Below are 144,179 nucleotides of genomic sequence, written 5' to 3'. Positions count from 1 at the left end.
ATAACAGTAGTATATTGTGATCCTTGTGAACTCTAGTGTGGCTGCTGTTTGAAGAAGCCTCCAGGCATTTCCTGAGGAGGCATGGTCTCGCTCAGAGCTTTCCAAATTACATGATCATATGTAACTGACCTACTCTCTGCTGTTGATTAACATCCTCAAAAAAAAAAGAAAAAAGAAAGGTTTTTTTGGGCTTAAATCTAGATTTACAATAGACCAATTTGTCTGGCAGATTTTGAACAATTTCTCTCTGTGTTGAAAAGATACATGATTCATCAGGGTTAGTTTAGTATTTAATTGATATACTTTTACGGTATTTATTACTATTTAGATTGTTTTATATTTTCAATTTTCATTTTAATATTATTTTACTAATTTAATTAATTAATTTAATTTAATTATTAATTTAATTTTGTAATGTGGTTTTGTCATTTTTATTTGTTTTATATAAATACTTCTATTTAACTTTATTTTATGTTTAGGTTTATTATTATTTTTAAGTTAATTTTAAAACTTAAACTTATTTTCAGTTAGTTGCCAAAGTTCCCTTTTTTTACATTTGCATTCATCTAATATATGCTTTTATTTCAGCTTTATTTCAGTTAACAAAACAATCTTCAATCCGTTTAGTTTTAATTAACAATAACAACACCGTGATTCATGCACTCATGCATTTCACTTTGCCTTAAAATTTTAAGTTGGCTCAACTTTTTTTTTTTTTTTTTTACAGTGTTGTTATTGGCTGAGATTAGATTTAAAAAAATATAAAAAAATTCATTTTCTTAAAATAAGCATCTGCCAATATTGGATATTTAATTGTGCATGCTTATTTCGTCTTTACAGCTATTCGATTTCCTTTGCTGTCATATTATGCTCACTTAAGTTAATCTCAAAAAACACTAAGAATTTGTTAAAACAGTTAAATGTAATACTTTCATACTGTACATTATAATGCTGTGATGGCTAAATTCACTAGCAGCATTTAAAATGTTTGATCAATATATCCAATTATTGTTATATTTTTAATTAATTAATTTATTATTTAATTTTAATACTGGCAGTTTTTCAATTATCAGTCATAATAACATGATGATTGTCCAAATTATTTTCAGACTTTTTTTTTTTTTTTTAAATATCAGTGTATCCATAAATGTTTTTTTTTTTTTTTCATTCTTTGTGACTTTATTTCAGAAGCACTGGTATGCTTTCATAAGATGCCCTTCAAGCACATATGGCTCTGTGTTTTCCAGCAAATCAATAAGCATGGCTTCAGGAGGGAAAGAGAGACAGAGATAGAAGGGGGTGATGGAAGCTTGTCTGTATTGAAAACAGATGAGACAGAATTTCTCTAATAGCTTAAAAGAGGCTTTGAGTGCTGGTTCAGGCAGCATCGCTCCAGCCCACAACCCCCTCATTCCCCAGTACATGGTCTGACTCATTTTTAGTTTTGCCCAACAGGTGCTTATTTTCTTCTGCCATCATATTACAGCTATATATCATAAACTGAAACCTTTTCTATTCGTTTATGATATAGACAAACTCTGCTAAAATAATTGGTATTTTTGTCTATTTGTTTTGATAAATCTGCCATAAATCAAATGCTCCTGGAGAGCAGTAATAAACCATGATTTCCTCAATTTCTGGTTATTTTATTTATAGAGCCCAGTGGTTTTCTGTTATTTTGTGTCTGATAGACAAGCTGAAATCCATCAGCTGCCGAGAAGCACTTGCTCAAATATCACAGATTGATTTCAGGTGAAAGAGGTCTCATCTTTTCCTAATCCTGGATTTAAAATAAAACACATTTCTACTGTTGCTTTCACAGGCTACTGTTTGGAATGATCTCTGTAGAGTAGTTTAAGCTGTGGTTTACTCACATGAAGTAGGTTGTGCTGCTGTTTGCGAAAAAGGTCAATAATAAGGCAGAGTCAAAGTGAAAACACTACAGCAGCACAACTCCTACGTTTGGAAGCCACTTTGACATGGGGAGGAGAGATTTGTGCGTAGAAAGAGATAAAAGCTTGTAGTTCAAAAAGGCCACTTATGTGAAGACTCTCTGAGACTTTATATTGGCTAGGTCGAGTAGTTCTCCATGATATGTTTGTCTTTCATAATTTTATGATTTTCATGTTTGCAGTATGATGGAGTGTGTGTAGAAAGTGCTGACGGTGTTCAACATCTCCTGTGAATAGCTTGGAGTAATTCTCCATCTGAACAGATAAAAAAAGAGAGAAAAGAAACCCGCGAGAGCGATTAAACATGGAATATTTCAACGTTTCTTAAGTAAAACCTCTAATCTCTTTGAAGAGGGTCCAAGTTTAAACTATATCAGTAATTCTTACATTTGGCAGTGCTGTGAAATGCAGGCGAGGAATAGGCTGCTGCTTGCTAAGGGCATCTTACGTAAGACTTCTTAAGTGTGGTATGTAAGACTATTTTTCTATTTAAACTAGTTAGGACTGCCTTGTGGACTCTGTTTGGACTCAGACTGAATGGAGGCAAAATCAACCGCACATGTTAAGCTCTGTGCTTGTTTGAAGAGCCGAGTCGTGCAGAGTTAAGAAAATAACAGCTCCGGAATACAGTACACCCTGAAGGCCGCCGCTCTCGTGGGAGTGGTTGATATTTTTGCTTGGCCTTGACAGAATGTCATCACTTTATCTGCGTAATGAAGCGTCATGTCAACGGATCATCAGATACGTCGTTTATGTTTACAGAAACAGAATGTTCCGTAGTTTTCATATAACAGTTAAGCTTCACAGTGTGGCACTTAGAGACTTTCCCCTTGTTTAAAATCATAAGATCATAGATGGCGCTGTTGAAGAGTGAATGAAAAGTCTGTGATCATTTACTCACCCTCCACTTGTTCCAAATCTGTACCAGTTCTTTCTTCTGTTGAACACAAAAGAAGATATTTTGAAGAATGTTGGAAACCAGACAGTTGTTGGTAGCCTTTGACTTCCATAGTTCAGTTTCTGTCTTTTTTTGTTTATCGTAATTCTTACTCAAAATGTCGTAGCTTGAATTTATAAAGATGCATGCTGGACATCTCCAATCATGTCTCCCGCTTAAACTTTTTTTTCAGTTGACTGCAAGCTTACATTTAGACCTGATTATATCCTATCCCATCCTATAGTTATTCTGTCATAATTTATTCAGCTTTATATCATCCCAAACCTGCATGACTTTCTTCTGTGAAGACATTTCTCTGAAATAACTGAAAAATCATATGTACATGGATTTTTTGCCTTTATGTCTTTTTGAAAGTTTGTAAGATTTTATCCCAATACATTGTTATTGCATGGAAAGAAGCGGCCAACACATTCATCAAAATTTTTTTGTTCCACAGAAGAAACAAAGATATTTGAGATTCGGAACAACATGAGGTTTGGAACTAACTGTACATGGCAGAAGAGTTTTATGGAGCCAGGATAAGACCATTTAACCAAATGGGCATGTGTCTACATCAAAAGAATCTTCTTGGCATATCAGAGCAATTCAAAGGGATAAAACTACTTTTTCCACTTGAGCACATGCTGCTTCTCCTTCTAAAAAAGGGGCTTTGGAAAAGAGGGAAAAATAATGTTGTGGAGGTGTTTTCAGGTGATATACCTGTATTTGTGATGATGCTTCAATTTCTGTACATTGTAGTCTCATATTTCTAAGTATATTTTAAATCGCCTCGAAATTCAAAAAGGGAACTCTTGTTTCTACAATGTAATTGCAGCTCTGGTGATTGGAAGTTTCCAGACACATCAAAAAATGTTTTGAAATGATAAAGGATATCCTTCTCACTGCAGCAGCCTGTGCACACAAAAAAGTGCTAAAGGTTGAGAATCGAGAGGGTGTTGAGCAACTACATTTCTTTTAGGCTTGAGCCAGGACATTGTTCCTGAAGCATGAAAACAAAATAAAAAGGTCTAGGACAAGCAGAGCGGTTCCCAGTAAGTGTTGTGGCTTACGGTGCAGTGTGCTTCATATTAATGGTGTAGATAACGTTTAGTCATGGAAAAAGAGGCCAGCTGGAATATTCCGGACAGCTGCGGAATGAACTGACTAAACATCTTTCACTGTTCCTGTCGTTGTTGGGAACCTCATCACTGTCGACACTGAATAATAAACATCACTCAAGTGTGAAAACAAGCGAACTGTTCACATCAGTATTCGCAAAACATCTTCAAGCACAGGAGTGTGGGAATATTAAACCTAGACTGCTAAGGCCATTATTATAATTGGTCTATTGTGTCATTTTATGTTTTTGTCCCATTTTTTCATCATGTCTGACTAGTGCAGTGGACAGAGCACAAAAACATGAGTGAGTGAGTGAGATTAAGGGCTGAAATCCTATAATTGAATTAGAAACGTCAGGAATTCTTTGATTGGGGTGAAATCCCTCCTGACCCTGGGGTACTACTTTGAACAGATGCGTATGAATGAGGCTTTTGAACAGGACGTCCCAGTGGATTCTGCTTTTATTCTCTCCATTACCTCCATCTCTTACTTTATATTAAGTTCAACTGCCTCTAGTCATGTACTGTAGGGGTGCTTGAAAAGAATTTGATTTACTGTAGTTCAAGATCAATATTGTTAATATTCTGAGTAATTGAGTAATACATTCTGAGTAATAAATATAATAATAATCTGTAATAATATTTTAATAATGTTAGTTATATGATAAACCTATATTATTAGTCCTATAGTAACCTATTTTATAAGACTTCAATTATGTGTATCAGATAAGAGAGAGATGAAAAACTTGCAGTGTTCTCCAGGACCAGGAATAGGAACCACTGGTTTAACACATACAGTTCTTATTTGGGGAAAGAAAACCACACTAGTATATTAAGAATTTGAGGGTGGTGTGGAAACTTGATTGGAATCTAAAAAAGCTGTAAGACACAACCCCACAAGGTATAAAATACGTACACTCTCAGAAAACAATAGCAAAACATGCACCTTTAGGGGTACAACAGCTTCTCGCTGCAGTACCCCTAAGGAACATCATTTTATCTTATTTACCTGTAAAAGCTAAATAACACATTACTTTTCTAAATACTAATATGCACCTTTTAGGGGCAAAGGTACTGCCCCAGTGAAAAGTTGTTGTACTGCTAAAGGTACATTGTTTTGCACATTCCTTTCGCACTTGTTACCACCTTAAATCGTTATAGAATATGGACCTACAGTACAAGGTGATTTGTTGAGGCAGCGGCTGCTTACCAAAATTAATCCTAGGTTGCACTCTGTCTGTCCAAACTGTTGCATCCTCTGTGCATCATAAATATATCATTAGATGGGTTGAGTCTTTCTTGACTGATAGAATACAGTGTGTTAAAATAAACTCTGCTTTGTCTTCCCCTATTGTTACCAACACAGGGAAATCTCCCCAGTGTTATTTATCCTCTATACAGACGAATGTAGAGGTTTCTCATCTGATGTTTTCAATGTCAAAGATGCAGACGATACACCAGTTGTTGGTTTGATCACTGAAGATGAAGTGGAGTAGAGGTGTGGATGAGTTTGTTGATTGTTGTCAATCTAGTTTCCTTCAGTTAAACATCAGGAAAACTAAAGAAAACAATTTGACTTCAGAACAAGAAGAGACATATATCAACAAATAACTGTCAGTGGTGAGTGCACTGAAGTAGTAAATGCATATAAATTTCTAGGGACAATCATTGATGTAAAATTGGCATGGGATGTAAATACAGCAGCTGTTTACATGAAAGGGCTACAATGATTGTATTTTATGCATAAGCTTCGACATTGTGGTGTGGATACATATGCTGTATATTGGCTCTATTCTATCATTCTTTTGTGGAGAGTATTTTGACTTTTGGCTTTTGTTGTTTGGTATTTCTCACTGTCTGTAATAGTAAATAAGAACAAACTAAATAAGATTGCAGATAAATAGCAGTATAGTATGACAAAACTATGTGAATCTCGAGCTGTGAGGAAAAGCCATGCAATTCTTCGGGAGTTATTTTCATCTGGTCAAAATGTACAGGGTACCATTATTATGGACTGCTCATGAACAAATATCTTTTATATCCTCCATTATAGCTCTGTTAAATGTTTGTGATATCACAGTGGTCATTTTACATCTATGGCAAGTGATTCTGTTGTTGTGAAAGGGATGTTGTTTGATTCTGGTTGTATTTGTAATGTGTGGTAATCTGTTGATGTTTGTTTGTATTTCTTAGTTGTTGTTGATGATTACTGAAGATGAGTTGCCACAGATACAAAAAGAATTTCCGAAAGGACAGTAAACTAAACTAAAAAACTAAAATGCTTCACTGGACCATCAGTGGAAAGACTCCTTGTCTAAATCAGGGGTGGGCAACTCCGGCCCTCAGGATTCACTTTCCTTCAGAGATTACCTCCAGCCTTGATCAAACTCACATGCATGTAGCTTTCTTGTAACCCTTGATTAGACTGTTCAGGTGTGTTTGATTAAGGTTGAAGCTAAACTCTGCAGGAAAGAGGATCTTGAATGCCACAGTTGCCCACCCCTGGTCTAAGGTCAATGAATCACCATAGAGTGGATACATGCGATGCAAAAATCCTTCCTCTAGGTTGCTGTGTTCTTTTTGAAAACTGGGAGCTCTGAAACATAGCTTACTCTTCTAATATAGTTTGTGTGTCTTATAGGATGTTTATCACTTGTTGATATGTATGGTCACACAGCAGGAAGTGTCCTTACTACTCTAAAACATGCTCTCCTACTTGTGAGGCAAGCAAGGAGGCATCGGGACACACTATAATGCTGAAGTGCAATAAGATCTTGACCGAGCTCCCCAGCAGACCTGCTTATTCTGGCCCCATGCCCCGATTCCACTGTTTTCCCTCTCCGCTGGTCATCTCTACTGAAACATGCAGAGCAGGCAGATCAAAGCCACTCCTCCTGGAGGTGGAAAGATGCAGATAGATCAAGTTTGCTCTAGCGAAACGCAAACCCTTTCAACTGCTGTTGTGCTCCAGTGGCGTTATGATCTTTGTAACTGGATGATCAAAGTGGCAAACCTTTTCAGGACGCTGTTTCCAGCGGTAGCTCAGCTTTACGCCTGATTCCTCACACGTCACTGGTGTGTGGTGCTCCGTCGCTCCATCACTGCGGTGTGTATTTTTTAGAAGGAATGTTAGTTTGGGAACATTCTGTTGGCATAGGCGTTTATCCATCTGCACGATGGTCCAGTGCCCACCCTCTCATTTTTCCTCCCTTTGATTCACCACGTCCCACTATAATGCGCACCAGGTGTGAAACCTGGACTTGTTTTGTACTTGAAATGAACAGCGAACTTATGTTCCTACCAGAGAGTTCCCTTTCTGTCTACTCAGGGGTTTGCGTTCTGTGTGCCTGGGCTGGAGAAATGGCACCTTGTGTAATTGAGATTTTCCTTTCTAAGAAAACACACACATGGCATTACACATTATGTAACACTCTGTTGTTTGGGGAATCTGTCAGTCAAGTGTATGTTATTAGTGTAAATCAAGGCTTTTGCACTGAAAGAAAACCTTGACCTCCTGGGTTCGAGCAATTCTTTTTTTGAGAACTATATTTTAGTTGTAAATTTGGATGAATGTTAAAAATGACATCCTGGGGATTTTAGTTTTTACATTTCCAATGGAAATGTACATTCAGTGGAAAATGTACTATTCCATGAGGGCACGGAAGAGGAGATGTGAATGGCAGTGAAGTGATGCAATTTACACCATAAGTTACATGACAACATGGTGTATGTAGTACATCTGAATTTCATTCACACTACACAAATTCATACTAAATAGAGCTTAATTTTTAATGATCGCAAATGAAGTATCTATTCAGGGAGTATGTACAAAGCTAACGATGACTATCATTGGATTATCATTTATTATACTCTATTATAAGATGACAAGAAACAACACCAGGCTCAGGTCACGAGCCAGTATTGTGCTTTGAATAAAGAGGGGCCTGAGTAAAAAGGGAGATGTGATTGATATTTCCTTTCTAAGCCTTAATAAACCTGTTGCCCATTGGCCTAATCAGAGTTTAACGTCAGGGATGAAAGTATTTGCAATTTTCAGAGGGATGGTTCTCTTCTTCTGTGACTGATCTGCTGGATGACATGAATGTGACCCATACGGGGTCCTGTGGAAGTGCATGGCTATGTCACAACCTGTTTTCATTTTTTAGCAGAAAGAACTCACTCCTGATGGGGAAACATGGGGAAACTCCTGATCTACCTCCACAGGTAGAACAGCTCAAATTACAGACCGTTTTATATGCTTTGTTTAGTAACTCTTAAATGACAGAATTATATTTGATATTGTGAAAACCATCATTAATATGTCACTGCAGTTAACACATTTTAGCATATCTTTACTTACTGTGATAACCAGTTGAAGTTGAAGAAAAAAATAAACTCTATTACATTACTAATTTAATAAAATGCTTGTGATTTTATTTGTTGTTTAAAAAAAATGGTCAAAAGACATGGAGAAAGATTTTTGCCAACATAATTGTGAAGTTATAAAACCTACCAGCAGGTGTCAACCGGCTAAACCCTAACCCCCTGTGCAGATCAGACATTTTACTCTTATACGACTATTTACAAATGCCTTTAATCAGCGTTAATGCAGAGATCAAGCCGGTATTTGTCTTTACTCACCAGCATGATGGTGTTAATGTGGATTAAAATGATCAGATATTTTTAGAAATCTTTAAATCCATCCAGTTATATTCCTCATCCTTGCTGCCTACTGGGCAGGAAGTGCCCTGGAAGGTCGTGACCTGGCTATAGAGTGCTGATTGCACACGGACAGCCTTAAGCAATTTCTGCAGACCGCCAACTGTTCTCAATCTGTGCCAGCACTGGCAGGCTGGCATTAGTGCAGTACCTAAATAGACATAAATTGTAGGTTTCAATTGTGTTTGTGGACTTTAGCATTACCGGGGCTGTTAAAGACACTATTCAACATCCTGAATCAATTCATGCTAAAATGCATTTTATTGTACTCCCTCATTTTGTGTGGGTGATTGTTACAAAACATTAGATGAGTCTTAGGAGAGAAAAATGGCTAAATGTATGTGCAGGTGCATTAACAATTGCATGTCCTTTCATATTTCAGGATATTTTCACATGCGATATGCATTTGATCAAATATTTTATAATTAAAATATGTATTTTTGCTAGTATTGTTGTTTTTGTTCAATATTTTACATAGAAGCTTTTTATTTATTTATTTATTCAATATAACACAACCTTAAACAAGGATGAACAGAGTGAGAATGTTATGTACACAGACACTCGATTGTTTTGCATTCGTAGGCTGTTATTCTCATGTTGAGCAGTAGGGGAGTGTTTTTCCTGGTGTCCAGCCACATTTCTCCCACTAATTTTCCCAGCACTCCCAGCATAGTTGTATTTCCCACCACATGGCCTGCATGGACATCCAGCTCTGTCTTAGATCAAGTGCAGTACATGAGTTATTTTTTTCCATCAACATGAGGGTGTGGGGCTCTAACTAAAAGCAGTGACAGATAAATGAGCTTTTTTTTTTTTTAGTAGTGTCAATAATTCTTATTAAAGCAGATGAGCTCTTCCAGCCACTGCAGCTACTTTTTCCCAATAATAAGTGGTTTAGCACGACAAAACACTTATTCACTTCTTTGTTTTATTTGCAGAATTGCCCAGAGGACCAGGGCAATGTTTAGCCCTGCTCTCCTAAATAATCATCTTTCTGATATATAAACTGAGTTATAAACAACAATACCATTCAGAAGTTTGGGTTATTTTTAAAAACAGAAATGAATACCTTTATTCAGCAAGCATGCACTTAATTGATTAAAAGTGACAGCAAGTGACTAGTATAATATAGTATAATATCTCAAAAATATTTATTTCAAATAAATGCTGTTCTTTTGAACATTCTAACAGAAAGTTCTAAAAAATGTATTACTGTTTCTACAAAAATATTAAGCAGCATAACTTTTTAAAAATGAATTAGAAATGTTTCTTGAACAGAAAATAAGTATATTAGAATTATTTTTGTAGGATCGTGTGATACATCAATTATAATAACATTTCTGCTTTACTGTATTTTTGATTAAATAAATGCAGCCTTGGTGAGCTTAGGAGACATTAAAAATCTTATTGGCCCTAAACTTTTGAATGTTGTTGTATAGATATTTATGTAAATAAATAATGTATTTATGTAGTTGTTTTATTAGTATCTTTTAGACTCATTCTAGATTTAGGATTAAACAGAATAAATTTCCCTTATGAAATCTGTTTTTGCATGTTAAACTGACAGCCCTTTCATTTTGCTTCACTTTATTGGTGTTGAAACAGCAGTCTGGCTCTCTAGCTCTCACCGTCTGTAGCAAATGATGTGCAGGTGGAGACAAGAGATGAAGTGCCTCGTACATCAGAGAGCTTAAAGAACAAAAGAGCATTTGGGTAAATGGAGGTAGAGGCCTCATTTATCTTGCTTATGGCACAGTCATTCAGACTATGAGTCCAACACTGTCAGCACTAGTTCACGTGCTCAGAAATTGGTGCATGATGCTCCATGAGTGGATGAATTATATTCCTCTAAATGAGGTTAGAAATAATTACATGTTCAGTTATACCTGTGGCCTCATTTGGATTGGATTGTGCCTATACAGTACAGTGTTTTCATGTAATCCACCAGCACGCGAAATGTGATGTTTGAAATGTGATCTCTCATAATGCATGATAGAAGAATCAACATGTTTACCTTGTGAAATGTGACTCTAATGAGTCCTAAACAAGGCAAGCTTACATGCTGTTTTCTAGACTATTGTTGCATTTGAACGTTTTATTTGAGTCTTATGTGGATCTCTAAAGAATTCAATTGAATGTCTGTTTCAGTTGCTCAAGCCACAGGGGCTGTTGTCTTTGTTTGCTCTCAGTGTTTTGAATTTCTGGAAGAAAATAAAGAAAGAAAAATGATCTGTTTCCACACAAGTGGGTTTGATCACCTGGGAGAGTAAGAGGTGACTAACGCTTGCAATATGTTTAACGGAGAGGACTCTCTGTTCTCTGGAAGAATTTGCTATCAGCTGCTTGTCTGTGTGTGTGTGTGTGTGTGTCAGGGCTGTACTATAAGGATGACCTACTTGCCTGGGGCCAGACTGAGAGCATTTTGAGAATGTAGCACATATTTTTGTAAACTGTAAAAAAAATATCCCATTAAATTTTCTGGAAAAAATGACAGCTGTGAATGGACGGTGCACAGGGTTATAAACCCAAGAGAAAAAAATACACTCAGGGTAACACCCAATACTCAAATAATGCAATAAACATTCATTAAATTACATCCCATTGTATATTACTGATAACAAAAATAAGAAGAAACATAAATAAATAAGATATGTGATGTCACACAGGGACTTCTGGGAACGTCCTTTTTTTCAGTTTTCACTGTAAATTGTACGGCAAATCATTATAAAAAGCTTTAATTTGATGTATTCTGCAATAAAATTGCTTTTAATGTGATGTTTAACCAATTATGATTTTTCACTGTAAATGATATGGTAACTTACAGTTAATCAGTTAACGTATTTACTTACTGTAGAATATTTACAGTTTTTCCTGTAAAAAATAAAAAAATTAAAATTATAGTGTACTGTCACTTGTCCTATTGGACCAATACCATATATTATTCTTTTTTATCATGTACATGAATTTGTATGCCTTACAAATTTAAACGTGGTTTTCTGTGGCATTTGGTTGTGATTTCTGCTTGTCAGCTTTTCAAATTTGTTAGCTAGATAAAATAATTTAGCTAACACAGATGAAATTTTGTTGAAATTGCTGGAATAACTTGTGATAGTCTTGGTAGAATCTATATGAATGGGTTGAAATTTACAGCTAAATTCAGAATGTTTTGCCACGTATGGCAAAAGTGTTTAGTGAAAGAGATTTTCCCCCTCCCTCTCTCTGTTCATGTGTTTCCAGGATATAATTTCCTGATGCAGATTTCCTTAACCTAATATATTTTTGTTTATATTATTTATTTGCATATAAATTATTCATTTATATATGAAAGTGCATAATAAGAAAGTGCATTTTTTAAATATAAGATAAATAAAATGTAAAAAGTGTAAATTATCATTTAAATTCTAAAATGATAAATCTTAAGCATTGGAAAAATTAAACTAGTAACTTATTGTTTTGGGGCATGAGAAAATGTTGGCAGTGCCAGTAAATGTTTGAACAACTGGGGAAGCAGAAATAAAACTGTTGAGTGTTTTTGCATAGGTCAGGTTTTGCCTACGTTGTGGGAACCAAATGTCTCCTTATTAAAAATAAACCTGAAATTACCTTCATGTGCTTTGTGAAGTCTTAATTTTCACAATGGTTTCTGTGAGTGAGGTCTGTCTATATGTGTTTGAACATGAGTTTATTTGCATATTCATGAGGATATCTCACTCACAATCACTAAATCACATCACCTCTGATTTATTTCACGAAACGTTGTGTACCCGCTTTGCGCCGGTTCATCGTGATCAAGGTTTTGCGCCTTCAGCTCTTTCAAAGGAATAAAACAATGGCATAGACTCAGTTTCAAGGCCTCAATAACAAGCAGATGTTTTTTCAGCCAGGTCTCTTCATAACACCATAACACTCTCTGGCAGCCTGCAGTGTTTTTATCCCTCGCTTCAGCCTCCACAGTCTTGCTCCCATCCTCCCCTCCTCTCACGCTGACATTACAGCCCTTTGTGCTGGACTTGGTCTGTATCTACTTTCTTCATCAGGATTATGACAACGGATGCATCATTGAATCAAACAATGAGCCATTCATGATAGTGGCTAAAGAGGTCCACATGTCTCCAACAAGGCCTCTGGAAGTCAGGAAGTCAGGCATTATGTAACGTCACTCACGCATGTCTGAAGATACGCTCGTGAATTTTTTTGAGAATTCTTTGTACGGCTTCACAAATGGTCCATCATTGCTCAGTTAACTTCTAACCTTGTGTTTATTCCACAAAAAGCAGACACATTTTTCTTCTGATATCTGCTAGGGTTTTGGGGCTCTGTGCCTCCTCTCGCTCTGTTGTCAGCTCTTAAATTTCTCTTAGTTTAGTTCTTTTAAGATGCTGTAGCTTTGCTGGCTGCATTTGTCATGTTAAACCAGTGCCTTAAGGTCCAGATTTAACATTGGACATAAAGTGGCAACCCAATACAGAATCAAACTTATTTATCATATAAAAGTAAACAAAGGAAGTCTTTAAAATGAGACATTTATTAATTGAGGAGTGGTTTTAATAATCCAGATTTTAATGTAGACTTTAATTTTTTAAGTGTAGGCCTAGTCTAAATTTAATTGTTAATGTAATCTGTATGCTTAATGTAGTCTAGGCCTGCCCATTCATTCATTCATTCGTTACATTGGTTACTCATAGTGTCTTCACCTGTGTTTAATTGGTTTGGTCTGTCTCTACATGTTTTCCTCCGTTCGGCGTGTGATGAGGCGCACCTGATCCGAATAGAGCCTCATCACCGCCGCTGTTTATAAGCCGAGCGCGCCTCTCGGCGAGAGACCGGTCTCTCCCCGGTGCATGCACGCTGGTGTCCTCGTGGGTCCAGGAAGGGAGCGTAGAGGGACTCCCGTGCTGCCAGAGACGTGAGCTGCCGGACCCGCAGTCCGGATGAAGCCGCACCCGTGATACGGCCGTCTGGCCAGTATGCCGGGCCGACTAGTCCCGTCGAGCGCCGTGGACCAAGAGGTAGACGAAGCCGTTGGAGAAGCCACCGTCCCTCTCGCCCCGGACCTCAGAGCGTGTGTGGCCGCCGGACTCCGCCCCTTACCTGGACCCTTCCTCTCAGAACACTGCCCTCCTTCACAAACCCCGCAGCATGACGAGGACACCAGGTCCCCTGTTTATTTTGGACACTTTATTTTATTATTTCTGTTTGATAAAAGCCTCTCCAAGGCCTGACGCCACACCCATTGTATCTGTCGCTTGCTCTTCCCGCCACTATGTATATGTATCCCAATAAAAAAAAAGAAAAGTTTTCATATTTAGGCTAAGAAATTTACAAAATGTCTTCATGTAACATGATCTTTACTTGATGTCCTAATGATTTTTGGCATGAGAGAAATGTATAATTTTGACCCATACAACGTAATTTTGGCTGTTACTACAAATATACCCCAGCGACTTAGACTGGTTTTGTGGTCCAGGGTCACACACACACACACACACACGTATATGTAGTCAACATTTGAAGTGGAACAAAAAATAAATCAAAGTTGTCCTAAGACAAGAACACATTTTGGTTTTAGGACAACTTTGATGAAAGGTTTTGATCCGTTTTAAATCAGGATGAGTGTAATAGACACAGTTTTTGACATCAACAACAAAAGATAAGGACATCTAATTTTTCCTTTTCTGTAAATACCCTTTATTTTTCTATCAACTCTGCATGATTGAGTAGTTGCATTTTATTTACGTTTGGCATTGTTTCTCCCTGCTGTATGTGACCATTTCTGTGACTCAGTTGTGTTTAACACTGCAGATTCCTCTAGTTTAAAACAATTCCTAGGAAGGCATAAGTAAGGTGGCCGAGAGAGCTCAACGCGCTGCAAATTCAGAAAACACATGCAAATAGACAAAACACCAGCAAATCAAGAAAACATCTTCATCATTGACAACACATGCGCTGCAAATGCTCACAACACATGCAAATTGAGAAACGCTGCAAATGCTCACAACACGTGCAAATTGAGAAACGCTGCAAATGCGCACAACACGTGCAAACTGAGAACCGCTGCAAATTCTCACAACACGTGCAAATTGAGAAACACTGCAAATCCTCACAAAAACGCGCTGCATGGACCACAATGGAAATGTTTCAAGGGGACCCAAAAAAAGTGACGGACCAGCTGGGATTTGCTTATTGTGCAGTGGCTATTGGTTGAGTTGTTGGTGAACTGAAAGGTGAGTGTTTTTTTGTTGTTGTTGTTTATTTTAACACCCTGATTGCATGATTTCTTTGTCTTTTGGATATTATTAGATTAATAATGACAAATTACACGATTAACGTTATGTAAGATGGCTAACTTATCCTCAACTAAATATAATTTAAAGGTTAATAAAAATAAATTCGCAATGCTTCATTAATTGTTAAAACCAGGTAAAAATAAAAATGTCAGTAAGAATAATATTTTAAAATTTACTCAGGCCCTTTTAGTAGGCTAATGAAAGAAAGGACATTTGCATGTGTTGTGAGCATTTGCAGCGTTTCTGAATTTGCATGTGTTGTGAGGATTTGCAGCGTTTCTCAATTTGCATGTGTTGTGAGGATTTGCAGCGTTTCTCAATTTGCATGTGTTGTGAGCATTTGCAACGTTTCTGAATTTGCATGTGTTGTGAGGATTTGCAGCGTTTCTCAATTTGCATGTGTTGTGAGGATTTGCAGCGTTTCTCAATTTGCATGTGTTGTGAGCATTTGCAGCATTTCTTAATTTGCATGTGTTGTGAGCATTTGCAGCGTTTCTCAATTTGCATGTGTTGTGAGCATTTGCAGCTTTTCTCAATTTGCATGCGTTGTGAGCATTTGCAGCGTGTCTTAATTTGCATGTGTTGTGAGCATTTGCAGCGTTTCTTAATTTGCATGTTCTGAGGATTTGCAGCACATGTGCTGTCAAAATGATGATGTTTTCTTGATTTGCTGGTGTTTTTTTCTGTTTGCATGTGTTTTCTGAAGTTGCAGCGCGTTGAGCTCTCTCGGCCACCGTACATAAGAGAAAAAAATTAGATAATTTTTTCCTAATCTGACTGTTCTCTTCTGACAGACAATTCACTCCCACTATCTCTTGTTGTCTAGACCTCTTTCTTTCACTCTTTATTACTTTATTAATACTCTTTCTTAACTCTTTATTACTCGTTCTGTCATCACTTCACCAAGCACTTGTCTAATATGGTGGTGGTGGAAGTCGCTCACAGTGGAGACATGATCTTCCATTCTCGCGGTTGTGTTTGGTCTCTTCTTTTTCCTCACATGGCAATCAGAAAAAAATGATACTTTGCTCCTTTTCCTGTGATTATCAGTACTGCTCCACATTATCAACTTCCCAGTGGTGTGTTTATTTTGATTTCTTCTCCTGCACAAAGCAAGGAAATATCATGTCTCCTTCCAGCTTGTGTTGAGACATCAATCTTAGATTGTGAATTATGTCTCACTGTCTGGCAGCAGGCTGCACAACAGCTAAGCATAACAAGCTCTGCTTCATATCACACACATGCATTTAGACATAATTACTAAACCCCATGATTTAAAATAGAAAATCATAGCATGGGAATAGGTATGTAACACACATGACCTGTGCAAAGGTCCATTATACCTGGAGACAGCTATCTGCTAGCATGCCTCGTGACCACAGGGAAATTTACAGATGGGATTGCAGGAGCACAGTAAAAAACCAACTGTCAAAAATGCAACGAGGAAGTGCTTTTCACGTTTTATTTTAGTTGTCAAACTATACTATACATTGCAGGAAATAGATATATAATTTAGTAATATGGCTAATATTAATACTTTATTGAATATTCAGCTTATACTAAAAATTTGTTGTATCATGTACAATTAAAGTCGGTCAAACACGATGAGTTATATAAACAACGATTATTAGAGGTATTTTTTTTTTTTTTTTTTTTACAAGAAAATACTATTTCAGTTTCTCTATTTTAAAATTTCACATTTAATTAATGAACAACGCACGCACACACACACACACACACACACACACACATTGTATATACATACATTTTGCAGTATGTGTATCAGATTGCTGAGCTAAAAGGGTAGCTATATAAAATGACTTACATAATACACCAAAGAAAGTTGTATGCACTCTAAAGCGGAACTCTAATTATTCTAATCGTGACTTGAAACAACAACCTTTACAACAAGATTCTCTAAAACACTACATAGAGCTAAAACATCTTTTAATTCTCAATAACAAATATTTGTCATTATAAGAAACTATGCTTTAACAAGAAACACACATTATGTTCGTAGACCCTAAAAAGTTACTTTTAATTAGTTTATTTAATGTGCATTTTTTTTCTACATTCATAGTCTAACAAAATAAGTTGTATTTTTTTAGTGTAAAGTTAAAAAAATATATATTTATATATTTTTGGTTTGTTTCTGGTCGCTACTTGATGTCCAATGTAAAATATATTCCCTATGGGAAAACATTTAACTGCTGTACTATAATATAATGAAATATTTGACATTGCATTTCTCCTGCAATTGTTTTTATTTTAATAGAATGTGCAGCTTTCTAGGCCCAAATGGTTTACAGTTTTGGCAGGATAACTAACGGATCCCCTGAATCTGTGTTGCATCTGTGTGGGGAAAAAAAATTTAGTTTTGATATGAAAAGTCAGATATCAGGTTGTTTCAGGCCTGAGGATGAGGCAGCAGTAACATGAGGACAGTAGCTGATGGGCACTGTGGAGTTCAGCTACAGCTGGAGGTTCAGGAGATTTGACCCAACTTGAAGAAGAGGTGCACATCCCTGGCCATAGAAAGCCAGCTGTGCTAACACAAACATATGGTGCAGAGTAAAGCAGATTCAGGTTGCAGGTGGTCACACGAGGATGGGCTTGTTTTTCTAAGGCTTGGATAATCTGAAGGGACCCAGCCATTTAAAGAGCCTGTTGGTTTCTTTGTGAAAGCGATGAAGAGAACAAAAGGGTAGTCATGGACATGTTTGTGATGAGCAGATTACAAGCCCTGGGCAAAACTGATGATGCAGAGGTCAACCTAGATATTCAGTTAACCATTTTTGATGCAACACAGATCATGTTTGAAATGAAAGTGAAAGTGTTTCCTTATGTGTACAATTATTTGAAGCCATAATATAAGGTTTCACACAAGCAATGATCCACCTTAATGAAATGTTGAACTTTGAAAATCACTGTGTATACAGCTATGTTCAGTTGTCTGGGTTAACGGGAAGGATTTAGCTTCCTCTGTAGGTTTATGTTTATTTCTGCTCATAAGACTCATTAAATATCAATTGTCTCCTCTAGCCTAATTGTTTCCTCTGTCAGCCAAAGAAAACGATCCATGTAAACTTCCCAATAAGGGATGAATAATGAACACGCAGGTCTTGTTAGCAAGACCCTATTAAATGGAAATCTTTCCCTTCTCTATCCTCTCCCTCTTCTTTTAAATCTCTCTTTGTTTCTTGTAAACTGACTATTTATATCATCTAATAGCAGCAGCGGTTACTGCCAGAGGACTATCAGACAGCTGCCCATACACTCCTGCAGACCTCAGACTCATTATTCATGACACCGACATGACGAAAATGCTCTGGTAAAAGACTCATTTGCAGCTCAGGCGCTGTTATGTTTTTATGCCATATTCTCTGTCTGCTGCTCTCGCTCTCTCTGTTTTTTTAGCCCCTGCACCAGTGACCTTTGATACCAGATATAATTAGCAACATGTTTGGAGCTCATTCAAGGACAGCACCGAGATTATTCTCAAAGCACAGAACACTCTATCTGACCTATACCTTGAATTCTCCGTGCCAAAGGATATTCAAATAATAGACTCATAATTTTGCTTAGTGTGTAACAACCTTGGAGTGCTTGTTTTAGTCTTCCAATAGATAATTCACTGAAAAAAAGAGGAAAATTCACTGTTGAATTGGTGTGTGACAAGCACATGTGCTCAATATTTTCATATTGCTTGCATTTCTGGTTGGGAGAGTCTGGTGTTAACATTAACCGAGTTTACTTAGCTTTTTTAATTTCCTGTTTGACCAGTGCAGTGTTTATAGATGGCAGGTGCTGACGTTTTTGTTGTTACTCATCTCTTTGTCTCTGTTCCAGTATGATAACCCACGAACAACCAATGATCAGCTCATACTTTGAACATTTTACTTTGTTCTTTTCTTTTCTCTTTCTTTCTCGTATATGTTTGAGTAGGTTATTATCTTTCTGAAGGATATTAGAAACATATACTGTATGTATTGTTTTTATTTGAATAAGATGTTTTATTTGGTCTTCCTGAACTGTAGTTTTCATGTGAAGGTTATATTCTAGGCAAGGCAGATGTTACAAACTGAACAAACACTAGGGATGTTTGATTCCAGGTCTTTTGGAGTTGTCTCCAATTTCATATTATATTACAATAAGAGCAGAAATATAAGATTGCAGTTGTTATTACACACTAAATCTATTCTTTTTTTCTGACACAGAAAAATTAATTCCTTCATTTTACACTTTTAGCGTCAGTCTATCAGTGCCATTTTATATCTATTGTTTTTACCGATATTTGCATTTTCAGACATGAGAAACAGCCTTGGTCAAATATTATTTCAGATTTAAATGAACTAGAGAGAAGTTAATATTCTTTAGTGATTTATGATTAGATTGGTGAATATAAGAACAATTTCGGTTAACTATGGAAAACCAAATTAATAATAACTACATTAAAATGAAACTACAAAGCTAGCACAGATGTATGCAGTTAGGTCCATATATATATTTGGATAGAATTTTCATAATTTTGGCTCTGTATGCCACCAGAATAGAATTAAAATGAAACAATCAAGATGAAATTGAAGTGCAGACTTTAAACTTTAATTTAAGGGGTTGAACAAAAATATAACACAAGTTTTTTAGGAATTACAGCCATTTTTATACACAGTCCTCCCATTTTCAGGGGCTCAAATGTAATTGGACAAATAAATATAATCATAAATAAAATGTTCATTTTTAATATTTTGTTGAGAATCCTTTGCAGGCCTTAAGTCTGGAACTCACGGGTTTCCTCCTTTGTGATGTTTTGCCAGGCCTTAACTGCAGCTGACTTCAGTTGTTGTTTGTTTGTGGGTCTTTCTGCCTTTAGTTTTTTCTTCAGCAAGTGAAATGCATAGTGAATCGGGTTAAAATCAATATATTGACTTGGCCATTGCAGAATATTCTACTATCTTACATTCAAAAACTCCTGGGTTGCTTTTTCTGTATGTTTTGGGTCAGTGACCACGTGTACTATGAAGTACCATCCAATCAACTTTGCTGCATTTGGCAGAATGTGGGTAGACAGTATATCCCTATACACTTCAGAATTCCTCCGGCTGATTCTGTCTTTTTAGATGTTTTTTTGGCAAAGTCTAATCAGGCCTTGTTTGCACCTTGTGGTGAACCCTCTGTATTTGTTCTTGTGAAGTCTTCTCTTGATTGTAGACTTTAACAGTGACACACCTACCTCCTGGAGAGTGTTCTTCACTTGACTGGATGTCTTGAAAGGGTTTTTCTTGACCATGGAGAGGACCCTCCGATCATCCACCACTGTTGTCCTCCATGGATGTCCAGGCCTTTTTTATGTTGCTGAGCTCACCGTTGCGCTCTTTTGCACTCCTAATGTTCCTGCTATCTCTCTGATGGATTTGTTTTGATTTTGATGCCTAAAAATTGTGTTTCACTTGCATGGAGAACTCCTTTGACCTCATGATGTGGGTTCAGAGCAACAGTTTCCAAATGCAAATGACACGCATAGAATCAACTCCAGAACTTTTACCTGCTTAATTGATGTAGAAATGATGAAAGGATAGTCCATGACTGTCCATGAAACAGCTTTTGAGTCAACTGTCCAATTACTCATGGTCCCTTGAAAAAGGGGAGAGGTACATATTAATGAGCTGTAATTCTTTAACCTTTCCTCCAATTTTAATGAGAATACCCTCAAATTAAAGTTCAGATTGTGCACTTTAAGCCCATATTCGTTATATAACTCTAACTTAAATATGTTTTGGTCAGCAACTAAAATAATACAAATTGTACCGGTGTCCAAATATATATGGACCTAACTGTATATGTTTACAATGTAAAGTTACTATTCCTTTTTTTTCTAAAGTAATCTACATGTAGGATGAAAGAATGCAACAAAGTTGTTTCTAGAACAGCTCCAGCACTCTGACACAAAGTGTAATGCATCAGTGTCTAAATTCCGTATTTAATTTTGTTAACTTTTTGGCACTTTTAGTTGAGGCATTTTGCCTTAATGGGGAAATTTTACTGACAAATATGCTGAGGACATACAAAGTCATAGTTTATATATAAAAGAGTATATAGTACTATACTATGTAGTACTATAGTATAGTAAAGCACAAGGTTTGTACATAATTACAGATTATCCTTCCACAGATGATCGAGTTATACTGTGTATTGCGAAAGAGGTTTTCCATATTGCCAATACAAAAGACTGCCATCTTTAATTACACAATAAATCTTCACAACCACAATATTATGAATATTAAACACACAAATCTGAAAAATGAAATCTGGCTAAATTAATTCTTAATAGATATTGCATTATTTAAGAGGAGGAGAAACGTACATGGTGGGTTGGATCGATTATATGGGGATTTGGAGATTAACATCATAGAGCGTTCAGTCCAGATGACTTTGAAGAAACAGGATGGTTATGCCATGTGGATGGCTGATGAATGGGCCTGTAGGAGGGAATCAGGCCTGGCCAGAGCCCAAGTAAATGTACCTGCACAGCTGTGTAGGTGCAGACAAAAACTTACTCGACAAGATCGTTTTTTACACCTACTCACCAATACTAGTACAGTCTCAGTCACAACTACTTTTTTTAAAATGTACTGCATATAGGCTGTAGCATGTATAGTCCACATGGCCAGTACTTTCACAGCAGGGATCATTTTGCCCAATATGATATCCAGTATCTACAGAGTAAGATTCTTGCTCCTGCAGCCATTTCCCACTGTAGCCAAGTGTGAGTGTGAGTGAGTGTGTGTCCTCAGTAAGTTATAATAAAAGGACTGAAGTTCCATGCATATAATCACTATCTCTTTTTGAGGTGAGTCGACCTCTGTTCCCACAGCAACTACAATCCTGTTCATGCACTGCAGATAGCGTTACTATGGAAACCGTATTGAGATCATCAGGATTTACCAAAGAATTGAAAGCAATTAAAACAGGGGAGAAAGTGTGAGAAATTAAGATATAAAAGATCAAATTAGCTTCATATGCTTTCTCTGTCTGCTGGCTTTGAAGTCTGATCCTGTTTTGGCAGGCATCATACTCCCGATATCACTTTATTTCATGTAAGCCAGCCAAACAATAGGCCTGCAACATCTTTCAAAGTGACACCAAGGTATGCAAGACTAAAAAAAAGAAAAGTAAATATATAATTCAGAGCATTTGCCTTAAAATTGTACCAAATTAAAAAAATCTGAAAAATTGTAAAATATTATGCACACATGATATTATATTAGAATACAGAATTCATACATGGTACTATTTACATGGGGGAAGTCGTGGCCTAATGGTTAGAGAGTCGGACTCGTAATCCAAAGGTTGCGGGTTTGAGTCTAGGGCCAGCAGGGATTGTAGGTGGGGAGAGTGAATGTCCAGTGGTCTCTCCACCCTCAATACCACGACTGAGGTGCCCTTGAGCAAGGCACTGAACCCCCAACTTCTCCCCGGGCGCCGCAGCATAAATGGCTGCCCACTGCTCCGGGTGTGTGTTCACGGTGTGTGTGTGTTCACTGCTGTGTGTGTGCACGTTGGATGGGTTAAATGCAGAGCACAACTTCCGAGTATGGGTCACCATACTTGCAGTATGCCACTTCACTTAATTTGGGATTTTTTTCACTGCTATTATATGATAAATATTAGGGCTGTAACGGTACATGTATTCATACTGAAAATTTCACAAAACAAATTTCACCGAACAAATACAGCATTGGTTTATCCACTGTACGAATGAAACGTCACTGGAAACTTTTACATATTGTTACTTTTGATTGATAAGAATCAAAGTCACATCTTTCAAGCATTGCTCAAAATATTAGACTATATACAAATTCTATTTTATTTTACCTGTTACTGATATCTTAATTATTTAATGTATTGTTAAATAAATATGTTATGAAACAAGGTATGACAGCCATTGTCTAAATGAATGTATTTCAACAAATAGCCAAGAAATGTTAAAATTTGAAATTAATTTCAAAACTGCATTATGTGCATTTTTTTAAGTTGAGTGTTGATTATTATATTTAAAAATATAATATGTTTCCCCCTGCTGTACTGAAACCATACAGAACTTTTACGTCAAACCCAAGGTACGTACCAAACTGTCATGTTCCTGTATCGTTATTTATTACACCTTTAATAAATACTGTAAATTAGTATTTTTATTGATATATATAACGTTTCTGTTCTGTGGTTTGTTATGATATTTTTGGCCATGGAAATGGGCTATGTTAGTGTGGATGTGATTAGTTGAGATGATTTGATTGAGAGAACAATTTCCTCTGTGTAATTCCAATAGTTTACATTCATTTTCTAGCAGACATTCCTCTTTGCACAAGTTTATATTTCGGGAATGATTCTGCCACATAAGTACACCTAGAGGCCTTCAGTGTGTCAACAGTAATCAGCCACGCACAATTAAACGCCTTCATCAAAACATTTCCACTTTTGAAAGCCACTTCCCTCATAAAAGCTGCTGCTTTGAACCAATTTTCTGCTCATCCGGCTCAGAGCATTTTTTCGTACAAACTGCACTTTAGGTATTAAAGGAAAATGGATCTGAAACATTAGACTTGAGTAAATGCATTTGTTTGTAAAATACACCTTTCAGGACTTTCATAGCTATATAATGATACTGTGTCGAGTTATATCTACTGTCTAAATGGCATTTAGTTCTTCATTTTATAATGCGCTTGAAGTGAATGTATGACTAATTTGTATTGATCAAAGAATGGGAGGCATCACTGCGTTTCTGACATCCTGCCCATTACAGTGTTTCCATTAATTAGCTCTCCTTATGAGCCCCCTATCCCACTTCAGTCTGGATAATTCTAGCACCAGATGGTGCCCTGCTTTACTGATAGGAGCTTGGCCCTCCCACAGGAGGACTGACGAAAAAGAAAGATCCAATCACAGCAGACTTGTCGAACTCCCTCTTGGCACCAAGAGAGAAGCAGCACAAGGCTCTTCTCCATAGAGAGAGATCCCCAGTGACACAAGCTTAATAAAAGTAGAAGGAAAATGTTCTGTTCAAGCAACAGTGCTTTATAGTGGTTGCAACTGTTTACTCCAAAAGAAAATATTTTTGGAGTAAGACTTCTTATACATTCGCTTTTTTTGCATGGCTGACTGTATCATTAGCACAAAATGAGTTGGTTTTGACTTTAAACTTTCTGGTCCAGTCCAAGCCTCTCTGAGTCATCTACGGTCCTGAAACTCCATTCAGAGTTGGTGTCTAGAAGCAGAGGTGGATAGATTTGTGGTCTGGTAGTAACCAGTCAGAACTACTTAAGTCTGTTGCAATTCCCAGAGTGCATGAGAATGTACAAGTGGGAATGCAGCATGAAATCATCCGGATTGTATTGTTTTGTAATGGATTTCATAGAGGCAAGGCTTTTAGGTGGATTATGGAGTCAGTGGTATACCAAACATCTTACAAATGGAACAGTCCATCTGTAGAGAATATGGTGAACGTTTATTTTATTTACTGTAAGAAAAGCCGGTTCTAAGGGAATATCAATCTACCCAGACACTAAATAAGATCACAATGAGACTAAAAGGGTGCAATTACACTTTGTAGAATAAACCATAATTATCAAGAATCTCATAACATTATGGACAGCCATAAAGTGTTTTCAGAAGCAACGTGTTGTTGGCGATATGCAATCAAAAGTGCACACAAATTCTTTTATTTCTAATGCAGTGAAACCCTTCATAACTGTCAACTGATTCTGCCCTGTGTGATAAAAATATATAGAGAGATCAGCCAATATTATCCATTATTTGTTGGTCAGTGGTGTTATCAGTCATATACCTATACAAAATGCAAAATACTAAATACTACTATTTTTTTAGATGATGGCAAAGCTCATATATATATATATATATGAGCTTTGCCATCATCTAAAAAAATAAATGATTAATATGGCACTGTTAAATGTCATTTTTTAAATTAATATATATATATATATATATATATATATATATATATATATATATATATATATATATATATATATATATATATATATATATATATATATATATATATATATATATATATATATATATATACTTACTGTACATTATAATCTTGCAATGCCTAAATTAATTTGTAGCATTTAACACCGTTAATTTTGATATCATATTTTTTATTTATTTTGACAAAATAATATAGATTTTTATTTCTAATATAGAAAACAAAAATAGTTAGCCAAGAAAGCCCGATGGAAAGGTTGTGACTTTCACAATTCTGACTTTTTTTTTACTCACAATTCTGAGTTTACATCTCACAATTCTGACTTATTTCTCAGAATTGTGACTTTATTTCTCATAATTGCAAGTTGATAGGCTTTCTCACAATTCTGACATTATTTCTTGCAATTCTGAGTTTACATATTTTTTTCTCAAAATTGCGAAAATAAACTTGAAATTGTGAGATATTAACTTGCGGTTGCGAGAAAGAAAGTCAGAATTGCAAGGTAAAAAGTTCAAAATGCTTTTTTTCTGTGGCAGAAACGAGCTTCCATAGTTATGAGCTAATCTGTATCAGACAGAAATTTAATATGGCTGCATCCTTAAAAATAAATGTCAAACAAAACTAACAAAAGATGAAACAAACCAAGTACTGTATGAAACAACTCAATAACAACAAAACCTTTTAGACATCCAAAGTTCCCACTGTGGTTTCTCTCAGTAATGACCATTGGCTAGGAAATGATGTGTGCTATTCTTATGACTCCATCACCCTTTTGAAAGGTCGGTCATTTCTCCTGATTGGCCTATCCCCCGCTTGCACGCATAGCCAGGGATCTTCTTGTTCTTCATCACAGGAGGCTTGGCATTAAAATCCCTGGGTGCAGGCGTGCCTAGCACCATCTGAGCAATCAGGGCTAACCGCTAATGATAATGAGCAGGCGACAGGGTCTCGCTCCTGAGGCAAGTCTGGGCCTCAAAGAGAAGCGGGACCACGGGTAACATCTGAGCACTGCCAATTAGCGGCAAGCCCAAAACACTCAGCTCAGTTCAGCTCCCTCAAAATGAAAGTAGACAGGCTCGGAAACATTAATTCTCTGACAGAGTTGCCAGCCTTTTGGGCTTGGAAACTGTCATAACTTCATGACTGTATCAGGTTTGTTATTATTATTAACTAAAACTAAAACCATTAAAAAAAATGTTAACTGAAATAAAATAAAAACTTCTCATTTTCTAAAATTACACCAGACTGAATATTGATTGGCAGCACTGACAGTTAATTCGGATGTGATGGATTTTGTGAAACTGACACTGATGTGAGAAGAGGCTGTGACAGACAAAAACAGATGGAGAAATGGAAGATACTTCCTGTCAATGCATCTGCTGATCTGATTGACATTTGACATTTTCACAATCTTGTTGAATAACGATCTCTTTACACATTAGGAAACCTGATTCCATATTGATTGGCACCAGGATACAACACAAAGCAGCTGAATCAAACTTATGTGATTTATAATGAGGAATGCTTCACCCAAGCTATTCTGAGATGCCCTCAGCCCTTATTACATGTGACAACCAAGACAGAGAGACTGGGCCAGAGGCTGAGAGCTGGGAAGAGACACTGAGCCAAGGTCAGGGTCCTCAGGCCTGTTTGAGAGCACAGATTTGATGGAGACGGTGCTTCCCCCCACCAAATATTCTCTGCAGATAAAGACTCATCACACACATGGCTTGAGAACTGCAGGGTATTTGGCATTTTCACCATGAAAAAAAAGAGCAACAGCAAAAAATCTGAAACTGTAACCCATCACATTGAACTGAGGCCATGTGTTTAAAATCCTGCTCCAGGGGAACTCATGTCTGTTACTGAACAATGTTCCCCAGCCGCTGAATATTACTCAGGGTGTAATACTGCATGACTCATGCATGCAAATTGAACTCATTACTTTTAATAGAGATTGAACCCTATAAACAATAGATACAGGTAAAAAATGTGGACAGTAGAAACACTCAAATTTCACCATCATAAGGTTTTTTTTTTTTACAGTGATAGGTTGTAACAAACATCACTCTTTGCATTTAATTTACTCAATTTATGGATGAGTTGCAGATTTCAAAACAACTTTAATGTGTACCAGGCAAATATGGAAATATTCTATATCATATTCTGAAACGCATACCTAAAAAAAAAAAAAACCCTGTGACAGGAGTTCAAAAGTTACACATTTATGTTCTTGGGTAGATTTAAACCACGTATAAACAACAGCTACCTCACTTTTCATCTTCCGGATTTTGCATCTTTTCATTTGATGCAGCCAGAGAGCTTCCTGTTTCTTTCCCATCGTGCTTTTGATGGCGGAATGATGACGGATTATTAATTTTGCCTGTCGCAAAAGGGGCTCGATGTTCTCACGCAATGATATCATAACGTCATTGACGTAGACGACGATAATAAATAATGAATTTGCTTTTTTATCACGTGGAGGCAGCCTCTGAATAATTTAACCCCTACGTTACTACAGGAGCGTATGTCCCTTTTAGCAGCATCAGTGAAGTATCCCTCCCTACGACGACCTTAATCCCTACAATGATGATTTTTTCGCCTTCAGTGCTGCGGTAACTATAAATCATCGGTCGTGTTTATGATGAGAATTATATGATATGCAAACGGAAATGCCTCCTGCTTGTTATCCACCTGCCTCTGGACTACGCCACGGTGTCGCGCTGCTGTGATCCGCAGCACCTCACATCAGCATCGGCACAGCTGGACAGCGTTGACCGAACCAGGACAGCAGCCTAGGTCAGGATGTACCTTAAACCTCATTAGACTATTTAAGCCAGATGAACTCATTACAGTTTCCAGGCACAAATATATTTTTGCTTTAGTGACGACTAAATTAATCTGTGTTTTAAAGCAACTCTCTTGGGATAACAACGATATGTTATTGCAATTAACTTTATTTGAAACACGTTTACTCCTCAGTGATTATATTTAAACCACTGCATGATGTTTCAAAAAGAAACGAAGAACGAGAAGAAAAGAAACATTTTGTTGTATTATCAGCTGGCTGTGTTTCACAGGAGGCGCGGTGCGAGATCGATATCAAGTGAACGTCTACATTTCGATAACATGCTTTTTATTCAATAGACAGGCGTATACATTATTAATGACTTGGGCATTTAGATAAGCAATGGTTTCTTTTTATTACACCGCCTGTGAATGTGTCTGTAGCGGAGCTGTAGGCAGTGAAACGAGGTTAATCTCCAGTGACATGATGGTAGTTACTCATGGATGCTGCTTTGTTTATAATCGGGCGTGTAAAAATACAGCGGCGCTGACCAAGGTGCTGAAACATACACGTCTTGATTTACACTATATCAAGTTGTTATACCTACAAAAATAGTTGGTAAGGAGGCTTTTATCCTGTTTGATCGAAAGAGATGTAATCCCTATTCTTTGGTAGGAATTAGTTGTATAGGGATTGATGTTTGTCACCTCCTTAGAAGTGGTTTGATCATTGGTCGTTTTGCTGGAAATTATTGCCATTCCTGTTGTTCCATTATATTAGGTTATTAGGTCTTTGCTGTTTAATTGAATAATCAATCTCTATGTATTTGTTGGTCTTATTGATTGTGTTTTTTATTGAGCTTATTTATTCTGATTTATTGAGCTGCACCATATGCTCATGTTTTTATTACACTGCAACCCACCATATTTTTTTATGTACTGTATTAAACTGAATCATATTCATTTTATTCTTCTGCACAAGGCAGAAGATAATTTTAATGTTAGCTGCTACAGGTACTAATATAATACACTTTAACCAGCATAAAATGTAACATTAATACAGCAATGTGCATAACTGATAACAGAAATAATAAGACTGATTTCTTATTTCAGTAAAAGATAACCAAATGTTATACATCAAGCAGGGACTTCTAGGTAACTTTTTTAATTTTTTTATTGCACAACATGGAACTTACCTATTATAAAAGTACAAATAAGGTATTCTAAAAGGTACTTCCAAAAAAAACAATCATTTGTACATTGTTTTACAGCAAAATTACATTAAAGTAATTAGTTTTTGTACTTTTTTAATTATGAACATTTTCACATTTGTAGCTTTGACAAATTTCCAAATGAGTGGACAATACAGATTCTCCAAAACAAAACAAAAAACATGCTCTTAATTAACCAAGAGCTATTTATCATTGCATTTGTGAATTCATTTTTTTTTTGTGTGTGCTTTGGCTCCTGAAAAGGCTTTCATTTGCTTTTTCAGCTCTGACTCATGGCCATGACTTGCTTTTTTTTTTTCCTCAATGAGCCACACTACAGACTTTCATTAAGCTACCACCGCCATTGTGATGTCACTCGTACTGTTTGCGCACACGATGTAATACAATTAAAGGCTTTCTGTCAATTAGGTCCACCTGCAGTACTGCATGGCTAATGATAGTGAGCATGAGACATAATTCAGTGTGGACATCTGAGCTCTATACATAAATAAATACCCATAATTTCATTTTAAATGCAATCTTTAATGTGGATTATTTATGGTGTAAAGTGCCTGGCAACAATTTAGGACTGTTTTTTGTAGTGTATGAAAGTACATTGGTAATTTGCTTTTATTTAATCGGTTTTATTATTGTAGATATCAACCATTGCCTTAGCAGTGTTTGTTGTTTGTTAATGACCTCTGACCAATTAAAAGAATGCTTCACCTGTACATGAACTCAGGCCATCCAAGATGTAGATTGCTTTGTTTCTTTATTGGAACAGATTTGTAGAAATTTAGCATTATATCACTTGCTCATCAATGGATCCTCTGCAGTGAATGGGTGCCATCAGAATGAGTGTCTTATGAAGCGAAATGCTGCGTGTTTGTAAGAAATGAATCTATCATTAAGGCCTTTAATGATATGATTAATCTTTTAACTGTTCCTTCCTTCTAAAATACAAGCCCCCTATTGCTTTCTCTAACGAAAAAGTTGTCTGAATCAGAAGAGAAATATGCACAGATCAAGCACCCTTAGTAAAAGTAAGAAAAATAGTCTGAAACAGTTCTAAACAAATACGTTGCTGTATTTTGATGTGAGAGGACAACAGGGGATGGACTGTTTCACTGGAGGAAGCATATTATAGATTATGGACTCACATTTTGTCCAGAAGTGATGGTTTAAAGTTAAAACACCTGAATGATTTATTTACTTTTCGTTTTTCAAGACATTAATGAACTGGAGTTGTGTGGATTATTGTAATGTTTTTATCAGCTGTTTGGACTCTCATTCTGATGGTATCCATTCACTGCAGAGGATTCACTGGTGAGCAAGTGATGTAATGCTAAATTGCTTCTCCAAATCTGTTCCAAAAAAGAAACGGACCCATCTATATTTTAGATGGCCTGAGGGTGAGGACTTTTTCAGCAAATTTTCATTTTTGGGTGAACTATTCCTTCAATAACATATTGTTCTTATGTCAAACATTTAGCAACATCTTGCGGCAAAAACTTTAGTTTTAGAGTGCTGTAGTCAAATATTTGCTTGAGTCTGGCTCTGACTGTGCCCTGATACTTAGAGATGTGAATTGTAATAGGGGAGAGAGAGAGCAATAAATCTGATGGCCTGAAATGGTGTTAGTGTTTGTGCCAGGCAGATTCACTCCACTCAGCAGCCAGTTTATGTAACAGTGCAGCGGCCTGGAGGAGGAGGAGGAGGAGGAGGAGGAGAGAGTAGAGTAGGGAAGGCAAGAAGAAGGGAGGAGTTGCACTATACTGCCCTGAGGAAAGATCTGACTGCGTGGGTGAAGACAAGTTTGATCAAATATTCTACATTTAAACAGGTCTTCTGTTAGCACACATTTGATTTTTGGGTGAGGTGAGAAGTGAATTTAGATGATGCTTTATGGTTCGTCAACATATTTGAATTATATGTTTATTCAAGTCAAAATAAAAGGAATTCAAGAAAGTATTACTTTACATAAGTGGGTTAGTCTTATGTGTTGTGTAGAACAGGAGTATTCCTTTTTTCAGTTTGGGGTCGTGAAGATTTTTAAAAAAATGTAAATTACTTTTATTCAAGGATGCATTCAATTTATTAAAAGTGACTAAAGACATTAAGAATATAACAAATGTTAAATAAAAGATGTTTGTTTGAAGTTTCTATTAAACAATCCTAAAAAAAGTATTACTGTTTCCACAAAAAATATTAAGCAGCAAAACTGTTTTCAACATTAATAATACTAGGAATAAGAATAAGATAATAGGAAATGTTTCTTGAGCACCAAATCAGCAAATGTGACCCTGGAACACAAAACCAGTCATAAGGGTACATTTTTTGAAGTTGAGATTTATACAATAAATAAGTTTTTCATTGATTTGTGGTTTGTTAGGATAGGACAATATTTGGCTGAGATACAACTATTTGAAAATCTCTAATTTGAGGGTGCAAAAAATAAATAAATACTTTTTTCACCTTTAAAGCTGTCACTTTTAAAGTCCTTAGCAATGCATATTACTGATCAAAAATTAGGTTTTGATATATTTACGATAGGAAATTTACAAAATATTTTTGTGGAACATGATCTTTACTTAATATCCTAATGATTTTTGGCGTAAATGAAAAATAGAAGATTTTGACCCATACAATGTATTATTGGCTATTGGTACAAATATACCCGTGCTACTTATGACTGGTTTTGTAGTCCTGGGTCACATATTTGAATGATTTTTGAGGATCATGTGACACTGAAGACTTTTTAATTGTAATAATAGTTTACAATATTACAATATTGCTTTTGCTGCATTTTTGAACAAATGCAGCCTTGGTGAGCATGAGACTTCTTTAAAAAAATAAAAAAATCATACCAACACCAAACTTTTGAATTTATATTATTATTTATATTCTCAAATTTGATGCTGATTCTAAACTTTTAAGTTAGACTTTCAGAAGTGTTTGGTTTATAATATGAATATGAAAATATTCTAACATATATATATATATATATATATATATATATATATATATATATATACACATTATGCATTCTTCCACCTGAATATGTATAATTCAGTTACATTTAAGATACTTTATGTCTGTAATTCCAAACAAGGACTGATATCCTAATCCTGGTATATTAAAACAGTAGTCTTGAAGACAGCCTGTTGAGCAGTCTCTGTTTTCCCTCTGCCAAGGTGTGTATTGGCAGTGCTGTACAGTTAAAAACACATGCAGTCTGAATTTGAGCAGTGCAGTTCTGCCTACCATTTCTACTCACCATCTGCTGCAGCCATAGCTCTGCTGTGTTTTTGCTGTATCTTGTACTGTCAGGTTAAAGTATAAAGCTGTAGAATAGCAGGGTGGAAGATCTCAGATTCTCATTCTGAATGCAGATAGCAGCAGTGTTACACAAGGTGAAATGATACAAGTGAGAAGGCTGCAATTGACTTGTAAATTCACCCTGTTATTAGCAAGAGTGATTAAAGTGCAGAATTATGTAGTGTGAAGGGAAGGTGAGTAGTTGGGGTGTCAGATTCTCATCTGGAACTGTGGGTTCAAATCTCACTGTCGCTATGTCCTAGCAGCGATTTAAAATAAAACTAGATGAAGAAAAGCTTGTCAGGACTTCCTGAAATTGCATAACAAGTTTGAAAGTTATATTGGTGTTATGTTGACTGGATTGAAGTTTTCATAGATATCATGAAGTCAATATATAAATGATAAAAGAGACCAGAATTTGAGCATTAGGATTGAAAGCAGCTCTATATAAAATGTTTTTAACCATATGGCAGACCGAAAGTTGTATTTGACTGGACACATAGAGCTAAATAAAAATGTCCTGAATTTTTTATCAGTATGTGAATAGACCAGGTCCCAAAGTTTTATTTAGGGTGTAGTGATGGCGTATGTGTTTTTGAATAAAATGTAGCTGTAAATACTATCAGATGAATCAACATCAATTAGAAACTGAACAAAAAAAGGAAACATTTATCATGTTAGGTTGTACAGCTTGATCAGTGAAGCCAAACGATTCTATGGTGTTTTTTATTCCTCGTATGAACAATATCTGGTTTGTAACGAATACTGCCGTTCAGATGCACACTGGCAACAGTTCAATCAATCAGACCTCCTTGACAAAAGCTGTAAAAACGCCCACTCTCTTTTCCCACACAATGATCTCACAATGGAAATCAATTCTTCTCACATTGCCTGCAGATGGCCAAACACTTTCCATCACCTCCTCTCTTACCAATCACACTGCAATTACCCTGTTACCCCGATTTCTAAATGATAGCCGTGACTGATTTAGGTGAACTTGACATCCACCTGGGGCTCCACCTGTTTGGGTTGTGTTTTTCGGGCTCTGTAATAAAATAATATACTTGCTTCAAATGCATATTAGCTTATATTGTTGCATGAATATCACAGCCAACTCTGTATATGCTTTTTATGTCATATACACTATCATTCACAAGTTTGTGGTCAGTAGGATTTCTTTAAAGAAATAAATACTTTCATTCAACAAAGATGCATTAATCAGTTGATCAATTGCATTGATCAAAAGTGACAGTAAAACATTTATAATGTTATAAAGCAAATATATATATATTCAACAATGGTAATAATAAATGTTTCTCAAGCATCAAATCAGCATATTAGAATAATTTCTGAAGGATCATGTGACACTGAAGACTGGAGTAATGACTGATTTGACATTACAGGAATAAATTACATTTTAAGATCTATCTAAACTAAAGATAGATATTTTAAATTGTAAGAATATTTAACAATATTACAGTTTTTTTTTAAATAAACATCAAATAAATTTCATTGACTCCAAACCTTTTGAACGTTAGTGTATGTATGTATATAACCTATAACATACACTATATTGCCAAAAGTATTGGGACACCCCTTCTAATGAACAGGTTTGACTAGTAATGTCCATGAGTACAAATCTTAATCTTTAAGCATATGATATTGAATGGAATTGGGAACTGAGAACTACCTAAATTTGTGCTTCTAATTTTATATCAACAGTTTGGACAGGACCCTTTTCTATTCTAACATGACAATGCCTCTGTGTATAAGACAAGAGTTTTTGGCTCAAGGTCTGCATTTAAAGTCACACCAGAGGTGTTCAGCTGGGATTAGGACTTGGCTTTCAGTCATTTCTTTTTGAACCTTGCCTTATACACAGAGGCATTGTCATGTTAGAATAGAAAAGGGTCCTGTCAAAATTGTTGTTATAAAATTAAAAGCACACAATTTTCTAGAATATCATCACATGTTAAGATTTGTACTCATGGAAATTACTAAAGTAGTCAAACCTGTTCATTGGAACGGGGTGTCCCAATAATTTTGGCAGTAAAGTGTATGAATGTACTTGCATACACATACATTTTAAAGATGAAAAACATCCTGATGCTGAAAATATGTCTATTGTCACTAGTAGTTTGGACAAGAAAGCTAACACCAAATGGGTTAAAGTGGCATCCATGTTTCTTTATGTTTACACATGTTAACAGCTGTAATACGTCAAAATGTTGCTATGGTTATCACTATGTCAACCATCACAGGTTCAGGTGCCCAAACACATATGGAACATACATAGGGTTGCAGTGTTGGGACGGTTAAGTTGGATAGTAATGTAATAGGTTACAGATTACAAGTTGCCCTATTTAAAATGTAATTAGTGGTGTAACTATTTCAATTACGTTTGTAACTGATTACATTTGATTACTTTTGGATTACTTTTTTTTTTTTTCCTAAACTGTTAACCATTTTAAAACATTTAAAGCAGGCAGGGTTAACCTCACAGTAGTACTCATCACTGATTTCTGTCAAAGTTTCAAAATCCTTCATCACTTGAAATAAGGTTATAATAATTTTAATAATAATTTTAAAGCACAGCCACTACAAAATCTGACTTTAGCACATCTTCTTACTTTGAGATCATTCTGAGGATAAATACAGATTTACAATTATAGCAAAATATAGTTTAATAGCTTTGAAATCTAATCTTTGCGTAGCAAATCTTTTCATCATTGCAAACATTAAAGCAAATACACAATCCTAAATAGGAAATAAACCAGTTATCAAATAAACATGTGTCCTCTTCTGTGTCCTAAACTCCTGAAATATTGGTGTCTCATATTTTACAGCAGTCAATGCAATTTTTGGAAAGAAATTAATCAAATCTTTATGTGTGTGAAAATAATCAGATGTAACCTCAATTGTAATTGTAATTGTCATAAGTAATTTCATACTGTTTAATTACACTTTTTTTCTCAGTAACTGTAACAGATTACAGTTACATTTATTTTGGGTTACAGCTTATTATAAGGTGTCCCTGTTACAATGTAATTATTATTTAAGTACTTAGTATTAATTAAATCCATGTACTTATTATATGGTTAGGGTTAGGATTAGGATTTGGTTTAAGGTTACTTGTATGTAATTATGCATAATTAACTGTTATTATAATATGTGACCCTGGACCACAAAACGTACTCTGTTACTGTCGTAACCTTGGTTCCCTGAGATACGGAACGAGTACTGCGGCCGTTTTGCCATAGGATCCTCAGGTTACTTCGACTGAAGTGACGACTGAGTCGTGCAGCTACCTGGCACGGCAAAGTACGCAGTACTCGTTCTGTATCTCAGGAAACCGAGGCTACGATAGTAACCGAGTATGTTCCCTGTCGATACTCCACTCGTATTGCATCTTGTTAAAGACGCTATGGGAACACAATTCAATCACGCCGTGCTAAGGTAGAGGAACGACTGCATAATATACCTCCATAAAGCATTTAATGCCCATAGAGAAGTGCAATAGTATACTCCGGGCTAAAGCGAGCTAAACTCATAGAGGTTATGCTCGGCCTGGGTGATCGTTCCATGTAACTTTTACATACTCAGTACTTCCAGGACTGAAGTATGCAAGGAACCCAGCATAACAGCATCCACTATCCACTTAGAGAGTCTTCGCTTCGTGACCGGATGCCCTTTGGCGCGGTTACCGAAGCTTACAAAGAGCTGTTCCGTATGCCTAAAGGAGGCGGAACGCTCAAAGTAGATCCTCAAAGCTCTACAGGGCATAACAAAGATAACTCCCGGTCCTCCTCAGGAAAGTGCCTTGGGTACGTAACCATGCCTTGGTTTCAGGACGACCTTGGAGTGCTAATAGCAAAGCCGTCTTCAGCGACAGTGACTGAAGGTTCGTAGAGTGTAGCGGCTCTCAATACAGTGGGCAGGTCCCATGTAGGGACGGTAAGGGGCCTAGGCGGATTCAGCCTCTGGGCTCCCTTCAGAAACAGACAACTGAGTTGTATCTGCCCACCGATTGGCCTGCTATAGGGGCAGGAAAGGCCGCTATAGCTGCTATGAACACCTTGAATGTGGAAGGGGAATGTCCTTTATCCAGCAGCTCCTGCAGGAAGGACAGAACCACCGCTAACTCAGAGGTAGATGGGTTTTCACTGCGGTCTAGGCACCCAGTGGAGAAAACAGACCACTTAAGGGCTTAGAGGCATCTCGTAGACGGGGCTCTAGTCTCAGAAATGGTGTTTAACACTTGCTCTGGGAGGCTGGTAGGCTCCCGTCGAGCGGCCAAATGTGGAGAGCCCACAGCTCGAGCCGAGGGTGCCATATTGTTCCATTCGCCTGAGAGAGGAGATCCCGTCTCAGGGGCCAGGGGGCTGCTGCCAGCAGCTGAGTCAGCTCTGACAACCAAGGTTTGTTTTCCCACAAGGGGGCCACCAATAGAACCTTGTGTCCTTGTTCCCTGATTCGCCTGATGACCTGTGGAATCAGGGCAATCAGGGGGAATACATAAAGGAGGAGGTTGGGCCAATCATGGGCCAACTCGTCCTTGACCTTTGAATAATAAATTGGGCAGTGAGAGCTGTCTTTGGAGGTGAAAAGATCTATTTTGGCCATGCCAAAGATCTTCCAGATCATCCGAACTGTCTGCGGATGGAGCATCCATACCTCTGAGGGGACATTGCTCCGAGATAACATATTCGCTCCTTGGTTCAATCTGCCCAGCATGTGCGCTGCTCTCAGCGAGCGCAGGTTGAGCTGAGCCCACTCCAGAAAGCGCTCTACCAGAGTGAATAGGCGCTTCAAGGAGAGACCTCCCTGGTGATTTATATAGGACACTATGGACATGTTGTCTGAGCGAATCAGCACATGGCGTCCTATTAGGTCTGGCAGGAAAAACTGGCGGGCTCGACATACTCCTAGCGTCTCCAAGCAGTTGATGTGGAAGCCCTTCTCCGCTTTCGACCAATTGCCGAAGGTCGGTTTGCCTTCACACAGCGCCCCCCAACCTGTGTTGGAGGCGTCTGTCATGACAATTTTCCTGTTGCAGACCATTCCCATGACCACGCCCCTCTCCATCCATCGTGGGTTCTTTCAGGGGGCCAGGGCTGTCACACAGGGATGGAGTGGAACCCGCGGTTGGAGGGGCCGGATGCGAAGCGGGCCCAGCTATAGCACTGGCGATGCTGCGGCCATGAGGCCCAGCATTCTCTGAAACGCTTTGAGAGGGCGAGCGGTGCCGCTCTTGAGGGAGGCCGCTCTAAGTGGCTGAGGAAAATCCTGTGTGAAAGTAGCTCCACCTCTGACTGGGTCAGAATGAGCCAGTCGTCGAGGGGGTTGAGAATGCGGATTCCCATCTGTTTTAGACGGGAAAGAGCCACGTCCACACACTTCGTAAATGTGCAGGGGGGCAGAGACCATCCAAGGAAGGACCGTGCACTGATAAGCCACTCCCCCAAAGGCTAATCACAAGAATCGTATGTGATGGGGGGCTATCTGGATGTGAAAGTATGGCCTTTCAGGTCCAGAGATAGAACCAGCCCCCTGTACGAATTTGTGAGAGGATCTGCTTCAGCGTGATCATCCTGAACAACCTCTTTATGAGGGTGCGATTCAGGTATTCTGAGACCAAGAATGGGCCGTCATTCTTTTTGGGGACAAGGAATGGAAACCCGACTCACTCTGGGCTGGAGGGACCGTTTCTACGGCGCCCTTTGCCAGCCAAGTCATCACCTCAGAGCACAGGACGTGTCTGTGCTCTGAACGAGCATTCCGTCTCATTGAGCACGCAGTCTCTGTGTGGCCGTGACCCAGCTCACTGCTCTTCTGCATCGTGCAAGATTCCCTGCACGAGCCACACTCGCTGTCGTGGCATTTGCAACAATGCCGAGAAATATGCTCTTTTATAGCACTCACCGGATGGTTGCAGCGAACGGGACTGGAACTGCTGCAATGCTGAAGCGCGAGGAAAAGGCGGCGACTCAGCCGTGCAGATTTGAGGTCGCTGGTCCAGCTGCGAGGCGTGACAATGGCGAGTAGGCTTCTGGGATCAGTGGAGACGAAGTCGTCGTCGCTGAAGGAGAAGAAATCTGAGGATCCTATGGCGAAATGGCCGCTTATATAGCCAGATGGCCCTGCCCATTCTGGCGGGATCTAGTGGGCTTCGTCGCCATAGGCTCGTGCAGCTCCGCTGCCGACCCATTGGTTCGTTTTTTTACACACTGCACGAACCAATAGTCGTGCAGTTTCACTGCGTGACTGAATAAGGCTTCAGTTCAGGAGAAAAAAGGCTTTTTCCCATAGCGTCTTTAACAACACGCAGTACGAGTGGAGTATCGGCAGGGAACCAGTCTTAAGTCGCTGGGGTAGCAATAGTCAGAAATACATTGTATGGGTCAAAATGATAAATTTTTCTTTTATGACCAAAATTATTAGGATATTAAGTAAAGATCATGTTCCATGAAGATATTTTGTAAATTTCCTACCGTGAATATATTAAAACTTAATTTTTGATTAGTAATATGCATTGCTAAGAACTTAATTTGGACAACTTTAAAGGCAATTTTCTCAGTATTTAGATTTTTTTGTACCCTCAGATTCCAGATTTTCAAATAGTTGTATCTCGGCCAAATATTGTCCTATCCTAACAAACCACACTTCAATGAAAAGCTTATTTATTCAGCTTTCAGATTATGTATCAATCTCAGTTTAAAAAAATTGACACTTATGACTGGTTTTGTGGTCCAGGGTCATATATAGTGCTGTCAAATGATTAATCGTGATTAATCGCATCCAAAATAAAAGTTTTTGTTTACATAATATATGTATGTGTACTGTGTTTGTTTATTATGTTTATATAAATACACCCACATACAGTATATATTTTGAAAATATATATGTATATACATTTATATATTTATATTATTATATTTTATATTATATATAAATATATTTAATATATAAACATAATATATTTTTCTTAAATATATACATGCATGTGTTTGTATTTATATATACATAATAAATATACACAGTACACACTCTCATATATTATGTAAACAAAAACCTTTATTTTGGATTAACCACGATTAATCGTTTGACAGCACTATTAAGATAGTAAGTACATGTAACATGCGTAACAAATACACCTTAAAATAAGGTGTTACCTTATTTTGTAATTCAATTATGTGATTCTGATGTAACCATTGGGGGTTGTCACTCCCAAAACTTTGCAGTTTATCACAAATAACAATGATTTGTCAATTAATTTCTTTAACTGCTCATTTTAGGTGGACAAAATGTTAAAGTAAGTGCCATAAATTATGGTATTAAAGTAAGTACCCTTAAGAATATTAGACTATTAGAGAGAAGGTAAGAGACTCGTATAATGTTCTTAACCATTGACACTGAATTTGAAGTATATATGCGCCTTTCATATAACTGGCTATATGTATTTTTTTGCCTTGTGCTATGATTTTCTGCTGAAATATATTGTGTTGTGTGTCTGTTGCATAGAATACATGTGGAAAGTATTACATATAGGCAGAGCTGTGTATGTTGGTTCTTTATGGATTCATCTTGTCACTTTGAATTATACCAATGCTCTGTGTTGCACCTCAGGCCACTGTTTATACATGTGTGTGTCATAAGGTCAGTGGCAAGGTTTGAATATATACTCTTCTAGCAGACTAAAGAGACAAACTGCATCAGTGTAATGTGACTATGACAGGTTCACATATGATACTGGGCCACGTATGCTTTGTATGAGGTTGGAGTTTATCTTTATACCGCACACTGAAATGGCATATAATCTTTAAATAACCGTTTCTTTCACATTTGCTGACCAACAGGGACGACATCACCTTAGTTTATTGTTTTTCTAGAAACCACAATATAAATTATCATGCATTTAGGTAATTTATAAGCTATAGAGCAGACAGTCCCATTCCATGTGGGCTGCTGTGTGGTTGTAAACCTAGACAAATCATTATCTTGGTCGGCATCCATGTGCTTTAGTCTCTGTGATGGACAGACTTCACTGCAATCTGTTACTGTCATTCTGCAGACAGTTAGACATGGGATGAAGGAGAGAAAGTATCATTATAGCTGGGAGAAGCCATCAAAATCCTTCAAAGTGACAGGATTGATGAGTTAAAAGGGAAGGAACTGAGCTAGTGGTGAAAGAGAAGAGGAAAGGACTATAAAATGAGGTGTAAAAAAATGAGTTGTTGGAATGAAAGGGGTTTGAGAAAGAAAAGATCAGAGGAGAAAGAATGTCAGATAGGAAATTAAGCCGATGAGAGCTGGAATGAACAGGCTGGGTTTAGTTCCTCGTCTGTTCCTATTTGGCTGCACACCAGGACTCATCAGCACATTTTATTGGTGTTCAACATGGGTCTTGATGTTATCTTCTGCTCTTTCCTATCAAAAGCCCCTCAAGATATCAAATCTACAAACTCTTACAAAAAGTCATTGCTTTTAGTACCACCTACTGAAGCTTATTTTTCATATTTATTTAATAATCTTTCTGAACTGATTTGTCAGGTGGACTTGAAATGAATGCCTAATGAAAATTCACTATAGCCAGACAATAATGAAAGTGCAATTATAAAGAAGCTTTCTTGTTTAAATGATGGAAACAAATGGCATAAATAGTTTGGTTTCTGTTCTGTTTCTAAATCTAAGAGCTGTCTTGAATTAAATGTGACATATTATTAGCATGTAGATTATTTATTTGATTTCTCTGATGAAAGTCTCATTTTGCCAGACAGATCCATCCACGACTGAGTTCTTCTTATATATATTTTTTGTGGTCCGCAATGGCAGCAAAATATTGTGTTTACATTTTTGACATTGTACAAAGCATTCATTCAAGTATTAGACAAAGCTAACGGGCCTTTCTTTCACAGAGATCAGTGATGGATAAAAAGATGTTCTTGCCTCCTGCATTAGTATTTAATCAGGCGGGTAAATGTAAATGTGAATACAGCACATTTCCTCAAGGCTAGCACGAAGAGGCTTTTACTACAGCACAAATGTTTTAGTAGTCAAAGCCTTTGGTTTGCTTCAGAAAGCGATTTGAACAATAGCAAATGCATCTTTTTGGGAGAAATCACAGTATGATAAGGAATGGTATTGGAAACAACAAGTAACAGAATATTTTAGATGAATTAGGCAGGTGAAAAATACATTATTTTGTATATAGATTTAAAATATGAATTGCATATAAGAAATGAAAAATGTAGCATAATTTCACTGCTACTGAGAAAAGGATTATATTAATATTAATCTGCATTATTATAAAATTATTGTGTTGTTATTTCATAAAAGATATAGATATGATATTATAGCCATGTTTTATTATTAAAAAAATGAATATTTTTATTTATTATAAATGTACTTCACCATTCAAAAGTTTGGGGATGGTAACATTTTTTAATTTTTCTGAAAAAAGTCTCTAATGCCTCCAAGAAACTGGTAGTATTGTGAAATAGTATTACATTTAAAAATAACTAAATTTGTGTATATATACTGTGCATGTGTATATACCACATGGCTCTCAGCCATTACTCCAGTCTTTAGTGTCACAATTCTTCAGAAATCATTTTAATATGCTGATTTGCTGTTTAAAAAATATTTCTTATTCTTATTATCAGTGTTGTGCTGCTTAATTATTTTGTGGAAACTCTGATACTGTGACATTTTATTCAAGATTTTTATTAAATAAAAACAGTGTTAATTTAATGTTTGTACAATACAAAAAGTGCCTTTTCTGACACTTTTGATCAATTTCACCCATTCTTGTAGTATACATGTAGTTTAAGAAATGCATAGCATGAATAATAATTGATTACACTGTTGTCATCTTATTTTGTTCACAGCGTTGCTTCACCTTCACCCTCACTGGTCATGTGGAAATATGTGGTAATGATGCTCCTCTGAAGGACAGAGAACATCTCTTTCCACATCTGCTTTCTGTGTGACGCCCTATACTGTTAGACTAAACCCCAAAGCTTCTTCAGATCTCTTCAGAGTATCAGCCGAGTATCAGCCCCATTTCTTGCAGCCCCCTGATCCATAACCAGGCTCCAAGATGAGCGGGCTGTTCGCCAAACTGGACCCGCGGCGGATTCAATGGGGGGCCAACTGGTTTGCCTTCCAGTCCCGCGTCCTGCGCACGAAGCCGGTGGAGTCCATGCTGGAGAGCACGGGCAGCACTGGGGCTCACGGCACTAAACTCGCCCGCGTTCTCTCCACTGTGGACCTCGTGTCTCTGGGAGTGGGAAGCTGTGTAGGCACTGGCATGTATGTGGTGTCTGGACTGGTGGCTAAGGAAATGGCAGGGCCCGGGGTCATTGTGTCTTTCATCATCGCTGCTGTGGCCTCCATCCTGTCAGGTGAGTGCAGCCCCCACTTCCTGTTCTAGTCAGTCAGACACAAAAGAGAAAAACACAGAGAAGAGAGGTCTGTCATCTTCCTGTAAACCTGCCCCCAGTGAAGCACCGCCTAGGCAGTGTTATTGTACTGTGGATAGCATCATTTTTTATTCACTGATCCTGAGTCAGGCTTTAGCTGAGTGAACACATGTATAACTTTATGCCTCCTGATGTGTTGTGATGACGCAAGCTGAACTGGCTCATTAGGTTTACAGGTTGAAGCTGTGCACAGCATGCTGCACCCAAAATAGAGTTGGAGAGAAAATCTATTTAGTTTTCCCTGTGGATACCAACATAAAGAACCCAAAAATGAAAGGGAGGGGAAAATGAAAGGGATATTTTTTCCTGTATGCAGCTGACCTTTCCACTCATGGAAACAGAAACAGAGTTTAGATAGCATTTGTCCTTGTCATTCCATGTAGCTATTAGATATACAGTGTCCTCAACTAATACCGGCACCCTTGGTAAATATTAGCAAAACTGGCCTCTTTCAAGATGTTCACAAAAATCTAACCATCAATTAAAGTAAGATAATCCAAGAAAAAAAATCTTAACTTCCATACAGTATGTGTTCACAAATTTGGCATCTATAAGATTTTTTTATGGTTTTGAAAAAAGCCTCACCAAGACTGCATTCATTTGATCAAAAATATATTAAAACAGTAATATTGTGAAATAGTATTTCAAACTAAAATAACAGTTTTCTATTTTGTTATTTTAAAAAATGTAATTTATTCCTGTGATAGCAATTTTCAGCAGCCATTACTCCAGACTTTAGTGTCACATGGTCGTTCAGAAATAATTCTGATATGCTTATTTACTGCTCAAGAAACAATTATTCCAATTATTCCGTATTCCTATTATCTTCAATTTTGAAAACAGTTGTGCTGCTTAAAATTTCTGTTGAAAACTGTGATACTTTTTCAGGATTCTTTGATGAATAGCATTTATTTGAAATATACAGTGCCCTCCACTAATATTTGCACCCTTGGTAAATATGAGCAAAGGTGGCTGTGAAAATAAATCTGCATCGCAGATCTTTTTGAACTTTCATTAAAAAAATTCACAAAAATTCTAACATTTTGAAGTAAAATAATTGAAAGTGGGGAGAAAATCTCATGATGAAATAAATGTTTTTCTTCAATGCATGTTGGCTAAATTATTGGCACCCCAAGAAATTCTTATGAGTAAAATATCTCTGAAGTATATTCTCATTCATATTTACATCTTTTAGCACACTAGGGTGACTAGGAGCATGAAATTGTCCAGCCATGGCATCCTTTTCCACAGGATTATAAATATGAGGAACACAAAGGCCAAATTCCCTTAATCATCCATCACAACGAGTAAAACCATATAGTTCTGATGTGCAGAACAAGACTGTTGAGCTTCACAAAATAGAAAGTGGCTGTAAGAAAAGATCTAAAGCATTGAAAATCCACATTTCCACCATTAGGGAAATAATTAAGAGGTTCCAATTAACTAAAGATGTTACAAATCTGCCTGGAAGAGGACGTCTATATCATCGTAATGCACGGTGAGGAGGAGAGTTTGAGTGCCAAAGACTCTCCAAGGATCACAGCTGGAGAATTGCAGAGATTAGTTGAGTCTTGGGGTCAGAAAGCCTAAAAAAAATCAAATAGCCCCTATCACCACATGTTTTTCGGGAGGGTATCAAGAAAAATTCTCCTTGCTCATCCAAAAACAAACTCCAGGATATTCAGTTATCAGACACGACTTCAAATGGCACTGGTTTCTATGGCCAGATAAAACTAAAAAAAGAGCTTTTGCCAGCAAACCCACCAGATGGGTTTAGTACAAACAGGGATAAAAAGTACCCCATGCCCAGGGTTAAATATACTGCTGGATCTTTAATGTTGAGGGCCTGTTTTCTGCTGGAGGTCCTGAACATCTTGTTTAGATGCATGGCATCATGGATTCTATCAAATACCAACAGATAAAAAATCTAAACTTGACTGCCTCTGTTAGAAATCTTATAATGGGCAGGTGGTTGGAACCTCCATCACGGCAGTAATCCAAAACAAACACCAAAATCAACACAGAAATGGGTTACTGATCACAAAATGAAGCTTTTGCCATGGCCATCCCAGTCCTCTGACCTGAATCCTATAGAAAATGAGTGGGGTGAACTGAAGAGAAGAAGCACCGTCATGGAGCTGTGAATCTGGGAAGAGTCTGGATGAAGGAATGGTCTCTGATCTCTTATCAAGTGTTCTCCAAACTCTTCAGACATTATAGGAGAAAACTCAGAGCTGTTATCTTGGGAAAAGGACGTTGCAATAATTACGTGTTAATAATTGTGGCCAACATGAACTAGAGTAAAGCATTTATTTCACAATTAGATTTTCCCCCCATTTTCAATTGTTTAACTTCAATGATTGGATAATGTTAACCAATAGCCAAATGCCAAAAGCTATAGCAGCTTTTTTAAGTGAAATATAATTAAATCTGATTCCATTTAGGTATGCAACTGCCACTTTTCACCATTCAATCATGATTCATGTCTCAGTTAATAAAATCTAGTGCCGTCATATTTTTTCATATTTTACTCAAAAATACTGCTTTATGTACTGCTTTATAGCACTGATGTCAGAGAGTACATCTTGGAATGAATGTAGAAGCAGATAATCCTTATCTTTTCCACTGAAGTGGGGCTTACAGGGATTCAGCCTGTGAAGAGGGATTTCCCTCCTGTTATCTGGTCCACTGGGATTCTATGAGTTTGACATTTAAGAATTGATCTGACACTCCAGAAAAAAAAAAAAAAATCAATGATTCCATCTCAGCAACCAGTTAGAGACTTGCATGCTTATATTGATAACCTCCAGGAGTGCAGGTGTTACAGTTGTTATCTCTCCACAGGGGTGTGCTATGCTGAATTTGGTGTGCGTGTGCCTAAAACCACAGGATCGGCCTATACTTACAGCTATGTGACCGTGGGAGAATTTGTGGCTTTTTTTATTGGCTGGAATCTGATTTTGGAATATCTGATTGGTACAGCAGCAGGAGCCAGTGCACTCAGCAGTATGTTTGACTCACTGGCCAATCACAGCATCAGCGGCTTCATGATCAACCACATAGGAACGCTCAACGGCTTGGGTGAGTTGCATTAACATTATTATAAATTTTGTGTTTAAAAAATAATCATCATAGTCTGAGACCTGGATTAATTTTAAAGGAATAGTTCACCCAATACAATTAGTTGCAAATTTACCCTCAGGACATCTGAGATGTAGATAGGTTTGTTTCTTTATCTGAATGGATTTGGAGAAATTTTGCATTATATCACTTGCTTACTGATTGATCCCCTGCAGTGAATGGGTGCCGTCAGAATGAGAATCCAAACAACTGATAAAAACATCATAATAATCCACAAGTAATCCACACGACCATATGTTATTATGGATAGAGGACTCTTTTTTTTTTGCAGGAAGCAATGGTTTGAAGTTACAAATCTTGATGGATTTGTTTATTATAAATAAACAGCTTTTCACAAAAGATTAATTGATGGACTTGAGTAGTGTAGATTTCTTGTGGATTATTGTGATGTTTTTATAAACTGTTTGGACACTCATTCTGACGGCACCCATTCACTGCAGAGGATCCATTGTTGAGCAAGTGAAGTAATTAACAAACTCATCTACAGATAAATTTTTCCAAATCTGAAATCTGTCTAATAAATCTCTCTGTTCTAATGAAAAAACTAACTCATCTTCATTTTAGATGGCCTGAGGATTAGTAAATTTTCAGCAAATTTTCATTTTTGGGTGAAATATTCTTTTAATACGGCAAAAAGAAAACCTCTTTTATTTCACAGGAATATATTTGACAGCCTGTCATTATTAAATCCTGCCTGTTTTCCTATTGAGTTAAACGATTGGGTTCATGTCACTGAGTGTTGCCATTTTCAAAGAAAGAATTTGGGAATGACACTAATAACCTTGACACATACACACACACTCAACAATTACAACACAAGTTACAGTAAGCTTAATTTATCAATAGACTGGAGTTAATGGAGCTGCAGAAAAGAAAAGGCACCTCTAACTTTAGCAGTCAATAGTCTGGTGACAATGACAATGTGAGGAAAGCTTGTTATAAACAGAGCAACCTTCCTCACAGCTTCTGCTAAACTGTGAAACAGCTGCTCCACTTACATCAAAGGAAAAATAAGCACTTTCTTAGGCTGGGCATTTGCTATTAAAATTAGGACAGAAATATTTTTAAAGCAGATATGATCTGAAGCAAATTCTAGGTCTTGACATGTTCTTGTTTCGCTAAATATTCATGTGAAAAATGCTTGCATGTATCTTGAATGCTGATTATGCAATTACTTGGTAATGCAATCATCTTTTAAAATGTTTCACACATGAATAAATGAAAAATATTGTTAAAAAAGTGTTTTTTTTTTACAGATAATGTTTTAATATGGTTGAATTGTTTGGTTTCAGTAAAGTAATACAAAAATAATTATTTATTATTGTTTAGAATATCACACATTTCTCTCACATTAATATGTGTAGCTGCCTTTATATTTTTAGGAGAAGGCCCTTAACAAGGGGATTGTCATATTTTGGAGTCCTTGGCATTAAAAACCCTTGACCTTCAAAAATTTGAGTTCTCAAATAGACACACCTGTAGATCCTCAGACTACAGATGAAGGAATGAAATATTAATATTGGCTACTCTAGAAAGGACAATATTTGCTTCCTGCATGGCATGTATGGTTTGCAGACAGATGTTACATAATAGACTATTGTGTCTGACAAAACATGACATATCATGCCAAAATACACAATCTTACTCAATCAGCAGCTGTTGCAAAATCTCTTTTACTTTTACGAATCCCTTTCCTCTGAGAATCAAATATCCCTCCATCTGCGTGTCTCTCTGCACACATGTAGCAGCCACATTACAGTTCATAGTTATTTCTGCTTAAGGCCTGGTTAGTATGCTGAGTATTTTTTAGAAATGCATGGTTTATTCATGATGGCATTGAGGGGTCATATGAGGACTTTTTGTTGTCAAGTTGTGAAAACAGCTGTCCAAACTCACTACTGTTATCTGAGAGACATCTATCTATCTGTTTATCTGTCTTTCTGATTATCAGTGGCATGCAGTGCTGTTCTGAAAAAAAAGAGGCCTCAGTCTCATCAATTTAGTGTTTTTGAGCATTTTTGCATTTATTCCAAAAAATTATTAACAATCCAGTAATGAGGTGTATATATTTTATATGTGAAATAACCTATCAATGATCATGTCAGCTGTTATCTATCTATCTATCTATCTATCTATCTATCTATCTATCTATCTATCTATCTATCTGTCTATCTGTCTATCTGTCTGTCTGTCTGTCTGTCTGTCTGTCTGTCTAATCAACTGTATAGTTTAGAAAAGTATTTGAGACATCACGAGGCCACAATAACCTCAAAAATCCTTTTCAATGATTGCTTTTTAGGTTTGTTTAAACTTTCAGACAATATTTTCAAAACTGCATCAAATAGCATCAAAACTGGCTTAACCATGTAATGCATTGTAAATTCCTCCTTCATCACCTCTCAGGTAAAGGGGAGCAGTCGTATCCGGACTTCCTGGCCCTGGTCATAGTCATCCTGGTCACAGTGATAGTTTCTCTAGGTGTGAAGAATTCTGTCGGGTTCAACAACGTGCTGAATGTCATCAATCTGGTGGTGTGGGTGTTCATAATGATTGCAGGCCTCTTCTTTGTCAGTGGCAGCAACTGGGATGAGGGACGGTTCCTGCCTTATGGCTGGTCAGGGGTAAAGTACATTTCAAATCAATTATTGAAGTTCAGTCCGTTAGTGCAGTTAGTGCCTCTCAGCATAAACACTGAGGAGGAAATTGCATTGTCTTGTAACTATAATAAATCCCCCTGCCCAACAGGTCATGCAGGGTGCAGCCACTTGCTTCTATGCCTTTATTGGGTTTGACATCATAGCCACCACCGGAGAAGAAGCCAAGAGTCCCAACACATCTATCCCCTACGCCATCACTGCCTCTCTGGTCACCTGTCTCACTGCCTATGTCTCTGTGAGTATACATTATATTAACCCTCACTAATTTTAGGTTATTTACTCCATATATGAAGTATGCGACCACATTGAAAATCTTGGATTTTTGTTTAAACCTGACAATTCTATATGTTGCTATCTTTTGGCTATTTTGATTTTACAGTAAAAACTGTTGGTGATATACATTTGACTTGAGACAGGTGATACATTTTAGATTAAGTTATGTCATTCACAGCCTGTTGATACCTGTATAAGTATTAACTCTTCTCTCTATAAGAATATAAATAATTTTTTATTTGAAAAGATAATCTGCAGTGGCATAACTTTTCTTTGTTCATTTCTTTGTGTTTATGGACAGTTATTGATTATTCTCTTCATGCGTTATGTCTGAATTTATTAAAGCTCTCCGGCTTTATCACCGTGCAATGCTGTCTGTCTGTAGGAGGTTGTCATAGTAACACAATGGGTGTTAATTCACCAACAGACCTCTTTTCTGCATCAGAACCATATATTCTATATATTTATATTTTCTCTGTTTTCCTCTAATTGATCTTTTTATTCTTTCATCTCTCTCTAATTTTTCTCACATGGTTTTGGTTTTAGCTGGAATGAAATTTCCTTTACTAAAATGGCTGTTTAGTTTCACACCTACAGGACTGTCTGATGAGGAGCAAACTTGTTAATTAGCAGCATTCACCCCTCCAGATCTCATTTTGCTGTCATAGAGGCTAATTTTATCCAGACATTTCATTTTTCTTTCTGTGTTTGTGTGCATGTGTTTGTGTTACAGATAAAGATAGCATTTTCTGAGATTTATTAAATGGGTCACTTGCAAACTTAGTGCTTCCTACCCAACAAATAGAGACCAGCTATTGAAACTAAGCCGCAAAAACAGCTTGTTCTGTAGTTTCGCAACATTCTAGTAGTCCTAAACACCAGAAGAAAAAAAAGAAACCTTGTACTGTTTCAGTCTACTTTGCATATTCTTCCAAAGACTCTAAACATTAGATGATAATTGTAATTTTTTCAGTCTGGTCCTAACTTTCATAATGGGGGCATTTCTTAAAGTCACAGCAAAAAAAAATAAATCCTTCATTTGCCAAGTCAAGTCACCTTTATTTATATAGCGCTTTTAACAATACAGATTGTGTCAAAGCACTTAACAGTATCAAATTGGAGGATAGAGTGTCAGTAATGTATAATAATAAGATTAAACACTCAATTTTCAGTTTAAGGCATTTCATTATTGAATTCAGGGATGTCATTGTCTTGCTCAGTTTAGTTTAAATAGTATCTGTGAAATCAAATTGCCGATAATCGCTAGAAATTAAGTGTCCCCAACTGAGCAGGCCAGAGGCGACAGTGGCAAGGAACCAAAACTCCCTCTGTGACAGAATGGAGAAAAAAACCTTGGGAGAAACCAGGCTCAGTCGGGGGGCCAGTAGTCTCAGCCTCAGACGTCACGCCCACGGACCGTTGGCAGTCTGAAGGTCTGGCTACGCGAGACTAGGGGGCCAGTTGTCCTCTGGCCAGGATATTGTTGTTTATTTATTGTTTACTTATTGTTTTAATTAGAATTTTAAATGTATAAATGTATTATATTTCTATTTTTATATTGCAATTTCTAACAATAATAGTATTATGTAGTTAGGTATTTTATTATATTTTTTGTTATTTTCTTTTCTTTTTAGTTTTATTATATTTTTAGTCGAGGTCTTCACTGGGAATATGTCCCCGGGGCTCATTCAGGTGTCCGGCCTCCGCCAACGATCAGGGCCGCAGACATCATCTCCCGGCGCCGATCCACCATCTGATTTGGACACAGACTGAGAAACAGAATAAGAAAGAAACGGACAAATATTAGCGTAGATGCCATTCTTCCCGGTTCCAATTGATCTAATTAATGCAGCCTAACAATCCTTTAACGCATTTGAATAATAGAAGTGTAGTAGTGTGTTATGTGTAAGCCAGGTTAAAGAAATGTGTCTTTAATCTAGATTTAAACTGACAGAGTGTGTCTGCCTCCCGAACAGTGTTAGGTAGATTGTTCCAGAGTATGGGTGCTAAATAGGAAAAGGATCTGCCGTCCGCAGTCGATTTTGATATTCTAGGTATTATCCAATGGCCAGAGTTTTGAGAACGCAGCGGACGTGGAGGACGTCCTCTTATAATGTGATAAGAGCTTGCTCAAGTACTGAGGAGCTAAGCCATTCAGGGCTTTATAAGTAATTAACAAGATTTTAAAATCTATACAATGTTTGATAGGGAGCCAGTGCAGTGTTGACAGAACCGGGCTAATATGGTCATACTTCCTGGTTCTAGTAAGGACTCTAGCTGCTGCATTTTGGACCAACTGTAGTTTGTTGATCCAGCGTGCAGAACAACCAACCAGTAAAGCATTACAATAGTCTAACCTTGAGGTCATAAACACATGAATTAGCATTTCTGCATGTGACGTTGAGAGCATAGGTCGCAATGTAGATATGTTTTTGAGATGGAAAAACACAGTTTTACAGATGATAGAAACATGGCTTTCAAATGAAAGATTGCTATCAAACAGCACACCTAGGTTCCTAACTGATGAAGAATTTGTAAGGTCAATGAGTCTCACTCTCTGCCTCTCTGTCTTTCTCATAGGTCAGTGTGATCCTCACTCTGATGGTCCCCTACACTGACATTGACACAGATGCTCCACTGATGGAGATGTTTTCTCTACATGGCTTCCAAACTGCCAAATACATAGTGGCCATTGGCTCCATTGCAGGACTGACAGTCAGTTTGTTGGGCTCTCTCTTCCCAATGCCGAGAATCATCTATGCCATGGCTGGAGATGGTTTGCTCTTCAGGTAATAAAAAAAATGAAATCACAGGGTTAAGTAATGATCTTTGATGCTCTGTAATGCGTCTGTCTCCATTGTGTTGCAAATGATTAAAATGGCATTTAAATATCATTCTCTGCTGGAGAAGTAAGCTCCTGCCATCATGCAGTCTCAAAATAAATGCTACTTAGAGCCCTGACATTTTAAATCAAAGCCAGAATAATGGGTATGTTGTAAGACTTCTTTGATAAAATGAATGTTTGGATGATTCATCCTGTTTACACCTGGTATTAACATCAGTACACACGTCACAGGTGATCAAAAGTGGTCAGACAAGATGCATCGCCATTTACACTTGGTAGTAACACCTCTCGAAGCATCTCAAAATGCAGCACACTTATATGATCAAATTTAAAGCAGAGGATCTATAATTTTTTAGTAATTAAAAACAAAACTACTTACACTTCCAGACTTTACACTTCCGTTTTTTTGGGGGGGGGTTAGTTTAGTACCTATAATGAATTTCAGCTGTGCTTCACATAATCTGTGTCAATATACTACTGTTTAAAGAAGTCTCTTATGCTCACCAAGGGTGTATTTATTTGATAAAAAAATACAAGTAAATAGTAATTAATAGTAAAAGTAATAATTGTGAAATATTGTTTCAATTTAAAATAACTGGTTTCTGTTTTAATACATTTAAAGATGTAATTTATTCCTTTGATGGCAAAACTCATTTTCAGCAGTCATTACTCCATTACTTCAGTGTCACATGACCTTCAGAAAATATGGTGATTTGGTGCTCAAGAAACATTTCTTATTATTTTCATTGCTGAAAACATATGTGAAAACCCAGCTAAAGTCATTTTTTGTGTGTTTTACTGTTTTCTACATAAAATCATCCTTCATTAATGTAAAGAACATTCTGTGAAAATGTAACCTTGATATCTTTAATATTGGCCATGTCAAAGATTGAAATCATAGTGAAATTAATGGTTGAAATCAAACTTTCAGTCAAAAGTCTTTAATTAGATTTTAGGACATTAACCTTGGATTTCACAGACAGGGTCACATTTTTTTTGTAGAAACTGTGATCCATTTTCTTCAAGATTTGTTGATGAATATAATGTTCAAAATAACAGCGTCTATGTGAAACAGAAACATTTTGTAACATTATAAATGTCTTTACTGCCACTTTTGTCTATTTTTGTGCATCCTTCTTGAATAAATGTATTAATTTAAAAAAAAATTACTATCCCCAAACTATTGAACAGCAGTATATAATGCACTTTTCTGAGGTTAAAACACTTGTTTGAGTAATCGGTATTCTCTCAGAAAAAAACGTACTGAAGCCTTTATTAGGCTAGTACACCTTTGTACCTTATTTAGCCCTAAAGGCACATATTAGTACCTAAAATGTACATATTACTACCTAATTGGTACATATTTGTATCTTTTGAAAGGGTCCGGTGACAGTTCTGTACCTTTTTTTTTGAGAGTGTATTTTCTGGTGTCTGAAAAAGATCAGCACTCTCACTTCAAAGACATAGCACTGTCCTTTTGTGAATGGAGGATTGAAGGTTTCATGTGCACTGTCTGTATGTTGTAGGTTCCTGGCCCATGTGAGCACATACACAGAGACTCCTGCAGTGGCCTGTGTGGTGTCAGGCTTCCTCTCTGCTCTCTTGGCTTTGCTCGTCAGTCTGAGGGACCTGATCGAGATGATGTCCATCGGCACTCTGCTAGCCTACACACTAGTGTCAGTGTGTGTGCTACTGCTGCGTTACCAGCCCGAAGGAGACATTCATGGATTCGTCAACTTCCTCTCTGAGCAGAACGCAAAGCGTAAGGAGGGAGTTCTAGCCGAGTGTGAGAAGGAAGCCTGTTCGCCGGTTAGCGAGGGCGATGATTATGGAGGAGCTCCAACAAACACCTGTGGAGCCAAGAACTTGCCGTCCATAGGAGACAACGAGATGCTGATCGGTAAACCCGACAAGTCCACCTACACCGCCAGTCACCCCAACTATGGCACAGTAGACATGTCCTCAGGCATCGAGTCAGAAGAGACAGATAGCGTGTACCTGCTGAAGCTGAAGAAGCTGCTGGGGCCTCGCTATTATACCATGCGCATTCGGCTCGGCCTGCCGGGCAAGATGGACCGGCCCACTATGGCCACTGGCCGCATTGTCACCCGCTGCGTCATTCTGCTCTTCATCCTCATCTTCTGCTTCTGCTCCCTCATCATCTTCGGGTCGGGTCAGATCGCTGATGGCCAGTGGTGGGCCGTGCTGCTGCTGGTGCTGATGCTACTGGTCATCACACTTTTGATCTTCATAATCATTCAGCAGCCAGAGAACCCCAAGCGCCTGCCCTACATGGCTCCCTGCGTTCCCTTCGTCCCGGCCTCTGCCATGCTGGTAAATGTTTACCTCATGCTCAAGCTCTCCACCATCACATGGATCCGTTTTGGCGTATGGTGCTTTGTGGGTGAGTTTCAGTATTATTTTAAATAGACAGGTTTTATTTAGATGGGTCATTTCTGATATGCAGGACAGTTTCATGTATAGACTACTGTTCCAATGTTTGGGGTCAGTAAGACATATGTATTCTTTTTTTTTTTTAAAGAAATTATTAATTTAGAATATAGAAATTAATTTTATTCAGCTTCATCAAAAGTAAAAGTGAAAATATTTAAAATGTTACTAAAGATTTTTATTTCAAAGAAATTTTGAAATGTTGAACTTTTTAACTTTATATTCATCAAAGAATCCTGAAAAAAATATTAAGCAGCACAATTGTCTTCAACATATACTGGTAATGAGATATAATAAGACATGCAATAATAATAAGAAGAAATGTTTCTTGAGCATCAAATCAGCATATAAGAATGATTTCTGAAGGATCATGTAACACTGCGAAGACTGAAGTAACGATGCTGATAATTCAGCTTTGCCATCACAGGAATACATTACATTTGAAAACATATTAAAATGGAAATTGTTGTTGTAATTCACAATATTACACTCTTTACCGTATTTTCTGATCAGATAAATGCAGCCTTGATGAGCATAAGTGACTTTCAGAAACATGAAATTTCACTATCCTCAAAGTTTTGAAAGATAGCGTAGTTTCATATGTGTCAGGAAATATTGACCAAAATTTCTTTAAATAAAAACTTTAAATGAGCTTGAACTGAATTGCCAAATTAATATGTTTCTTAATATTTGATCTTATTTAAAAACAACATTTAAATATAGTTTTAATTTGCAATAAAAAGATTTTTCCTATGTTCTAATATAACATTCCTTCATGTTTCTTCCATGCTTTGTAATATCGCTAAAAACATTTCCCTTATGACATCATCCTCCATAAAGTGACATCATATTTAAATAAACATCCGTAATTATCACCAATGGAATTTAATAAATTCTTGGATTTATTTAGTTAGTTACTGTAGTTTGCTACTTGGTTGGTTGGTGGAATGTTTCTAAAATTGATATAATAATATTACTTTTGTAATATTAATTTTGAAAGATAGTTGTAAAAATCAGAATTAACTTCATGTTGACACCATGATCCAAACTGTCATTCCCTCACTGAGCAATTGCTAGTATTAGCTCATTATTTCCATCCTGTTCATTCTATTTTTTAATTATAATTTTTTTGTCATTTTGTAAATAATCAAGTTATAATTACTATATATTCTTGGTGAATTGTTTTTATAGCAATACTTCCTTAAATTACATTTTACAGTAGAATTTACAGAGGTCAAAACTCCTACAAAACAGGAATGACCCACATGTTCCTACTGTAATATCGGTCACCACTAGACATTATTGGTCACCACTGGTCTTCAACAGTGTCCTCTCTCTTATATGAGCAGACTAATACCTCCACTATTACTCATTTGCTATATTTGACAGAGGAAAACTTTTGATGAGTGAGAGAAAATACTCATCAGTAACATTTGTGCAGTAGCTTATGCATGTGTGCATTGTTTGTGTTGTCTCTGTGTGTTCGTCTCTGCAGGTGTTTTGATCTACTTCGGCTACGGCATGTGGAACAGCACCCTGGAGATCACAGCACGTGAGGAGGAGGCCCACGCCAGCACATACCAGCGCTATGACGTGGGTGTAGACGACAACTTTGCAGTGGATGACGATCTGTACCCTTCTGGAGATGGAGGGCCGTACCAAAGCTGGGGCTCCCATGAGGGCAAAGGTGGGCACCAGAAACAGCAACGCCAGCAGCAGAGCGAGCCTCAGGCTGACGGCCTGGACAGGGTGGACAACCACAGGACCTCCTCTTCCTCCTCACACAGCAGGGCCAAAAGCAAAGCTAGCAAACCCAGTCCGGGCTTTGAGGCACTGGTAGTCGACGACGATTTGGACAATCCCTTGGAATGAGAATGTAATCCGAATGTACTCGCCTGCAACAACTGCAGAACCCTTGGGCTAGGTTGTTATGTCTCTGCAATGAGTTTGTATTTTATTCCTATTCCTTCATTTGCAGCCCTTTTTCACTATTGATAGGATAATGAAAACGCATAAGATGGGATTTAACTTTTAGAAGGCTTTTTGACCACACAGAACCTAAACGGCCCAAATATTTCTTCTTTTTTAAATCAATTTTAACAGTTTGATCCCTAATTCTCACTTAAATCATGTTATCGAACTCTTCAGCACTTAAATATGTATAATCTATAGTTTCACTTGAAAGTCCCCCAACGCAAATTACAGTAACTAGCATGGAATTTATTATCTGGTGAGTAGTTTATTACTGCCCTGTTAGTTATCACACTCCCACAGCCGTTCCCAATATGAGCATTTTTCAGCTGTCAGGAGGATGTCCGTTCACAGGTCACTTCCTGTAGCCTATTAGTCCCAATATTATGTGGGGTTGATATGAAACCAGGAAATATGTGAAGCCCTAAAACACGATTAAAAGCGATTTGCACACTTTTGTTATTCAATAAGCAGCTGTTTTAATATCGCATGCAAAAAAGTTAGTTCTGAGAAGCAAAGATAGATGATAGCCATAAAATGCGACTGGAATTGACATGTTATGAATAACCCCACTGAATCAAAAGCCTTGTTCTCTTCCGCTCTAACATCTAGCCCAAGTGAGGTTTGGACTGTAGGTTGTCACAAATAGTAATTCGACTTTGCTTGCAATAGTGCCTTCATCTGTCAGTGTATGCTTTAAATATGGCCATCAAAATGTCCATGCTTGTTTGTTTGTCATTTCTGTTGATGCCGACATATCCATGGGTTTGTTTTCCTGGTGAAGGTGCCTGTCAGCCGTCCTGTGTCACCACCGACCATCCATCCATCTTATGTGCTAGTGATTCCGCTTCATCCTTGCAAGCAGGCAGCTCAGTGTAAATACTAACGGTGTGACCACAGTACGATTTGTGTCTCTCGGCTGGTCAGTGTGTCCGCTGAAAAAAAAAAAAAAGGAGAAGAGGTGTAGGAAAACAGAGGCAGTGAAATTAGCATGTGGTGGGAAGTGTGTTGTGAATTTTTTGTCTGGCTGTGCTCTTCTGCTCTTCCCCCATAATTCACGTGGCGTTCAATTGATCTGTCCAGTCTAACTCTATCTGTGCTACAGCTCTGCCAGCCGAAAGAGGCAAAAAAACAAAACAACAAAAAACAACCAAGCCAGGCCTCAAATCCATACATTTGAAAGGCCACATGTGTTCAAAATGCACTGAGCACATCATGCCATATTGCTTTAAATGTGTCTCCCTAAAATATGTTGAAATGATAAAAAACTAAAAATTGAGTTGCCATAAATGATTTGCAGGCTGTGTCCATTGAGTCCCATTAGCTCTAGAGCTTCATTTTGGGGCCTGGGTTGGTTTTGTTCCTTGCATCTGGTCTATGATGTGATTATTTGTCTTTGCCGTGGCATTTTGCTGAATGTGTAGCATGTTCAGAACAAACGGGCCCAGAGTAAAGCTATGTTTGTGAGTATTTGCATGTGTGGTGACCGTTGAAAGACTTGATGTAACGCTCAAATGTAGCATTCTGAGAGACGAGGGTAGCAGCCTGCCCACCGTACACCCCCTCGAACCCTCCTATTCCCGAGTGGCCTCTGTTTACAAAGCAAGCCAAAGTCTGCAACCTTTGTTTGCTGTATCCGACAAAAGACACCATTTTACTTCCGTAGAGTAGAACACCATATAACAGTGTGGAGACACGAGGTATCGAAGAGAAGTATTTTTTTACAGGCATTTCATACCTTCAGGTTCTCCGTTGGGGTAGCGTAGCCACCACTGGTGGTGTTTTGTGGGTTCAGAAGAACTTCTAAAGAAAAGTGGTGAAAGCATATATTTTTAATGACCTCTTTCTAAAAACGTAACTGGAAACGTTTGGATTTTGATTTCGTAGTTGTGATTTAAATAAATGTTAGCACATAAGTATAGACTTAAACAGGGCAAGGTTTTAAAGGGGTAGTTCACCACAAAATTAATATTCTGTCAGCATTTACTCACTCTCATGTTGTTCCAAATCTGTAAGATATTTAGGAAAATGTTTTTTGTCTATACAACGGAAATCAGTGATGTTGTTTTGGATCCCATTGACTTTCATTGTGGACAAAAACAGTTCTTTAAGAGTTCACCGGAAGTCAGGTTTGTGAGTATATAATGACAGAATTTTCATTTGTCGATTAAAATCTACATACAGAAATATTTGATTAAAAATCTGGCTGTAAAAAAAACTAAAATGTTTCCACTATTGCTTTTAAAGTCAGCTACTATTTGTTATTTGTCTCTGAGAAAAGGTACAGTGTTTGTACTTTGTGAACTATCTTTCCTGCTATCGTAGTTTGTTCGGTATTTGTTCAGGAAATGTAGAGATTGGCTTCCCTTCTCTTCCCTGATCTTTGTTTCTGCTGTATATTTTGGTATGAAGTGGATGTATTCTAGTTTCAATGATTTTTTTAAAGAATCTATTTATTGTTTCTTCTACTTGTGGTTTTGCTCTCCCGTTGCACTGTGTAATGAGATGTTAATATTGCTTCCATGCAACAATGAAAGTCATTTATTGCAGATCAGATAAGCATGACTCTTGGTTTTCCTTTTGCTTTAAGGCGGTCTCACACAACCCGAAATCAGAGGTAATAAATATCTTCACATGGGTGGCTTGTGTAAGCGGTACAGGCTGCTCTGTTTCCTGTGGGGTGGAGCGCCGAGCCTAGAATAACAGCGATCCGAGGGTTGTACCTGAGCACAAAACAAACATGGTCATACTGGGAGGGGCGCCGCTGGCTATGCAGAGGAATGAGATGAACAAATCAAGACGTACTGTTCCATTATCATTGCCGCAATGGTGGTCGATGTAGTACAATATGGTTTGGAGATCTCAAAGCATGTTGTTATGTTCAACTCATACAGTTCAGACTTGTCTGTCTGTATGGCACAGACATCGACACAACCTGAAGCACACTCCTTTAGTGGGAGGGTCTTCATAAATGTTATTCCTATGAGGCACTCATAGGACATCATTTGTGTCATCTGTCATCAGCCTGAATCAGATTTAAATGTGATGTCCTTATATTGTACATCATTGTCACTGTTTTGGGGGGAAGCCTCCCCTTTTTCTGATGCAAAATATCCTGGTGCTAATCCTGGATGCGAGGATGACGGTAAATGCTTTGATGGTGTGTGGTAGATAGTTAGATTTTCCTTATATGCTTAAAAACATGTAAATATTATGCACTTTTATGCTTATGCAAACATATTTGTTGCTTTAATACTAGCACATCCTAATCCTTATGCAAAATGTGATATTAACTCACTGCTCAAAGTATCAGTCATTTCCTGTAAGAAGCCTTTTGCTGTTTTCAGAACATTCTGGAAACGGCATATTTTTCCTGGTCAGTTCAAGGTTAGTCTCATGCTGTGAGATTTTAATCAGTTTTTTTTTTTTTTACTGGAGTATTAGGTACCAATACACAATTTTGTAATTTTAAGCTACTATCAGTTTTCCAAGGAAAACACAGTCACGATAAAATTAGTGAGTCACGGTTGCTGTATTTTCACATTAGAATGTGATTATTCTCTTGCAAGAAATTGACCCCTACAGTACTTTGATTAGTGAATGAAGTTGTCATATGTTTGTACAAATGCTGATATATCCTTTCTAAAATTATGCAAAGAACATTAAAGGGTCATGAAACCCACCATTAATCAGAAGTGGAAAGAGACATCTGACAAAGACTTCAGTTAACAAAAATGTCCCATCCTGTTGATTCTGACTCAATATTGATTTAAAATCTGATGCCATGAATAGTTGGGTTCCCCCTAACAAATGGGTTCGCACGTGGGAATAGTCTTTATTATCGTATCTTGTATGCTATCAGTTCACTACTGTAGCCTGCTATAATGTACAACAGGTGTTTATTAAATTAAATATATTTTAAATTAAATATTTGATTGTTACATTTTATTATTTGTATGTTCTTAAATTATTAAAGATGATAGATGTATTAACCTAATCTAGCAGGCTAGTGGTATGCTAAGCTAGTATGCTGAGCAGTTAAAGAATGAGGAATATTTGACACTCTACAGCTTTGTGAAATTATTAGAAAAATATGTAAAGGTAATTAGTCACATTTACATAATTAAGACAACATATAGCATGAGCCAAGTGTGTAGGTTTTCTAATCTGGCACTGAATAGAGTTCACTTTAAAAGGCCTTTCAGCCAATGCAATCATTAGGCGGACACATTTATGCTAGGGGACTCATTTGTTCATGACACCAAATACTAAAATAGACCAAAAATTCCTAAATGATCTACTTTACTCTTCAAATAAAGTACTGTGTATATTATCTGCAACACACAGTATTTATTAACCTCTTAAAAATGTGTTTGTGTTTCATGACCCTTTAAAAAAAAAAGTGCTAAACAACTTCTCTCCAATGAAGGCTGTATTAACAATAACTTTTCATCTTCCTGATTCCTTCTAGTTCAGATCAATCTCTGCTTCGTCTGTCTCTCCTTCTGCTGTTAGGTTGTTATTTGCAGCCAAATCTGGAAAAGAAAAATACTGTAGATTCCAATACAATTTTTCATTGAATTTTCTTCACCCCAAACTACCTCTAACCAAAGACTTAACATATAAGATCTACGAAAAAGCAATATTTGACATCTAAAAATCACCCTACACAGATAAATTCATAGTGGTTAAATTTGCTGTTTTCTTTTTGGCACAATGTATAAAACCATTCTCCTGTTGCTTATATCCTCAGCCATTTCGTGACTGTATGCCTACTGAAACTCCAGGTATCACAGGAAGCATTCAGTGCAAGGACCCTAACCAGAGAACAAAGACGGAGACTCATCGCAACCGGAGCATAAATCTTCCTTTATGGCCAAATGTGACCGTTAACCTTTAATCAGCGCTGTGCGCCAGTCATTGACTTGCCCATTGGTCGTAATGGGTGAGTTTCTCATTGGAGTAAGAGAAATCGATATGCGTACATGTCTTGGATGCCTGAATTGTATGTGCATCTCGAGTGCTTTTAGTGAGAATAAATGAGAGGTTTAATGATGATGCACTACACTGGCTTGGGCATCTGACAGCAGACGCTGCATTCTCAACAGTATACAGTCCTGCGGAGAGCAACTCAGTTCAGTTTCCCAGCACAGAGGGTTTTATTTATAAAAATGACATGTTACCTATAATCAAAAACCACAATTTCACAGGCATTTTCACTTGGACAACATTGTTTATTACAACAAACTTAATAAAAACTGCATACAAGTATTACAATAAATAATATTGCTAAATAATTACTGCTTTGGTCCAATTTTGGTGTAGTTTTCTTTGGACAGCTATTCTGAAATGATCTGAAATTAATCAAAATGAAAATATAGCTGTACAAACAGACTGAAATAAACTGAAAGATTTAGAATAAAAACAACATTGGCAATACTGTTAGTATTCATATAAAAATGCAAAAACTAATTTCTCACTACAAAAATAGGACTTAGAAAGGCACATTGTATTGAGCAGAATCAGTAGAAAACCCTTTAAATGCTGAATCCTTCATTGCAGGTCCTTCACCAGTAACTGTCCTTTCTTTTATAGCATTTGGGTGACTAACCCTGCTGCCGTGTCAAAAGGTCAGAGTTCAGCTGTACGATAACTATCCAAAGAATCACCACTATAGATAGAGACTGTTGAAACAAGAAACAGTGGAGAAAGAGACAGAGAGCAAAAACAGGAGTAGAAATCAGATCTAAGCAGCAATCCCGAAGCTCACACGTGAGCAATTTTGGCGTGGTTAGTGGAGGCAGGGCCGGAATGAGCGGGGCCCTGTTTGGAGTAGTAGAATCGATTGTTGTCAGTGTATGTAGCAGGGGTGTCCACTGAACAGCAGGTGATCATACAGCCTCCCAGCAAACAAAGTGCAGTGCCCACCCAGCCCGAATACAGGGAGAAGCCGAAGGACATCAAGCCCCTCTCGTGATGGGCCCCGATGGGAAACCACACGGTGGAGACGACGCCGCAAAAAGCTGAATATGAAAAAGCACACTTAACATTAAATTATAGCCTTTTTTGTTATATGTTGTATTATGACATTAATTTAAGTGAGAAAAAGACACATTAGAATGCTTCAACAACTATCCTGGCTCTTTTTGTGGATTACAGATTTATTCAGCCAAAGGAAATCTGGCTATATATATGAGAATATTTAAAGATAAGAGTTTAAGATAAGAGTCCACAGAGTCTCATAATTACAGAAATTATTTTCTTTGTCACAGTAGGCCAATATTTGTATGTTGAGCAAACATCTCTACAGATTACTAAATGCCATACTAACAGTATGTTGTTGCACTTTTTTCTGAGCGTAATATGAGCTAAATTTTTTACCAATACAAATACAAGCTTACCAGTCAGCAGTATTATGGTTCCTCCAAGCACTGATCGTTTGTTTTTGGCGCTTTCTGGTTCACTTCCGAGGTTAATACAGGACATGGACATGAGAACGAGCGAGACAGCAGGCAATCCCAGAATTGATGCCGTGACCATTAACGCTCGAGATGTCTGGATGTACGCTTAAAAAAAAACAAAAAAAACATTTTATTCTCGATTTCATAATATAATACTAAAACAATTCAATTAAATACATTTTAGATTAATTAACTATATTTAGATATGTGAGTTATTTATACACATACAAATAGTGTATGTAAAGATGCTATAGTTTTTATAGTCATTATTTAAAAACATTTTGAAAGATCAAATTTTACTTATTTCATGTTTGATATTTTATTTAATGAACTATTTAAACCATTCGTTATGCTCATGTGTTAAATACTGAAACTGCATTATTTTGTAATGGTTTTCATCTTTACTACAAATAAAAAACAAACAAAAAAGTGTTTATTACATTATTAATGTATTATTTCACACGTACCTGGTAGCTCGAGAATCTGCGTGAGTGTGATGCAGTGATACAGCGCAGTAGAGATCACACAGTCTGCCCACAAACCTTTGGCCTCCAGTTCATCCATCTTCTTACAGGTGTTCATGTTATATTTACAAGTGACTACCCATTCATTAGTGGCAGTGGCGATGATAAGCCCGATCCAACCAACAAAACTCATCACAAAACCCGTGAACTGTATGCAAGTATTTGCCATGGTGTGCAGTGTGCGCAAAAATGTGTCCAATAGTTGGGAGAAAAAGTACTCTTCGGAGTAGTTATTAATCAGAAAATCTAAAACCAGACAGGTTACTTGGCAGAATTTATAGGTGGTAATATCCAGGTATGTTCATCCATTGCGTAAAAATCATGATGAGTTGTAGATCCTTATGGTGCGCAGTATTCCAAGCTGATAGAACATGAGAGAACCGTTAGCAGAGCTTTTATAGTGGAACTACAGAGACAAAAGAACGGTCAGCCAATCACATGAGTACTCAAGGTTACTCGTCTCTTATTCTTCACTCTTCTCCTTTTCTCCTTTCATATGCATAGTATGTAATGTAATACTAAATGACAAGTATAGAATATGTAAAACGAATGTGTGAATGTGTGACGAATTACTCTTTACAAATTACTCCCCAATATACCAAGTACCGCAAAGAGTTATATTTCCTCAAGTTGCTTTGAAAACAGTGCAGCACCTCTGACTTCATCATGTCATTGTTGGATTTGTGATATATTCTGCCCTCTGGCGGCTGATTTCTTGAGGCAGATGTGTGGATCAGATATTTATTTGAAAACAAATCAAAAATGTTTTAGCAGACCTTCTCTAGCCAAAGTGACCATAATAAAGTGCAAAAATCGCTTTAACTAATTCTTGAGAATATGCAATCGGTTATAATATATTTTTAATTGCTTATGTTTTTAAAAAATAGAAAAGGAAATACATTGATAATAAATACGTTAAAATGTATATTAAAAATCATAACACATACCCCCCCCCCCATTTTTTAAAAATTTCCATAAAAAAGATGCTCTTTTCCCTGTTTTTCTGTTACTATATTTCTGATCAAATTTACAGTAGGCCTATGTATCTAAAATATACAGTAGCTACTTGAAAAGGTGGATACACTGATATAGTTTGCACTGAGTCCACATTTGTATATAAAATAAATATTGAATTATCTAAATTTAAAAGATTTAAAAAAATCAGTTTGAACTTGTGATTTATGTTAGTGACTTAAAGGAATAGTTCACCCAAAAAGAAAAATTTTACCATGGCCGAGAGAGCTCAACGCGCTGCAAATAGAAAAGACACATGCAAATTAAGAAAACAACTTCATCAACTTGACAACGCATGCACTGTAAATACTCACAGCACAACCAAATAAAGAAACGCACTGCAAATGCAAAAAACACCTGTAAATTAAGAAAACAACTTCATCAACTTGACAAAGCACGCACTGCAAATACTCACAGCACAACCAAATAAAGAAACGCACTGCAAATAGAAAAAAACACCTGCAAATTAAGAAAACAACTCCATCAACTTGACAACACATGCGCTACAAATGCTCACAACACGAACAAACAAAGAAACGCACTGCAAATGCAAAAAACACCTGCAAATTAAGAAAACAACTTTGTCAATTTGACAACGCACGCGCTGCAAATACTCACAGCACAACCAAATAAAGAAACAGCACTGCAAATAGAAAAAAAACATCTGCAAATTAAGAAAACAACTCCATCAACTTGACAACACATGCGCTACAAATGCTCACAGCACGAACAAATAAAGAAACACACTGCAAATAGAAAAAACACCTGCAAATTAAGAAAACAACTTCGTCAACTTGACAACGCATGCGCTGCAAATACTCACAGCACAACCAAAGAAACGTACTGCAAATAGAAAAAACACCTGCAAATTAAGAAAACAACTTCATCAACTTGACAACACATGTGCTAGAATTGCTCACAACACCAAAAAATAAAGAAACGCACTGCAAATAGAAAAAACACCTGCAAATTAAGAAAACACCATCAGTTTGACAACACACGCACTGCAAATACTCACAGCACAACCACACAAAGAAACGCACTGCAAATAAAATTCTTTATTTGGTTGTGTTGTGAGCATTTGCAGCACCTGCTGTCAAACTGATGAAGATGTTTTCTTGATTTGCTGGTTCTTTTTCTATTTGCATGTGTTTTCTGAAGTTGCAGCGCGTTACTATATATTAAATTTACCATACGAGATGTAGATGAGTTTTTTTCTTCAAATAGATTTGGAGAAATTTAGCATTACATCACTTGCTCATCAATAGATCTTCTGCAGTGAATGGGTGCCATCAGAATGAGAGTCCAAACAGCTGATAAAAACATCTCAACACATGGATGTTGACAGTGTTGAAAGCTGCAGAGAAATCCAAAAGAATAGAGTTATGATGCTATGTTGTTTTGGTTGCAGCAAACAGAGTAGTTTCCCCTTTGTAGAACCACCCTAGATTTAATTAGTTTTTCTGAGGCCTAAGGGCTTTTGTTAAAGAAAAGAGACACGATGCAGGTCTTTGAAGTGTCTGTTTGATCTGTATCTGCTTCTAAATATATTGTACACTAGGGTTGCTCGACAAATTGTTTTTTGAATCTTTCATATTTGACATTTGATGATGTGCAGTGCATTCTCTTGGGGTTTCTTCTTTGTTAAGAATGTGGTAATCAATTACAAAGTCCACATAACAATCATCCAACATCAAATAATATATTTTACCATCAGGTACTCTATGTCTGCTCTGCTTAAAGTGAGAAATTATGTGTCCTTCGTTCATCCACTAGGTGGACTCGTTTGACTTCAAACACCAAGGATGCCTTTAATACTTGGAGACAGCTATCCTTCAGTATTTCTATTTATCTTGTTGACATTTGCCAGGTTGACTAGTTATTATTGAATGAAAAGTGTGACAAAAGGCTGTTAGTAATAGTAATAGAAGTACAGTACATCAGAATATAGCTATAATCTAATATATTATAATATGTTATAAATTGGTGACAAAAGTTCTAAGGTGTTCAGGAAACACACAGCTAAAGACTGGTCCTGACCGCATTACAGTTCCATATTAGCTCACCAAATTATTTATTTCAAATGTCCTTCCTTAAAGCCTATACAAAAAAAAAAAAAAAAAAAAGAGAAACTATATGAAGACTTTATATATTTTTCCTATTTAAATCACAGTGTGTATTATTTTTTAATATTTACCTTTTCCCCAAGCATATCAATGCCTAAAGCCTCCGTTACTAGTTCTAAAATTACATTTAGGAGTGTTTTAAGGACAAAAACCTGACAAATGTCTTGAAATAAAATATCTGAACAATGTCTTGAGGTGTGGCAACTAAGTGTAGCAAAAATGGAACAATAATAATTCAAAAGCCCATTGTAAATTATTCCTTACATATCTGTATATTTAAATAAATAAATAAAGGTGCATCAAATAGGCCAATCAGACCTTGACCTCTGCTTGTTTATGTTAATCTCTTTCAAATATTCTGAGTGTATTCTAACCTAACCTTTAGTTTATTCTTCATTCCTTGCAGTTCAGCCTCGTTGTGGAGACGTTCCATAACCTGAATAACAATAGCAGTTTTACATTAATTTTAAGAGTCCTCCCACTTTTTGTCTAAATCAGGAATGAATTAAGTGGATAACATCTGGTATTTCCTGCATTCATGGCTGTTCACTGAATATGCAGGTCTTCTTTTGTTTACCTTATTAGACCCCTGCTTGTGGATGTAATAAGCTGTCAGAAACAGCCTTGTTCCTCTATATCAGTCATTCAGTTGATCCTCAGGGGGCTGTAGAGAAATCGCCTCACAAAGATCTCAGGCAATTCATCATTTGCTTCAGGAACATGGCAGCATTGGAATATGAAAATTAAGCTAATGAAATGGGCCCTGACATCGGCCTGACAGTGCAAGATGATCAAAATGTATTGCATAACTTGTGCTGTGTAAGCACCTTGCTGGGTGGACCTGGGCATCTTTATATCACCTAAGGAGACATGTGATCAAATCATTGAGGCTTTTATCTCTATCACTGAATTACAACCCTCATATCAGTCCTATTATATGTGCAGCAGCACTGTTGTGAGCAGATGAGAGACATCAGTAACAGCTTGTGAATATTCCTCAGGCAGATACAGACATCAGTCTTCACTGGCACTGCAGTGATTGATTTTAGGACCATCAAAACTGCTGTTATTGACTTGACACTGATATGGTTTTCACCGCTGATGCAGTGTTCAATGATAGAGTTCACATCAGGAGTCTTCATCAGGAGTATCTAAGCGTGATTTTGAGTGCACTAGAAAATGTCAGCCATAAAGTGTCAATATCAAAAGCAGCATAATCAGTCATTGAGGAGATTTATTAAACAATCAGCATCACACATAACATTGATCTATTTTACGTTACTGGCAATTCATCATATATTATGGGTAGAGCACATTAGTTTAGGCTCTATTCAAATGAAATGGCATTTAGACACTAGGCGTCATCCTATAAATAAATGTGTAATTTCATGCACTGTCTCTCATTATATTCAAATATATTATCTCGTGATGGGACACTTGCTTATTGTGACCTCTTCCCTTCTAGCTCAAGGTTATCTGACTCTTTAACACAAAATGTGTGTTTGCTACATATAAGCTATTAGGATAAGCAATAGTGGTGGACATATGTTTGTTTTTTTTTGTTTTTTTCCTGTAGGCTACATTTTTCGCTTATCTGTTTTTTATTTTATTTATTATTATTCAAGCATTTAAATAACAATATTTAAAATACTAGGCTAACTAATAGCTACTACTAGTTTGCCTTTATTTCGAAGTTGAGAGCTACGAACAGATGTAAATGAATGGCAATGTTTGATTTGTGAAGGATTAATTATTTGAGCAGAATTATTGTGGCAAACCTGCTCAATCGGTTAAAAAATAACACTGAATGATTCATTCTCGAATTGGACTGATTTTGCCTGATCCAGTTGCAGCTGTTTTCGAGTCACCATCACCGACCCAATGAACCAATGTTTTGGTTCCAGAAGGTCTTTATGTGTCAGTTTATTCTAAATGAACCAACTGTGACCCAGATCGAAACGCATTAGCAATATATTCATTTGAGAAGATTTATTTAATTGAACATTTACATTTCATGACATTTACATTTAGTCATTTAGCAGATGCTTTTATCCAAAGCGACCTACAAATGAGGACATTAGAAGCAATCAAAACCAACAAAAGAGCAACAACATGCAAGTGCTATTACAAGTCTTGGTTAGCCTAACGCAGTACACAAAGGTTTTTTTTTTTTTTTCGTTTGTTTGATTTTTGTTATTTTATAAGAAACAAGTAGATAGAATAGAAAAAAAGAAAGCTAGTGTTAGTTTTACAAGAAAAGCTAGCAGTTAAAAAAATAAATATGCAACTCATAGAGGGTCAAAAGTATGTGTGTTTTTTTGTTTTTTGTTTTTTTTTTATAAAAAGAAGGCAGATGGATAAACTAAAATGAGAATAGAGAGTGCTAGAGTTAGAGGGTCAAATAAAGATGGAAAAGATGTGTTTTTAGTCGTTTCTAGAAGATGGCTAAGGACTCAGCTGCTCGGATTGAGTTGGGCAGGTCATTCCACCAGATGGGAACAGTTAATGAAAAAGTCTGTGAAAGTAATTTTGTGCCTCTTTGAGATGGCACAATAATGCGTCGCTCACTTGCAGAACGCAAGTTTCTAGAGGGAACATAAGTCTGAAGTAATGAATTTAGGTAAAAGGGTGCAGAGCCAGAGGTGGTTCTGTAGGCAAACATTAATACCTCAAATTTAATGCGAGCAGCTATTGGGAGCCAGTGCAAATTGATGAACAGGTGTGACATGCGTTATTTTCGGCTCATTAAAGATTAATCCTGCAGAGGCATTTTGGATTAATTGTAGAGGTTTGATGGAATTGGCTGGAAGACCTGCCAAGAGAGAATTGCAATAGTCAAGTCTGGACAGAACGAGAGCCTGAACAAAGAGTTGTGTTGCATGTTCCGAGAGAAAGAGCCTGATATTCTTAATATTGTATAATGCAAATATGCAGGACCAGGCAGTTTTAGCAATGTGGTCTGAGAAATTCAGCTCATCATCATTCACAACTCCAAGGTTTCTGGCTGTTTTTGAAGGAGTTATGGTTGATGAGCCTAACTGGAAGGTGAAATTGTGATGACGTGATGGGTTTGCTGAAACTACAAGCAGTTCTGTCTCAGCTAGGTTGAGTTGAAGGTGATGGTCCTTCATCCAGCAAGAAATGTCTGTTAGACATGCTGAGATGCGAGCAGCTATCGTCGGATCATCAGGATGGAATGAGAGGTAGAGTTGAGTGTCATCAGCATAACAGTGATATGAAAAGCCATGTTTCTGAATGACAGAACCTAGTGATGACATGTAGACAGAAAAGAGAAGTGGTCCAAGAACTGAGCCCTGAGGCACACCAGTAGCTAGATGTTGCGACTTGGATACCTCACCTCTCCAAGATACCTTGAACCGATTCACAATTTGCACTCAACGATTCATTCTCGAATTAGACTGACCAAATTGATACTTGAAATCATCACCGACTTATTGTCGCAGGAGAAGAGTTATGGTTAATGGTTAATGAGAGATTTATTTTGTTAAACTTTTCTTTTGCTACATTCTAAATGTTTTAGTTTTACTGACAACTGAAAAAATAGATAACTGAAGAATCAGAGAAGAGCACTGAAAAAACATGATAGCAATGTCCGATTCGTGAGCGAATCATCATTCTTTTTGACCAGATTCTTTTCAATGAATCTGAATCAGTTCACTAATCGCACTGAACGATGCATTGCCATATTGTACCAAAGACTGCTCCGATTGCAGCAGTTCCTGTGTCAACATCTTGCGAAAATCAATGAATTTATTCACATCTAACTCAAAATGAGCAAAACAAACGGGAGGATATTCAGAGTGCGAAGACTGATGGCGTGAAAAGTAAGTTACTAACGGCGTTTTTTTTTTTTTTTTTTTTTTTTATTGTTTGTCGATAACAATTAAATTTCATTACTTAGTTATTTGTGAACTAAATTTGGGTCATTCTTCATTTGTGGTGGCAAGTGGTGTCCCTCCACTTTACAACAGTTGAAATAAACTTTAAATACCAATAGATAATAAAATGTTTACATGTTTGTATTCTGTAGGGTAAACAATTTGTACACTGTTAAAATTAAAAAATTTTGTTTCAAAATACATATTTAATTGAGTTTTAGAGATTGCATTTGTAACAAAATGTGGATGTTTCCCCCATACCTCAGAGAGGTATCATGGAATGTAATTGCAACAATATAACATTTTTAACACAAATAAAGTGCACACTTAAAGTAGGCTACAGCTTCAAAAACAACCAAACAGCGCAATGTTTCAACCAGTCATGTCTTCATCAGGCACAACATAAATACACCGTCCGTTTCCATCTTTCTCCACTGATAATCTTTTGCAAAGATTTCTGCTTTCAGTCTGGCCTTAAACATAATGTTCAGATTTGACCTTTTACCATCTACATGTCATCTTTTTGTTTCCTTTACTTGGAAACCTGCTCAGGGTTCGTGGAGAAATAATTCGGACGATTGATTTTCCCAGAGTCACATTTACAGCTCACAGCGGGCAGAGGGCAGGACTGGAGGTAGCAGCTCCCAAACACATCGTGATCAATGTGCAGGACTAGCGGCTCCCACCAGCCCACAGAGAGGCATCTGTGCCCTAATGAACACTAACTACAATTCATTGCTAATGGGGGGCACAGTGGGCGTTTAGAGACAGAACCCCAGGATCCACTTCCTCCGTTGAGTCTGTGCGCGCGCGCTCAGCTGTGTGTTCATCATTCTCTCAAAGCCTCAGATTTACCTCTGCCATCCTCCACTGCATATTATGCAGCGATTTGTTTCGCTTAGCGCACGAGACAACAAACCGCTGTGGATATGCCATGGATAACTAAACAGTTATTCCCGGGCCTATATCCTCTTCTGCTTAACATCCACATGTCTGTTTATACGTCTCTGCCAGCAGGGAGTGGATAAGCAAATTGTCACCATTTTTTATTTGTGGGAAAATGTTTTATTTGTAATTCATTGTTCTCTCATCTTTTGCTGTGACATAGTAATCTGAGAAGATCCTACAAGGCGTTTACAGCGCAGGTTGAGTTCTCTGTTCATGTTGATAGGCGCAAAACAATTGCATCGGGTTCTCAGCGATAGCTTCATAGTATCAGGTTTGTATCCGTAGTCGACAATACAGTAAGTCTGGTTGAAATATTTTACTGTCAACAACTAAGACAGTAATCCTTGCTTTGGTAACTCGTACGAAGCTGAGGGAAGAACCAAAGCCTCTGGCACAATATGAAAGCATGATGTGACTTCATGTTGTCATAGTCAAACCTAAAACCATTACCCGCTTGTCAACACTAAAGTTATTCTCGGATCAAAGAAAAAAAAAGTTACATCTTTCCTCAAGCATATCAAACCGTCTGGAAAATCTTTCATGCCGCTCTGACGTCTTTGTTGCTCTTAAGGAGTTCCTCTTCTGGCTTCCTGTAACCGAGGGGTTGTTAAGAGATTTATTATTTTAGCAATATTCTTGTTTTAATATGATCCATCAATATTTGATAATTTGAACACAAGGCTTTAAGTCATTTTGAAAAGAAAGATTTAATATCAGTAAGTTCTGAGCTTCCTGTCGAAGGCGGATGGAAACAGTGAGGTAAGAATAACTCTGAATGTAATTTCCTTACATTAGAGATTAAACTCAAATTACACTGCCTGCCTCCTTCCTCTGCTGCTCTGTATTATTAATTAACTCGTGTTGCCTGAAAACTCAACCAACATGTGTACATTTTTCTCTACTGATAACAATTGTTTCACTTGTAATGCAAGTGTGTATTGTAATAAGTACACAAAAGGACACAATATGTACTTGAAATGAAAAACAATTCAGAATGCACATTGAAATGGCACATTCTATCTTCTACTGCATAGAGAGTTCATTAAGAATGTATTGTGATAACCTTACATTGTTAAAAACACAATATTCCAACTTGGGTAAATGCACACTTTCTGAAAATATAAAATAATTAGAAATATTTGTTTTCTGTGTCAGTTTTATGGTTTGAGACCACTCAGAATGCTACAGGAACAAAACTATTACATTTATTCTTTAAAAGTATTAAAGCATTAAAAATACTGTGTATATACATTATTTATTTTAGCAAGGATGCATTAAATTGCTCAAAAGTGACAGTTTATGTTGCAAAAGATTTTAAATAAATGGTGTTCTCTTAAATTTTTTTACCATCAAAGCATCCTGAAAAAAAAATACGGTCCCACTTTATATTAGGTGGCCTTAACTACTATGTACTTACATTTAAATTAATCATTTGATACAATGCACTTATTGTGTACATACATGTTTTTACATTGTACTTATATTTTAAAAATACCTATATGTAATTACATATGTAATTAGTTTCTGTAGTTAAATTTATAATTACACTGTTGACCCATCCCTTACACCTTAACCCACCCTTAAACCTACCCATACCACCAAACCTGTCCCTAACCTTACCCATATCCCACCTTAATAGCAGCAAAAGTGTTTTGCAATACAATATGACCACAATAAGTACATTGTACTTATTTTTTGATGTAAGTACATAGTAGTTAAGGCCACCTAATATAAAGTGTGACCAAAAATACTCATAATTTCCACCAAAATATTAAGCAGCAGCAACTTTGGCCATCATTGACAATAATTAGAATTGTTTCTTGAGCAAATCAACATATTATAATGATTTATGAACGATCATGTGACGCTATGGCTGCTGAAAATTACAAAAGTTACACCTAGGAAAGTAACATATTTATATTATTCAAGACTTTGGGGTCCTAATTTTTAGGAGTACGAATATTGCTATTTGCATCGATTGCTTATGTGCATTTTAGTGGCTTATCTCTCTAGAAAAAGTTTCACTGAATTTCTCCTCTGGGACCATAAAGTATTTCTATTTATCTCCTGAGATTCATTTTCTATAAAGTGAATCTTCTTTGTAAAGACATTAATGAGCCAAACCCATTAAAAAGGTTACCAAACCTCTGGATTTACATTGTAAGTTTGACATTATAAATCAAGGACTTTGTATTGTTAGTGTGCATTTGACCGTCCTTGACAGTGCAATCCCCTGACGCAGCACTCCGCTGAGGAATTGCTGTTCTCGATCTCTTCTTCCATCCCTCACCACTGTCAGAAGCTTAATTCTACACCTCTCAGGTCCCACACAAACGCAGGAAGTCATTAAGCAGCCGATATCAACAGCCTAATCACCAAAGGATTGGGAGGCTGTGGCGAGGTGTGGGCAATGCCAAGCATAACAAACACGCAGCTTGGAAAAAAGCCGCTGCATGCTAAAAATCCCTACTGAAACAATCCTGCTGAGGTATGCAAACAACGTTTACCCCAAAGATACAGTGACATCAAAGGGAACATTGAAAATGCATTTGTATACTTTAAGGTGCTTATCTTAGGAAGTGTGTGCATGCTTGTAACCCGTGCACTTGATTGGCTGGCATACTGCACATAAATCCTGTTCCATTAAATTTCCTGCACTGTCTTTTTTTCGTGACTTACAGTACAGTCCTTCATTACAGAAATACTTTCCTTAAAAATTAACATCGTCATCATTCCTGTACCGCTAAATAAATAAATCACTAGAATATATTTTGGCATGAAAAATGAAATATTTTCCAATTGAAATATTCTATTTTCATTTCCAGTCTTAAAATTTATTTTGGGTAAATGTTTAACATGCTCTACTGCTCAAAAGGTTTTTATTTTTTAAAGAAATTGGTGTTTTTATTAAGCAAAAATGCAGTAAATTGATCAAAAGTGCAGTAAAGGAATTGAAAATGTTACAAAAATAAAAAAAATCACAAAAATAATTTATGACAAAAACATTAAGCAACACAACTGTTTTCAACATTGATTACAATAAGAAATGTTTCTTGAGTATTCGTCATCCTCTCATGCGAAAATGCAGAAAGTTGAACCTGATCCGAATTTTTTATGATGGAGGAAAGTTTCGGAGGCAAAACGCAAGGTCGTATTTATTTTTTAACGTGCGAAAATTTGGATGAGAATTTTGCTCATTCTGGTTGCTCCTTCCATGCATTTACTGCACGATGAATGGTGTTTTTGCATCCTTTAAGAATTTTGAAAGCCACAGTACCCATTTACTGTAATTGAAAAAAAAAGTCAAGGTTTGGAACAATATGAGTGTGAAATCATGATGACAAAATGATTTATCTGTGAGCTGTTCCTTTAATACAAGATGTTAGAGCAGACTCCATCTTTCTACCACATTTCTGTTCCGTTGATCTTGCTTCTGAAAGGTCAGAATGACTTTACCCTGCAAGGTCACACAGGCCAGATCATTTTTTGCCAAGTTCATGATGTGTCTGATTCCATGCCATCAGTTAAGCTTGGCTATGATTGCTCTCTCTGGAGAAGCAATTCACCGGCCTGATTCAAGTCATTTGAATTTCCTTTTGGATGAGTAGGCAGTTCAGATGATTTAGTGATCCAGTACAGCTAGTGATGATATTTAAGGATGTAAGGGACAAATGGAACATCTAGGGGCAGCGAAATCTGCAGAAACATTTGACTTGTGAAAATTTGAAGGACTTGTTTAATGTGCTGCTTGAACTTAGGCTTTGGGGAGTAGAGCGGTGATAGAAAAACAGCCAAATGCTGTCTGCAGAGGTCTTGCTCTGGTCTCTGCATAGAGAAGGAGGAGTGATAGGCTCTTAAGATGTTTATGTGTTAAAAAATGACTCGACGCAGATCAAACACAATCTTTATGAGTCCTACTTCCACTCTAGTGCTGTCATAAAAAGTGGATGCTGCAAAATGCATGATTGATTCCTTTTTTGGAACAGATTCCATTATTAAAATTACTTTGGTAATTTGGTGAATCTGTTCCTTTTGAAAATTTCTGGCAGAGGTTCAGGTTGAAATAAAATATTCATTCATTCATTAATTCATTCAGCTTGGCTCTGTGACCACATTTTACTCATTTCATTCTTCAGGCTCCTGAAATACTTTACCAAAACTATTTTTATATTTTTTGTACTTTCAATCATGAAGCAGCATGGGTTCTTGGGACAAATCCAAGTGCATGAAATTATGAAACAGAAATAATGGGTGAGATTAATCAGGTTGTTCCTAATTTGATTTCAGAAAGCATTAGTGGGGAAAAAAATCAAGATGGAACGTTACGGAGGCAGATATACCAGCCTCGTGATGTATCCGGCGCTTGATCATCATTAATAAGAAATGTAATCAGCTGTAGCAGTCCAAGTTTATTAAATTTGCTGACCTAAAAGGATGAGATCGCAATGCTTGATTCATATTTTGTAAAATAAATATTGTGGAGAAGTCTACTCAGTTTCACAAAATTTTAAACCATAATCATATCATTTCAAATGGGATAGTACATTTTAATATATGTTTCCTCATAATAATAATAATAATAGTTATTATTATTATTATTCTTGGTTAAAACATAAGTATCCATTTGAATATAAGTAATAGGCCTATATACAATAATACAAATTTTAAACAGGCACATTTCAGATGAGTTTCTATTAGATTTTAAATTTGCAGAGTTATTTTAGTATAATTGAAATGCTATTATACATTTTATTAATATTTAAATTAACATTTTAATAATTTAATTAATTTTTTATAAAATATTTAATAATTTTATATTTTTAACAAATTGTCTATAGTTTTAATCATTTTTATTTCAGTTTTATGTTGCCTTGATTAAATAAAATAAGATTTTTTTTTCAAGTATTTCACTTTATTTCAGATGAAGGTTATTTTATTTCAAGAAACAAAAAATGTTTTTATGGTTTTACTTTTAGTTTACTATAATAACCCTGACACTTACATATTTAAAAATTATAATAAATTATTAACCTTTACTTATATAAATATATTGATAGAGGATATGCAGTTATGTTGTATTTTTTAACACGTTAACATTTAGTTGAGTTTTTTTTTCTTCACAGCTCACTATATATGTATAAAGCGGTCATGCATGGAAAGAAACAATCAACACGCTCCTCTGGGATTCGACATGTTCTTAGCCTCAGTGAAAAAGCATATATAAGGTAAACATTTGAAAATATCTCCAAAGTATTGAAGCTTTCCGGTTCCACTATAATACAGGACTGGAAGACTGATGCTTGTCATAAAATCCATAACTCTCTGGCTTTCTTTATATTACCAGCAAGACTCCAGCCACTCTGTGAAAGCTAGATGCCGAACGAACCTGAAAAGCATTAAAGCAGACAGCATCCATTATCACAGGCTCTTTCAGTACTCTTATACCACTCATTAGCTTTTCAGTACTCTATGAAAAAGGCTTATGTCAAGCTCTGTCAAAGCATATTATTGTTCTGCTTTTGGTTTATACTTGCATAAGGCTGCATAATGCAGCACGGAGCAAATTCTTTTTTACCTCTCTGCGATTTATTAGAAGGAAGCACGTACCTCACCTCTCTGTGATCTTACAAGAGCCAAGGACGCGAGATGGGGGTAGGAAAGGTCGGGAAAGCAGAGCAGCAGGCATGACTAGACTCTGGCATCTCTCGTCTCGTGCCAGTGTTCTGCATGAACGCTCTGGCCGTTCTCAACACCTCCAAATCTGCTAAGGTCACTGACTGCAAATCTTCATACGAAGGGCAGGGGCATGAAGATGGTCTCCAAGTAATAATGCATGAACCACAAAGGGGATCAATGGATCTGCCCCTTTTAATCACTTAGGTCGGGTTAATGAAATGCTTGGCAGGCTAATCAACTCAAAAGCTACATATGTTCAGCTTCTCAGTTTGATGAGATCACTGAGGAATGCTCTATTAGAGGGAACGAGGATGATAAGACTGAGAAGGTTCAGCAAAATTCCAAGATTCATGTGCAGCAGAGCTTCTGTTTTCACGACCACCGACCTCAATTACCTTTGAATCTAAAGGGCAGCCTCTCACATATGTGTCAATGAGGAGCATGGTTTTAAAGGGATAGTTCACCACAAAAATGAAGATTCGGTTATCATTTATTCACCCTTGTATAGTCTCAAAACCCATATGGCTTTCTTAGTTGATGCAATATATGATACATTTTTAATAATGTATTGGTTGTTCTTTTCCATGCAAAGAATACAAAGAATGAGCAAAAGCAGCATAAAACTGTAATGAAGAATGGGCAAAAGTGTCATTAAAAATCATAAATTAGTCTATGTGGCTCGAATGGTATGTAAAGCTCTTTTTGCAAGTATGGGTGCTGAACAAACTGAAAATTCGTTTGCATCACGTAAGCTGTTAGCCACTGAAACAGAACTGAGTCAGTGAGTCAAGAACTGAAGCAGTCCAATTTGTGAACGAATCAGAATTCAGACTAGTTTTATGAATCATTGAAATGATTCAGCTCGAGCTAACGATTAGTTCATGAATCAAGGATTGCTACTTTACCCAAACACATTAGTTACAGAATTTCAGTCTGTTTCTTAAACAATGCTTTTGTATTGCTTCCGAAGACTTGTGTATAGAAAAGTACATACTGTTCAAAAGTTTGGGATCGGTAAGAGTTTAATTTAGTCTCACCAAGGCTGAATTTATTTGAACAAAAATACAGTAAAACAGTAATATTGTGAAATATTTTTGCAGTTTTAAGTAAATGTTTTCTGTTAATAAAAATTGTGTGATGACAAAGCCAAATTTTCAGCAGCCATTACTCCAGTCTTCAGTTTAACATGATTCCTCAGAAACCCCATTTAGGACTCAAAAAACATTTCTACGGTTATCAGTGTTAAAAACAGTTGTTCAGCTTAATATTTTTTGTGGAAACTGTGCTACATTTTTTTAGGATTCTTTGATGAATAGACAGTTTGAAAGAGTATTTATTTAAAATACAGTTGTCGTTACTGTCACTTTTGACCAATTTGATGCATCCTTGCTGAATAAAATAAGAATCTTACCAATCTTTTGAACAGTATAGTGTAAGTCATGTAATTAAAATCTACAATTTGTGTGTTTTATGTATTTTTATGCTGACACAACTGCCTTCTTAGCTTGGCATGTGAAGTTCAAATCAGTCACTTATGGAGGTTCTTTACAATTAGGCTTCTCCTTTAGAAGCAAAAACTCACTGGGTTTTGGAGCAGAGTTAATGACTCCATTAGATGTATAACTTCCTCATAATAAAAAAAGTATAGTATAAACTTTAGAACACAAACAGCAATGGCCTGCCAAACCAAGGCTAGGATTGAAATTCCTTGCCACACAAACACAATCAGCAAATGAAGGCACTAGACAGCACCTGTACACATGACGAAATAGTATCCCTGTGATAATTCACTTATCACTGATAGGGTAAACCAGGTTTTCGGTACATTAACTAAATTAATATAGCCTTTCCTCCAGCTCCCTGCACCCTTACAGGGAAAAAGAGGGGAAGCGAGCAGGTTATTTCAAATGATGGTGGCTATAAACTGTGACATGCACATAGCCTACACACATATATATATAAATAGGCTATGCACAAGCAGTGAGGGTTCATCTCTGTGGATCTGATAAGTATGTCTGAACCATGGTAAAAATAAATCCAGCTCAGCAATACTAGCCTACCCAGCGGCAGGGTGAGATGTATGTATTTACATAGTGCATGTAGGGAAATATTCCTTGAAATACAGAACCATGGCCTTCATTAAACTTTAACGCACAGAACACAGCTCGTGTTTCAGCGGGGGACAAGACATTTTCCATATTAAACCAAAGTTAAATCTGCAGTGCTTCTCTGTTCATTTTATATTTGATATTTCCAAAAAGTGCACTACTAAATGGTATGTTGAGTTTTCACAAACTCTTTCAACTTCTTAGGGACTAGCAAATGTGCACCTTAATAATATGATGTTAAGTTAATTAACCGCATGAAACTCATTAGTTTTTATCAGAACCATGTTTGCTCAGTCTGATAAAACAGAGAGGAGTTATGGAGTGCTTGACCAAATGAAATGAGGTTTTATATAGATACCCTCCCGCTGTGCTCACTATTTATGCATGCCGACCCTAATTTGAAGTCCAAATTACTCTTCATCTCAAACACAAGTCAGGGGAGGGAGAAGGTTTATGATGTTCCCATTTTCACAAAGTCATTGGTTTGAATTGAAAGACTGTGCCAAGCAAGAACATCATCTTTTAAGCCCAGTAAGGAAAATCAACTGCTTTGCCTCTAGCAAATTCTCTTAAAATATACGAGTATATAGCACTTCAGATTTTAATGGAATTATCCATTTTAGCTCCTTTCCTCTCAAGTAGCATGTCCTGATGGTTCACGGCATCCAGTATGCGGCTGAACTGTCTGGTGGACACAAAAGATTTTGCTGAAATTAGTCACGTAGGATGTGCTGAGAATGTAGATGTTGCACAATGATATTTAAAAGCATCGCTCTCCTGTACGCATCCTTCTGTAAAGCATTATGGCAGATTATGGAGTGCTGCGACATGCAGTTAGACAGAAACAACACTGATGCTACATTTATCCATGCTGTAATTGCAGAGCTTCTGCTCAGAGGCTTTTTCTGAGGTACCTCTCAAAATTCAATTTCAAAACTCATTGACTCAACTGTTGCATCGTAAACGCAGGAATGTCTAATGTATGTATATACCACAATAACAGAGCAGAGACTGAGGAGGATTATCTATATGGGCGCTCACATGTGTTAAATAAGGTGGGTGTAATCCCTCCAAGATAAACGTTTGTTTTAATTGGTTTTCTGATTAAAGTGTAATCCATTAATTTATATATTAATTCAAGCTGAATACAATTGACTACTGGGAGGGTCCAGTGATACGAGCCGTCTGGAAGGACGTATATGAATATTTATTCTCACCGCTTGAGTCAGCTTGAAGGTGAGTAAAAGACAATCGCATACCTCTGCTGAAAACGTGGAGCGATCCATGTGTCAGGACAGGACAGTTGCGTAGGTGTCTTGTGAAATTTTGATTTACCCTCAAAATCACCTGCATCTCTGAAATATCCTGAAATCTGGGTTTGTATGCGGTGGAGCTGAAAAAAAAACAATCAAGCAAGCATCACTGGTTATATGTTAGTGTCAGACATCAGACAGACATCATAGTACACGGCCATTAAGTGGAAATGCAAATGGTTTTTTGGTGAGGTTGTTCAGGCAAAATGACTGAGGTGTGGTTCAGAACAGGAAAAGAGATTAATTGATAGATTTGTTTCTGAAATAGATTGCATACTGCAGTATGGGCCAAATAGAGTAAACTGTCATTTTTGTGTCTGTAGCACATACAGTATAAACTGTCAAAAGTACTGCTGCACAAAGGACATACTGCCCAAATTTTGAAATGGTTCATATGCTTTTTACTCAGTCAGTGGTCTCTAATCCTCAATTAGTCTTTGACATCCAAGCTATTATTACTAGCAAATGGATTTGAGAGTGCAAAGCTTTTCAAAATGCAGAAGTAATTGCTTAAAAACAGTTTCATGCATTGCAGTACTAATATGTTTCTTGTCAGACAGGAAATTAACTAGTTACATGAAAGAAAAAAATGCACTGAAATTCTGTAGGATCAGATCTGTAGTGATAATCGGATGATGTTTTTAAACATAACTATTTCCTTCTAGCAGCTTGTTCATATTTCTAGTGTTCTTTTGCAGGTGAAAAGGGCACATGTTCATTCCTTCCTCAGTTGAATGCATATGTGCATCATTTTCTTTAGACTCCAATCCTGTTATGGAAGCATTGTGTAATGAGAAGTTTATGGTATACATTTTCTGTTTAATTACTAAAGGAGAAAAGTATATTTTAATGAGCTTATTGCAACATATTAACCACCCAGTGGTGAAAAATGCCTACGGTGCCAACAGTACCAAATTTAAATGCTCTGTGTTAGGTTTTTAAAATATAAAATTAATTGAAATAAACTAATGGTCTGTCTAAATCAAAGGATTGTATTGTAACTCTTGTTTTTGAAGAACAAAAAAATCTCTTACATTGTGTTTCAGGTTTGCTCTTAAACAGAGTGACAAGTTAATATATTTGGATTAGTGTTCTATAGCAAACAAAGGCCACTGTAAATTAATTCTACTGAACAGAGCATCCGTGTTTGCATGGAATTATTATTTAATTAATTTATGAATAGGGTATTGTCCTTGAACTATGCCAAACCTTCTGAAGTCAGGAGGCAATTACTGCCTCAGTCACCTCTTCATCTCTTTTTAAGACTTCACTGAAATCATTAACTGTGAAAAAATATATATATTTGGCTTAGCAGCCACTGGAGCGTAGAGGATTTTGCACATATCTCAACTTAAAGCTGCACTTAAAGCAGTTTTTGCTTTACCTTTGCATTTATCTGGCTCATATTTTTCCTGATAGAAGTGGATTTTGACTTTATACTGACATCTGGATGCAGTCTGGATGCAGGAAATTACTTTACTTACAGGAATTTGTTGTTTTAATATCAATATATTGGACATTCTTGAATTTAATCTTAATATTTTTTAATATTGTGTTGGTACACTCTTAAAAATAAAGGTGCTTTAAAGGTTCTTCGCAGCGATGCCATAGAAGAACCATTTTTGGTTCCACAAAGAACCATTCAGTCAAAGGTTCTTTAAAGAACCATCTCTTTCTTACCTTTTTATAATCTGAAGAGCTTTCTTTCACCTCAAAGAACCTTTTGTGAAACAGAAAGGTTCTTCAGATGTTAAAGGTTCTTTATGGAACCATTTAGGCAAAAAAGGTTCTTCTATGGCATCATGAAGCATGCACCTTTAATTTTAAGAGTGCATGATGACATTTTGCTGTGGCTGTGACCAATGTACACGGAAAAAAAGGATTAATTGAATTTACTAAAAAAATTTAAGGTAAGTGGTTGCAGTCGATTTAGTTTAGCTACATTTAAATAAACAACTAACTTGACTAACTTTCAACAAAATGTGTTTATTTAAATGTAGCTAAAATAAATTGATTGCAACTACTTACCTTAAAAAATTTGCATAATTGTTTTCTGTGTACTTGATTCACTGTGAAAAGCAAGGGTGATGGCAAAATATAAAGTGAGTGTATTATTATTAGCTACTACTATAGCAGTAACTTGCCAATTGCTTGACACAACTGATCATGTGATGTCAACATGGAAGCGGCCGAGAGGGGGGACCCGCTTTAGGTACGGTTTTTTTTTTTTTTTTTGAAAAAGTGCCTTGGAGTCTTAAACTCATTTTAATGACATTTCTCCCCAAAAACGCTGTTCATTTAATTATGTGTAAAACTTTTTATCAAGCAAAAATGTAAAGATGTAAAGAAGACATTTAACAATGTTTTGTAAGTGACACTTGGGAAAGCTTAATTCTTCCTAATCTGATTTTCTAGCAAACATCGCGTGGTCACAGCTGTCCTCCCTCCGAGCTCGGTGATGCTGAGAAGATCTCCAGTGGCACAGCACCTCCTCCCTCAACGGCGCGCACAGCACCTCCTCGCCTTCAACACTTGGAGTAGACGGAACGGTTGCACTACTTGCATTTTAACCGAGGCTTTATCCGCGTGCGAGTAAAATCATTAAGGACAAGAACAACTGGACAAGAATAGAGCGATGCCATCTTGTGACGAAACCTCAATCCAGTTGCGAAAGGAGCAGGATGAATTTAGTGCTCTCCAGATTCTTGGCATACCTTCACGTCGGGCTCCAGGTCGCGCTCCACATGTTTATTTACCCTTGTCATCTGCATCCCCAGCCCTGTCACATCCTGGCACGCATTGGGCACACAGTGCGCTTGGGTGCGCTCCTGCCGACACGCCAACAGTCCAGGATACAGGGCGCCCTCAACCGCGCCCTGGTCCACCTCCGGCAAAGTGGGAACAACTTCTTACCGTACAACCTGAGCTTGGAAGTATTGTCCCGAGAACCGCTCAATGGAGACCCGGAGTCCATGTTCAGGTGCGTGTGTCAGGATATCGTTGTTCAGGGAGTCTCGGCTGTGCTTGCGTTCCCTCAGAGCCACGAGGAGCTCGTACAAGTGGAGTTCATGTCCTCGTTTTTGGAAATACCTTTCATCAGCATCATTGAACAGGGCGAACCTCTTAAGACACAGGTGAGCAGCAAACTCATTTTCTTTACTTTTATCCAAAGCGCTCTTTAGATTTTAAAGAAGAAAGCTGTTCCGGCGTCGGTATTGAGTAAGTTGGTCTTGTTTTCGATCTCGATGTCCAATTCCCTTATTGTTTATTGTTAGTCTTAAACATATCAAGCTTTTAGAAATCTACAACTTATCTCTAAACTGTATAAATGAATGTCAAGTACATCTAGTGGTGTTGCCACCAACAATTTAAAACATGGACTAGTTTTGTGCATTCAAATATATAAAAATGTATTTAAAACTGATTGTTTCAAATTAATTATCAGGCCTTCTTCTCCCATGCCTATTTCCTTTTAAACATTCTGATTTAATGGTAAACGTAAAGAGCAATCAGAATTGGAAACAAATAATTAAAAAATGCATAAAACAAAGGTCAACACTGAACAACTCTAAAATATAAAACTGTATGTAGTCACTCTGATAGTTGTGGCAAATGTAGGTCTATACTGTCTCATTTTGTGCAGTTTTAGGGAAGCTGTTTGTGATGCAAAAGAACAAGAGAACCTGCTGATAGACACCAGATGATACCAGTTGTGTCATTTATGAAATTATAAGCCAGACGTGAAATTATTAGCCAGATTCTTTTATCCTGTAAACCTTCTATATTACACTATTCTATCTAGTGGAACATATAGAGAGGCTCAAGTCTGTAAGAGTTAGAGATGTGGCATGTATTTCAGGTGTTTTTGTCCAGGGGCCGGACACAGCGGTCCTGATGCATTCCAGTGGAACAATCCTAACACTGTTTAGGGCTCAGGGTTGATGCGCGCTGACTCTCGTTAGTATTCTAAGCAGCAAACAGAGCGGATGCCAGTCACACCAGTTGTTTCTGTCTCCAGCAGTGCAGCCAGTTGCAGCGGTTTCTCCTGGCAGGGAAACCTCAAAAGATTTTCCTCCCGTCAAACTCTGCCAGCATATGGACACAAAGGAACAAAGGCACCCCTGATTTTGCATAGAGCCATGAACAGCGGGTCAGCAGAGAGACTCATCTGTTAAGATGCTCCTTCATAACAGCGTGATTTATCCTACATCTTATAAAGTGTCAGTCAAAAGGCTTTTGTGTCTTGTACATTTATGTCCTGGTTGCTTGTAAAAGCTGCTTCATATACAGTGCTATTCTTAGCCAGGATGAAAACATAACCAAGGCCATTTATGTGATTAATGAAAATTATTAGCAAAATGTTTGTGATTGCTTCATTTTGACACAGCCCTCAGGAAGTGTGAAATCATTAGTGCCCATCTTTTTCCTGACAGAGCAAGGCTTGGCTCATGCCATCACTGTGGAGTCGTTAACTTTCCAAATTACTTTAACAAATTAAAAGATATATTTGATGCTATAAATTTCCCTGACTAGCATGGGGAGAAGGTTGCTCATATATTTTAGGACGCAACCCCAGGATATTATGCTGTCTGAATGCCTTTCAAAAGCAATATTCTCTATCCTTGGTGAATAACGTCTCTTTTCGGCTCTGAAATAGCTATCCACTAGTGTCTTCTACAGAGCACTCCTCTGAATTTGCAATCTGAGTGATTCCCATGGAATATTTTTTCATTTCTGTGACTATATTTTCCCCAGAGCCAATCAAACAGTGGTTAGATTACCATATTCTTAGTGTGTCTTAAATAATTTTGTTTGCTGACCAAATATGCTGGGCCTGTTTCATTCGGGAAAGTTCTTCTGCTCATCTACGCTTGAATGCTCATTAACTTGTCTCCCTTCTGTAGCAAATATTCCCAAGCACAAAAGGAAGATTAGCACATGCAAAACTCATTTTGTCCCTTTGAATGAAATCACATTCTAATCCAAAGGCCTTTCTCAATTATGCCCCTTTGTTAGCTCACCAGTGGACAACTACTGGAAGGTTATTAAGCTTAATGAATCCTTAATTCAGGAGGGCTGTTGACTATCCAGACTATCCAAATGTTGATTTTTCAGTTCAGTTCAACTCCAGTTCGTAACATTCAGACTGGACTGAGAATGACCTTATTCATGTACACCTAAATGAAGACATTAATTTGTGAAAGCTACCTTTATCTTATAGATGCCCCCTTCATTTTGTTATAGCATGACCTTTTGCCATTGCAGTCTTGCAGTAATTGTGGAAAAGAGTAACTAATTTTAAATTACTTATGCTTCAAACCCAATATTGTCAGTTACTTTGTGATATCAATCTGATAATGAAAATAGTTTCAAACAAAGCCACAGCAGAACCTTTTGTTATGTGCTTCTGAGCAACATATAGTGCATCTTAATATTAATAAACAGGAAAATAAAATTAATCAATTATGAAACAAATTAAGTTACAGGTGTAAAGCAGCTCTACTACTGAATGAATCAGTGTTGTGAATGAATTACTTGACTGAAATATTTCGGACGTATTAGCCAGTCACTTGTTTCATTCCTGAATGAATCGATTTTTTGAGCAAGTAGATTAAGCGAATGATTTAGTGAGTTGTCCATAAAAAAGTCACTCTTTTTTTTTGTATGAACCAGCATTTTGAACGAAGTGGCTGAATGAATGATTCACTGAATCACTCATAAAGACAGTAACTTGTTGCCACCTACTGGCATATCAATGTAACCTGCAGCAAGAGTCACTGAAAAAATCTCCACCACTTACACACAGCCTGTCTGGAACACGCAAACACAAACCAGTGAAGTGATACAAACTGTGAAAAGTCCCATAGCTGTTCAGTGTATATCAGCACTCAACTTCAGATTCAAGGACTCAACAGAATTCAATCTACTGTTGTATAGTTGATTGTAAAGGGCCATTTACACAGAATGTGCTTTTGCTTTTAAATAGTATCATAAAGACATGTTTTTTAAACATTGAACTTCTTTTAATGTTACATAGGAACAATGGAAAAGCATTGCAGTAGAATACTAAAATTGGTCTGTGTAAATGGCCCCTAAGTCAAAGAAAGAGATGCAACAGGAGATACATTATTAGAACTCACATTGTAAAATGGGGTGCCGTCATATTGTGTTGAAATTGAATTTTAAGGAAAATGAGCACAAAACCTTCTTGTCTGTTATTTTCATGTGCAGTGCAGCATGTAAAATGCATAGCTGAAGTAAACCATACAACATTACCCATTTCTGTGCACTGCACAAAATAAATATTTCTAAAAGCACCTGGCGAGCAAGCACTTATTAGTCATAGAGGTGGTCTACACTCCTTCTGTTGATACAATGCCATACACACATGCACGCAAGTCACCACCTATTCCCAGCCGGAACAATGCAGATCATCGGAGCATTGCTGCTATGATTGTCTGCAGCCTGGATCGCTCCATTATGGAGTCCGAGGGTGTAAATAAAGTGTGAAATACCTGGAGGAGATGGTCTGTAATCTCCCACATGTGCAGGGCTGAGATAAGCACAGATGGGCTGCTGAGGTCTGTGACAGTAAGGATGCAGGAAGAGCGTGGTGCATCAGCCAGGTGAGGAAGAATGCTGCGCTCAGGGGCCGAGATGGCTCAGTGTTGCCAGGCACTACAGCACCCCAGAATATTCATACGATTTAATACACAGCTGCGTATGTGGTTTAATACTGTCTGGATTTGGGTTAATGCCTATATACTGTAAGCCGAGAATGCTCTGACCCATCAAAACTAATTGAGCAAGTAAGCTGAGGGATGTTTTTGGTCACTCCGTGTTGGTGTATGTGTCATAAAAAAAGAGTTTTTCTCTATTTGGATGCAATTGCAATATGAAAGTTTAATTGAATCTAAAAGTCTGTTTCCAATAAGTGGCACGGCTCTGCCCTGAGGTACTTGTGACTCTTCCCCGACCTTATACCTTATTTCCGCTCTAAAATGTGTGTCTTTGAAAATTCAACCCTCTTTCTGCCTGAGGTGAGCTTTGAAGTGGTGGCCTGATCTCTCAATTTAAGGTGATTGAGTTTTCACTTTGCTTCTGAATATGGTGCCTCGCTTAACGAATCTCTCTGGTGTTCAGATCTCATGACAGAAATGATTCATTGTCTTTATTTTGACTGTTGGCAGCATTATGGTGGGCACAGCACTGACCAGGCTGCACTGAAGCCAACAATGCCTCTCCAGAGTGGTTAATTCTTGTTTTGTTATGGAATGAATATTTGATGCTGTTTTCATTTTCATTGTGCTAATCATAGCGTACTTCACTGCTCATAGCGAAACAATGAACAGGCTGTTGATCTTTTTATCGGTTCGATCATCTAACTGACATTTTAAATCAATTTTCCTTTGAAGGATCCACTCGGCTTGAGGTCTAAATCTCATTCTGCAATCTTATAGCCTCTCTGATTGCTTTGATGATGGAGAAAACACACAGAAAGAGAAACAGCAGCGTCTGTTCGTTTTGGCATGGGAATCTGCAAATGGTATCTATTCTGAATGGGGAGAGATTTGCATAAGCGGGTATTACAGTTTAGCACTATTTTGATGCAAAGTTCCCTTCTGTGTGTCAAAGTCTCTCTGTAAGTCATTTTCCATCTCTTCTCCCTCTTCTTTTTATTTCCAATAGTTTTGTCTTATCTCTTTTACCCAACTCTCTCGTGAGTATGTTTCAATTATCTTCCCCTTTTTTGAAGGGATAGAAAAAAAAGACTTGGCTGGATAACAAGACAGAAGATGTGACAACCGTTCCCATCATGCATCAGGCGCACAAATGCAGCTCTGCTATCATGCTTATTAATAACTGTGCATGCACTCCTGCCCATCCGCACAAAAATGCCTCTGCCTCAGTTAAGCTGTAAGTGGAGGGATTCCACTTTCTGTGGGAGAGATCCGGCCTTATTTAACTTGCATCGGTTCATAAAATACACTCCTGCACTTAGAGGAATATTCAGAGAGTACAACAGTTGATCTGTAGCATGATGTCTACCACAAAAAATTTTTTTGACTTGTTTTCTTGCTCCTTAAAAAAATAAAACAAAAAAATAAATTGGTTCTCTCTTTTTTTACAAGCCTTTTATGGTGGTGGATGAGAAGATCCTCCCTCACAATGTAGAGTGCTTAGAAAAGGCAGAACAATTTACATATCATGTTAATAACAATGTAAACAGATCATCACGCTCTGAAAATGGAAAAGGGTGCAGATTGAAATGTGATTTTGCTGTTTTTGAATTTGCCCCATTGACTTCCTTTGTAAGTAATCCAAATTTTAGATTTTTTTTTAAAGAGGATCAAGTTAATTTTGTAAAGCAATTAATTGTTAATCAACATTATAGTACAAGTGCTAGTGATTTGAGTTTAACTTGTATGGAACCGGAATTCCTTCCAACACCAGCGGCAGTTTTAGTTCTACTTATTTTATGAGCAGTTAGGATTTATATCACTCATCAAAGGTTTTATTGTTTTTAATGCCAGTTGAGAAAGGAGAAATTAACACAGTTTTTCTCTGAAGCAGCAGTAGTCTTTTCACCAACAGATTAATTAATATCCACCCTCATTCAGATAACTAAAAAATGTTTTCCGAGTAATGTAATGTGCCTGAAGCTGGGTCAGCCTCAAGCTTTTTAATGTTTTTGCAGTTGCAGTGCAATATGGAGCTTGTCTCCTAAGATACTCTCAGTGTTAAGCGGGGATACGCAGAGACAGCCTCATGGAAGTGTTTATTCAGCTCTGTCAGACTCACTTACTGTTGGCTGTGTGTTGCTGATGATTGCAGACATTGTGCTGAATTACCTTTTGTGCCTCCCTGCACCTTCTTGCAAGGTTGTCCAGCCCACTAAATGCATATTGCTTGGCTATCAGAATTCTTGTTAACTTTCATCTTTTTAGTTCGTTTACAATTTGCCATTTCAAGGGAATCTGAAAACATGACCTGCACTGCCTTGAGATCTCGAGTAACATTATTTTCACCTCCGTATAGACGACGCAGAGGACTAAAGGGTGCAGACGTCAACTGCCTGTATTTATTTACAGCTTCACCTTTTAAAACCACAGGCATTATGAAACACTTGAACATCGGCCATCATTAATAATGAATAACTCACTCATCATGATTTAATGAGGGTTTAGATGCCCTGCACGAGGAAGCCTTGACAGGTAAAACTATTGCTTTTACAGTTAGAAATAGATTTTACTTTTAATGCCAAACAAATAACATAGCCTTCTACCCTTCATTAGCTAGCCTTCATATTTTATTCCACTGGAAATCCATCAAACCACCAACTACTTTGAATAGATTTTACATGAAAACATTCCTTAAATCAAAAAAGATTGTCCAGGAAAGGTAACGTGCATATAATATGTCTTCTTTTTCTTCTTTCATGGGCTTGTCCTTTTGTTATTTGTGGTATGTTTTTCAGGTATTTACTCTTGTTAAAAAAGAAAAACAAACCATCATTTGGCAAATTAGACATGACATTGCATATAGATATTGGTTTTGTGTTTATTTGAGGTTTTCAAAGAGCGTTTCAAGAGGAGTCTGCAAGAAGGTTATAGATATCCTATTTTATATACATAAAAATATGAATTTATTCCGGGTGTCACGTGTTGGTTTCTGTTCAGTTCCTGTTTGTCCTTATTTGGGTTTTCCTGTTCTACTTAAGTTCATCATCGTTTATTCCTTTCACCTGTTTTGCATTAATCATCTTGTTAACTCCTTTGTTCCATTTCCTTTTTAAGTCCTCAGTTCTGTCCTTTTCTTTGTCTCAGTTTAATGTTTAATAAATGGATATACGTGTGTTGATGCTACTTCGTTCTCCTGATCGTTTGTTCTTTTAATCTACAACCACAAGCCGTAACACCGGGCTGTTAAACTTTTATTTTTAACCTAATTAATTGCATGATTTTTTGGGCTGAGAAATTGCCTCACGAACAAAAGTTAGACAAAGTTGTTATTGTGTTAAATGAGAAAAACGTTGAATAAAATTTAGCTTTAGAAAGAAATAGAATGATTCCAAATAATTTGAATAGAACTTCAATAGAATTTAATAGAAATTGAGCAAACACAGACAATATTGCATCTAATATGTAACAATATGAACTTCTTGTTTAATAAACTTGAAATCAGTATCACATTTGCAGTTGTGCAGATATTCGTTAAAAAACAGCATTCTTGCTCAAATGTGGCATTTTTTATCTTAAATATCTTAAATTTTTGGGGCATATAAATGTATTCCAATATAGGCTACACGACACACTGCATCATGTTTGTCAGCAATGGCATTCAATCTAGAACAAGATGAAAAACACAGCTGGTGTTAAAAATGGGTTAGTAACTTTAACACATTTTTTTTCCATAATTAATCCAATGCCTAATTAACCTAAATTAACAGCCTAATTAACATTAAATTGACAGCCCTGATTTTAATAAATAGCTGCCTTTGTGTTTGGGAGTGAATAATCATATCTGTATTTTCTTGCCATAAAGTGGGTTCAAAAGCCCATTGAACTTTAAGAGAAGTCAATGGGCTAATAGAATGAATACTTCAGTCCAGAAGATTTACAAAGATAACTCTACCTCTACCGCTAGCTGCCTTTAGTCCCAAATGATACTCCTTCTCAGGAATTCATTGCCTTCAGCCTCAGAGCAATATATCCATCAAATCACCTATATACTAGAAAACCACTCTCTTTTTAGCTGAATTTTAGATAATCTTCACATTCATATGTCCTGTTCCAGAGTTTTATACTCTTCCCAAAGCCATCAACCAGAGGCCTTCATCTCGCCACAGCCTGATAAATTTCCACCCACCAACAGACTCTGTTTTTTGGCATCCCGACCTCCTGGGAGAATTCAGGCCTGCCGTATTCAGACATCGATTGCAAAATGTTATTCTTTTTAAGCAGAGACCATGTAAATGTCAACCAAAACTTGAAAAGGGATGACTGATCCAAGCATGAAATCATCATTATCTCCAAAGAACAGACCAATAGTCTTTGGATTAGGGAAATTCAGAGATGACAACAGAGGTGCTGCGGCACTTTCCAAAAATGAGCAATTGGAACATGAGCTTAAAAGCAGCTGTTGTAAAGCTGTGTTTTTTAATTGAAAGACACCCATAGAAGGAACAATATTTTGTTAAAACCTCTCACTTTATCACAAGCCATCATCATAATTGGCTTTTCAGCCATTAGCAATAACAAAGTCGGTTTATATATTTTATATTGTAATTTCTTAGTGACACCGTCAACTTACATGTAGCAACGCTTCATGGGTCAGGCTTAAAAGGGTTACTTAAATCATAAATTTATACTCAAGTTAATTAAACTTTTATCAATTATTAATGGATAATTAATCATGTCATTAATCCTGGGACACATTACGTGTCATGCATCATATATAGGATATTTTCTGAAGCCCACCGTGGAGCAGGCCTAACCGCCGGCCTGGCTTTGAATCAGATAGCGGGTTTCACTGGAGATATTTTTGCATAAAGCCTGAAAAGATTACTCTTTACTTGTGATGTCCTTTGCACGTTTCAAATGCTATCAGTCAACATTCTGAGAGCAGCTTTGCATACGAAGCGCATAGATGAGGCCGGGCCGAACGGGCTGCATATACAGAGAGAGGATTTCAATGCAGTTCGGGCTGACTGTGGATGGCAGCTCTCGCTGCCTAGTGCTTTCCTTGCTAATTGAGCAAAACACAGTGCACGCCTTGCGGAAGTAATGCTAATGAACTTCTTAGCAATCTGAAAGTTTAACACGGCTCTGTACATTTATTTACATCACAGTTAAAAGGATTTTTGAACACTGTTCCAGAGAGTGTGAGAAATCAGGATTCAGAGCATGTTGGTTTGAACAAATTGCTCCCAAGCATACTTTGTGTAGATTTACTGTATCTGAGGAACTTATTTTGGTAGAGGTGTCAGTGCGAAGACATCTAATCTGTGTCCATTTTACTTCTGGTGAAAAGGTCTCATCTGGTCACTGGAACACTAATAGCATTCAAACTTGTTACAATTAAACAGAAAAGTTAACGTTAACCTTTTCTTATCAGGCTGACTTAACAGAAGTCAATTAAGTAGGCACTTTTTGCATGAGCAGCAGTCACATATAATTAGATTTTCATTATACTTTTATTTTGTCATTAGATAATTATTAAGATAGCTTTCCCAAAGGTATCTAATTGTGATATTACTACATTAAATTAATTTTTATCAGTGTTCTATTAAATTTGAGCTTTTAGTGTTATTACATAAGATAAGAACTAAAAAAAGTATAATTTATTTTTTTGTACTTGTTTCCCATCATACAATTGTAAAATCTGTAGCCTATTTAAAAATGTTATTCAAGGGGATAAAATAATTTCTGTCCCACTTTATATTAGGTGGCCTTAACTACTTCAAATTTTAAATGATTTAAATTAATCATTTGATACAATGCACTTATTGTGTACATACATGTTTTTACATACTTATTTTTTTTAAATACCTGCATGTAATTACATCTGTAATTAATTTCTGTGATTACATTTATAATTACACTGTTTACCCATCCTTAACACCTTAACCCGCCCTTAAACCTACCCAGACCACCAAACCATACTTTCTATCCTAATTAAATTTGCAGACACAACAATAAGTAGTTCAAAAAAAGTGTCATTTCAGTTTGAACCATGTCAGTTTCAGATTGAACCAATGACGAGAGCTTGGGATGGGGCTACCTGTTTTGATGGGATGAGGCTACATTATTTTATTTACTGAATGGCAGAATAACATACTTCTTTAAATACAACTTTAGAGCCTGTGACCAAACCTTGTGAGGATGACCCTGCCCTTTGAGATCCTGCTTTGTCAAATTACGACCTTAAGCAAAGCACTAAATCACAGCTCCTCAAGGACTGTCTTTGCAATTAACTGACACTTTTTTTGCACGAAAACCCACTGCTAAAGTTTATTCCTAAGACGTTTTAAAGTTCACTGTTGGAATATCTGAAATGGTATATCTAATTCCCAAGCAGGCCACCGCGCATATTTTGCCAGCCTTTGTAGCGGTTTCCATTTAATGAAAAAGTAATAGATGAAGCTTTATGATTGTAATCTAATTTCTCAAGTAATACGTCAAACTAATGTCCAAAGAATTGGTTAAACTCATTGTTTTGCTGTCTCACAGCTTTCACACCTTCACCGAGGACTCATTCCTCTGCTGGATGTTTAAGACTCTGTTCTGGTGAATTTGGACAGGATCATTTGGTAAATCACCTCATTCATAAACTCACATTTCCCCAAATGGCTTTCATTTTCAAATATTACTTTATCGCCCAGTGGGAGTGCGCAGTGCACTATTCACCAGGCCTAATGTGAGTGATCGCTCCTATTATAAAGTGTAAAAAAATATTTTGATTTCAAAGCCTCATTACAGTACTGTTTTCTATGGAGTTCTAAATTTATGGGCTTTCCTTTCACATCACGGAATGGGACATTTTTGCAGTGTCATATTAGGGTCACTGTCGAGCAAACAAGATTTGGAAATGTTATCAAGACTAATAACAGGTCAGAGTCTAGGCTGCTAACATTTAATAACACAGAAATGCCATTATACTTCAGATGCAAACTGGGCTCAGCGGTGCACACAGGACAGTGATGTAGTGATATACACAAAAAAAAATGTAACAAGCAGCAGTAACAAGGAAAAAAAACACTTTCCGCCCTTGGAGAGGAAAACAATCACAGTTTGGGGCAAAATGTTCACACTGGCAGCTGCTAAAAGAGCTGAGCTTTGGGTTTCTTGGCTTTGGTTTCCTTTTCATCAGTACACCATATAAAGTTTTGATTCCTGTACCACATATGCACAGTTAAGATAGGAAAAATTAAATGCAGTTTTAGTCACAGCTTTTGACACAGAATTTTTAGCATTCTGATCTCAGTGCAATTGATTACCACTAATCATGCCTAATTCCTAAAGCAATCAATTAACCATATGATTCATAAATTATTAAAGCACAAAGCAACAAAATATGAATCTTTCTTTACTATAAAAAGTATATAATTATACTTTTTTTTTGAGAGTGAGAGAGAGAGAGAGAGAGAGAGAGAGAGAGAGTCTTTCTATTGCTGTTTCTACAAAACATAAGCATTGATACACACACACACACACGATATTAAATTATCCTTGTGAAAGTTCAAAACTGCGTAATTCTCTAAGTAGGTGCTTATTTTGAATAAGTACTTCACAACTGTTAAAAAAGTAAGTTCGAAATAATGTAATCTGGATTCTCGTTTTCTCTCTTTTTCACTTAATATATCATAAGGAAGTATGCATATTTGGATGTAGCCAGAGACATAGTGAAGAGAGTCAAACTGAATCATGGGTAAGTGTTAAAAAGTTGTCATCCATGGTGGTTCGGATATTACATCATACATTGATGAGTTAAAAATGAGTTTAGTAGTGGACGCTATGCATCAGAAGTTTTTCTTTTCGTTCATGTTTTTAATTGTTATCATAGCAGATCAGAAATGTATAACAAGACATGAAGCACTTTGATGATAATGCAGCGATTATGAGCAGCTGCCATCTCTGCTTATCTGATGCTCACTTCGAGCCTCGGGTGCAGTTGGAGACTTGGGATGTCACACATTTGCTAACACACGCTTATGCCTAATGATGTGGCTAACTAAACACAGAGGGGACGCCACTCAACATGGCAGCTTGAGCAAGTATTTAAGCATCGCTTTCAAGCCACATGAACACTTTATGAAGTATGATAGCTACTCTTGACATCACATATATAAGCTGCTCACCCTTTTTAATTATGCTAAACCCTTTTTTCCTAGATTAATTTACATAAATATTGTAGATACATGAGCATAAATCACTCCTCTGGTCATAATACCCCAAACAATTTATATGTATAATAATATATTGCATAAATCACTTCTTTATCCCTGCATGATCCTCTTCAGATGTCAGTCAGAGACCCAAAGAGAGCCTCATTTTAATTCTGTAATTAGACATTTGTTTTTGTTTTTTTGCAAATATTCACATCAGCAAATCTTTACCGGTTCCCACAGTGGTCTTTCTTAATTAAGTTACTGTCACTCTTAATAGAGGAGAAGCAGTATTGATGTATCTTTCCCTCACATTTCTCTCTGCCATCATATTTCTTTCCTCAAAACATTGTGAGGCAGAATTTAAGATAAGCAGTTTTTTACAGCATTAAAGCACTTTGGCACATTGTAGAACTAAGAAGATGAAAAAACAAAACAAAAGTTTATTACAGAGTAAGGATGAGTCAGGATGGTTGACTAGTCGCCCACAAACAAATTACTGAATTAGTGAGGTCGACAAGGTCTGATTTTATTTTTTGTAGCTTCTTGCCTCAGGGAATTGGTCTTTAAATTCATTTCTATTAAAGCACTGCATCAAAACACAGCTGTTAAGAAGTCCGCATATAAATGTCAAAACAATTACTATCGGGCTTCAGATCACTTGATGTGAACAATGGTCTATTATTTAGCAGAAACCCAAGGTCAACATTATTGTGTTGACTCTGATATTTGTGTGATATTAAAGGTTATAGATATTTAGCCTAATTATTTGTTGAATATCTGACATTTACGGTATCATTTACCATGGGCTGTGTGGTCTCTGTTGTTTTTTTATGTTAGTCTGTGTATACATGCATATAGAAATTTTAGGCTGTTGCTTCATGTTTTGCACCCCGAATGTTGTGTTTTTGATGTGGCATGTCAAGTCAAAAATAGTTTTGCTTTTAGAAACACGTCTTGACACCTGAGTTCTGTTTTATTCTGTTACACTCCCTCAGGCTATTTCTGAAAGCAAGACCCAAGGGCTCAAGATTTGGCTGGTTAGCATGGCCCCGTTAGCCCCTTCTGCCAGTTGTCATAGACCATCTGATTCTTTAAAACATCTTTCACCATTAATAGCCTTTCAAAATTAGCCTTTAATTCTGATGAAATAGTAGATATTTTACCAGAGCACTTAAACGTGGGTTCCTATGGGTTTCTTACCTTCTGTCTTTCCATGTCACAGCTCAGAATAATTACCCTCTGTCAATTGCAGTGCCCTAAGAAACCCATGTGGTGGAAATGACCCAAAACCATATTTTGCAGGGTTTCCTTTAAGGGATCGTTAAAAAAAATGAAATTTCTGCCATAATTTACTGTAAAACATAAAAGCTATTTTGATAAAAGTTTCCGTTTTGTTTTGTCTGTACAATGGACCCTTTTCACAAGACTGTGATAATGCATTTCAACGGTTATGAGCATCGTAAATCTTTGAAAGTTTTTTTTATATTTATATTTTTTTTAAATGTATGTAATTTTGTATTATATCACCTTTGATTCAAATTACAAAAAAAAAAAACTAGTTAACGCTAATGCAAGCGTGTTTCTAATGCAGGGTCTATGGGAGGGATGGTAAATTTGGCATTGTTCTCTCTTCCTACTGCCATTTTCAGTCCCTCTCAATTTTTTTCCTTTGATTTAAAGTCATGAAAACACTATTATTGAGTGTTTCTTTTGCTATTTGAGCAAATGGGAATGCAAAAAATATATTTGTTGTACTCTCCCATTCACTGCTCTCGACGTTTACCCAACTATGATGACGTTCACTGCTGAGAAACCCGGAAATTATGAAAAAGGTTCTATAGAAGTCAGGTGTAACCAAAACTGTTTCTTTTTTGTTTCACAAAAAAGTCATGCAGGTTTGGAACAACATATAGGTGAGTAAATTCATCAATTAGTCATTCTGTCAACCCCCTGCTATTCAGTGGACATGTATCTGAATCGTCAGTCACCTTTTTTGTAATTTCGTAAAATTAAGTGCAGAATGTATAAAAAAGACCATAATTTCAAAATTAGGTACCGCACCAAATCATCAACTATCAGAGCAGAAATCATTGGGTTTTACTAGAGTTTAGCCGTCTGTTTCAGGAAGATAGGCAGTAATTTCCAATTTCTCTGCTCAATTATGGTTTGTTTATGGATCAGGTGCCGTTACTGTGTGAGAGTGACAGATAGATTCAGCACGTCCGTCCTCCACACCTGCACCATAATTTGATGGCCAAACTACTATTTGTATTAGTCTGCAAAACCTGTATGCTGCCGTATTAGATATTAATGAAATGTTACTCTACAGCATTTGGACCATTTATGAGACATCAGGTAAAAAAAAAGCATCCATTTATTTCCCCCCAGCGTTAAGACAGATTGTGAAAATTGCTCGCAAGGTGTGGGAAAAGTGGAAATGGAAATAGACATTTCCCGCTAAACTTCCAAGACGGAGAACAAATCAAACTGCTCATGCTGCTCAGATGCTGTCAGCTTGTGGATCCATTTAGACGTGAGAAGTGTAAAGTCCTACCGGGCGCAGGTATTGTTTGGAGGAGCAGCTGTTTTCAAATCGATTGAGCAATGAGAGGCCTCAAGGCTGAAAGTTTGCCATCACATAGAAGGTGTTTGTTTGTTTGCTTGCTTGTTCGTTTGCTATTCACCTGGCTTCACCTGGATTTACTGGTAAATAAAAGATAAGCCTGCCCCCATTCTCTCTTTTTATCTAAGCTCCCATATGTACATTGCACAACCCCGGGACCCCCTTGGTCCATTTCTATTTTTTTTTGAAGCCCTATTCTTTTGTTTCAGCAGAGCAGAACTTCGAGACCAAATGAATGGCGTGTTTTTATCTTTCTTCTTCAAATTCATCCGGTTTGGCATCACCGCATGGAGTCGTCAGCGTGTGTGCTAATTCGTGTGCCCTAAGTAGCAGTGAAAGTCACAGGGACGCGTGTCAGAGCCGCTGGCTGTAATGTTATTCCAGTCACACAGGTTTTAACTTTGCGTGGGGACTCCTCTTCAGCGCTGCAGCCCCGTGCTGATCGCTCGCAGCCCCCCACTAGGTTCAAACAGTCACTCTCCCCCTCAGAACACCCAAGCATCCAATCTTTCACTCTCACGGCACATTCATGCACGCCTCCCTGTCAGTCCACATCAAAAACAGCAGTGTCTGTGTAGAAATGGCCAGGAGCTATTTCAGATTAGAGCTGACGGCTCTTCCTCACTGTTTTAGTGTTGGGTTTTTATTCAAGTGATTCAAATGTTTCCAAGATTGCATCAAAACAAGTATTGTGTTCAGTGTTCTTGAGTATGAGGTCATCATAAGTTCAGAGTAAGTAATATATTCCTCCATTTGCCTATAAGGCTGCTTTGGGAGATGGAAGTCACAGGAGATCTAACACTCTCCCCAGACTTCCCTCTTACTTATTCAAACGTAAAGTCGTTAGGGAATACAATACGCATTTGTGGCCTGAAGATATCTGTATTTTTTGGTTGGGTTTGTTTTTTGTTTTGATGAGTCAGTGTGAAGACATTATCTAATTGCAATCTTATTTCTTTTTATAAAATAAATTGTAATTGCAGTGTAAAATATTTGTATGTGTGTGTTTAAGCTACAGTTTTGTTGCCCTTGTTTTTTAATATTTTTTTTTTTTTAAATATTTGCAATTTAAAATGCCCTTTTGTTAGCTTCAGGTTTGTTGTGTTTGTTTGTGGGGCTCCACAATTTGGCCAAAAATGAATATATCATGACAATACATTATTATTATTAATATTATTGTTGTTGTTGTTATTTATTAATTATTAGCCTATTATTACTAAATTAAAAAATAAACAAATGAGAAATATTACTATACTAAGATTTCATTTTAAAATAAAAAATTGTATTACAATATCATAATAAAAATAATATACAGTACAGTATATAAAATTACAACACATATATGTATGGCTGTTTAATCATTAAACCATTGAGAAGGGAGCCCTTAAAGCAGGGGTGCAAAACAGCCCTGCAGAATTTAGTTCCAATCCTGCTCCAAAACACATACCATGTAGTTTTCAAATGAGCCTGAAGGACTTGATTTGCTGCATCAGGTGTGTTTAATTAGGGTTGAAACTAAACTCTGCAGGGCTGTGGGCCTCCAGGAATTGTGTTTTACATCCCTGTCTTAAAGCTTCTCTTTTGTTGACAACAGCTGGTTTATAAGCACTTCTCATTAGAAGTTTGTAAAGATAGTTGGTGCATGTTGCTTCCCCAAAATGCACGTTATAAGCAACCAAAACTCAGTTCAAGTGGAGCAGCAATTCCTGTGAACCGAGCTGCTCTGAAACACTGAAAACACTGGATCACTGCTCGTGTGTAACAAAACACAGTGCCGCGTTTCACATTGGCAAACCCACTGCATATATTTGTTTAATGAAATTGCACTTTTTTTTATTTGATAATTGCACTAAGCCATATCATGTTGTTTTGCCTTTATTTAGCTTAATCGTGCAGCGCTTGACCTAACTGTATATGTTTTCTGTTTTCAGAATCGCTTCCATTTACAGATGATGACACGTACACCCCCTTCAGGACTGTCGGAGCTGCTGTTGGCGCTGTTGCTGAAGGGAGGCTGGCAGGGTGGAGCGGCCATTCTTTGTCCGGGAGGTGGGAACACAGGAATGCTGGAAGAACTTGAACAGCGGGGCCATCTGGGCTTGAATGGAGCCCACTGGCACCTGTGGAAGACCCTCAACCTATCCAGACTGGAAGAAAACTTGAGCGAAGACCAGGTAATGGAGCTCCTTTCACAGCTCCTCAGCAGGACTCCTTCTGCTCCGGCGTCTTCTGTGGTGCTTTTCGGCTCCGACCCTGAATGTACGGCCAGAGTGCTGCGCAGCGCACACCAGTTGAGCGTTGCGTTGCCCCCAATGCACTGGATCATGGGATACCCGCTTAATCTGGATTCTCTACACTCCATTGGCTCCCCCCTGGGTCTTCTGGCTTATGGGGAGGTCAATCGCAAGCCTCTGAACTTCTACATAAGGGATACCCTGCAGCTCATTGGCAGGGCTGTATATGCTGCGACCATGGTGAGACCAGATCTGGCTCTCATCCAGAACATGGTCAACTGCTTCGACAAGCCCAATAAACATGAGCTGCCCTCCTCTGGACAATACCTTGCCAGGTAATCATACATGTATAACATTTTACAGCTAAGTAGCTTACCACGTAGCAATACTACAACTATTCATAAACAAAGTACAATTTCCAGTAACAAGCTGTTTTTCCAGTAACAAGCCATTTTAGTTATAATGAGACATAAACAACAGCGATATAGCATTTAGCGTCGCTATATCCCTGTTGTTTATGTCACATTATAACTAATAGGCTACATTGTGCACAGGTACCCCCCAATTTACCACGTTTCACATTTCTGATTAGTGTGCAATTTTCATGTGAATTTTTGCAGGGTTATATGATCCATGACCCTCAAGCCTAGTTATTCAGAATAAAGCTGGAGATTGTGTCAAAATAGGATATTAGTGAAGTATATTAATATTTTATATTAAGTTTGTGTCTCTTAAAGAGTCAAATGTCATAGGTAATGTCACAAATGTGAGCAGACTGCAGACTGAAAATTAAAGCACTATATTGCACAGGCACCCCCATTTACCATGTTTCATATTTCTGATCAGTGTGTAATTTTTTGTGTGTGGCTTACATGAACCCATTGCGTTCAAGTTCAATCATTCACAATAAAGCTGGATACTGTGTGAAAATAGGACATTAGCAAAGGAAACATCTATGCAAGGTCTTATTTATTAAAGGAACACTCCACTTTTTTGGAAATAGGCTCATTTTACAACTCCCCTAGAATTAAACAGTTGAGTTTTACCGTTTTTTTTTAATCCATTCAGCCGATCTCCGTGTCTGGCGGTAGCACTTTTAGCGTAGCTTAGCATAGATAATTGAATCTGTTTAGACCATTAGCATCGCGCTCAAAAATGACCAAAGAGTTTAGATAATTTCCTATTTAAAGCATGACTCTCCTGTAGTTATATCGTGTACTAAGACCAACGGAAAATGAAAAGTTGTGATTTTCTAAGCCGATATGGCTAGGAACTATACTCTCATTCCGGTGTAATAATCAAGGAAATTTACTGCCGTACGATGGGTGCAGCAGGCGCAGTGATATTACGCAGCACCTGAAAGTAGTCCCCAGCTATATCATTACTAGTTACCTATCTGAGGACTACTTTCAGGCGCTGCGTAATATCACTGCGCCTGCTGCACCCTTGGTACGGCAGCAAAATTCCTTGATTATTACACCGGAACGAGAGTATAGTTCCTAGCCATATCGGTCTAGAAAATCGCAACTTTTTAGTTTCGGTCGGTCTTAGTACACGATGTAACTACAGGAGAGTCAAGCTTTACATAGGAAAATTATCGAAACTCTTTGGTCATTTTTGATGACCAAATGCTAATCTAATCCGATTCAATGATCTATGCTAAGCTATGCTAAAAGTGCTACCGACAGACACGGAGATCAGCTGAATGGAGCTGAAAACAGTAAAACTTAACTGTTTAACTCTAGGGCAGTTGTAAAATGAGCCTATTTCCAAAAAAAAAGTGGAGTGTTCCTTTAAATATAGGCCTATGTCTTAAAGAGTCAAATGCCGTAGATTACGCATGTTTATGCAGTCTATGCAAACTGAAAATTAAAGCACACATTTTGCACCCCATTTACCATGTTTCACATTTCTGATTAATGTGGAATGTGACACATGTGTAGCTTATGGACCCCTGGCCTTCAAACTCAATTATCTACAGGGGATCTGGACATTTTCTCAGAATTAGCCATTAGTGAAGGAAACAACTATGTCTCAAAGAGTCAAATATCATAGGTCACACTGTTGTGTGCAAACCAAAATGAAGTCATGACACATCAATTTAAGGATGCAGTGAGCAGACATATAACGCAGAAGACTTTTGCTGCAAAATGTCACTGCTAATGGTTTACGTACATTTAATACAGGTCTCTTTTTTATATATAATTGTTATCTGATACCCAGTATAAAGCCTTTTTCATACAATCTTTTTTTCATATTAGTGATTTTGATATGTAATATATAATTGGATTTTTTTAAATATAATAAATTATTTAAATTATTTTAAAAAAATTTAAGTATTCTTGCTAACTGTTTTATTAAGTGTTGTTTACTGTGGCTTAACTGCTGTAGATTATGCGTATCTTGTTGCTTATCCAGCTACAGTTTTAAATTAGCTTCTCAAACATTGTCAATACTTTAAAATGTTATCTTATCTCGTAATCATGAATTAATTTGTTATCTGATCACGCAGTGTAGTCATTTCAAGCTTTCACCTTTAGTCATTAGTGTGCGCAGACAAATTAAGCATGCTTTACATTAAGGGAATTATAAGGTAGTAAATACTCTCAGAGGAAAATAGCTGTATTAGTATTCCAGCCACTAGTATTAAGTTACAGGAATATTCAGTCTTGGCCATGGTATGGCCTCATATCTTCAAGTTATTTTCCTGATGGAGCCACTGGAGACTTTAAAATGCAATTAACTGACTCAGGGGCATTTTCAATAAATTTATACCTCCTTAATCAAAACCATATCCCTGTGTGCATTTACATAAACCGTCAAGTTAGCAGTTACACAGTGATGCATTTGCAGCAATGTGGAAACCATTTGTGACACTACTGCGTCCTCTTCACTGACTGACCTCCATAAATGGGACAAAAACCTTTCTGCATTCAGGTCACCAGGCTCTTTCTTCATCTTCAATGCCAGTGTCTGGTTCAATGTCAAGAGCTCAGAGCCTGCTGTCCACTGCCTCTCAGCTTGATGCATTGTGTCAGTGAAGGAGGCTTGTCTATTAGTATCACAGAATACAGAGATTGTTATGTAGATCCTGATGGACTAAATATTTACAATTTCTCAAAAAGTTAGTATTATTAGTATTATTAGTATTATTATTGCTGCTGCTGCTGCTGCTTTGGTACTATTTTCACAAATACATTTTCTTAATGTAAAAAAAATAAAAATAAAAATGGAATCATTAATTCATGCTGCTTTTATTATAACCTTTTTTTTATAATTATTTTTTTTAAAGTTGGCGATTTACATTGCTGTACTGTAAGTTAAATGTTGATAAATGTATCACAGCTTCACAGTAATAAACAATAAAATAACAGAATCAGTTATGTATCAAACATGGGAGAGATTCAAATTCTACTGTAAAGCAGCTCTAAATAGACAATAGTGTCATTATTCGGCTTAAGTCAGTTCAGTGTTGGCTCCATTCGGTTCAATTACTGTTTATCAATTATGAAACAAGTTCAATTAAGAAGCACTACAGAAGGCAGTAGTGTTCAAGTTCTGTTTTCATCCCATAGTCAGTGCAGTCAAAATCAAGATACGTAATAGTTTGTATTGATAAAAAAAGGTTGAAAATCTATAAGCATAGCAAACAGTTCCATTGTCAATTAAAATGTATTTAAATATTTTAAAAATGCATTTTGATGTTTGGAACTCAGTACTAAGAGCTAGAGTTTTAATGTTCCATCTAAGGTGTAACTGGAAAACAAATAGTAGAGTTTTCTTGGATTGTGATCAAGTCCCTGTGCACACTATTGGAGAGCTCTTATCACTGAAGGCTGGAAGAAGCCTTACCTATTTGCTCACTTCCACAAATGAGATTTTGTGTGGTAAAAAAAAAGAAAGAAAAAAAGCATCTTCAGATTTAAGATTAAGGTGCCGCTGTTATATGAGTCTTGCTCAGATAAGTAAACTTTTAAAAAATGAAAAAAAAAATGTGACAGAGGACCCCCGAGATTTTCCACCTGATTGAAAGCAGTGATGTAATCTTTAATATTCATCTCACAGTGTGAGACTCCCCCCACCACCCCCATGTTAAGAAATGTATTTGCTCTGAGAAATGAGCGTAGCACTGAAGCACAGGCATGTGAGCATCTGAAAACAACATAACACAGGGATTATTGTTCCTCTGCGGTGCTAATGCTTTCTCAGAAATCTCAGTTAGGAAATCAGCTTTGTTGCAATGGCTAACACATTATCTCCTGTCTTTTAACATCTGCTTTCACACCAGATCAAGTGTTCTCTACGGGTCAAACTCAGGGCTATCAGGAGAAATTAATGATCCAGGCAATCAATTTTTTCTGCTTTTATTTTCTCTGTTCTGCTCTGTTTTAATGGAAGTGTGCAGTTATGGTCACACAGAGTGCCTATCATTTACGGCCTCATTTAGCCACACATCACAAGCCTCTTTCGCTCGGGATTTTTCATCTTCCCTCCGTGACCCAGACATTGCCCAGCAGCCCTTTGACTACTCTACATCCTCAGCTGATTTATTGACGAAAATCGATCATTGAACTAATTCATGGCATACATTTTGCCATAAAAGCAGTGTGGCTAGGCAGTGTAAGGAATCACAATTATGTGATCTATGCAGAACAGCATAAGGGTATAATATCCGGAGCGGCACAGAGGGTTATTCACCTGTAAACCAAGCTCTATTTATTTATTTGTTTGTACTCTCTGATGGATGTTAACAGAACTAATATGGTGGCAGCTGTGTGGTTAAATACAAAGGTCATATATAGGTTCAAAAGATTTAGTGTGATTCACGTTACTCAGGTCATAATCCTGCCCTTCTGTCCTTGTGCCGTTGAAGAAAGCCCTGAACTTCAGTGTGCTTCAAGAGTGATCTATATTTCCTTCTGTTCTTATTCTTTTCTCCTGCTGTGAAAAATATTGTTTGAGAATTTAAGATGAAACATTTTGGAATGTTCATTTGAAAAGCTGGTGCTCTTGAATAAGAAATAATTATTTAAATCTTGGCAGACGCACCATGTGCCTTATTTTTTTTCTGAGGGCACTATGTGACAGTTGTGGCACTTTTTTCTGTGACAGTGAGACAAGATTGTCTAGAGGTGTAATTTTCGTTTAGTATGCAAGGGGACCTGGGTTCAAATCCTTATTTAACTTGCACACGCACACACACATTTCTAAATATTATATCATGACAGCCAGGGTGATCACCAAACATTTTCAGTCTATGGACATTTTCAAATTAACATTTTGAACTCCTTTTGTTTTTCATGCTACAGAAACATAAAATATGCTACTAATAAATGTTTTTATTTAAACATTATTCCACATTTTTCTAACATTTTCACTAGAATAATTACTGCAGTGACCAATTATATATATGTTTTGAATGATTAATGAAGCATGATTCTTTATTGATGACCATATGTTGCTTCTTGGATTTAGTGTTCCACGTATTCTTTCACTCATATACAGCGAGGAATGGATTTAAATCATCAGTTACACAAATATGGTGAACTGCACCTTACGTCTGCATTTGTAAGCACATTTTGTGAATCAGAGGCTGTTCTCTGTGGTCATTCAACAAAACATGCCATGCCTGTGAGATGCAGATTCCCTGAGCACTGAGCGCAAACTGAGTTCCCATGCTGCTTCTGCTGCTGTATTTAAGCACGCAATCGACTGAGCAAATAGCATTTTCACACAAGGCTGACATTTTAACTCTTAGCTGGTCTTGTTTTGATAAATGTAATTTATGTAAAACACCCACAAAAACTCATTGGTTCTGAATGAATCACCTGCAGTTATAGTGGGCTTAACGCTGTAATGTGTGAAATATGAAATAATAGTCAGAAAAATCAATTTTTTATGAAAACACATATTGAAACTTTAGACTAAAAAATAATTGATCAGGCTTTTATTGCTCGTGTAGTATGATATATAAGAGAATATGGAGGTCTTAATTAAGAAGGGGGAAAAAATCCCAGACAGGCCCAAACTGTTAAATTATATTTTTATAACATTGTAGCAGACTACTTTGGGGGAATGCTTATAAATATGTTGTCAGTCTAGATCTCCCAATAATATGTTGTTGTAAGATTATATTTAAATTCTTTTGTATGATTGAAGCTCTGTAGTTATTGTTATTGTGGTGGCAAAAACATATAATGCAGTCTAATGCAATGAGGATTGAGAGATAAATAAATGCTCCTCAAAAGCCTGTTGTGTTATATTTGATTCTGTTGTGTTATATAATGACTCACATTTGAACATGATTTTTCTAAAAAAAAAAAGATGTATGGATAATCAAGTGCTTCAGTCCAGTAAAAGTTTGTCTTGGAATATTACTAGCTATACAAAAGTAGCTATTATAATTCACTTTATAAAAATCTGTCATTTTTTTAAAATACCCATATACCACACCTGATGTTTTTAGATTTATACTAAAAGGCCTTTTACTTACTAGAAAAGTATGAACTAACAATCAGAGAGCAGAAGGTAAGTACAGTAGTAGATTGCATATAAATGTTTTTCATTAAAGTTTTAAACATATTAATAATTTAACAAAAATGATTTTGTTATATTTGATATGAAAATAATGCAACACTGGAATTACTGTACTTAATCCATATAAACAATTAAAATCAATCATCAATAATCAATCATGTGAACAGTATATAAACTTAAAATAACTAAAATTGCTTTTTATTTTCACTGCTAGCTCTATTTCCTATGTAGTATGACTTTTGTACACTACATATTCCTTTCACTTTTCACTAGTTTTCACTAGTTATCTCCCCTGGCTCATGTGTAGGATTCAGTTCGCTAGAGATTCAGCAGTATTTTTTGCTCTGTCATCTCATCACTGTCTTTGCTTTTGCTGGATGCATATATATTCTCCTCACAATGCTCATGTCCCTGCTGTGCTCAGGTTCTTGTCGAACACATCTTTCACGGGGCTGACAGGCCCGGTGCGAGTGCAGCGCTCCCTCTCCAGGGTGCTTACCTCCCAGCGCTTCCACATATGGAGTCTACAGCGAGACCCTCTGGGCCAGCCAAGTTGGGTGACCACGGCAAGCTGGCAGTCGGGCCTTCTGGTATTGGAAGAGCAGGGCCTGTGGCCAGGCATGACTCAACACCACCGGGAGGACGGCCCAGAGATCAGGCTCGGCGGCCGCTGGCAAGCAGGATTCCCAGTGGCGGGGAGCAGATTGCGGGTCGTGACCTTGGTCGAGCACCCGTTTGTATTCACGCGGGAGGTGGACGAGGAGGGCCAATGTCCAGCGGGTCAGCTGTGCCTTGACCCTCAAACCAACAGCTCGGAAGTCCTCAACCAGCTGTTCAGAGAGCTGGAGCAAACCAACAGCAGTTCACTGCCAAATGACATGCGGAAATGCTGCTATGGATACTGCATCGACCTGCTGGAGAAGTTAGCAGAGGACATGCACTTCCAGTTTGACCTTTACATCGTAGGCGATGGGAAGTACGGGGCATGGAAAGGAGGTAGATGGACTGGGTTGGTGGGTGACCTGCTCAGTGGCGTGGCGGACATGGCCGTCACCAGCTTTAGCATCAACTCCGCTCGAAGCCGAGTGATAGACTTCACCAGCCCCTTCTTCTCCACCAGTCTCGGGATCCTGGTGCGGAGCAAGGACACAGCTGCACCCATCGGTGCCTTCATGTGGCCGCTTCACTGGTCCATGTGGGTTGGCATCTTTGTGGCACTGCATATCACAGCCCTTTTTATAACACTTTATGAGTGGAACAGTCCGTTTGGCATGACCCCACATGGACGCAACCGCATTAGGGTCTTTTCTTACTCGTCTGCACTGAACCTCTGCTACGCCATTCTGTTCGGCCGGACCGTTGCCAGTAAAACTCCAAAGTGCTGGACAGGCCGCTTCCTCATGAACCTTTGGGCCATATTTTGCCTGCTGGTTCTGTCCAGTTACACAGCCAACCTAGCAGCTGTCATGGTGGGGGAGAAGACCTTTGAGGAAGTGTCAGGGATTCATGATGTCAAGGTAAAACATTTCTGCATTTCATCATGAAGACGTGAAATACACAAATAGATTTGTTCAGTGATTTATTTAGACTGTATTGTAATATGTATCCCTTAAAATAAAAATGTTGTACATATACACTACTGTGCAAACAGTGCCAGTTATTTCTATCTTTTGCTGTAGTGTGTCAGTAGGAAATTTCAGTTAACAATTCCAAACATTCCTTTGCCATTAATTGTAATAATCCAGTGAGATTTTTGTATGCACAAGGAGTCTGACAAAACCAGTGCTCCACACAGAGATCTGATCTCATCATCATCAGTCTGTCTGGAATGACATGAAGAAACAGACCAAACTGAGACAGACTCCAGAAGAACTGTGACAACATCTCCAAGATGCAAGAAGCTACCTGAAAAACTATGCGCAAGTGTACCAAGGACAAAAGCTGTTTAAAGGCCAGTTCACACCGCACTGACAAATGCCAACTCAGACAGACTAGTTTGTTGGATCAGTGTGTTACCCCTGTTGGCGTTGGTTGGAGTTTGTTTTCACCCGACTGAACATGCTTATAGATATAGAGTTGGTCAGTGTCTGTTGGGGCAGTGTGAACATGACAGTTATTTTTCATAAGATTCTAAATCCTACAGCCAAATTGAGCCAACTTGTTTGTTGGAATTTGTTGGCGTTTGTCTGTGCGGTGTGAATTGGCCTTTAAATGCGAAGGGTGGTTACACCAAATGTTAATTTAATTTAGTTAATAGAAGTTAATTGATAAATAAATTATATTTATGACAGTATTTTTGCATCCTCACTAACGCAATTTTACACAATTACCTAAAACTTTTCACAGTACTATAGCTTTGCAGGCCTCTTGAAGCATCTTGGAGACATTGCCACAGTTCTTCTGGATTTAGTCTCAGTTTGTTCTGTTTCTTCATGTCATTCCAGACAGACTGGATATTGATGAGATCAGATCTCTGTGTGGAGCACTGGCTGTTGTCAGACTCCTTGTGCATACAAAAATTTCACTGTATTATCACAATTAATGGCAAAAGGAATGTTTGGAAATGTAAACTGATATTTCCCACTGACACATAACAGCAAAATATATATCTGGCTTAAAACCATTTTGTTTTGGTGAAAATACTAATGGCCTAAGACTTTTGTACAGTAGTGTATATACAGACAATACCATTTGTAAGTTTGGAGTATTTTTTTATGAAGTCTCTTATGCTCACCAAGGCTACATTTATTTGATCAAAAATACAGTAAAAACAGTAATACTGTGAAATATTATTGCAATTTAAAATAACTGTTTTTTTCTTCAGGATTCTTTGATGAATAGAAAGTTAAAAAGAACAGCATTTATTTGAAATAGACATTTTGAACAAAAGTTTTTTAAATGTATTTAAAAATACCCCAAGCTTTTAAACAGTAGTGTATATGGTACGTGTCCACAAAAACATGAGTGCACTATGGTTCAAAAAACTGCGGTAGTACTGTGGAACTTTTTTAGTACTTTATTGTAAGTGCTTGGATTATGTTTTTAAACCTTTCTCACACAATCAATTCACATTTCATTGCTCTTTTCAAGCTCCATCACCCGTCTCTGGGGTTTCGCTTCGGCACAGTTCGAGAGAGCAGTGCTGAGGACTATATGAAAAAGAGCTTTCCTGAGATGTACGAGTACATGAGGCGCTTCAACAAGCCCACCACTCCGGATGGAGTCTCTACACTCAAGTAAGTGTTTAGACCCAAGAGAGAAAAAAAAGATAACAGGCAATTGAACATAGCAGTGGAAAGTCCAATGAAAAGATAACGGTAAAAGAAAGAGAGAGAGAAAGAGAGAGAGAGTGAGTGGTAAATCTAATGAAATGATCAAACTGAATTTCTAAACAGCCTTTTTCGTTTGAATGAAAAACACTTGCAATAAAGTGTATTTAGAAAGCTATCATCTTAAACACTTGCGCTCACAAAGACACATTCAAATTCTTTTAACTCAATAAAATCAAGTGGTGCTGAGCAGGAGCGCAACATGCGGAAAACAAATAAAGCTTTAACAGGAGATGGGCATCTTGAAAAAAGAAATCGAGCTCAGTAATTGCACGGTGCTGCAGGAGACACAGACAACAAGCAGCCCAAAGGCTGCAGGCGAATACTACAACAATAAATAGGGTCACAATAAGAGGCCAACGATCAGTTCTCACCCTCAGGAGCTGCTGACACCGCTGTGGATCTGTTTTGTATGATGCACCATCAATATTATTCCTCTTTCATGAGGAATTAATGCGCACCATCCAGCTCATTCAGTTTAAACAAACCGAGTCGACAGCAACAAGTGTCTGCTCTCCAGGCTTTCTGTCTGTAGTCTCGCTTTCCATTCATCCCTGAAAGAACAGGGACTGCTGCAGACTCCAAGCTGAGAGGAGAGGCAGTCACTCTCAAGTCAAATCTAAACTTGCTGAATGAGGCCAAAGGTTTTCTTCTGAGACAACAGATAACTCCCCGGCAAACGTACGCTTGCAGGCGTGCGCCAACACACACAGCGATTCATCCTCAGATTCAAGCTCCCACATAGTGATGTATTTTGCTTTGTACTTCCTGTCTTTTATGATTGACAGCAGTTTTCTTCCATGTCAGAAATCCTTCTGTTCGATTCACATGAGACACCTTACATGGTCAGCATTTTTAAAGTTGAGATCGCAGCCATAGTTTGGAGCTATTCTTAGGGGTGAGATTTTTTAAGACAAGCATCCGGACAGTTTTTTTTTTTTCCTTTAAAAGACGTTGCATAAGAGTCTTAGTTTGATCCGGTAAAATATTCCATCACTTTATTTTCTGTCACACTTGAGGTAAAATAGAGGTCAGCTGATGAGCAAGCATCGCCTCACACTAGATTCAACATTTCTTCAGAGATAAACAGCTAACAGGATATGATGTCATGCTCTAGCATTTTTGTTTTAATAAATAATAAACCACAAAAAACAAATAGTACTTTCAAAAAATGGAAAAAATCCACAGTTCACCCATGCTTAGTTTTTGTAATTTGCTTTACTGAACACAATTATTAGCCACTGTTATTTGCTAAAGCAGCATGTTTTTATTTTGCTTCCCTTATTAATAAGTTACATTATAAACCTCTATATGGAAACAATCTTTGCAATGCGCTTTTATAAAGAAACAAAACGCTGGAGCAAACTACTCAAAGATTGTTTGAAAAATATGTCTGCGGGGAAAGTTACACACATAGTACACTAAAAAGCACTTTCTATTCAGTAAATCTGACTAAAGCCAGAAGATTTAAGCAGTTTATAGCTACAGGGTTTGGGTTTGGTTCAGGCTTATTGTAATCAACTTTTCAAGTAATTTAAAATCAGTAGCAATTAGCATATGTTTGGCTGGCGGTGTCTGTTTTATTTGGCTCTGACTATCCTCCTCTGTGTGTTGAAGGACAGATCCCCCTCAGCTAGATGCCTTCATCATGGATAAGGCTTTGCTGGACTACGAAGTGTCCATCGATGCAGACTGCAAACTCCTGACTGTAGGAAAACCGTTTGCTATTGAAGGTAAGGACCCCTGTGCCACTGAGACATATTGCTGTCTTTGAGGAGTCTAGCACCTCTGGCCATGCCGTATTGAATTATATTAGCTTACAAAAGCCTGTGAAGTTGTTCTCTGAAAGGGCACAAGGTGTTCCTAACACTTTTTACAGGTACACTATTAGAATTCCACCCCATATTAAGAGCCGTCCATTAATTCACCTCAAGGCTGTTGTAATTACCCTCCAAATAGAAGCAAGTCAAGTTTGACACATGTCATTTCATAAGGGAAAGCTATTACAGGGTGTAGATGGGTTTCATGGCAGTCACCCAGGCGTGTCTGCACCTCTCATCTGGATGTTATCTCCTGCTGCATGCATAGGAATTTTCCCTGCTATCTGCCAAAAGCTTCCCTTATGCCTTTGAGCCAGCTTTTTATTAGATGGATGATCAAGACTAAACCATCGCTATCACTTCTGCTGGCCTGAAATGGACAGCTTCGTCAGGGTCTGCAAAACCTGTAAACAGCGAGGTGCATAATCAAACCATGCAGGTGAAAAACCGGAGTCAGGCATCTAAGGTTTCACAATAAAAAGTGTGTTGAGTAGCATATTAGTTTTTGCAGCTGTATAGAAATTGGTCTTGTGAATTATGACATTTCACTGAATGTGATAGATAGATAGATAGATAGATAGATAGATAGATAGATAGATAGATAGATAGATAGATAGATAGATAGATAGATAGATAGATAGATAGATAGATAGATAGATAGATAGATAGATAGATAGATAGATAGATAGATAGATAGATAGATAGATAGATTTCCGGAAATGTTGGGACGTTGTTTTTTTTTTTTAATTGAATAAAATGAAAACTAAAAGACTTTCAAATCACGAGCCAATATTTTATTCACAATAGAACATAACAAATGTTTAAACGGATACATTTTACACTTTTATCCACTAAATTAGCTCATTTCAAATTTGATGCCTGCTACAGGTCTCAAAAAAGATTCAGCTGGGAGAACATCTAGCAACCAGTTAAGTTAACTGACATCAGGTCTGTAACATGATTAGCTATAAAAAGGGATATCTTAGAGAGACAGAGTCTCTCAGAAGTAAAGATGGCCAGAGGCTCTCCAATCTGTGAAAGAGTGCGTAACTTCCCACCCCATTTCCAACACCAAAACTCCAGAAACTCAATGGGAATGGGACCAAATTCCAACACCAAAACTCCAGAAACTCAATGGGAATGGGACCAAATTCCAACACCAAAACTCCAGAAACTCATAACCTTGATGTCCAGACGTCCTCAGACTGTTTTGAAAAGAAGAGGAGATGCTACAACATGGTAAACATGCCCCCATCCCAACTATTTTGAGACCTGTAGCAGGCATCAAATTTGATATGAGCTCATTTTGTGCATAAAATTGTAAAATTTTACAGTTATATAGTTGATATAAATAGTTAATTCTCATTTGTCTGTCTGTAATTATATTCATAGATAAATAGATACATTTATATACAATTTGTAAAATTATATACAAATTGTAATTAATTAAATTGTTATATTAAAAATATTTTAATATGTTAAATTTATATATTTTAGGCATGTTTGTAAATAACAAAACTAAATTTAAATTATTACAGTTAAAAATATAGTTATAAATTTACATAGTTATAAAGCTACATTAATTATATCATAGTTAATTCTGTACCTTGTCTTAATTTGTTTTTGTTGCCAATTTTGTCATGACTTGGTACTGAACTATGGTACTTTTGACATTCCCCACAGACATCAGTTCAATTCACAGGCTTTGCTCAAATTGAAAGAACAGCCTTCAGTAGAAACCGTCTCTTCAGAGTGGACCGTGTCCTTTTAACACTGCTAGAAAATCCCTTATTGTATTAGTTTCCACAGCACATTTTATGACTGCCTGGATCCACTCCATTAAGAATATTCCAGCAGCATGCTGGTGCCCCCTCTTCAAAGAGTTCAACAGCACACATTTATTGGTTGTGGAGGACTGCGTAAAATACAGCGGTGCAACTCAGTAGGAGAGGACAGAAGTTTATCAGGATGCAAGGGATGTTGTGCCACGTGCTGAAAGGAGGGGAGGGATTGCTTGCCAGGAGTGATGTGTGGGTTTGCCGGTGAGGTGAGGGCTTTGATGAAATTTGTGGATGTCAGAGTTGTGCTCATATCTCTCCAGCTGCCTGGCTGCAGAGACGCCGCAATGACAGACGCTCTGTCTATGGTGCACTGGCACAGGGTACCAAAGATTCATGATTGTTCCTTCTCAAGGCTCTCTGACATAGCAATAATAGAGGTATCAATTCACACTAGAATGTGGATGGTCTCTTTAACAAAAACCCACAGGCATGCATGGGTCTAGCTGAGCTGTACATGTAAAGTTGTTGTTTTGTTATTCTTTGTGCTTTCAGGATATGGAATCGGGCTGCCCCAGAACTCCCCTCTCACTCGCAACGTGTCTGAATATGTCAGCCGTTACAAGTCTGACGGTTACATGGACATGCTGCACGACAAGTGGTATAAAGTGGTACCCTGTGGAAAGAGGGTTTTTGCTGTGACAGAGGTGAGCCATCAAAAAAGAAAGTCTGAGAGCGTGCAAAATATGTGTGCGCGTGTGTTTTTGTTCACAGGCGAGCGAGCTGCTTCTGCCCTTGACCAAGTTCCTCTTTGAGCTCTTTTCCCTCTGAAAAATCCTCTTGTTCGGAATTACTGTCTCCTGCAGTTTAATAGCCATTCTGTCAGAGCGACGTCGGGCCACCACAATCCATTTTCATTCCCGAGGGCGCCGTGTCAGCCGTACCGCCCCGCACACCTGAGGCTGTGAGTAGCAGCCACCAGCGCACTCCATCAATGCAGCTTCAGTCAATAACCTCCCAGGAGTTGTAGCGCTCCTGCAAGACATTGTCTCGTACAGTCTGGCTTCATTACCTAGCTGTGGTTATGAATGGGGGACTTCATGAGCACAAGCAATGACATTTGTTTTCGGCCCCTGTGCCAGCTGGAACTCATCTCACGCTCCCCCTCTCTCTTGCTCTGGAGCCAAGCTGTCCTGTCACCACAGACACCGTGCTGTAAAACCCCTACTTTGCTGTGCAATAAATTCTCCAAACAAGCAGACAGGATCGACTGTGAGGTCCTCGCATTCAGTCACCCCCTTTGAATGTTTATTCTAGTGCTGTTTATAGAATGCAAAAAGCGGCATTTTATCTCGTCAATGTAGTTCAGTCTTAATTAAATTAGTCAGAGTTCTTCAAACAGCATCTTGGATTGTAGCCAGATACAAAGATGCAGGGTTGAAAGAGATGGGGAATTTAAAGCAACAATCCAACATTAAGTGCTGCATCTGGCGTACTCTCAAAATAAATGAATAAATAAATGATGAATAAACAAATGCCAGAATTTGTTCCTTAATACTATTTTGTTCTTCACAGCAAAATCACTTCTTTGGTTTTTGTGCCAAGAGAGTGTATAAAGCCAAAGACATATACATATTTGTCTAAAAGAGTACCTTCAAACCTTTGTGTTTTGTTTTTTTAAATAGCAGGATTGAAGGTAACACCTTACAAAAAAAGGTTAATCCATTAAGTGGAAATAGCTATGTATAATTGTATTGAATGTGCACATCAAATCTTAAATGTATATAAAAAAAACAGTACTTGAAGATAATAATATATGATATATATGAAATCAAAAGCCACTTAAGTGTACCTAAGGGAAGGGGAGTACACTTTCATTATACTTTTCATGTACATCTTTAATTTTAATAAACCTTAAAGAAGTACACACTTCTTTTAAAGTGTGCTGTTTCACAAGAGTCATGAACTAACATTTTTACAGCATTCATTAATCTTTTTTTAATATTAGATGCCTGTACTATGTAAAAAAATGTTAGGGACAATATGCTTCTTCTATTAATGTTCTATTACGAAACACTTTTATTGCTATTGAGATGGGATAGTAAGGTTAAGCACAGGTTTAGGCTTAGAGTGGGTTAAAATTAGTTACAAATGTATTTACACGCAGGTATTTTTAATACGAGTTTGTACAACATGTTTGTACACACTAAATGCATTGTATCTAATGATTCATTTAAAGGTTAGTACATAGTAATTAAAAAAGCAGATATAAAGTTAATCTAGATTAATGTTCATTTACAAACATACTATTGTTCTTTGTTAATTCATATGTATTCAAAATGCTTAAATGATGCAATCCTAATCTTAACATATAAAACCTTACTGTAAATTGTTACTGCATTATTTGAATGAAATCAGAGCCATCAGAGCAGCCAATATGAAGTGCAGTGAGCACTTCATCTGACCAGCAGCATGTATGCATATGTATGCATGTGCATTTAGCCACTATCCCCCATAACACTCTCTTGGAAAGTGACATCATGATAAAGGGCTGTAGCCAATCCTGTTATGTGTTAAGAATGAACACACTCACAGAAGAGGTGTGATGGAGTGAACATAGTACTGCAGTCTCAGTGTGTGCAGTGTTGGATGTCCAATGAGTGTCTGATATTGCAAAACACGCCCCATACATATGAGGGACAGGAAATTTAATATTTTCCCCATTTCAACTACTCCAAGTCAGCATGACTTTCATTTCAATTATAACAGCAATACTCTATAAAATTGTGATTAGTTCTAGTCAGCAGGACTCATTCTCCCTCCAGATCAAAGCCATTGCAGGGGAATGATGGATTCCTTCGTGTATGTTGGGGCTTCTAACACCCGAGGGGAAAATAACTTTGGGTCGGGCACTGGAAGGTCTATAATACCTGGAGAGAGCTAAACATTTAAGAACAAAAAAAGAGCACTGGTAAAACATCTGCTGTACTGTGGAATGAAATATTGGTGATTTATAGGTTGCTTGCTAAAATAAAACATATATTTTATCAGAAAACTGTCATCAGCTTCTTAAAAATGGATCACAATGGGGCCAAACACATTGGCATTTAAAAGTTTAGGGTCAGTAAGATTTTTAAAACGTTTTTGAAAAGTCTCTTATATCAAGGCTCCGTTTATTTGATCAAAAATACAGTTAAAAGCATTAATACTGTGAAATATTACTACAATTTAATATAACTTTTTTCTATATTAATATATTTTAAAATGCATTTTATTCCTGTAATGTAACGCTGCAGCCTTTAAGTGTCACATGGTGCTTCAGAAATGATCCTAATAGGCTGATGCTCAAGAACCATTTCTTATTATTATCAATGTTGAAAATAGTTAAGCAGTGCAGTGCAGCAAGATCAATTGTCAGCAGAAAAGCTGCAATCAGCAACAGAGCTTTGTTACACTGATCTTTTCTTGTGTGTTTTTATGTATTATTGTTGCTGTGTGTGCAGACTCTGCAGATGGGTATCCAGCATTTCTCTGGGCTGTTTGTGCTGTTATGTGTGGGGGTGGCAGGTGCTTTGCTCACTCTGCTGGGAGAGCACACTTTCTTCAGATTCATCCTGCCTCACCTCCGCCACCAGCAGAGATTCAAATACTGGCTCCACACCAGTCAGGTGAGCACCTGCCTCCATGTGACAAACACAGCTGACAAACACGGTGAAATAAGCTTCAAAAACAGATCAGTGTATAAAGGCAGATAATGCTAAAGTAGTTCCAGTTAACTAAAGGATTTACCATTTCACTCTTATCTCTTTTAAATCTTATTCAAAATCTTATTCAAGAAGGCATGTTGCTGTCATAAACACAGGTGCATCTGCTCCCTCTAGTGATAGGAAGCTGAAAGCACAAGTCAGGAGGTTATATGTGGTAGGCATGTCTTGTATTTGATTATGTATATACTGAATATGACTGTTGTTCTGTGTCCTTTTTCTGTTTCTACAGAAAATCCACCGTGCATTAAATATGGGTTGTGACGATGAGAGGAAATCAGAGGTTGAGAGCAGTGACAGATGGTAAATTAAGATTACTGCGTAATAAATTGACAAATTTCTTAAAAGTGCAATGTAATGTAGTAATTCTCCTAATTGAAGTTTAGACTAATGTCATTGTCAAATTACAGCAATTTATTACGGGCCTATTCTGAACCCTATTTATATATTTAACTCTGTAAAGACAAAATTATATACACACTATATATATATATGTATGTATATATATATATATATATATATATATATATATATATATATATATGTATGTATATGTATATATATATATATATATATATACACAGTTGAAGTCAAAACTTCATACCTTTCAGAATCTGCAAAACGTTCATTATTTTACCAAAATATGAGGGATCATACAAAATGCATGTTATTGTTTATTTAGTACTGACCTGAATAAGATATTTCACATAAAAGATGTTTACATATGGTCCACAAGAGAAAATAATAGTTGAATTTATAAAAATGACCCCATTCAAAAGTTTACATACACTTGATTCTTAATACTGTGTTGTTACCTGAACGATCCAAAGCAGTTTTTTTTTTTTTTTTTTTTTAGTGATAGTTGTTCATGAGTCCCTTGTTTGTCCTGAACAGTTCAACTGCCTGCTGTTCTTCAGAAAAATCTTTCAGGTCCCACAAATTCTTTGGTTTTCCAGCATTTTTGTGAATTTGAAACATTTCCAACAATGACTGTATGATTTTGAGATCCATCTTTCCACACTGAGGATGACTGAGGGACTGATTTGCAACTATTACAGAAGGTTCAAACGCTCACTGATGCTCCAGAAGGAAAAACCATGCATTAAGAGGAAAACTTTTGAACAGTATGAAGAGGGTGTTTTGCCTAAATATCATATTTTTTTTAATTTAGTACTGCCCTTCAGAAGCTACAGAAGATACTTACATGTTTTCCAGAAGACAAATTAAGTTAAATTTACCTTGATCTTCATATTCAAAAAGTTTTCAAGCCCTGGCTCTTAATGCATGGTTTTTCCTTCTGGAGCATCAGTGAGCGTTTGAACCTTCTGTAATAGTTGCAAATCAGTCCCTCAGTCATCCTCAGTGTGGAAAGATGGATCTCAAAATCATACAGTCATTGTTGGAAATGTTTCAAATTCACAAAAATGCTGGAAAACCAAAGAATTTGTGGGACCTGAAGGATTTTTCTGAAGAACAGCAGGCAGTTGAACTGTTCAGGACAAACAAGGGACTCATGAACAACTATCACTAAACAAAAAAAACACCGCTTTGGATCGTTCAGGTAACAACACAGCATTAAGAATCAAGTGTATGTAAACTTTTGAACGGGGTCATTTTTATAAATTCAACTATTATTTTCTCTTGCGGACTATATGTAAACATCTTTTATGTGAATATCTTATTCAGGTCAGTACTAAATAAACAATAACATGCATTTTGTATGATCCCTCTTATTTTGGTAAAATAATTAACATTTTGCAGATTCTGAAAGGTGTATGTAAAGTTTTGACTTCAACTGTATATATATATATATATATATATATATATATATATATATATGTGTATATATATATGTATATGTATGTATATATACACACACACACACACATTTTTTGTTGATTATTTTATTTGATTGTGTTTTAGAATATAAACCTTTTTTTGTAAAAATCTGAATATATTTCAATGCAAAAAGACATAGGTCAAGCCTGAAGTTAGGGATTTTTAAAATTATACCAAAAATGGAAAAATATACTATAAATGCCTTTTGCTTGCTAAAAAGTAAAGACTATCAATCAGATGACAGAAGGCATGTTATTGATTATGCAAAATCAATTACATGATCATGTAATTTAGAGGCCTTAGAATTTTGCATATCAAATATGATACAGTAGGCTTTATGGGGTTAATAAGTTGTATGATGATGTACAGATAGCCAGTCACATAATAGACTGACACCGGATCACCTCATCACCCTTTATTTTGAGCTAATGACACTGTAATTGGCCTACTGTGTATAATAGAACAGTACTGAGCTATGAAATAATGTGTGCAAGTAGTATGTTAAAAAAAACACCCCTAAGAAAGAAATTATAACACAAAGGATAAAAATCAATATTGGACTCTCCAGTAAAAAGCGAGCTGATTCATTAATGGCATATTGAAGAGGCTCCGTGTTTCCATTGATTGTTGGGTCTGTTTGCAAAGTGCTGTGTCCCTGCATCTTGTAAAGCTGATTGCTGCTGTGTTTTCCTCTCAGTCCCACCTTGTGCCTGTCAGAGAACTGTAATCTCCACCGCCTGCCACCCTCCACTTCTTCTCCTCCGCCCTCCACCTCCTCGACTTCCCCTTCCACTTCTACAACCAAGTGGAACAATCAGAGCGCCAAGGCCGGTCGAGAGGCCAAAGAGCAAAACAAGCGTGTCCACTTCAACTTGGAGACTCTCAACAGCTACCAACTCCAAGCTCCGCCCACTGGGGCAGAAAGGGGCCGTCGAGGGTTGGTGGGAAGCCCGCCCACCCAGTTGTGTTCAAACGGCGGTCCTAATCCCAGTCTCAGTTTAGTGCTCTCACCCCCGGTCTGTTCTGGACTCTCAACGCCATGGGAAGAGGAGCTGCGGGAGCTGCATGGGAGGATTGAGGACTTTCGCGGCCAGCTCAGGGCCGCCCTGGCCAGACGAGCCGAGCTCCAGCGGACCCTGGTCAGACAACGAGTCAGTCAATCCCAAACAAGCTCAGCATCTAATCCCAGCACCAACACCAATACCAATACCCTGACCAAAGACATCAACAGGGGGAGGTGATGTACGCTATGTGTCGGGACACTCACAAAGGCAGTGGATATGAGGGGATACAGGACCTTCTCTCAACTGGGAAGTCATGCTGTGCTGTTTTCCAACCTCTCCTTTCTCAGTGACTGCTGGAGTGCTGCAGTGACGGATGAAACACTCTGTGATGGAGATTCATCTTGTAATCCTGCAGTCTGGCTGGTTTCCAGCTCCAGAGAGAAAGCATTTATCTGTGTGTGTGTGTGTGTGTGTGTGTGTGTGTATGTGTGTGTGCGTTTAAAGCCAGGAAACTGGACCGAGAACAGACACTTAATGCAACCATTCACTGCTGGCCAAGGTGAATATCTGCATCCACAGACGTCCAGCATGAAAATGGCTTCATTTTGTAAATAGTTCAATGGGATTACTTAGTGGGATAAGCTACAATTCCTTGGACGGCAGGCCCACGGACCGCCCACAGTCCGCTCAGTGGCCGCCTGATGCATATTGCACGCAAAATAACAACTCCATTTCTGATCTGATTGGCAGTATTTAGCAACATCTGGGAATAAAGGCACAAAGGTTTTTTTGATCAGTCGTCATGGTCAAGTTAAGGGTTGATACAATGAACACTTTTGAGGAGGAACTAATCACTGGATTTGCCAAAGTTTGCAAGGTTAATAACATCAAGGTTTGGCTCGAGGCACTTAGTAGCAAGTTAACTAGACATCCACAAGCAGAACTATATTCAACAATGTCCATAAAAAAATTTCACACAGAAATGCAGATTCTATAAACATGCTATTTTGAGGTGTTTTCTATACAACCATTGATGGAAACAGTGAGACGTGAATTCAAATTAGAGAATAAATAATTGATATTGTGGCCACAAATTAAGAATTAATTCCCACAAATGATTAAATTTTATTTCAATTTGATTCCCTCGTTTTTGTTAAAGTGGCCGTGTTGTAATTTGTAATGTTTCTTTAATTTTAATTAAAACAAGAAGACAAATTAGTACAACATAGCTATGATTTACTACAACAAGTGAACAAATAAGTCATGGCCAATATCTTTTTTTTTTTCCTCTGCATATAATGTGACATTTTCCAGTGTTTTATCATTATTATTAATATATATTCTATTTCAGATAACTGTGGTCCTAAAAGGGCACATAAAAACAAAACGGACAGTGTTTGGTCGTTTTACACGTCAGTCAGTTGGCCTCTTCCTGTTTGAGTGGGCAGTTCCTGGCCAAAATAAGATGCCATGGACCAAACTTTAAATTTTAATTAAACCATTTCTTGTCTTGCTGTGGTGTACCTTTTCCACACTTATAATGTTTGAAAAAATATATCGTTTGCTTGTGTGTTTTAACAGTGATAAACGTATGATTCTGGTTGAGATGTTTGATCCTCAAATGTCACGGGCCTATATATAATCTAAATGTTATAAAGTCTGAAAGAGTTATTGCATTTACAATTATTAATAAACATTTTCAAATAAACATTTATCAGTAAAGTCAGTTTCACTTTTAGCAGATGGTTTGCAACAGTTGGTTTGTGAGGACATCTGTTGAAGTCACTCTATCTGTGCTAGTTATTTTAGTTTGACACAAGTTCTGTAAAATGTGACCGTCGCCCTTTATGTTTGATTCAATCCCAAATTCATGAATTCAGTGTTTACTAAACAATGCTAAACTAGGTTAACAGTCTGAAATGTTGGTTGTAGCTGTCAAACTCTTTCACTATTGCAAGATGATGGTGTTCTCGCATTCGTTTTCAGAGCAAACTTCAAAGTAAGTTTTTAGAGCAAACTGTATGAGGGAGATTGTCAGGGGGCTGAGGAGGAGACTGTCAGACTGATAGACGAGCAGCCAGCTTCCATTGGGACAACGATGAACAATGACCTCATTATGTTGAGTTGCTGTGTTTTTTCAGAGAGTGAGCATGCTTGACTGGGCGTTAAGTGTTTGATAAAAAGGTTAGTGTCAGTGTTGAACAGTCTTCACTAGTCTTGGAGCTCAAGTGTGTTTCAGGCTAAATTCATTGTTTGAATCAATGTAACATAACTCTGATTTGGAAAATAGGCAAAATAGTGTCCACCACTCCAGAATGAGTGGTTAATTATTACCAGGTTTAATAAAAGTTGGTTGAGATCACAAAAAAAATAAGATGAGAAAATTTTGTTACATCAAGATCTTAAGAAAACAACATCTTGAAATCACAAGAAAACTATTTTGTTACATTGAGATTTTGAGAAAATGACTTTCTATTTTAAAATTATTAAATCATGATCACAAGTAAAATAAAAAAACTGGGACACTGTACTTTAATACTTTTTAAACAATACTCATAGTCCTCATTTACATCCTTGACAAAAACCTCAATTTAATTTAGCCAATTAAATTCAATTAACTTCAAGTTTATTTGTATAGTTTATTGTTTCAAAGTAGCTTCACAGGAAAACATTGTTTCGGTGTTACAATCAGTAAGTAATTCCTGTCCTATTCCTATTTAGTCTTTGATCTAACAATTGTAGCTCCGCTATGATCATTGCTCGTCATTCTTGAGCCTCATGCTGTAGCCCTTAGCTGTAATGCCACCCTGCTGCTACAGTTTACACAACATGACCTGAGCGAGAGCTGCCATATGTCAATGCTTCATACCCCACACAGCCTGACAACGAATGCTTTCTGGAGAAAAATCTGTCCATTATTAATAACTGTAGTTGCTAGCTCAAATCTCAATATACCAATCTTAATAATACTAATAAAAACATTACCTGTCACTTTAAAATGATTACTATCAGTGCAACTGTATATGCAAGTGGGTGTGATTAATTATAAGTTATTATAAGTTGTGAATCTATATAAAGAATTTAAACCTGGTGGGGACTGTAATTCAGCTGAAGAAAGAAATGAGTAATAGGTTTTCATTATCTTTAATGTGGTATCCAATAGCGAGAAAGGGAATAAAGGATGTCTAGTGACAAATTTATAGAACTGAGCTTAGATCAATTTTAATTATGCAACATGTCTGAAAACTAAAACAGAACACAAATCTAGAAACAGAAAGAATCAAGAGACTCATCCTGAACTTCTACATTCTTTTTTCTCAGAAAACTATATCCATGTGCAGTTTGTACTACTCTACTCCTCAAAAACAATAGACAAAGAATACAGAACCTGCGGCACAAAAGCCATGATAGATCATGTACAAAAAGCAAGCACCAGTGTAGGTCTAATGAAATGTCATGTGCAGTAAAAGAGATGATGGCTGTGAGGAATAAATTCCCAATGAGAAATTTCTGAATGGTGCACATGTACAGGGAAATGAAAAGCAATTTTTTTTTTTTCAAAAACGTGGACTGTTTTTAGTGGTATGCATCAGCATAGTAATATGCATTGCTAACCTGCACTGAGATTGCAAACCAAAACTGAACCATCAGCTGTGACATACTGTATATAAGACAGTTAAAGCAGGGGTGTCCAATTCTGTTCCTAGAAGGTCAATGTCCTGCAGAGTTTAGTTTTAACCCTAATTAAACGCACCTAAAATGAATCAAGGTTTTCAGGATCTCTATTAAAAAATGTTCAGGCCAGTGTCCTGGAGAAGGTCAGAGCTAGAAGGTCAGAACTTTGCAGGACCTTGGCCCTCCAGGAGCAGAGAACATTTCTGTCAGGACCACTATCGTCAAAGATGATGGACAATTAGCATATAGTTTGGATTGGTGGAATGGTTCTGTTCTGGGCAAGAACTACCTGCACATCCATGCAGCCTAGCATGGATGAGAGCAGGGAGAGCAGCGATAACCCCCCAGGATAAACAGAACAGAACCAACAAAAGTATTGCAGATTTGTTAAGAAGTTCAGTAATTTTATGTACACATTTTTGAATTTGTCTGATTCAAAAGAGAATCAGAAGGCTGGATCCTGACTGACAGAGGAGGAGTTGGGGATGGAGGAGCGTAATTTGCTATTGAGCAATGTGAAAACTGCTGATAATACTGACAACCTTAAATATGGATGCTTAGATAGGTGTCGTATTCCTATAGGTAGATAGGGATCAGCTGAGAGTCAGCTGACGCGAGCTTGACTAACGTGACCTGCCAGATCTAATGCTACGCTCGATATCTTTAGCTCCAAATGAAAGCAGAAAAAAGTGAAAGGATTTTAGAGACTAAATTACCCAGCTTTTGTTGTTAATTGCTGTTGTTAATTTTTTGATGCTCATCAAACGTATACTCCCAAAACAGATATTTGAGGGGGAGCATGGGGGGGGGGGGGGGCTTCGTGTAATGGAAATTTTCCATGGATGTTCTTCATGAAACAATATAGATGCCAATAATAAACCATTATTTTGTATTTAGACGGTCAAATACGCAAATAATTGTCAAAATGCCCATCTTGACAAGTATTCACAAACACAGTTGGTTACGTCTTTAAGTGTTCTCCCAAACATCACCCAAAACAGACATAAAGGTCAATAGAAAGTATGCTGTGAACACCTCTGCACATGACTAACAACTGTACTTACGCTTAAAACCATTCAAAAACTACTATTATATGTGTATTTAAGTGTTAGCTACTTCACTCACCAGAGAAGTTTTTGTTGTAGACTTAGTATAGAGGAAGTTAAATATTGATGCGTTTAACAAGTTCCCTGTAAATACATAAATTACAGTACCATTGTTAATGCAAACATTCAGCACAATGGCATAGAATTTAGCCTTGTATAATTGCGACTCTTGTTTTCATGTCAGTAGTTCACTTCTTTGGCTGATTCCAAAATAATGTTGCCGCTCACATTATTTATTTAAAAACATTTGTTTGACTTTCATCAAAAATGACAGAGCAACTTTGGGCGAAAAAAAAATGAATGTATTGCAATATTGCAAATTATGGTAATGGATGCAGCACATTGCATTTGGTTTGCAGTTTTACAACTTATCTCCTCTGCTGTTAGAAGCAATGTATGAAAACATAATGGAATGTTTGTTTTGATTTCTCAATCACATTGACTGAAGTGTTGCCTCCAGAAAACAATTTAAATGTAATTGCATCACTTCTGCATTTGTCAAAAGAAAGAAATCCCAAGGTTCCCAAAGGATTCAGCGCGGGACTCACAGATGTCATGGCAAACTTCTGCCACAAGGAATCTCCAGTTCTGTTTTGCAGGACTGAGACTAAAGACATTCAAGGTTTTGCCTAAATATGAGCTTGTGTATGAAACACCATTCCTTTCTTGTTTTTAGTAGCATATTTCCCTTACCAATCACAGAAATGAAGATTCAGAGGAAAAAAATCACACTACTGTATCAAGGCCCGTTCACACCAAGAACGATAACTATAAAGGTCATTAGAGTGATAAATAGGCCTATATTAGCCTCCACACCAGCAGACAATAATTTTCTGTTTATTATAAGCACACGCTTAAGTTTAATGCTGCAGCTCTTCAAACTCAGGTAGATACTTATTGGCTTTCAAATGTTGTTGTTTTTTATCATTCATCAGCTGGAGAAAAAAAAAACATTTTGAAAATGACTCCAACCATACCGTTCCTCTGTGTGTGGACGTCTCCTAGTTATCATCCTTCGTGTGAACAGGCCTTGGTAATAAAATGGCACTATAATATTCCACAGATCTGTGCATGTGATTCCAGAGATGCAGTAAGTCTATTTTCCCTCCTTTTTATTTCCTCTACCTCAACTCAAATCCCTCCATAATCTTATCAGCAATGGTGCCACTATGATGTCATGCATCCGCCAAAACAGGACACACAGCCAGAGAGCCGGATGCTCATGGAAAGAATTGAAATGCCAGTGGTCTTTTACCTTGATATATGAGCTGGTCCCTCACCACACATTTTACAGCAGTTCTTATTTATTTCAAGCACATGGTCATATGAGATATGATTTGAAGTGAGAGCTGGGCAAAAATCAATCATGATGCAATCATGCAGTGCTAGTCCATAAAATGAACCTGGCAGACCAGAGCAACATCTCTGGACACAATAATTAGGTCAGTTGTCAGAATACAAACCGATCCCAAAAGCATTCGACTTAAATGAATCCAAAAAGTTTTTTTTTAAGAGAGAAGCTCTTGAATACTGTGACTTGGAGAAGCTGCAAGGTTTTGGAGCACCTCATCCTCCATTTTGAGTCTGTAATGAATCTGTATGAAATTGATGAGAGCGTGAAACATGTTGTGAAGGCAGTCGAGCCACATAGGGTGTGCGACTAAGGAGTGAGGCTGAATGGCTGACTGATGATTTTATTAACTCTCTGCAGCTGGGCCCAGTCCTGATGTGTAGGAGGACTGCCCAAGAGGCCTCACACAGTCTCCTGGGAAACTAACAGTAAGTGCATTGCTGAAACGAGACCCCCTATTCTTCTAGTGTGGGATAGGGGGGAAATAGGGGGAGGAGCTGATTTTATTTTTCTCCCTTGCTTCAGTTCTCTGGTATGGCACATTTGGAGCGATGGAGCAGAGATTTTGCAGTAGAGTTTTGAATTTGTGTTTGCATTTAGTGTCCTGTTTCTTGTCAGATAATGATGGATTTAAGTTATTCTTATATTATTATTTACAAATGCAAATGAAATGAATAGTTAGTCGGTTACTATTATTATTTTTATATTATTATTATTAATATTTGAATTCAAATGTTTTGTCTGCCAGTGTGGTGTAGAGAACATGTATGACATCACAAGAAACTCATAAAAGAGAGAATCCCTTTAGACCGTCATGACTGTCATTACATTTTTTAAAAAATATTACATATTTTGATTATTTTATGAAAAGGCGTTTTGTTCAGATCAAATTGAGTAACTCCACGAAAATGCCATGATATTCATTAATAAAATTTTGTATTATATTTGTAACAATATTGTTTACCTTGAACATGTTTGAATGTTTTTGAAATTAGTAAGACTGCAGTTAATCAATTAATAACTCATAAATATTATTGTTTTTCTGAAAACAGTAAAAAAAAAAAAAAAGTTCATGAAACATTTGTTATTCATTTAAAAAAAAAAAGATTTTTTTAAACCCTTCCACTGTTGATCATTTTAAACATCTTGTGTCCCTGGACCACAAAACCTGTCATAAGGGTCCTTTTTTTTTTAATTGAGGTTTATACATCATCTGAAAGCTGAATAAATAAGCTTTTAGCAAGACATGAAACCACTGATGTTTATTAGGATATAGGACAATATTTGGACGAGATACAACTATTTGAGAATCTGGAATCTGAGGGTGCAAAGAAATCAAAATATTGAGAAAATCGCCTTTAACCCTTTAACCCTGGGTCTTTAGCGACCCAGACCTATGCATCCAGCACGGATGGATCCTAAACTGCTGCAATACCAAAAAAAACTCTCTTGATATTTTAAGAACTATTACAGAATAAAAGCATATTTCGTTACCTTTTGAAACCGTTTGAATAGGTTGAGCAGATGATTGTACCATCACCGCACTTCCACAGTACATTCAGCATCTGAATGATATTCGCAAAACTAACATTTTCAATGACTTCAAAATCAATCGTTTGATCGCTGGCAGCTTATTTACCACATCCAGCATCAAATAGCAGTGACATTTATATTTCATTGCGTATAGTATTGCTTTGCAGTTACGCCATTCAAACCAATTCAATTTATGCTGATGATATTAGTTTGCTTTATGCCTGAGGTAATTATAAGTTAAACATAACGTCATCATGGTGTATCCAACAGTGCCACCTCGATGAAAAAAAGATGCATTGCACATATTGAGTCATATGTAAATATATAGTTGCGTGGAAAAAAAAAATACACATTTACATATACCTCGGGTCTCTAGCGACCCTATACACTTTTTACAAAAAAGTTAATCAGAAAACAGGCATTTTATATTTTACATTTTTTTTTCTTTTTATATTGTTTGTAATGCATAGATTGAGGAACACTAAGTGTAACCGGGCAAACAAGATGTGCGGATCCATTTACAAGCTTTATTAAACAGGGACGTGGTCAAAACACCAGCAAACAGGTATGGCATGGGCTAGACACAGAGTAATCCTAGGGCAAGCGTGGGTCTTTGATCGGTGAACAATATCCAACAGGGCAAGGCAGAGAGATAATCCAGGTGCACGAGCAGTAGTCCAAGCGAGGTGAAAACAGAGTCCGAACGGCAAGGCAAAGGGTTAATCCAGGAAACACAAGATAGAAAACCATAAACAGGTTCCCTATCTCAGCTATCACTTGGAGAGATGATAAACGCAGAACAATACTGGACCTAAACAAAAACACAGCATGGTTCCGTAAGGCAGCTAACACTAGGAGAGTGCTATACGCAGAACACTCGGCGATCTATGAAAGGAAGGCCGTGGATTATGTAGGGTGTGTAATTGTGTGATAATTCTCAGGTGAGAGCATGTGATTGATACAGCTGTGTGTATTTAGTGCAATGAATGATGGGAAATGCAGTCCAGGGTAATATGTAACAGTCTGTGTGGTGTGAGAGTCAATGTGATTGAGGAGTGACCTCTGGTGGCGAGCGAATGGAAGTCCATGGACCGGATTCATGACACTACGAAAGCTGATGTCTAACTTTAAAAAATAAAGGAGGGAGAGGGTAGAGAATGATGCTGCTAAGGACCCGAGGTATGCATTTAAGGGTTAAAGTTGTCCAAATGAAGTTCTTAGCAATGCATATTACTAATCAGAAATTAAGTTTTGTACTTACGGTAGGGAGTTAACAAAATATCTTCATGAAACATAATCTTTACTAAATATCCTAATGATTTTTGGCATAAAAGAAAAATTTATAATTATGTGGTCCAGGGTCACATTTGTCAAAACAACAAACCAAATTTTCTGGCATTTATTACTAAAAGTAAGCACCTGAAAACTCGCTGAATATTTGAGCTAGAGTGCTCAAAATGTTATACAAAGCACCCACATTTGTTCACTACAAAAGACACCAATTCAAGCCTCTGCAAGAATATCACAGTCCTTATAACTTGATGTTAAATACATGGAGTGCCTCTGTTACAATCTACGCCACTACCGGGGAAGGTTGTAACACATGCTGGGGTAAATTGTAACAGTTAGACAAAAGAAGCAAAAACAGCAGCCGCCTCATAAAGTTTGCTTCAGAATCAGGTTTACTGAAACAATCTAAAAGATCAAGACAAAACAATGTCACAATTTCTAGGAATGACCACATCTCTAATCCACTTTCTGTTAGATGCAGGAGTGTGTGAGTGAAGTGACATTCAGCCAAGTATGGTGACCCATACTCGGAATTCGTGCTCTGCATTTAACCCATCCAACGTGCACACACACAGCAGTGAACACACACACACCGTGAACACACACCCGGAGCAGTGGGCAGCCATTTATGCTGCAGCGCCCGGGGAGCAGTTGGGGGTTCAGTGCCTTGCTCAAGGGCACCTCAGTCGTGGTATTGAGGGTGGAGAGAGCGCTGGACATTCACTCCCCCCACCTACAATTCCTGCCGGCCGGGGACTCTAACCCGCAACCTTTGGATTACAAGTACGACTCTCTAACCATTAGGCCACGACTTCCCCATCATCCCCATGTGTGCGTGAGTGTGTAAATTAGACTACTAGAACAAACCTGCTTAACAGTATTTATGCCTACTGAACACTCAACTCCAGTGTACCGAGTTAAAGAACATGTAGATCTAACAAAAAAACGGTGTAAATTTGTGTGTGAGATTGTGTCTATGTATGAATTTTCTCAATCAGATTCACAATGGTGTCAAACCAATGTTTTTAACCCTAGAGTGTAGGCTTGGTGGATCCAGAAACTGCATAGGGCACATTTTACCCATGCATGCTTCCTTTGGCTTTGAGCTGCCAAAAAATGCTCGATATAGACAATATTAAAGTTCTCAGTTCTATGTAAGGGAACGCTAAATTGTGTTACAACTTACCCCACCCCTGTCATCCAATGTTATGTATTAGCATAACGGTTTGAAATAACAGTTTAAAAATGCATCACATTTTTTTGCCTGAGAATCTGCAATGTATTCTAATGGAAGTTATATGATTTAATCTGCAACGCTTTAAGCACTAAGCAAAATATAGTTTTGGTATATAAAAAAATCGGATTCTTACACCAAAATCAGTTTTTTCTTTATAAAATCTACATATATCTATTTACAGCCTTGGCAATCATTCATGTAAGACCGGGGAGGAAGTGGGTAAATAATAAAATTATTATTGGACTCCTAGCTTATCCCTGATAGGTGGAAATGGTGCTGTTACACCTCTCCCCATGTTACAACCATACCTGGTCTCCCCTAAAGCTTAACCTTGTTCAACACAATAAGAAAAATGCTGCAGAAAACACAAAATAATCCTAGACCAGGATCACTCATAGTCGCCCTGTGATTCTATGATGCGAGGTTCACTCAAGCGAAGCGTGCGTCTGCGATGACGCGTTGTCATGTTCTCACTGGAGGCGTGCTGCGCCATGTGCTGCTGGAAACATACCTAGACACAAAGAAGCGCATGGTCCAAAAGCAGCCCCACCCCAGACAAATAAACAAAGACCATAAGCATGCTTGTCTAACATGGGTCCACATAAGACATTTGCTCCGTTAAGAACACCTCTGTATCTAAAAGTACAGATAACGTCCAGCGTGATGGTGTCGATGCACAAAGAGAGGAGCGAATTAACCCTTGCGGTCGTGAACGGAACTCCCTTACAATCTGTCGCGTCTCTACATCTCTTTTGTTACACATCACGGGTTGATGACTGGAAATAAGCGGGGGTTAAGATGCTCTCCGCGTGTTTGTGTTAAAAAGTGGACCGCCTCCTCCCTCATTTCTGTCCCCTCCCTCAAGAAACCCCCCTTCCCAGTAGCCTTTTGTGTTCACGGTGCCCTACACAGTCACTGCATTCCTGTTTCGTTTCCTATCCGCTCATCCGAGAGCTCTGTATTCGAGATCTCCACGAGAAAGTGTCCCGATTACGAGGAAATTACTCACATCTACTTTTGGGACTTTGCTACGTTGGGGAAATTTAAGTGGAGTGTCCGGCTCCATTCATACTTTTATCCGTTCACTTACCTTCAGCGGACAGGGGGGAGTGAACACAAAGATATTTTGTACAAGCGTGAAATGGATTAAGTCGCATTGAGGAAAGCTGGAGCACCACAGACGAACCAAGCGACGGCGAAGGGGTCGGAGGGAGTCGATGAATTTCCAACATCAACGAGAAAGAGGTGAGATAGCGGTGTCTGTCTGATGGTGACCGAGCCTGTTCCTGGGAGCCCTTAAAAAACAGACATGCTGAAACCTGGTGTGTAGAATCAAGATTTCGTGCCGGGTTGCATATTTTCTGAAATGCCCATTAAATATATAAAAGTTAATTTTTAGCAGTAGGATGAGTGTTTCTGTACGACATCCCAGAATAATTCATGACACCATTTCAGGAGAGAGGTGTATGCGAGATGGTAACTGACCACGGGGACATTTTGAAATGCCAAATCTGCAAGAGAAACAAAAATATCAGAGAAAATATAAGTATTCTACTTTAAGCGGGGCTTTCATATAACATATGTTATATGCGCTAACCCCCCCCCCCCCCATTTCAAATTGTCCCGTGAAATCGCGTGTGCTCCATTCAGCACAAATTACCCTCTTCATCCTCCTGCAATGTTACATCTCGGTTGTAGCCATGTGTCAGAGCACTGCTCAGTCACAGCAGTTTCAGTACCATGTAGTGGACAGCGGCGCAGCTGGTACAGTAGATCAGTGATACAAGGGTGGGAATTGTGTGTGTGTGTGGGGGGGGGGGGGTCCCCCTCCCCCCCACAGAGAGTCAAAACACAGAGAGTCAAAACAAAAATAGATCGGGGTCCTTAAAAACTATCTTATTTTTCATTAATAATATGCATATTATTTTTACTAATAGTATACATAAACACACTTCATCAGATTTTGTATAAGTTTCTATCACCAAAAAGTCAGATAAAGGTAAGTCAAAGCTAAAAACGTAAAAGACTGCGCTAAATAGAAGCTCAGGAACAGAAGTTACTGTTCACCCAACAAGTAACCATAGCAACAGTATGTAGCTCAAGTTAGACATCAACCAAGCATAAAGGTCCATAGCACCATCACAGCAAGGACAATAACTGTAAAGTATTTTAATAGTCGTTTAATAATCTAGTCCTATGAGAATAGTGAGTCTATAACGAAAACGACATGGAACAATATCATTGGAATAATTTTCAGAGCAGTTTTTTAGCAAATGAACTGCCTGCAGGATTATTGAAGTAAAAAATAAATATAACAAACACATATTTTTGAATCTAGGCCTATACATAACAAAAACATTTAAAGACAATTTAAATTTGCAATAAGAAAATATATCCACATTTTATCCACATAAGACAAGATGTTGTTTCCGCAAAAATAAATAAATAAATAAATTTAATAAATTTAATGTTAATTCTAATAGATCACAAGTGGATTCCCAAGGTAAAAAAAAAAGAGCTACATTGCGTTCATACTCTGAGAAATTTAAAAATGTGGGTTTCCTTTCCAAAGCAGTATTTTGCTTAAATTACACAACCCACGATTGTATCTGTAATTCACTTCCTTCACTTCACTGCAGACATTTTACATTATCTTAGAGTCTGCAGACTTTCTGTCAAGTTCTTTTCAAACATCTTTTTCCGGTGTTGATTAAGGAACACTGGAAAGGATGGATCACTTAAATGAGTTGAAAAATCTCTCACTTTGTCTACATTTAGAATGTATTTATTCAGTACCAGCTTCCCACCAGCTCTGACATATTGCTGAAGAGACTCACAGACCGATTTGATTGCTGCTTTATTGCTAAGCTCCTTTTATTTGCCAGCCAATAGACTCCTTGACAGCACAGACTTGAGTCTGTTCATTCCCGGCCCTCTCCTTATCCCCCTCTCTCTTCAGAGACAAACAAAGTTGCGCAGGATAAATAGTCCCCACTCCCCTGAAAAGAGCCTTCTTTGTTTGTGCAATGTGAGGCGTGGAAGCCGATACGGCCACCATGTGTCACCCAACTTTCATTAGCTGTCCGCCTGGAGAGAGATGAGGCTATTCAGTCTATTGCATGCTAATACTGAATTCCACAAGGTAACTCCAGTAAGGGAAGCTTAGTCACTAATCGATTATGTGGGTATATGCAGAACTGAACATTTACAGTGCTAATAGTCACAGCACTGGTTTTAATCTGATACTAGGCAGCAGTATTTAATCCTGATATTGACTGGCTATGCAGTCTACCTCACCAGATACCACCACCATGCTGTAATATCATCCAAAACCGTTAATCTCAACATTTCTGGTTGGACTGCAGTTATGTGTCATAAAGCTCTGTTTTTGAACCCCTTGAAAGCGGTACCATTAGACATTACAGAACATCCTGAACAGATGATATTTTGTGGTGTCATGGAACAAAAAGTAGTTTTGTTGTCAAATTTCAAGGTCTTTTTTAGCCCCAAAAGACCAGTGTATTTCATTACATGTATGAGCCTTTTGTCACAACATGCCTTGTTTTCCAATTGATTATCATTACTGAAAGAAAACTATATCACATAAAAAAGAAATTAGTTTTCCAAACATAAAATGCAATTTTTAATTTTAAGGCCAATAAAGAAATGTATACATTATATTTGTTTGTTATACCCTGTGATTTAACGTACATAGTGATGAGACTGATATGAAATGTGTAACTTTAACCCTATTGATGCTTTAATGGGTGTATTTATTGTACACTCCCTGTATCTGCCTTTGTGTCCACCCATCCGCATCAGAAGCACAGAATATTTGCATGCTTAGCAAGACAAATTACAAACATGCCAAGTGATCAATTTACTAGGCTGATTTGAGCACTTAGATATTCCAAGACCATTTGAGGTTGAGCCAAATAAAAGTTGCAGGATATTTAATACCACAAGCATGGGCACAGAAGTTTTATCTTTCAACAGATCTTAGTCAGAGTAGCATTGCTTAACAATATACAAAAAAAAAACCTTTCAGTTGACAAAAAATCCTAAGTGATTTAAGACCTTTATACACTGTGTGCCATTGGGGAAATACATTGTGCAAAGACATTTTTTCATCCGTGTTAAATTCAATATGGCGTCTAACTTGCTTAAGGTCTATAACATGTACAGTATCTAGTAAATATCCTGTGTTTGATCTTATTCTGTTCTCACTTTCAGATTTTATTCGGCCAAACGCCAAAATTATGTCTCCAAAAGACAAGCCCAAGAAGAAGCCTCCCAAAGACAGCATGACCCTGCTGCCATGTTTCTACTTTGTAGAGGTATGCTTTGTTTTGGTGGTGCTTTAACGATCTCTACAAGGCTTCTTCATCTTGCCGTTGAACCGCATAAAGAATAGCATGACGTGTTACACACCACTGCCTTATCTTATGAGGACAGTCATGTGCATAGAATGCCATTTACATGTCGCTTTGAGTTATAATACAATGACATGATGAAACATATGAGCCTGTAAAATGAATTGTGATTTTATCTGTGTAATAAATGACATTAATATTTAAAACCGATGCCATTTATTTGACATATAATGAATCATAAGTGGGATATGGGAATGCTCAACTTCTTATCCTATGTAGGTGATGTCAAGTACATGTTTTAACCAGGGTTAAGAGGTTTTAACAGGATTTCAGCAAAGGATTATTTGGGCTTAAACTGCTTTATTCCTGTTTAATGAGATAATATTGATGTAAACATCAAAGAAAATTGTTGAAACGTGAAACGTCAATGGAAAATGGAACTAGTTACCGCTAGACCTATTTGTTTTACTGTTTACATAGATATTTATACACTTAAGTCATACCGAAAATTTCTGAATATCATTGCACTTTTCTGAATGTCATTAAATTGGATTTAAAAAGAAAAACAAATAAATCAAACAAAGTGGCATCTTCAAACAAATGTTGCCAGAGCTTTCCTCAAAACTAACTTTTTTTGCAATTAATTGAAATATCTAGTCTCACGTTTTAGTGAATGTATAAAGTCAGTTTCTCTAGCTAGTTACTACAAAATCCATTAATAACATTAATGTCTGATAGTCTAAAATAGTTCAAATACATTTTTTTTCTTTTTGAAAGAAAGTAATAGAAAGTTTGAAGAATGTTTTTTTTTTTTAACTATGTAAAAGGTGTTTATACTTTTTTCTCAAACAAATGCTATAATTTGTTATTTCAAGTCAAGGCATTCATGCATTTTTGAGCTTGGCTTAAGTGTTCAAATATTTTTGGGACCACTGTATGCCTAATACTGTTTGCATGAATAATTCATGAAGGTATCCATGTGGTAAATGTTGACGGATTCCTCCCTGCATAATCCTCCCCTGTGTGCCACCTTTCCCATAACCCAACAATTCTTCCTCTTGTTCTTCCCTTTTAGCTGCCAATAGTGGCATCCTCCATGATCTCTCTTTACTTCTTGGAGCTGACAGACGTATTACAGCCAGCCAAAGTTGGGTTCCGTTGCCATGAACGCACACTGAGCATGCCCTATGTGGAAACGGGAGACGAGCTCATTCCTCTGCTCATGCTGCTCAGCCTGGCCTTTGCTGGCCCTGCAGCGTCTGTGAGTGTTCATACTCTATTCATAAATGGCCTAACCTATTTATCTCACTGTTGCTACTGTGAATATTACACAAAATCCTGTTACGCTATTCATTGATGCAATGTGGACAGTAACAGCATGGCCAGTGAATTGCATGTTCAAGGAGTTTTAAATTCTTGTATAAAGCATAATTAAACACTTGACAGATTGGATTGCTTCAGGCAGCTCTCATTCTTCTGTGCATTTTTGGCTTAGATCATGCTGGGTGAAGCCTTGATGTACTGCATGCAGTCCAGACTGAAGGTTCGCTCTGGTTCAGAAGGCAGTATAAATGCAGGAGGCTGCAACTTCAACTCCTTCTTACGCAGAACAGTGCGCTTTGTGGGTATGTTAAAAGATACCTCAGTGTAGGAATGGGAAACTTTACAATTAAATGATATTTGGGGTCATGTTTTTAAAGAAGTCTCTTACGCTCACCAAAGCTCGATTTTTATAGTATTTTATTTTATTTTCAGCAGTCATTACTCCAGTCTTCAGTGTTACATGATCCCTCAGAAATCATTCTAATGTGTTGATTTGGGTTTAAGAAGTATTTCTTATTATTATCAATGTTGAAAACAGTAGTGCTGCTTAATATTTTTGTGGAAACTATGAGACATATTTTTTAATATAATAAATAATAAAATTAATAGAAAGTTTAAAAGAACAGTGTTTATTTAAAATAGAAGTGCCCATAGAGTGTCCATGTCTTTAAATAAATCTTACTAATCCCAAACTTTTGGCTGGTAGAGTAATAATGTAATAATATGAAGTTAAACTCATTGCTATTTTCACATTTGTTACAGTCACATTGGTTGAACTCTATTTGAAGGTCCAATTCTCATTATTGACAAACCATTAACTACTACCTTTAGCCTCAAAAAACTACTAATATCCTGCTTATTAACAGTAAAGTAGTTGTTAAGTTTTGGTATTGGTAGGGATAGGGATTTAGAATATGGTCATATATACACTCACCTAAAGGATTATTAGGAACACCTGTTCAATTTCTCATTAATGCAATTATCTAATCAACCAATCACATGGCAGTTGCTTCAATGCATTTAGGGGTGTGGTCCTGGTCAAGACAATCTCCTGAACTCCAAACTGAATGTCAGAATGGGAAAGAAAGGTGATTTAAGCAATTTTGAGCGTGGCATGGTTGTTGGTGCCAGACGGGCCGGTCTGAGTATTTCACAATCTGCTCAGTTACTGGGATTTTCACGCACAACCATTTCTAGGGTTTACAAAGAATGGTGTGAAAAGGGAAAAACATCCAGTATGCGGCAGTCCTGTGGGCGAAAATGCCTTGTTGATGCTAGAGGTCAGAGGAGAATGGGCCGACTGATTCAAGCTGATAGAAGAGCAACTTTGACTGAAATAACCACTCATTACAACCGAGGTATGCAGCAAAGCATTTGTGAAGCCACAACACGCACAACCTTGAGGCGGATGGGCTACAACAGCAGAAGACCCCACCGGGTACCACTCATCTCCACTACAAATAGGAAAAAGAGGCTACAATTTGCACGAGCTCACCAAAATTGGACGGTTGAAGACTGGAAAAATGTTGCCTGGTCTGATGAGTCTCGATTTCTGTTGAGACATTCAGATGGTAGAGTCAGAATTTGCCGTAAACAGAATGAGAACATGGATCCATCATGCCTTGTTACCACTGTGCAGGCTGGTGGTGGTGGTGTAATGGTGTGGGGGATGTTTTCTTGGCACACTTTAGGCCCCTTAGTGCCAATTGGGCATCGTTTAAATGCCACGGCCTACCTGAGCATTGTTTCTGACCATGTCCATCCCTTTATGACCACCATGTACCCATCCTCTGATGGCTACTTCCAGCAGGATAATGTCACAAAGCTTGAATCATTTCAAATTGGTTTCTTGAACATGACAATGAGTTCACTGTACTAAAATGGCCCCCACAGTCACCAGATCTCAACCCAATAGAGCATCTTTGGGATGTGGTGGAACAGGAGCTTCGTGCCCTGGATGTGCATCCCACAAATCTCCATCAACTGCAAGATGCTATCCTATCAATATGGGCCAACATTTCTAAAGAATGCTTTCAGCACCTTGTTGAATCAATGCCATGTAGAATTAAGGCAGTTCTGAAGGCGAAAGGGGGTCAAACACAGTATTAGTATGGTGTTCCTAATAATCCTTTATGTGAGTGTACATACTAATAAACAGCCAATACGTTATTAATAGGTATGCTAATAAGCAACTAGTTAATAGTGAGAACTGGTCCTTATACTGAAGTGTACACAAAAAAGCTTTAAATGGTACTCGAGGAGAGCAGAGACTAGATCTCTTATTCTTAGTTTTAATACTCAGGAGTTGGGACCACTTCTGACATTCATTATTCATACACTGACAGCATTCAGACATTTTTACAGGTTTTTTCTGTTTTGGTACGGTCGAGTGTTGGCTTCGTAAGACTCACACAGACAAACAAAGACAAGTCTGGCCCTGTTCACACAGTTCCACACTGACAGTTTCTCGTCCCCACACAGGTGTTCATGTGTTTGGGCTATGCGCCACAGCATTAGTGACTGACGTTATCCAGCTGGCCACTGGCTATCATGCTCCCTTCTTCCTAACTGTCTGCAAACCAAACTACACACTGCCGGGTGTGGCCTGCGATAAAAACCCCTACATAACCCAGGACATCTGCTCAGGCCGGGACCAGTATGCCATCCTGTCAGCAAGGTGAATACACACAAACAACTCCATGCCTTCTCACATATGCCAGGGTAAATTCATTTTGCTGTTGTGTTTAGGGTGTTACCTGATTTGCATATTATATTTTAATATATGTGCTAAAACACAAAGTATTTTTTATTTGTATGCAATCCACACACAATTTGCCCTTGTAGTGTTGCATATCCAATGTGTGGACTAAACAGGATGAAAAATAGATATTCTTTGTGTTTATTTCAAGTTTTTTAGTTTCTATCCCATTGCAGCATTTCCTTGCAAATGGATTTTATCCTTTTTTCTCCCCCAAATCCTTGTCAGGCGGCACATAGAACGAGGAGGCTATGGAACAGATATGAAATTGTGTTTTGCTCACTGAAGCGTAGTAGTTTTCTGCTTCATCTCTTCCTTGGCTCATTTACATTTCTTCCTCACATGCTAAAACTCTTGGCTGCGCTCTGTGATAATTCATGTGATGTGTTACTGAAGTCGTTGTCACTTTTTCCTCTTTTTTGTCTGTCTCTGTGTTATCAGGAAAACTTTCCCCTCCCAGCACGCCACTCTGTCTGGCTTCGCAGCCGTCTACATCTCGGTAAGTATTTCTCTTTACTTTTCTCAGGGAACTTTGATTTATAAAAAGATCTGACGCAAAATACTTGTAATTTGAAAAAAAAATGTGCCACTGTGATCACTGAGCTAGCACTGTTATTAGAAGCATCCAGCATCAGCGCAGAACCTTGTCGACTAATTGACCTCTGCTGATTTCCTAATAAGTGCAGAGTATATAGGCCACAGCCAGCTTGGTGTCTCACAGCTGTAGAGCCTGAGATGCTCATTAGTCTTCTTTTGTTAGCTATGCCTTGTTGAACTCAATGTGGGATTCCAACTGTTAATGAAGTCATTCTCTCTGGACAGTTAAGAGAGACATTCAAGCTGCTGTAACTACATTTGGAGTACTTTAGGCCATTCTAATTGGTATTAGTGTTATCCTGTAGAATCTAATTGGCGGACCTTAAAAAAAGCACACAAACCAGTTGTTGTAAAAAATGAAACATAGGTAACTGACTCAAGTAAAGTGGACTAGGAGTTGCATGTCTTTCTCCATAGAAATATGTATGTCTCAAATATCAAACTTAAATGGCAGCTATTTAATTTTACTTAAATGATTAAGTAAAATTTGGTAATTTAACTATTAGATTCTGTGATTAAAGTCTCTATTTTTACTTACTGAATTAGCTCTAAATTCTATTCTGAAAAAAAATCATATTATAGCATATGGAATTGACGGGAAATTATGCCTGGACAAAATCATTGAACAAGCCTGATAAAATCAAAAAGCAAACATCTCTATTCATTTTTTATTAAAAAACAAATCAAATGTCCTTATAAATTGTCATGCTTTGATTAAGCATGCATAAGAAAATTGTTCTAGCAGAAGAGTTTATACCCCCAGCCTCAATTTTGTACTTGATCATTTTGAATTACTACTATGCAAAATCTTTAAAGAAGTCTCCAAAGAAGTTTACAGGAAAACTTTAGTGAAACATCAATTTTAAGGGATAGTTCACCCAAAATTCTGGTCATTTCTGTTGGTCATTGTTTTTACCAGAGCAGCTGTCATGTTGTTGTGATACTTGTTTCTCTACTCAGATGTACTTCAATGCCACCATATCAGACAGTACCAAGCTGCTGAAGCCTGTGCTGGTGTTTGCGTTTGCCATAGCAGCAGCCCTGGCAAGTTTGACCCAAATCACCCAGTATCGGAGCCACCCGATTGATGTCTATGTGGGCTTTGTGATAGGCGCTGGCATCGCTGTTTATCTAGTGAGTCTTTGTTTTTAGTTTGCCTCTTCGAACAACTTTTGCTTTGACAGCATGAATTTTGGGTTAGCAGAGGATATCAAGACTTATTTATCTTCCTCTTTTCACTGTTTTATAATCTGCCGACTGCAAGCTCTATATTTAGGATTTCTTTTCTATTAGAGGAAGAGAAATCCTCCAGGATTCATCAGGAACAATTTCACAGCTCCTTTTCCACTCTCTCCATGTCATCTCTTTGCTTCGTCTCTTTCCTCTGATATGCTTTTTTGTTATAATCTCTCTAACCAGTCAAGTGGGTTAAATCAATTTCTAAAAATGTCATTTACGTTATAATAGTAAATAGGTAAAAGTAAAAGTAATAAAACTTAAACTCTGTAGCACTGAATATCAATGAGTGTTTAATTTTTACAGTAAAAAATACAATAAAATACAAAATAAAGTAAAACATTGTCATGGTGTATGTGCAATCCAATGAATTTGTCTTCATGAGGTAAAAAATGTCTCATGAACTCTTGTTACTGTTTCTCACACTCCAGGCACTATATGCAGTGGGGAACTTTAGGTCCAATGAAGAGTCCTACCCCAGGCCCCTGAAGCAGCCCCCTCCGCCACAAAAAGATCCTCTAAGAGAACTGACACAGCGTGGCCATGACTCGGTGTACCAAAAGGCCCATGCTTCTGAGAGCAACGATGAGCTATCGGTCCCGCCACATGTTGCTGGCCTGAACCGTAAGGTGCGTCGGGAGAAGGCCTCAGTGGGCAGCCTAAAGAGGGCTAGTGCAGATGTTGAGCTCCTGGCTCCTCGCAGCCCAATGGGGAAGGAGACCATGGTGACCTTCAGTAACACACTGCCCCGTGCTAACACCAACGCTATGGAGGAGCCTGCTCAGCGTCACATGACCTTCCACGTGCCAATGGACTCTCAGCGTTCTAAACAGCTGGTGTCTGAATGGAAGCAGAAATCAATGGAGATGCGCAGTCTCAGCTTGAGGGACGAGGAAGAGGAGGAAGAAGCAACAGCAGAAGGAGTTGACGGAGTTGAAGGAGAAGCTTCAGACGATCTGGGCATGCCGTCCTCCCTTTATCCTACTGTGCAAGCCAATAGGGGAGCAACGGCAACAGCAGGAGTTGCAAGGGCGATGATGCCTCAGAGGCCCGGTGCCCCGCAGTTGGTTCATATCCCAGAGGAAGCCACCAGACCACCACCAGTGTCACCTAAAAGCGCCACAACACGGGCTAAATGGCTGTCCATGACAGATAAAGGAGGTCCGGTACCAGCTGCCATGCCAGAACCTCCACGATTGCCCAACCAGCCACGGGTTATGCAGGTCATCGCCATGTCTAAGCAACATGGTCCAGGTAGCATCACCACACCAAAGTCCTCCGAGACCGCCTCTTCCTGTGCCACCTCCAGCACTGGCTCGGAGTCTCCATACTACCGCATCCCATCGGAGCAAGACAGAAGTAGCATTGTCACGGTAGACGCTCACGCTCCTCATCACCCAGTGGTCCATCTTTCTTCAGGCAACGGGAACACGTGGGATTGGAGGAGCACCTCTAATGGCAGCACCGAAGTCCACGAGACTAGCCGGACACTCCCCAGGCAGGAATGCGTCCGTGATTATCGTCCCATGAAAACGGACTCCCTCTGCTCCTCTACCAGTGATCCTGATCCAGGGATCCTGCCTCCGCCACCTCATCCTGACCTGCTCCTCGACAGCAGTCTAAGTCGAGATTCCTCGCTTCACCGTAAGTCCTCGATCTCGGCTAAAGACTGGGAGCCTGGGCAGCCTCACCCTGAGCCTGACCACTTCTTTAAGAACTTGCAAACAAACAGGCCATTTAAAGACTGAAGATGTTACTGTAGGCCAAAGCAGGGATACTACAGACTTTTTTTGGGATGAACACTTTGTGAATAATTATGTTTTCAGTGGATGGCGAGAGAAGACAGCCTTTTTGGTTATCTCACATGGAGTATCTGGGGTGGATTAGTGCAGTGGAGCAGCAGAAGGATCACACAGACTTGAGGAGGCTGTTGAGTGTACATGCACAATCTGTGAGGAAGGATGACCCACAAACCTCAAAAAATGAAATACAAAATCAAGTTTAGTCTTTAATAGATTAAGGGTTTCTGTTCTTTGCAGAAAACGTTCTCATAAGTAAAGACATAACAACCAACCATATTTACATTTGAGGTTTCATTCATACACAAAGACTTACATTGTGTTGTACAAGAAGACATCATGTTTTAGTTCTTTAATGATTCAGACTCATTGGGGACAGTTTTATCCTGGGAATATGGACAGGTAAGCAGTCTCATGACTTTGCTGTGTATGGAATCAGTTTTAACTAGGCCTAGTCACGTTCTCCTTTTTATTCAAAAATATGAAGTACTCTTGCTTTCTTGCATGTGTGTTTATTTATGTGTCTTCTTGACTTTGGATGGACTGTTATATATCAGCAGGGATGGTCTCTTTCATTTTGCTGCCCAATGTTAAGGTTTTTGTAACAAACTTTGAAAAATAAAATTGTAATAATACTATCTGCTTTTAATCAGTGAATCTAGTGAATCCTAATAGACGTTTTGTATCAAAATCCTTGATTTTCTCAGACATTTTGAAAAACAAGTGATTGTGTTCATTGCATTTCTTCTACACTTTTATAAATGTACTGTATATTCATACAGAGTATAACATCTTTATTTATTTATTCATTTTCATTTTTCAGAACATCAACAAAAAAACTACAGCTAATAACAGGGCATGCATTAATATATTTTATATTATAGATATTTATATTAAACAATGTTCAGTCATTTATTTTTTTAGGGGAAAAGATGTGTAATTCATGTGTGTGAACTTATCAATATTACATCCACACTATAAGCCAGTATATCTTCAAAAATTTGGTTTGAGATTTAAAACAAAGTACGCACGCACAAAAGCATATTTCATATCATACATTAGAGGGCAACAGAAAAGCACTAGATGCTACATGCAATTTGCAGTGATATGCATTGCTCTTCCAAGACAGACATGATAAATTGTGTGCTTTAGGTTGTAAGAGAGTATCTCTTCTGATCTATAAATCACTAGGCCTACTGCATGGGTCAGTATCGCTCATCTTTAATGAATTTGTCAAAAAGACACCCAACATAATTTATGTGATTTTCATCTTTAAAAATTAATAAATCAGAGCTGCTGAAGACACAAATACCCTAAGAGAGACCTACCGTGTGGCTATTTAAGGAAAAGACTAGCCTGTTATTAAAACTAACTGTTTATTAAAACAGTTGGAGAGAATATGGCTTGACATGCCTGTTGTAAAGAAGTCATATACTCATTTCAGAATAGTGCATTAAACATTCAGTGCCCTGGGCCAAGTCAGACTGTGACTCAGTATTGCAGCTCTACAAGAAGAGTGAATGTTCCCTTAGTGGGTCATAAAAAGATCTGCAGCCTAGCCTTCTGTGGAAGTGACTCGTATGTGCCACTCCTACAGCACAGACATGACCTCCTTGTGGTGATTCAACATTACAAGAAGCAAAAAGAAGAAACATACAGAGATTGAGCTTTTGACAGCAATGCGGCAAAATATTTCGGACTAGCATGATTTGTAAGATGATATCAAGGCTGTTGAGTTTGCCAAAATCATGTGATTGAGGAGACGTAAAGTATCTTCCTCTTGACAAGATCACACTCATTTTATCAATCAAAACCAAAACTGTCCTGCAGGACACTATGTTTGGAAGTTCTGGGCTAGAG

General features: G+C 37.5%; 4 protein-coding genes across 4 annotated transcripts; 3 read left to right on the top strand and 1 right to left on the bottom strand.

Moving 5' to 3' along the window:
- Positions 1-42,434: 42,434 nt before the first annotated feature.
- On the top strand, positions 42,435-56,055 carry LOC306846712 (putative cationic amino acid transporter; the record flags this gene model as incomplete). The annotated part of the gene is made up of 7 exons (XM_079380290.1): positions 42,435-42,738; positions 45,661-45,897; positions 48,361-48,578; positions 48,703-48,849; positions 51,468-51,676; positions 53,259-54,136; positions 55,679-56,055. The coding sequence occupies 7 exons, from the start codon at positions 42,435-42,437 to the stop codon at positions 56,053-56,055; spliced, it is 2,370 nt and encodes a 789-aa protein (XP_079236416.1).
- A 5,149-nt stretch (positions 56,056-61,204) lies between these two features.
- On the bottom strand, positions 61,205-63,792 carry LOC306845855 (claudin-11-like). Its single transcript, XM_079378843.1, has 3 exons — positions 63,083-63,792; positions 62,556-62,720; positions 61,205-62,177 (listed from the first exon to the last, which is right to left on the bottom strand). Exons 1-3 carry the CDS (start codon positions 63,306-63,308, stop codon positions 61,921-61,923), a joined length of 648 nt encoding a protein of 215 aa, XP_079234969.1. The 5' UTR covers positions 63,309-63,792; the 3' UTR covers positions 61,205-61,920.
- Positions 63,793-82,904: 19,112 nt separating this feature from the next.
- LOC306845739 (glutamate receptor ionotropic, NMDA 3B-like) lies at positions 82,905-120,278 on the top strand (the record flags this gene model as incomplete). The annotated part of the gene is made up of 9 exons (XM_079378711.1): positions 82,905-83,357; positions 99,668-100,305; positions 106,932-108,024; positions 109,598-109,743; positions 111,454-111,569; positions 113,990-114,141; positions 116,938-117,102; positions 117,431-117,501; positions 119,735-120,278. 9 exons carry the CDS (start codon positions 82,905-82,907, stop codon positions 120,276-120,278), a joined length of 3,378 nt encoding a protein of 1,125 aa, XP_079234837.1.
- A 14,211-nt stretch (positions 120,279-134,489) lies between these two features.
- On the top strand, positions 134,490-142,950 carry LOC306846567 (phospholipid phosphatase-related protein type 3-like). Its single transcript, XM_079380029.1, has 7 exons — positions 134,490-134,570; positions 135,682-135,867; positions 136,102-136,231; positions 138,411-138,606; positions 139,129-139,186; positions 140,245-140,418; positions 140,952-142,950. The coding sequence occupies exons 1-7, from the start codon at positions 134,493-134,495 to the stop codon at positions 142,266-142,268; spliced, it is 2,139 nt and encodes a 712-aa protein (XP_079236155.1). The 5' UTR covers positions 134,490-134,492; the 3' UTR covers positions 142,269-142,950.
- The last annotated feature ends 1,229 nt before the right edge of the window (positions 142,951-144,179 follow it).

This window comes from Barbus barbus (assembly GCF_936440315.1).
Source record: "Barbus barbus genome assembly, chromosome: 26".
Taxonomy (NCBI): domain Eukaryota; kingdom Metazoa; phylum Chordata; class Actinopteri; order Cypriniformes; family Cyprinidae; genus Barbus; species Barbus barbus.
The sequence above is the reverse complement of the archived record's forward strand: the minus strand, read 5'-3'. Positions and strand labels throughout refer to the sequence as shown.

Excerpts from the sequence above, each read along its gene's own strand:
- LOC306845855 (XM_079378843.1), bottom strand. The coding sequence starts at position 63,308 with ATGGCAAATACTTGCATACAGTTCACGGGTTTTGTGATGAGTTTTGTT. Across the intron at positions 62,721-63,082 it reads GCAGATTCTCGAGCTACCAG|CGTACATCCAGACATCTCGA; the intron begins GTACGTGTGAAA and ends TTTTTTTTTAAG. Across the intron at positions 62,178-62,555 it reads AACCATAATACTGCTGACTG|CTTTTTGCGGCGTCGTCTCC; the intron begins GTAAGCTTGTAT and ends TTTCATATTCAG.
- LOC306846567 (XM_079380029.1), top strand. The coding sequence starts at position 134,493 with ATGTCTCCAAAAGACAAGCCCAAGAAGAAGCCTCCCAAAGACAGCATG. Across the intron at positions 135,868-136,101 it reads TTGCTGGCCCTGCAGCGTCT|ATCATGCTGGGTGAAGCCTT; the intron begins GTGAGTGTTCAT and ends TTTTTGGCTTAG. Across the intron at positions 138,607-139,128 it reads TATGCCATCCTGTCAGCAAG|GAAAACTTTCCCCTCCCAGC; the intron begins GTGAATACACAC and ends CTGTGTTATCAG.